This window comes from Cervus canadensis, chromosome 9 (genome assembly GCF_019320065.1).
Source record: "Cervus canadensis isolate Bull #8, Minnesota chromosome 9, ASM1932006v1, whole genome shotgun sequence".
Classification (NCBI taxonomy): Eukaryota; Metazoa; Chordata; class Mammalia; order Artiodactyla; family Cervidae; genus Cervus; species Cervus canadensis.
This window is the reverse complement of record NC_057394.1, coordinates 69726661-69870839: the sequence shown is the minus strand read 5'-3', so window position 1 is coordinate 69870839 and position 144179 is coordinate 69726661. Positions and strand designations below refer to the sequence as shown.

General features: G+C 41.7%; 3 protein-coding genes and 3 non-coding genes across 10 annotated transcripts in view; 1 reads left to right on the top strand and 5 right to left on the bottom strand.

The window, feature by feature from the left end:
• The window catches only part of LOC122447290 (phosphatidylinositol 3,4,5-trisphosphate 3-phosphatase TPTE2-like), a 60332-nt gene extending 15039 nt beyond the window's left edge, over positions 1 to 45293 (bottom strand). The window contains exons 1-16 of the mRNA XM_043477799.1: positions 45010 to 45293; positions 40734 to 40802; positions 39922 to 39975; positions 36751 to 36933; positions 31809 to 31862; positions 25502 to 25552; positions 22830 to 22991; positions 21218 to 21337; positions 19538 to 19637; positions 19321 to 19384; positions 18515 to 18579; positions 14255 to 14381; positions 9662 to 9723; positions 7813 to 7893; positions 6646 to 6751; positions 1225 to 1316 (exon numbers count right to left, since the gene is read on the bottom strand). Of these exons, the coding sequence (XP_043333734.1) occupies positions 1225 to 1316; positions 6646 to 6751; positions 7813 to 7893; positions 9662 to 9723; positions 14255 to 14381; positions 18515 to 18579; positions 19321 to 19384; positions 19538 to 19637; positions 21218 to 21337; positions 22830 to 22991; positions 25502 to 25552; positions 31809 to 31862; positions 36751 to 36933; positions 39922 to 39975; positions 40734 to 40802; positions 45010 to 45293 (1674 nt within the window). The remainder of the gene's footprint in view (positions 1 to 1224; positions 1317 to 6645; positions 6752 to 7812; positions 7894 to 9661; positions 9724 to 14254; positions 14382 to 18514; positions 18580 to 19320; positions 19385 to 19537; positions 19638 to 21217; positions 21338 to 22829; positions 22992 to 25501; positions 25553 to 31808; positions 31863 to 36750; positions 36934 to 39921; positions 39976 to 40733; positions 40803 to 45009) is intronic.
• A 7229-nt stretch (positions 45294 to 52522) lies between these two features.
• TRNAM-CAU lies at positions 52523 to 52594 on the top strand. The gene has a single exon. It is a non-coding gene; the product is annotated as a tRNA-Met (tRNA).
• An 18845-nt stretch (positions 52595 to 71439) lies between these two features.
• TRNAS-GCU lies at positions 71440 to 71512 on the bottom strand. The gene has a single exon. It is a non-coding gene; the product is annotated as a tRNA-Ser (tRNA).
• Positions 71513 to 81248: 9736 nt separating this feature from the next.
• Positions 81249 to 108250, bottom strand: THSD1 (thrombospondin type 1 domain containing 1). Of its 4 annotated transcripts, none has more exons than XM_043478059.1 (5): positions 107921 to 108245; positions 104746 to 104884; positions 100217 to 101179; positions 89058 to 89216; positions 81249 to 82877 (listed from the first exon to the last, which is right to left on the bottom strand). In XM_043478059.1, the coding sequence occupies exons 2-5, from the start codon at positions 104801 to 104803 to the stop codon at positions 81514 to 81516; spliced, it is 2544 nt and encodes an 847-aa protein (XP_043333994.1). In that variant the 5' UTR covers positions 104804 to 104884; positions 107921 to 108245; the 3' UTR covers positions 81249 to 81513. The 4 variants fall into 4 exon arrangements, with proteins under 4 accessions (XP_043333994.1, XP_043333995.1, XP_043333997.1 ...); XM_043478060.1 differs by lacking the exon at positions 107921 to 108245 and adding an exon at positions 107716 to 107881; XM_043478062.1 differs by lacking the exon at positions 89058 to 89216 and having other exon boundaries at positions 107921 to 108250.
• LOC122447683 lies at positions 83944 to 84075 on the bottom strand. The gene has a single exon (XR_006271342.1). It is a non-coding gene; the product is annotated as a U8 small nucleolar RNA (small nucleolar RNA).
• Positions 108251 to 111458: 3208 nt separating the features above from the next.
• VPS36 (vacuolar protein sorting 36 homolog) lies at positions 111459 to 141055 on the bottom strand. 2 transcript variants are annotated; one of them, XM_043477951.1, is made up of 14 exons: positions 140812 to 141055; positions 133563 to 133631; positions 132456 to 132526; positions 128756 to 128870; positions 127192 to 127281; positions 126370 to 126456; positions 120792 to 120824; positions 120594 to 120671; positions 119837 to 119971; positions 118423 to 118488; positions 116789 to 116853; positions 116079 to 116163; positions 114869 to 114945; positions 111459 to 114775 (listed from the first exon to the last, which is right to left on the bottom strand). In XM_043477951.1, exons 1-14 carry the CDS (start codon positions 140905 to 140907, stop codon positions 114682 to 114684), a joined length of 1161 nt encoding a protein of 386 aa, XP_043333886.1. In that variant the 5' UTR covers positions 140908 to 141055; the 3' UTR covers positions 111459 to 114681. The 2 variants fall into 2 exon arrangements, with proteins under 2 accessions (XP_043333886.1, XP_043333888.1); XM_043477953.1 differs by lacking the exon at positions 140812 to 141055 and adding an exon at positions 140273 to 140766.
• Positions 141056 to 144179: the final 3124 nt, after the last annotated feature.

Below are 144179 nucleotides of genomic sequence, written 5' to 3'. Positions count from 1 at the left end.
ATAGCAATACTTACATCAGACAAAATAGACTTTAAAACAAAGACAGTAGAGCAGCTATGTGTAAAAGAACATTTTCTAACACCCTGTACAAAAATAAACTCAAAATGGATTAAAATCTAAATGTAAGACCTGATACTATAAAACTCCTAGAGGAAAACACAGGCTGAACACTCTTTGATGTAAATTGTGGCAATAATTCTTTGGATTCCTTGGATCTGCCTCTTAAATGAAAGGAAACAAGCAAAAAGAAATGAATGGGACCTAATTAAACAGACATGCTCTTGCACAGCAAAGAACACTATCGACAATATGGAGACAGCCAAAACGGAGAAAATATTTGCAAAGGATTTGACTGATAAAGGGTTAATATCCAAAGTATATAAGCAGCTCCTGCAACATTAAACAAAAACAAAAAACCAAAACAAGCAACCTAATTTAAAAGTGAGCAGTAGACCTGAATAGACATTTTTCCAGCAGACATCCAGATGGCCAACAGGCACATGAAAAGATGCTCAACATTGTTAACCACCAGATAAATGCAAACAAACCACAATGAGCTATCATCTCAAACCCATCAGAATGGCTACCATCAAGAAGACAAATAACAAATGTTGGTGAGGACGTGGAGAAAAGTGAAACTTCAAACACTGTTGGTGGAAAAGTAAATTGATGCAGCCACTGTGCAAACTGTATGGAAGGTTCTCAAAAAACCAAAAATATAAAACTATGATGCAGCAATCCACTTCTTGGTATATACCTGGGAAAAAACCATTAATTAAAAAAGATACATGCACCCCAATGTTCATAGCAGCCTTATTGACAATTGCCAAGATATGGAAGCAGGTGATTTTCATGGGCGTTGAAATTTCAGAATCAGTGCCATATAATACAATTACCAAGAAGAACAGGACATGGCTAAAAGTGACCAGAGGCATGAATTTAAAACTCTGATAGGTTTCTGAGAACATGCTTAGCATCTGTGGAAAAGTGAAGGGCAAAACACCACTCTGAACCAAAAGTATTTTCTGGAAAACACCCTGAAAACAATTTTGAACAATCAGTTTAACTCTTGACTCACATCCAAACCCAAGGACAGCAAGTAGAATGGTAACCAGAAAGCAACATGGCCTTTCCCTGTGGTGATAAATGGTTTGGGGAGGTCAATGTGCTGATTTGAGATTTAAAACAAACACCAGACTTTTCAGTTCACATGCTTTCTCTTACCCTACAGTTTTTGGAAGTAGAACAGAAAAAGACAGTCTTTCGTTGCATTATTATTTGTACTTTTAGATCATGTCCATTGCCTTTTCCAACACCTGAATGAAATTAAAAATTTAGACCGGTTAGAGCAAAGATCAGAATGTCTAAAAATCAACAATATGGATTAGAAAGAGAAAAAAATGAACCCAGCTAACAATGCATTAATATTGAATCATTTGGATCTTGCCTGGATTTTGTCTCTGAAAGACAAAGCTTCAATGCAATTCTGTCCCCTAAGGCAGAGCTTAAAAGGCTAAAGGGAAAAAAACCCGAAAAACAAAAAGAACACAGTTCAGCTTCTAAGACTTAGAATCTTACTGCTTACCTATCTAGCAAAAAAAAAAAAATTAGGGAAGGGGACTTGAAACCTTTCTTATTGATGTGTAGCTTTCTTCAGACTTCCAATCATGATGTTTCTTAATAATAAACTAAAATTCCTCTTGCCTTAATTTAACTCCAGTTTATGCAAAACACAGGATAGCTATATCCAAACATTCCTGCTGTGTTCAGGATATATTTGCAGACAAATGGTTTTTTGCCCCACTCTTGTTTTTTTTTCCAATTTAATTGACCCATTTATTTTAGTATTTCCTCAGTTTCTCAAGCCTCCAATTAATTTTTCTTGCTTTTGTTTCAACCCTGCATATTTCACTTAAATATGCACAGAATCAAAGGTATAGAACTAAAACAAATATTCTAACAAAGTCATTTATCTATCATTCTTGATTATTTTCTCATATTGTTTTATGTTCATTTAATTTTGTTCTCACTAACACTGAATTATTCATTTGTCATTAGGAGTCATGGCTTTGCCTCAATTCTCTCTGTCATATCCAGTTGCAGAACTTGTTTCGACTAATATTAATTAGAATTCAGGAAATGCAGAGCTAAACGTTAAGATATTTATCAAGCGACAAGGGCATTGTTTTATGAGCTTGAATTCCCACACATTAAAAAGTTTTAAAATACTGTAAGTATATCACATGATTTAAAAATAAAATATAAAGAAGATGAAAAGTCTCCATTTCACCTATCCCCCACCTGTTTATTTTCCCAGCCCCAATAGATAACCCCTATTATTTAGTTTTTTTTTTTTAGTTTCTATTTTTATGTATGTATAATCAAATATATTTTCTCCAAGTTTTATATGTTTTATATGTGTATATACATACAAACAGGGCTTCCCTGATTACTCAACGCGTTAAAGAATCCAATGCAGGAGATGTGGATTTGATCCCTGTGTTGGGAAGATCCCCGAGAGGAGGAAAAGGACAACCCACTCAAGGATTCTTGCCTGAAAAATCCCTTAAAGGAGCCTGGTGGGCTACAGTCCAGAGTATCACAATGAGTTGGACATGACTGAGCAACTAAGCATCATACATACAAACATAAATATGTATATAGTTTTACAGAAATTGTTGCATGCCATAGCACTGTCCTGTACTTGTACTTTTTTAACACATCAAAAATCTTATTTAACTTATTTAAAAAAAAGTCAAATGTTGTAGCTGGTTCAAAGTACTGCATTCGTGGGCAGATAAGGAATGATGAAGTTAATTTACAAATAGATACAAAACAGGTCAACAAGCAATTGCATTCTACTAGACACATCTAATTTGCATTTCTATGCCCCAAATAATTTGCATTATCATCAGTTTTCTATGACTTCAGTTCAGTTCAGTTCAGTTGCTCAGTCATGTCCGACTCTGCGACCCCGTGAACCACAGCACGCCAGGCCTCCCTGTCCATCACCAACTCCCGGAGTCCACCCAAACCCATGTCCATTGAGTCGGTGATGCCATCCAACCAATTCTCATCCTCTGCCTTTCCCCCTTCCTCCTTCTCCCTCAACCTTTCCAGCATCAGGTCTTTTCAATGAGTTCAGCTTTCGCATCAGGTGGCCAAACGCTATTGGAAGTTTCAGCTGCTCACATCGTTCCTCCAATGAACACCCAGACTGATCTCCTTTACGATGGACTGGTTGGATCTCCCTTGCAGTCCAAGGGACTCTCAAAGAGTCCTTTTCCAACCCTCCACAGTTCAAAAGCAATCAATGCGTCTCTAGAGCGCTCAGCTTTCTTTATAGTCCAACTCTCACATCCATACATGACCACTGGAAAAACCATAGCCTTGACTAGACGGACCTTTGTTGACAAAGTAATGTCTCTGCTTTTCAATATGTTGTCTAGGTTGGTCATAACTTTCCTTCAAAGGAGTAAGCGTCTTTTAATTTCATGGCTTCAGTCACCATCTGCAGTGATTTTGGAGGCCAGAAAAATAAAGTCAGCCACTGTTTCCCCATTTATTTGCCATGAAGTGATGGGACCAGATGCCATGATCTTAGTTTTCTGAATGTTGAGATTTAAGCCAACTTTTTCACTCTCCTCTTTCCCTTTCATCAAGAGGCTCTTTAGTTCTTCTTCACTTTCTGCCACAAGGGTGGTGTGCCATCTGCATATCTGAGGTTATTGATATTTCTTCTGGCAATATTGATTCCAGCTTGTGCTTCCTCCAGCCCAGCATTTCTCATTATGTACTTAGAGTTGTAAAATAGCTTAAAAGCCCTGGAGAAGATACAAACCTGGAGAAGATACCATCTGTCACTTTTTCCTGACAGTCTCCCCACTCTCTCTCTGTTTTGATCATAATCTCAAAGGAAGATTATTCTTTAGAGTTTTTAATAGGATTTTTTTCCCCTTTTTCTTTCATTTGATACTCCTCTACCTCCTCATTGTGTTTAACTTGCTCTGTCTCTATGAAATCAGGTGAATCAGTTACCTATCCTGGTCTTGAAGGCGTGTCCTTGTGTGGAAGCATCCCTACCCAGTCTAGGTGTGCCCAGTGGCTTTGGTGGGACAGCTGGACCTGAAGCGAGCGTGGGTCCCATCTCCCCCTGAGTTGCTCTGGCTGTCACCACCTTGGTGGGAGGTGGGGCTGGAGATGGAGGGGCTACAGCCAGAGCCAGGCGTGACCCTGTATGTGTGTGAATGAGTGAGATGGCAGTCTTCGCCTTGGTTCGGGACACATCAGGGGCTCAAGGGCTTGTGTGCATTCATACTAAGTCGCTTCAGTCGTGTCTGACTCCTTGTGACTCCATGGACTGTAATCGGCCAGGCTCCTCTGTCCATGGGATTCTCCAGGCCAGAATACTGGAGTGAGTTGCTTCCCTTCTCCAGGGGATCTTCCCAACCCAGGGATCGAAGCCACGTCTCTTATGCCTCCTACACTGGAGGAGTTCCTTACTGCTAGTTCTTTACCACTAGTGCCCCAAGGGCTTGGGGCCACAATTCCATGCTGGTTTTACCTTTTTTCCCTGGTGAAAGGCTGGGTTGGGCTAGAGAGGTTGGTGCCTCACTTCTGGGCTGGCTTCTCTCTCACCAGCAATGTCAGTCACTGTCCTGGAGTAGCTTTGCTCCTCCTAAATGTGGGCAGCAACAGAGTACCGGCCAAGGTTGCCTTCTCCCCCGGTCAGTTTTCAGGCTGCTGCCTCGGTTGGGATGGCATATTAGCCACCACTTTGCTCTTTAAGAACGGGGGTCTCGGTGTTTCACAGCCTCCCCTCAGCCCCACTGGCTTTCAGACCTGCTGCTGCTGCTGCTAAGTCGCTTCAGTCGTGTCTGACTCTGTGCGACCCCATAGACAGCAGCCCACCAGGCTCCACCGTCGCTGGGATTCTCCAGGCAAGAACACTGGAGTGGGTTGCCATTTCCTTCTCTAATGCATGAAAGTGAAAAGTGAAAGTGAAGTCGCTCAGTCGTGTTCGACTCCTAGCGACCCTATGGACTGCAGCCCACCAGGCTCCTCCGTCCATAGGATTTTCCAGGCAAGAGTACTGGAGTGGGGTGCCATTGCCTTCTCCGTTCAGACCTGCTAAGAGGATACAAAAGTGTGACTGACACTTAGCTAATGTAGAATCAGATGCATCTACGCATTCCAGCACCATTTGTGTTCTGGTATGTGAGTTACCTTTCTACTAACATTTTCAATTCCAGAGTCCACAGTGATTTATTTTCAAGCTATACCATTCCACAAACAGACTGCAGATGTAGGATGACTGTGTAATGATGTGGTGAGTCAGTCAATTTGAAGCTGACAGAATATCATTAGCATTGCTTTAATAGGATTTAATAGTTTTTTTTAAAAAACTGAAAAAAAAAAAATAAAAACTGATCCCCAGGTAATGACTAAAGATAACTAAGTTAATACTGAATTTTGCATAGAATGGTAAATTGCAAATCAATAAAACCACTAATAAAAATAAAATATTAAAAAAAAAACAACACCCCAACCAGCCAAGGGGACCCATATTTCTGGTGTCAGACCACAGAGCTGGGGTGCAGCTCAAATCCCTCACTCCTCCGGGAGAACCCCGAAGTCCATGACACCAGCCCCCTCTTCTTCTGGGTCTCCCACCAAGGGCGCAGGTCTCAATCAGATTGCTTCTCCTTCCTTCCTGCCAGACTCCAGAATTGTTTTCTTTACAGACTTGGCTGTAGAAGAGTTTACCTACCCCGGATCACTCCACAAGGAGTTGTATTTTTGACGTGTTCCTGGGCGGGGCTGGGGGGCAGGCAAACTCAGCACCCTCCTACTCTGCCATCTTGATCTCCCTCAAAGGAGAGAATTCTTATTCCAAACGAAGGCTGGTGTCCCTGGGTTTGGCCTGCTTATTTACGTGGGTGCAGCAAGAATTTTAGCATGCCAGGCATGCCTTCTTAAGTCGGCACTGCCAGCCAAGTCCCACACCACAAGAACAGCTGCAAAGGGCACAAGCTTCTGTCTGGAAGCCTCTATGAGGGGTCTCAAAGTAGACTTTTAAAATCCACTACTTTATGTTAGCCTGAGAAGTGAAGTGAAAGTCGCTCAGTCGTGTCCGACTTTTTGCGACCCCATGGACCATACAGTCCATGGAATTCTGTAGGCCAGAATACTGGAGTGGGTAGCCTTTCCCTTCTCCAGGGAATCTTCCCAACCCAGGGATCGAACCCAGGTCTCCTGCATTGCATGTGGATTCTTTACCACTGAGCCACCTGGGAAGCCCTGAGATGAGGAAACTAAACCCATAAGTCTCTCCACCAGTTTTTGCCCTGCAGTGCTTATAAATTTGCATTAGTTCCAGATCTACACTTGATCCCATGGACAGAGGAGCCTGGCAGGCTACAGCCCATGGGGCCACAAAAGAGTCGGACACGACTCAGCAACTGACAATGTGGCCACAGCAGTACAGGGCTAATGGGCAATTCCAGGGGGAGGAACTTGTACGTGATGCTCCACTAACAGCTATCAGCTGGGACTGTTTGTGTAAATAACTGTGAGAAAACCCTCCCAACGAGTAAGAACCCTGGCCCTCCTGCCCATTTCTCCAATTATACATACAGCACTTACCATGAATTGAATAAATCACCATTTTTTTGATCCTGAGTTTTTTTATTGGAGGAAGAGTCAAATTGTAGATATTTTTCACCATTGCAAAATATTCAACGAATCTATTCTGCAAAACAACAGAGGTCTCAATTTCAATGGAGGTGAAAATTCTAAGGTCAGTATCCCCGATTTTTTTAAGGAAAGTAATGGATGATGGAAACATTGACTGGGGGCCTTTAGATAAGGCATTGTTGTCTCCTGGCTGTATATCGACCTTAGGGGGAAAAATACTGAACTAAAAGCAACAGGGCAGGAACAAGAAATGGGCCCGGTGTTCTGAGAGGCAGCGGGGACCAAGAGCCACTAACCAGAACCAACAAAAGAGCTACAACAGCATCACAGCAAGATGCAGTTAACCACAAATGTAAGAGACCAGCAGAGGATAGGAGCTTTGTGGTGGCTGAGTTAAAGGAAGGTTTGTGCTTTGCAGGGAGAAGGAGCAGCTCTTCAGATAAGAGAAGGGAAGATGTAAAAACTCGGGGAGACCCTCCCAGGCCAGCAGCACATAAACATTCTTCTCCAGTCCCAGTCAGCAAGCAGTTCCCCACTGTCCATTTCCCCAATCCCATTTTTGCAGCAAAGCCCTGTGGATTCTCTTAGCCTAGTCCTTCTCCTATGGCAAGTCGCTCACAAGGGCTCCGCTTGAACTTTTCTTCTAGAAGTCAAAGAGTTCTAGTATGGAATCAGCTGCACTGAAAAGTTCACAGGCTCTTCCCCACTCATTGGGAAATGTTAGTAAAATTAACCACCATGCTCTCCATTGGAAAGGGCCAGTCAAGCTGTTAAGTCAGGGATGGATGAAATGTGTGTAGTGCATGGAATGACCCACAAAGCAGGACGAGGAGGGGATGGTGTCTGAGAATTACCGCCACACACACAGGGAATCTGTGTGTGTGGAGCCTGACAGCCGCAACTACTGAAGCCCAAGGGCCTAGAGCCTGTGCTTTGCAATAAAAGAAGCCATCACAATAAGAAGCCCATGCAATGCAGCTAGAGAAAGCCTGCATGCAGCAACGACCCAGCACAGCCAAAAATTATTTTTAAAAAAAAGTAAAGAAAACCAGGGAGATAGGTGTCAGTCTCAACCTAATTACCCAGAGTGACCCCTTTTAAAGGAAGAACACTTACCTGAGAAGGAGTCTCTATTCCCTGAAATTTACTGCTTGTGGATTTATCTGTTCGCCGTTCTCCAAAATAATACAGGCTGTCCTATAAAAGAAGGGACAGTCCAGTCATGGGTCATCTACACTTTCCTTTCCTGTAGAAGGCATTAGAAAATTTCTAAGGACATGTGATTTCCTAAGGTCAGCGATCTCTGAGCAGAGGCTACCCAAAACAACAGAACTAAGAAAGACATATCAAGGCCTACTTTCATTCAAAGATTCATGAAGACAGGGAATTTTAGAGCTGGAAAACTTCAGAGATAATCTGGTCCTTCTTCCTATCTTACTATTTTACAATGAGAAGATTAGGACCAAAAGAAAATCAAGTGACCTGCCACGGAGATGTATGTAACTGGTCAGTCAAAGACAGCACCAGCCTGAGCACTGGCCTCTGGCTCTATCCAGGGCTTCAGACCAATGGCTTTCAAATTTTTTCTTTTTCTTTTTTTGGCTGCACACCATGTGGGATCTTAGTTCCCTGACCAGGGATTGAAGCTGTGCCTCTGTGTTGGAAGTGTGGCATCTTAACCACTGGACCATTAGGAAAGTCCTCAGACTTTTCACTTTTAAAGCTACAATCCACATCCATAAGCCTGGGAGATACACACACTCTCTCTCTCATGAACACACAACTGAAACAACAGTTTCACAAAACAATACTCACCTTTTCTAATCTATCCCATCTTATAGGTAGATTTGGTTGCAAGTCACAACCCAATGAGTTGATTTCACAACTCACTGATAAACTCTGATCCAAGTATGAAAAACACTGTCCTAGAGCATCCATTGTCCTAACCTGTGCGTCTCAGATTAGAAGCAAAGAGGAGGATGGAATCAGAGCCCTGGACCCAGCACATAACCCTCAGCTTCTCTTATCTGGGCAGCAGACCAAAAGAGGCCCACAGATGCTGGGAACATGCCCTTCTGTGTAAGATCAGTGCAGAAAAAACAGAATGAGAACCCTGCTTTAAGACACAGCAGCAGCCCATCCTGTCTTCTCAGAAATTCCCAGAGGGCGCAGACCCCACCGCTTATTGATTGTGCAAAGATAGTAATGTCCAGGGGAGCTTTCGTTCTGGATTGGAAAATGATGACTTTTACCTACTGAGCACTTCCAAGGATGTTCAAGGTCCTTTAGAAAATTTCCCTAACCCATCTTCTTATTCTCGTGAGGAAAGCAGAAAGCCAGGAGCTGGTGGGATTCTATCAGAGCAGAGCTGGGTCTGGAGGTGGCAAGTCAAGTTTCTGGATTGCTAAGGTTTTTTGTACTTGCATAACTCAACCTTACTCCACATTAACCCTTCTTCTACTGGGTCCTGTCTTTAATCAAAATATTGACATTGTACTCATGATGAATGTGGGTGCATTAATTTTGATTTTTTAAAAAATATTGCATTAGAAGATTATTGATCTTAATTACTGAGATTTTAGGCATTCCCTTAAATTTTGTGCCCAAGGCGAGCGTTTCAGCAACTTTACCCTCATCCCAGCCCAGAGGAAGAGGGACTGAAGTCAGTTACCAATCAGTGCCAATTAAACAAGAAAGTATCCAAGCCACGTGTTCTAAAACCACCTCTCCAATAACACTTCCATGAAGTACAATGACTCAATGGACATGAGTTTGAGCAAACTCCGGGAGATAGTGAGGGACAGTGAAGACTGGCGTGATGCAGTTCATGGGGTTGCAAAAAGTCAGATACAACTTAGCAACTGAACAACACACTCACACCATGACTTAACATCTTACCCGTGAGCTTTCAAAGCTAGCAAACTCAATCAGCCTAAGACAGAGTTTATAGGAGCATCTTTCATACCTCCGCGGTGGCAAATATCTCACTGGCAAGAAGGTAGGCACAGACCATAGTTCCAGTTCTTCCTAGAAAAGAAGTTAGTCCATGAACCATTGTTCCTGAGGGCACTTGATATAAAACTACTCTCCAAAGTATTTAAAGAGCTCATTGTGGATTGATATTCTTTCACTTCAAAAGTACAGGTTAAAAATATTTCAATTCAGAGAGAGCCAAAGCTGGTACGCTGCTTGTTCTGAGGGTCTGCCTAGAGTTCTATGTTAACTGTGTGCACACATATGCACGTGTACGTTGTTCTTGAATCACAACCCCTGGGGACTGCAGTAACAGGCTCTGCTCTAGGACTCTAAAGTGATGCTCACCGATTAAGAGCTAATTATACACCCTGTTTCTCTACTAATGTAAATAAAAGAAGCTATAAAAGATAAAAGATGGACAGAACCCAAACCACCGCCTAGCATTTGCAATACCCATTCCTTCTATTTCAGTTAGAGTTATTGTGTTGTAAAACATACATTAAAATAGGAAGAACAGCATAATGAGCCCACATACACCTGTGCCCCAGATTCCATAACTATTAATTGTTTTACTTGTTTCTTTTCTTCCTTCATGCTTCTCCCCCTCCTTCTTTCTGTGCCCTTCCTGTAGCATCTTATTTTATTATTAATTAATTTTTATTGGCGTATAGCTGCTTTACAGTGTAGCATTAGCTTCTACTGCCCAGCAGAGTGAATCGGCTAAACATACACATTTATGCCCCCACTTCGGATTTCCCTCGCATTTAGGTCATCTCAGAGCATTAAGGAGAGTTGCTCGTGCCAGACAGTATGTGCCGATCAGTTGTCTATTTTACACATAGCATCAACAGCATGTATATGTCAATCCCAATCTCCCAATTCTTCCCAATTCTACCCACCCTTACCCAAGTTGTATCCACACATTTCTTCTCTAGGTCCGTGCGTCTATTTTTGCTTTGCAAATAACTTCATCTATACCATTTCTAGATTCCACATATATGCTTTCACCCCCGTAGCATTTTAAAGAAAACTTGATTTCATGTCATTTCAAGCTCAAAGTCTCATGATTTTTTTCTGATTTATATTTTTGTCCAGGCGCACAAAGTGTGAGTTAAAAAGTACGTTGCTTCTATTATTTCTACAATGACCTGTGACTTTTGTCTTAGCTAGCGTATGCTGAACTTATTCTATGTAATTCCAAACTTACCCTTTTACCTTGAGATGCACTTTATTGTCTATTCTATCCTTCAAACAAATGAATGTTTAAATTTATTTTTCAATCCATAGTTTGAAAAACACTACTCTAAGCCAATAACTTTCAAAGAAAACTTTGTACCACCTTGTCCTCTGATTAAAAAAAAAGCTTCTTGCTAAAGAAGGCTACTGACCATTAACAACCTGGCTCTGTCTAGGTTAACATTTCAAATTTGTTGGACATCTGTGAATCTCCACAGCCCTTATATATTCCCATTTGAAAAAAGAAAAAAAAAACCAACTTTTGTAGATCCATGTCCTGGTGGCTGTGGATAAACACACACATTCTGCCATAAATAGAGTAGCCACTTTCTCATCCAGTCAACTCAGGTATGCAAGGAATCATTAAAATGCTTTACATTTGTTTTTAGTATTTTAACTTAAAACATAGGTGTATATTCACTCACTAAACTTTTGCTATTGGACAAAAGTTTTAACTTTTTAAGTATGATGAAAAGAATCTACCAAAATATGTACCAGGTTTACCATATTAATGATGAAATGATGATAACATTCCTTCTAAAGCCAGGAACTAAACAAAATGTCCACTATTGGGCTGTTTCTAGTTAACACTGTACTACATGGCTTAGCCAGTGTTGTAAGGTACGAAAAAGAAACAAAATGTTAAAGGATAAAAAAAGAAGAAATAAACTATTTGAAGACTAGGAAAATCCAAGTAACTCTATAGGCTAACTCCTAAAACTGATGACAAGAGTTCAGGAAGATACAAGGTCAACACTAAAAGAACAAACAAGCAAACAAAAACCCCAACAAACTCATGGCTAAATAAAGGATGTAGGCTGAAATCTTTAGAGTAATTACTAAGGAATATAAAAAGAGTACAAGACTTCCAAGCAAATGGTGGGGGTGGAAAGAAGCAAAAAATTCAATCAAAATAGCAGTAAAGATATAGAATATGTGAATAAAACAATGAACAAACAACCTAATGGGCACATATAGAACCCTGTTCAAAACAATGCATAATACATTTATTTTTCAAGTGCAGAGAAAACATTTGATAAAATTGACCAAATTCTGGGCCATAAAGTAGGTTTTAGAAAAGGCAGAGGAACCAGAGATCAAATTGCCAATATCTGCTGGATCATCGAAAAAGCAAGAGATTTCCAGAAAAACATCTATTTCTGCTTTATTGACTATGCCAAAGCCTTTGACTGTGTGGATCACAATAAACTGTGGAAAATTCTGAAAGAGATGGGAATACCAGACCACCTGACCTGCATACAGGTCAGGAAGCAACAGTTACAACTGGACATGGAACAACAGACTGGTTGCAAATTGGGAAAGGAGTACGTCAAGGCTGTATATTGTCACCCTGCTTATTTAACTTAAATGCAGAGTACATCATGAGAAATGCTGGGCTGGAGGAAGCACAAGCTGGAATTAAGACTGCCAGGAGAAATATCAATAACCTCAGATATGCAGATGACACCACCCTTATGGCAGAAAGTGAAGAAGAACTAAAGAGCCTCTTGATGAAAGGGAAAGAGGAGAGTGAAAAAGTTTGCTTAAAACTCAACATTCAGAAAACTAATATCATGGCATCTGGTCCCATCACTTCATGGCAAATAGATGGGGAAACAGTGGCTGACTTTATTTTTCTGGGCTCCAAAATCACTGCAGATGGTGATTGCAGCCATGAAATTAAAAGACGCTTACTCCTTTGAAGGAAAGTTATGACCAACCTAGACAACATATTAAAAAGCAGAGACATTACTTTGCAACAAGGGTCCTTCTAATCAAAGCTATGGTTTTTCCAGTGGTCATGTATGGATGTGAGAGTTGGACTATAAAGAAAGCTGAGCACCAAAGAATAGATGTTTTTGAACTGTGGTGTTGGAGAAGACTCTAGAGAGTCCCTCAGACTGCAAGGAGATCCAACCAGTCCATCGTAAAGGAGATCAGTCCTGGGTGTTCATGGGAAGGACTGATGTTGAAGCTGAAACTCTAATACTTTGGCCACCTGATGCGAAGAGCTGACTCATTGGAAGAGACCCTGATGCTGGGAAAGGTTGAGGGCAGGAGGAGAAGGGAAATGACAGAGGATGAGATGGTTGGATGGCATCACCGACTCAATGGACATGGGTTTGGATAGACTCTGGGAGTTGGTGATGGACAAGGAGGCCTGGCGTGCTGTGGTTCATGGGGTCGCAAAGAGTCAAGACACAACTGAGCGACTGAACAAACTGAACTGAAACCAATTTCAAAGAACTAAAAAAATACATATGCTCTCTGACCACAAGGCAATGCAACCAGAAATCAGTAACTAGAAGATAATTACAAAATCCTCATGTTTGAAAATATAGTATATTTCTATACAACCCATAAGGCTAAGAAACAAACATAATGGAAATTAGAAAATATTCTGAACTAAATAATAATGAATACATATAAAAACTTGTGTGATGAAGCTTCACTAAAATCTTTAATTCTGTTAACTTACCTGTAAATTCTTTTGGATTTTATTGCACAAGATTATATTGTATGAAAATAAGGAACTATATTTTTTCCTTTTCAATCCTTTTTTTCCTTAGCACTGGCTAGAACCTTTGGAATGGTATTGAATTAGAAGTGATGACCACAGGTACCCTTGTTCTCCTACTCTCAAAGGAAAAGCTTTCAATAGCTCACCAATTACTTTAGTGAGTGTGTGTTTTTTATCACATTAAGACATTCCTTTAATTTTCTAAGAATTTTTATAATGAATGAATGTTGAATTTTATCAGAAACTTTTTCTGTATATTTAAAATAATATGATTTTTTAGCTTTATTAATCTGATTGATTACATGGATTGATAGTAAACTAACCTTGAATTCCTAGAATAGACACAATTTTGCTGTGCTGTAGTATTTTTTAATAAATTGCTGGTTTCTTAATATTTTCTTAAAAATTTTTTTATCCATGTCATGGGTAAGAGTAGCTTTAGTTTTCAAACTTTGGCTTCATAAACTAAAGTTAAGTTGCACTTACTCTTTTTGTAAGTCTTTGGATGAATTTGTGTAAGCTGACTTCTTTCCTCTCCCTTCCCTCCTTTCCTCTCCTTCCTCTTTCCTTCTCTTCCTGCAGTCTTTTTATTTTTTAATCTAATTTATTTTTTAATTGGAGGAAAGTTGCTTAACAGTTGGTTTCTGTAGTACAACAACTCAAATCAGCCAGAATTATACATTCTTCCTTCAGTCTTGAAGCTAATTTTTAAAAATGTCAACAGCGATTATTGCTGGTTCATAGCAGAACATACCTTGTTGATGAACCTCATTAAATTTTTCAGATTTCTTTTAAAAAAGAGAAATAAAAAGAAGAATTTCTTACCTTTGCCCCCCTTACAGTGAACCACTATGATATTGTCTTTGTCTTGAGCCATCCACTCTTTCACTTCCATGGAGAACGCCACCATCTCACTGATTTCAAATGAAATAGTTTTGGTTGAATTAAAATACTTCCAAAGAAGTCAGAGACTCGTGTTTAGATTTTTTTAAGTTTAGAATTAAAGTGTTTAAACCAGAAAGTAATAATTACAATCCTTAATTCTTTTGGAGAGTATTATGTTCGGATAATACATATACAAAAAAGCTTCCAGTCTTCTTCTGACAGCTCTAGCAGTTTTTATATTTAAGTCATAGTTACCGTATGGTAACCATATGGTAACCATAGTTACCATAGTCACATTTACCATATGAGTTAAAGTGCTTCATGGTAGTTATATACAATTTTTATTTATAAATATAAATTACCTATATGTTCATCTCTTACAGAAACACAAAAATAAAAAATTTTCTCCCTTAGAATAATATATGTATATTTATGTGTGAAAAAGTGTAAGTGTTAGCTGTTCAGTCATGTCCAACTCTTTGGGACACCATGGACTACAGCCTGCCAGACTCCTCTGTCCATGGAATTCTCCAGGCAAGAAGACTGGAATGGATTGTCATGCCCTTCTCCAGGGAATCTTCCTAACCCGGGGATCAAACCCAGATCTCCTGCACTGCAGGCAGATTCTTTACCATTTGAGCCACCAGGGAAGCCCATATTTGTGTGTAACATATTATATGTTATATATATATATATGTAAGATCATGCATATTATATAACAGAACATTACAAAGAAATATGTAGAATTATTTTTATATAATTTCATATTTATTATATAATTATAAATTATAAATGTCTATATACTGATAGTATTACATATATTAATATATTCAGAATATATGTATATTTGTACACTGTATGATTAAATGACATAATTATATCACATAATATAAAAACTATTACATAGGTTTTATAATTTTATATTATATAGTATATGTAATAAATTACATGTAAATATATATATATTATTATAAAGGGGGAACTGTTATATTTTTGTTTCTATAACAGTTGAAATGTATACTATATATGTAGTAAATGTTTATAAATGGAATATTAATGCTACATAAAATGGATATATATTTATATATGATATATAATTATATACTATATAACATGATATATATTTAATATATTAATTTTATATATCATATTAACATATATTTAGGAGATCCAACCAGTCCATCCTAAAGGAGATCAGTACTGAGTGTTCATTGGAAGGACTGATGCTGAAGCTGAAACTCCAATACTTCGGCCACCTGATACAAAGAACTCACTCATTGGAAAAGACCCTGATTCTGAGAAAGATTGAAGGCGGGAGGAGAAGGGGATGACAGAGGATGAGATGCTTGGATGTCTTCACCAACTCAATGGACATGAGTTTGAGTAAACTCTGGGAGTTGGTGACGGACAGGGAGGCTTGGTGTGCTGCGATTCATGGGGTTGCAAAGAGTCGGATATGACTGAGCTACTGAACTGAATATATACTATAATGTATATTTTATTTAAAAAGATACTATTTTGAGAGAAATATTATTTTAATATATCAATATATAATTAAATATACAACTGTATATTATCTAATTTATGATATATAGTATATATAATATATGTTATATATAATTTACACACATTATTCTGAGGAAGAAATGCTGTATTTTCTGTTTCTGTAAGATACCATGCTGAAGCTGAAACTCCAGTACTTTGGCCACCTGAAGTGAAGAGCTGACTCATTGGAAAAGACCCTGATGCTGGCAAAGATTGAAGGCAGGAGGAGAAGGGGATGACAGAGAACTAGATGGTTGGATGGCTTCTCCAACTTGATGGACATGAGTTTGAGCAAGCTCCAGGAGTTGGTGATGGACAGGGAGGCCTAGCACGCTGCTGTCCATGGGGTTGCAAAGAGTCAGACATGGCTGAGTGACTGAACTGAACTGACAAGATATGAATTGGATAATTTTTCTAGTTGGTAACAAAGGAGTCACATTTTTCAAGACAGATTCTTTCTCCTCTAACTAATTTAAAATCTGATCCTTGTTAATGCTTGGAAACCTTAAGCCTGTTGAATTTATGAAGTTAAACACAGTCTGAGAGATCTATTCTAACTAAAATTCTTTTTGCACACTTCTGTGGTGAGAAAAAGACTTCATTATTTGTAAGAAAATGTGCTTTACCTTAGATATAGTTACTTAGCTTACTGTTTTGTAGAAGGAATATGCTTATGAAGCTGACATGAGATTTTCTCAGATGAACTGGGCAGGTTTACAGTTTTTGCTTGCTTTTCTGCACATTTGTGAATATTATACATTTCTTTCTAACACATTCCAGAGTATGCAAATATTGATGTATGAAACACAAGTTATACAGGAAAAATTAATAAATTACTTTAATGATGGACTCGAGCTAACTGTCTGAATATCATATTCACAGACTTAAAGTCATGAGATGTGTACAACTTCTGTGTTAAAATTACTGGCTGCCAAATTTGTATCTGTTTCTTCAGATGCACCTCTTGGTATTTAGAATTTTTAATTTTCTGAATTTTTAGAATGTGATGTGTTGGCTGCTTTTGTGAAGCAATGTATAATTGTATAATTTCTGTAAGTAAACTGAATGTTTGGGTTTCCAATCAATATTCCAGAAGCAATAAATATTAATGTTATGCTATTTAGAAAGAACTGTACTTTATATAATTATATGTACAACTATTATATTATGGTATACACAACAATACTGGACAAATCTCACAGAATTTATTGTAAGCGTAAAAAGCTACAGTATATGATTCCATTTATGTGAAATTTAAGAAAAAGTAAAACTAATCTGTTGTGACAGAAGTAAGAACAATAATTACCTCCAGTATGTCAGGGTATTGACTAAAAAAGAGCAAGAAGTGTTCCACATTTTGATAGGGGTGTTGGTTACATGCATATATACCTATATATAATTTTAATTAAGATACACATTTCAGGTTAGTGCAATTTACAATATTTGTTTGCCTCAAAGTATAATAACATACCCATGTGTATATAGGTACACTGATATATAGACATACACACATATACCTACATAATTACATTTTATTGAGATATAACAAATGGATATACACTAATGTATACACATCCACAGGGCTTCCCAGGTGGCTCAGAGGGTAAAGAATCTGCCTGCAATACAGGAGACGCAGGTTCAGTCCCTGGGTCGAGAAGATCTCCTGGAGGAGGGCATGGCAACCCACTCTAGTATTCTTGTCTGGAGAATCCCAAGGACAGAGGAGCCCAGCGGGCTACACTCCATGTGGTTGCAGAGTTGGACATGACTGAAGCAGCTGAGCGTGCACGCATACACGTCCACACACATACGAAAACTTCTTAAACAACTACTTTTAACTAGAATTTCATAGTAAACATCATTTGATGTTTGAACTTAATTTATTTAACCTATAGAACCTGAAGCAGTATGTATCCACTGTAATTTAGGATCTTAACCTGAGAACAGACATTTTTAATTAAAGAATTCTCCATCTTTTCCCCTATGACAGACCATGAAAAATGGCCACAATTCCCCACAGACACAACAGAGATGGTATCTGTTGTCTGTCTGAATCTGAACTGGGTTTGTAGTTGGCTTAGCTAATAGAATGAGGTAGAAGCCACTTTACACTAGTTTGGAGCCTGGACCTTTGGAGGTTCGGCATTCTTTGGCTGGATAATAACGAGGTCCTTGCCACTCCTTTATGTAAACAAGCCTGAGCTAGCCTGTTGGAGAATGAGAATCACATGGAGCTTCCAGGCATGCCATCTTAGACTAGCCAATCCTCAGATGCCCAGGGGTTGCCCACAGATGCATAAGTTAGCTCTGCCAAGATTAGTGAAGCCAATTCCTGATTGGCAGAGCCAGACAGTTAAGCCTAACTCAAATTTACAAACCACGTTATCATGAGCTATGTCAATGTTTGCTGTCGGAAGACACTGAAGTTTTGGGGCAATTCATAACACAGCAAAAGCTAACAGATAACAACCCATGAGAATTTTTTTTTTATCTGCAAGAGTACATTTTTATTTTTATTTATTCATTTATTTATTTTTATTTTTTAAGAGTACATTTTTAGGAGAGTACTGCTGTCTCTGGGCCAAGGTTATCTTATGACTCCAGAATCTATGTTTGCTGAGAAATGTGAGCTTCTGTTAGATTAAAAACCTTTACCTTAATGGGATTCCTGTAGAAAGACTGCTTTCCAGAAGATGGGAATGACATGGCAATAATACGCTCTGGAAGTCAAAACAGTCACTATTACAAATGTTATAGATGTGAAACAATATATGAGAACTCAATTTACATATAATCAGACTCCTTTTCCATAGAAAAGAATTTTCAGGATGAGAATGGCCAGAGAAAAAGCTAACTAACCCTCAGGATAATCAGCATAACATATGAAAGTATTCACTATTTTGATCATTACACTTAATGTTCCCAAGACTCAAATGGTTCAAGACTTAAGCAACAGATTTGTCTGTTCAAATGGTTCAAGAATTAAGCAATAACTTTAGTCTGGAGCACCCCCTGTGGTCGGAATTGGTTTCTTAAACACCAAAGGAAAATGAGAGATCTGGGCTCCAACAACGTTAGGACCTCCTGGGATGTTTTCCAGTGTTCCTTTGATTCAGAAACCTGAGACCTAAACGCAATGACCTCATCACTAGGGTTCCAGCAAGAGAAGAGGTTTCTCTGAAAACCTTGAGACCAAGGATAACTACTAAAACTTAATAAATTCTAAACCAGACAAATGACTTCAGCTGAAAACCCAAGTAGCCCTGATTTGAGATGAAAATTAAGATTTTTCCATTGTCAGGGTTACACTCCAAATATGTCATTACCATAGCGGCGTAAGTCTTCACGAACAAAGAATGTATTGCAAGAACATGACTTAGGGCAAAACTAAACATATAATTACTCACACACATGAAAAATATGGTGTTAATATAAGCAATCAACAGATAAACTTCACAAACCAGTAACATAAGTGAGGTCTAAGTCAAATCCATCCTTCTTGTACCGCCGTTTATTTCCTGAAACCTAAGAGTTTATAACAGTCATTCGCTTGTAATACATAAACCAACACTAAAAAAAAGGAACAAAGAACAATATATAGATATCTACAACCCTAAACAGTATTTCCCAAAATGCAAACATTTTTTCCTGAAAAGTAAGCATATTTCGCCCACTTACCATCCTTCTGGTCAACATTTCAAGATGTCTTTTTTGATGAGCCAGATGAAAAACTCTTATCAGAATGACAAGTCTTACAGGTTGTAAAATAATTCTCAACCTAACAATAAATTTGAAAGATTCAGTTTTGCTTTAGAAACAGAGGATTTTGTCAATACAGACTAAGTCTAGAGCCGCAGCTCTTAACCAAGGGCAATTTTGCCTACACCCTCCACCCCACCCCAGCTTCCCTCCTGCCCACCCAAGGCATATTCGGCAATGTTCAGAGACATTTCTAGTTGTCACAACAGCCTGTGGGCTGGCGGGGAGGGGGCGGGTATTGCTACTTGTATCTAGTGGGTAGAGGCCAAGGATGCTGGTCAGTATCAATGCACAGGACAGCTCCCAGTACTGGGACTTCCCTGGCAGTTCAATGGTTAAAACTCTGTGCTTTCACTGCAGGGGAGCTTGGGTTCAACTCCTGGTTAGAGAACTAACCTACATGGTCAAAAACTTTAAAAAAAAAATTTTTTTTAATTCAAAAATCAAAATAATAGTGCTGGGTTGAGGAAACTCTGGTTTAAAGAAAAACCATGATAGACTCTCAGAATGCATAGATTTAACTTCAGTGGATTTAGGACAAGAATTTTCCCATCAAAAGAGAATTCCTGTTCATCTCTGTCACTCCCAGGGGCTCACTAGAGCTGTGAACATACATCACACAAGCAGCAGATTGAGTTACTTTCCAAGTGTGTCTCCTACCATCAGGAGGAAACATGATGGCAGAGAAGTGATGGTTTGGGCTAGTGCTTCTCTAACTTGAGCATGCACACTGATTCAGTAGGTCGAGAGTAGGCCCTGAGGTGGTATTGTTTTTGTATTTCTGAGAAGCTCTTCACTGATCCTGACATTGCCTATCTAAGGACCACACTGACTTTGGCTATTTAAAAAAAAATCTCCAAAAGCTTATCATATTAAATTTTGTTGGGACCTGAATAAAAGTCCTTAGATGCCAGAGTGCAAAAAAAGCAGTACACTATTTGACTCAGGAATAAGCCTAGTGAGTCACCCAACAGCCGCATCCCAGGACACTTTTCTTCTTTTTCTCACTGCCACAGTAGAAAGAAGAGGAGGAAAAAGAAAAAAGCCATTGGTCTCTCACACATTTTCGTTTGATCCCTAACAGTTCTAACTTCGCCTCAGCTTACATCATGTCAACTATACTGCAAAAATTCTACTTCTGTGTTGCTACCCAAGTCACCTGGTTTTCTGTTCCATTTGTTCCTTTTTAGAGAATCATCATAGAAGTCACTCAAATTTTGCATCAACTCAAACCAGTCCTCTCTGGGTTATAGGAAAAACCCAGGAATTTCACATGTGAGAAATCTGTGGTTGACGCACAAGTGGAAACTTAGCGAGTGGTAAGTTCAAGTTAGGACAAGAGGCAAGTCCCCAGTTTCTTTTTTTGGAGGCACCATCTTCTTCATTCAGTGGAAGGTACCACCCTTTGCTGGACCCTAAACACCACCATCCTTTTATTTACAAGTATGTGGAAACTTATCCAAACATTTCATTTTCCAGCATATTCAAAACAGAATCAGCACATTTAGAGTTTAAAAAAGATTTCGTAAAATGAGAGTCACAGATACTAGTTTTTTTTAACAAAGAAAAACTTTGAGAGACAAAGGATATGTTTCTTACCTGGGAAAAATTTTAGTAAGTGTAAAATCATAAAAAAGGTAAGTGATATCAACCAGTAGAGTCACAATAATAATGGCAGCATCTAAGGAGTTAAATATATCAGAAAAATACAGTTGTATCCTATAATAAAAAAAACACACAAACAAAAAATGCAAGCTGATGCTTCCCCAAAGAAATCAGGATATTTTAAGAGGATAAATTTATTTGACTCATCCCCCCCTCTTAATTCTGCTTTAATGAATGATTGAAAGTACATTTACCAGACTAAGAGAAAAAATATTCATATTCATTATTTTAGATTTACGTATGACAAAAGCATCCATATTGCAACGTAAGTACAGTAAGAGGTATAGCCAAACCAGTGAACAAGATATAATCAAACCACTGAACAAAAGGCAAGCGCTATCTTCACAACAGGTGGGAGAGAAAGATGAGATGGTGGGTTGAGCTATCAGGCAATGAAAGCTAAACATGTCACAGCCCTAGGAAAACAGACTGTGAGGAGGGCACAAGAGGAGACTGTGAAAGGGAGACACGTCCACTGCTTTGGCCAGCAAACTCATCCCCGGCTTCATCCTCACAGTGGAATCCCAGGGGGCTGGTGTGGCCTCCTCTGTGCAGAGGGGAACTTCTAGTGTCTGCACCTCCTCCCCAACACTGGCTCCTTCAGCCATGGGCAATGAGGCTCCAGAGAAAGCCTCTTGCAATGCTGGGGTAGCCTCTTTTAGGCTGGGGATAACCTGGAAGTGGGCAACTGTCCTAAGCCCAGAGATTTGAGGGCAGAGGGTTCAGCTGGAGAGGAGATAAGTGTGTTCCAAATGTTCTGGTGAAGTGAGGCTGAGGAACTGAGTCCCTGACTTCACAGCAGTGCAGCTCTGAGGCTTCTCAGGCTTCTCAGGAAGCCAGCGGCCAAGAAAGCTAGTTGCTGCCTCTCTCCTGAGCCCCGCCACTGGGATGTGCGTCCCTCAGCTCTTTGGGAACCTTACCACAAGTTTCTATTTCAGCTGAGGTAGGTACTTGTTCGTGATTTATTACCTAGTATTTAATACACTGTCAGCTGATGCTGGGAAAGATTGAAGGCTAAAAGGAGAAGGGGGTGGCAGGGGATGAGAGAGTTAGATAGCATCACTGACTCAATGGCCATGAATCTGAGCAAATTCCAGGAGACAGTGAAGGACAAGGAAGCCTGGCATAGTGAAGTCCATGGAGTCCCAAAGAGTCAGACATGACTAACAACAGATTTTATTTACACTCGACTCTTCATGAAACTACCAATATTTATGCTTCACATATATATTCCTCTTAATAATGTGCATGTAGACATACTAGCTGCTTGGCCCCATTCTTCAAACCCTTTAGCTTTATCTGTTAAAGGAACCATCTAGAATACATGGTTTGGAGATTAGACTGCCAGTTGCAACCATAATATTAAAGCAAAATCTAGTAGAAATTGGGATTTGGACTATCATTTCTCTTGTTTCTCCATGCTCCAAAGAGATTTATTTTGACAAAGAGGGGCATGTTTGGTTGCATTGACCTGCTAATTACTTGGGGATGCCTCTTATAGTACAAAATAGTTCTATGTGTTTTTTAAAAAACTAATAAAACTTACCCTTCTACAAACACTCGAAGAGAAATATCCATGAAAAAAAATAAAGCAATAGCAAGAGAAATTAAACGAGATTCCAAAGAAATATATATCGTGCCACTAAAGAAAATTATGTCTTTGATGATGAGGGCCATGTCCACAAAGATCAGCAGGATTGCAAATATTCTATAACAAATAAATAGACTGAATAAGGATAAAGTGGTTTTTACACAGACAGACTAATTTCAGCCCAATGATCTGATATCAAAATGTCATTATTCCAAATAAAACTATTCGGTAGTAGGGAGAAATGCTCTGCTTTTGAGTCTCAAATTACTCTGAATGAACTTATGGTTGCCCAGGGGGAAGGATGCTTTTGATGCTTTTGAACTGTGGTATTGGAGAAGACTCTTGAGAGTCCCTTGGACTGCAAGGAAATCCAACTAGTCCATCCTAAATGAAATCAGTCCTGAATATTCATTGGAAGGGCTGATGCTGAAGTTGAAATTCTAATACTTCGGCCACCTGATGCAAAGAACCAATTCATTGGAGAAGACCCTGATGCTGGGAAAGAGTGAAGGCAGGAGGAGAAGGGGATGACAGAGGATGAGATGGTTGGATGGCATCACTGAGGGATGAACATGATTTTGAGCAAGTTCCGGGAGTTGGTGATGGACAGGGAAGTCTGGCGTGCTATAGTCCATGGGGTCACAGAGTCAGACATGACTGAGCAACTGAAATGAACTGAGCTGGTAGGATGGGGGAAAGGGAGAGTTAGGGAGTTTGGGATGGATACATACACAAACATACACACTGCTATGTTTAAAATGCATAACCAACAAGGACCTACTGTGTAGCACAGGGAACTCTGCTCAATGTTATGTGACAGCTTGGATGGGAGGGAAGTTTGGGGGGAAATGGATACATGTATGTGTATGACTGAGTCCCTTCACTGTTTACCTGAAACTATGACAACATTGTTAATTGGTTATACCCCAATACAAAATGCAACATTGTTAATTGGCTATGTGTGTGTGCTAAGTCACTTCAGGGTATCCAACTCTGTGCTTTGCTGCAGACTGGAGCCCGCCAGGCTCCTCGGTCCATGGGATTCTCCAGGCAAGAATACTGGAGTGGGTTACCATGCCCTCCTCCAGAGGGATCTTTCTGACTCAGGGATGGAAACTTCGTCTCTTACATCTCCTGCCTTGGTGAAGTGAAGTGAAGTGGCCCAGTCGTGTCCGACTCTTTGCGACCCCATGGACTGTAGCCTAACAGGCTCCTCTGTCCATGGGATTTTCCAGGCAAGAATACTGGAGTGGGTTGCCATTTCCTTCTCCAGGGGATCTTCCCAACCCAGGGATCGAACCCGGGTCTCCTGCGTTGTAGGCAGCCGCTTCACCGTCTGAGCTACCAGGGAAGCCCACATCTCCTGCCTTGGCAGGTGTGTTCTTACCTGTGCCACCTTGGAAGCCCTAATCAGCTACATTCCAGTACAAAATAAAAAGTTAAAAAAAAATAAAAACATTATTTCTATTTTCAAAAAATAAATAAATGACTCTGTTTTCACTCAATAGAAGCAGCCATTAGGGAAATAAATTTCCCACCAAACCACTTCATGGTATAGTGCCCTTTTATAATAGACACATCAGACTGACACTCCAAGACAAAACAGGTAAACTGCATTAAAATTACATGTCTCCACTTGTAAACTCTTCAAATTTGAGACTTTCAGAAGCCTCCTACCAATTTCTCATAATAAATTAAACCTCATTAATCTTTATATTTTTATAGAATTTAATAATAAAAAGTCAAGTGAAAGCATGACTAACATAAGCCCTTAAAAAAAAAACAACACTTTGATCAGTAAGACTTATCATCAGTGAGATTACCAACAAATATGGGCTTCCTTGGTGGCTCAGTGGTAAAGGAATCTGCCTGCAATACAGGAGACTCAAGTTCAGTCCCTGAGTTGGGAAGACCCCATGGAGAAGGGAATGGCTACCCACTCCAGTATTCTTGCTTGGAGAATTATATAGAGGAGCCTGTCACTTACGTGTTAGTGGATGGTTCTGGGCATGTAAGAAGGAATTCAATTCCATAAATACATACATGATTGAATTATAAAGTACCTCCTAAGCCTTTCTCTTATATATGCTAAACGCATTGTCCATAAATTGATTATACTATTTATATAACCTGTGAAGATAATCTTCAAAGCACTTTTCCACAATTGTAATGCAAATTAAAATGTTATTACTCTAAAAGGAAGTAAGTATATTGTGTGAATCTGTAACACAGTATGAAATCTTGCTATCATGTAGAAATGAACCATCTAAATAAAATGAATCTAGAATTAAGGAGTAATTCTAGATGAACATTTACTAAAACACTTTCCTTATAACTATAGAATTTTGAAATGCATGTTTCATTATTTTTACTTTTACAGGTAGAAAAAGACATGTTAACACATTACTATTAGACTTGGGTAAATGCCATTTCTTCGCAATTCTTAACATTCAACTTTACTTAAAATTCCAAGATAAATTAGATTGCATTAAATGGGGTGCAAAGGTTATTTAGCAACATGTTGACAGTGGAAGTGCCTTTCCCCCTCCCAGATCTTTTGCCATAAAAAATATCGATATTAAATATAATACATCCTTAATTACCTCCATCTCTAGAGTCTCACATACCTGAAAGTGAAGGATGATATAATTAAGTACACAATTCTCTTTATCTTGCTGCTGCAAATGGAAGTAAAAATAAGATTTCAGAGATTATCTGAAGTTACTTTTCAGGAAATTATTTTTCAAGTGTATCAGATTTCTCCTAACATGTAGTATGAATTTAACCAACAAAGGCCTTTATATTGACAAATATAATTTTTAAAGCACCTAGAAATTGCCCAACAAAATGCTTATTAGTAACTATGGCCTTCCCTGGTGGCTCAGTGGCAGAGAACCTGCTTGCCAGTGCAGGAGACTCAGGTTCAATCCCTGGGTCAGGAAGATCCTCTGGAGAAGGAAATGGCAACTCACTCTAGTATTCTTGCCTGGGAAATCCCATGGACAGAGGAGTCTGTTGGGGCTACAGTCCATGGGGTTGCAAAGAATCAGACATGACTTAAAAAGTGAGCACAAGTACGCATAAAAATGTTTCCTGATTTTTTCTTTTACTTTCCTATATAGAATATATGTGAATAAAACACTGAACTTTGAATGTTTAGCAACACTTCTCTTGACCGTAAAGCCCTAACCCCAACTTTATGGTAAGATTAAGCTTGGGATCATCAACTAAAGCAACATAGCATGGAAACAGAAGGGAATGGTTTAAGCTCAGTCTCCCATGAGTAAGCTGTGGGATCCTGTGCAAGTCATCAAACCATGGCCAGACCTGTTCTATAGCAATAGAATAAGGGACTTCGGGGAAGCTCTCCTCTTGTAATATTTATTTCTTGACACAAGCCACCCATGAATACGACAGTTAAACACTAATGAGACTCAGATTGGGGGTGGCAAGTGACTGTCCATGAATTCTCTAGGCCAGAATACAGGAGTGGGTAGCCTTTCCCTTCTCCAGGGGATCTTCCCAACCCAGGGATCGAACCCAGGTCCCCTGCATTGCAGGTAGATTCTTTACCAGCTGAGCCACAAGGGAAGCCCAACCATATGGCAGCAGATAAGGTAGCCAACGGGGAACAATTTCTTGCCCTGCTAAAGCCTCCCACATGAGAGCCCAATTCCACCCCCAATGGGATTTGATCCCAAGACCAGAGGAGGGAGGGGTCGGAGGCCGAGCAGAACTGGGGCACTGGCAAAATGGGCCACAGATGGATGCTCTGAGGCTAAGCTGAGTGGTAAGATCTCCCCACTCCCACTAATTTCTCCCTTCTCCATCAGCACTCATCTTCCCTACCCAGGCTTGGGGAGCAAAGGTTGATGTCATCTGAGACAACAAAATCAGAAAGGGGGAGGAGGAAAAGATGGAACTTAGGTTTTTAAAAAATGTTTTGGTTCACTGTAAATTACATCATAACGTGTAAAGTGTGCTAAACTCAAAAGGCTGGAAAACGCAAATAAAACAGATTCTGGAAAGACTCAATGTAAAGAATATAATAGAGATGGATTTGAAAGTCATTGAACAAGATATAAATTTTTTTCTATAATGGGTTCATTCATTCAACCAAACTCAGTGAGTGCCTACTATGCGCCATGGCACCGTTGGAAGCACTAGAGATACAGCAGTTAAAATGGACAAGATTTTCTTCCATCAGGATGTTTGCATTCTGTCTCGTGCTGACCATAATATAATAAATTCAGTCATGATATGTCACTAATAAGAATATTTCTAAAACAATGTAAGCATGATACCATATCCATAAACAAAAAATTTATAAGTCTGAAGAAACTTGAAGGGCATCTATTAAAAATTAAGAATGCCTATTTATTGCTTGTCTATATTTTCTGATTTTTCTAATAATTAACTTTTGCTGTTTGATTTTTGGTTTTTAGTGTAAAATGTATTTATGGTGCTTTAGAGTTTTAAAATCACTTACATATTATTCTACTTTTATTTTTATAAGGTGATAAGTGCAATAAGGATCATTAAATTAGGGCAAGGACAATGGTGGAAGGGACAGCTTTGATGCTGAGATAACGAAGTACTCACCTGGGAGAAAAGCAGATTCCTACATTTTATACCTTAATAGAAAAGAAATTCTGGGCAGATGTTTTACTTTAATGTAGAAAATAAATTCAAAACAGATGATTTTTGGAGAATATATTAGAATCGTACGTAGAGAAAGACTTTCTGACACTTAAAGCATAAATAATAAAGAAAGGCATAGATATATTTGACTGTGTGAGGATTATAAACTTCTATGGAGTGAAAATCTAAGCAAAATGGGAAAAGCTACTTGCACTTTTTGGGATATAAAAGTGATATATTTAACTTTTCTATCCAATGACAGTGATAAACACCCCAACTTTAAATGGGCAAAGGTAGATTGAAGACAATGAAATAAAATTTCTATGAAAATAAGTATAAACAAAAACAAAGTCAAATGAGCATTAGAACAAACATTCACTGACATTGAAGAGATCATTGAGCTAGTGTGGGAAGGGAGAAAAAGAGTCCACTGCATCTTATGTGGAAAGGCACACTGAAATCAGTAGCCTCAAACATGTCCCTGACACAGAATTTCCACTGAGGAGAATTTTTACTTTAAAGAAATAAAATATACAGAGATTTGCTCTCAAAATTAGTCTTCATTTTTTGTAATAGTAAATGTCCTAAACAGCTTAAGCGTCCAGAAATATCTGACAATTTAAATAAACGACAATTTAAACATTTACCGTGAATTATTATACAGCTGTCAGTAGGAAGGTTGCAAGTTTAGAAATCAATAAACATATAATGGTGTAAATGCAAATGCACGGAAATATACTCATGATATATCACTAAGTAACAAGGTTATTTTTAAACAACATATATCCATAAATAAATAATTCGTAAGCCTAAAGAATCTTGAAGAGCATCTATTGAAAAATAAGAATGCCTATTAATGGGAGGATTTATTGCTTGTCTGTATTTTCTGATTTTCCTAAAAATTGACCTTTGTTGCTTTATTTTTAGTTTTTAGTATAAAATTTATTTATGGTGCTTCAGAGTTTTAAAAGCATTTACATTTTATCCTACTTTTATTTTTAGCTTTATTGTATAACACCCAGTAGATATTGTAGATAGCATTATTACCAGTTTACAGATAAATGATCTAAAATTTAAAGTGGCTTAGTATTTCACCAAGTGTCCAGCGTATATGAAATGCCAAAGTGTATGTGTATTAGTTGCTCAGTCATGTCTGACTCTTCGCAACCCCATGGACTGTAGCCCACCAGGTTCCTCTGTCCATGGGATTCTCCAAGCAAGAATACTGGAGTGGGTTGCCTGTCCCTTCTCCAGGAGATCTTCCCAACCCAGATATTGAACCTGGGTCTCCTGCGTTACAGGTGGATTCTTTACCAGCTGTGCCACCAGGGAAGCTCACTTAGATACCACAGCCAAGCACCAATTCCAAATCTTACTCCAAAATCTAGTATCATCCCCCTAGTCTGAAACACCAGTATCTCTCACACAGGGACTATTCCACACAAATCTATAAAGAAGCATTTGTCATTTAAAAACCAAACTAACACTTTGTTTGTAAGAAGAAGGGAATGCTTGTCTTGCTCAATCTTCTCAAATTTTGCCCCAGTCCTAGGCAGCCTCATTGAGGAAAATATTGTTAATATGCAGACACATCATTTAATTAAGTAGCAGAGTGAACTCTTCATTGATGGCCCATGACAAAAAGACACAGAAAAAGGAAATTCATGGGTAAGTTGAAGGACTATTTGTACTCATGAGTCACCCCTTTATTTTTCATTTTATCTTCGTCTAGACACCAACAGATTGCACCAGTAACCAGTTAATTTCTTCTTTAGTGCTACTCACTTCCCACCATAAATTCAAGTTGGTGAGTGGTTAAATAACTGGCCAAGAGAGAAGAAAAATATCAATGAATAATTCTGTCCAGACATATAGGATTTTTTAACTGAAGTATAATTGATTTACAACATTATATTACTTTCAGGTGTATAGTATAGTGATTAATAATTTTATAGATTGTATTCTATTTAAAGCCACTGCAAAATAATAGCTATATTTCCTTGTGCTATACAATATATCCTTGCTGCTTATTTTATACATAGTAGCTTGGGGGGAAGGTCCAGTCAGACACATGAGATTTTAAAAATGTTTCCTTGCAGTTGAGTACAGATGAAAAAATGCCTTCAGATGAGTGCAACAGGAAGTACTCTCATGAGATTACTCAGAAACAAGTCGAAATTCATAAAATCCCAGTGGACATTAAGAGGTCTTTAATCAGCAAAACACATTTGCTTTTGCTGTCAGTCCCATTTGCTCATAGACAAAATCAATAAAACTAGGAATTAGGACATACCCAGCAAAAATGAGAAAGGAACACAACTGAAGGGTAAGTAGCATTCTGCAATCCTGGATTAAGAAATTTTGTAGGATAGTTCGTATCTACTAAGAATATGTTTACATTTTAAAACTAGAAGAATATCCCACTTATGAATATGTAGAAATACTTTTTCAAGCATGGTACTTATATGCAAATTCAAATACTCTATACCCTCCCTCCCAAACATTTTGCTATCTTTCCACAGTTTTCCTCTTCACCTTAGCATGAGCCCCATCTTCCAAAAGGTAAGAAATTCATCAACAGCTCCCTCCCTCCAAACTTCAAACGGACTTACTATTGGGGATTGAGAAAGTCAATATCTTCATCAACATCACTAATCTTGGACAGCTGTTCTATTATACTTCAACCACCAACAAAGGCAAAAATACATCATTAGAGACCTGCTGCATGGAACAGTGATATGAAAAATTTACTTGAACAAAAAGAATCCCTTAAATCTAAAAGGTAGTCAACATGACTTAGCTCACTGGAAGACCCAATCTTACAGAAATGTAGAATTATTGTCTAGAAAATTCTGTATTCCTATGAATCCTTCCAAGACTGAATTTTGCAAATCTGTATTTCTCCCTCTGTCACTATAAGTCTGTATAAATCTCTGCCTTTCTCACCTTTTCTATATAGACTGAGAGATTAATACTCTCTTGATAGCACTGACCTAAGTAAATTATCTGAACAGCCTTAGATGGCACTGTCATTGAAAGAGAAGCTATATCAAAGTAGTCAAAGACCTTTGATGTCAATTTATTCAGGTCAATGTAAAAGGTTAAAAATGAACCTAGCATCAAATGATTTAACTTTTTTGGCTGAAATTGGATACACTTGCTCTAGAACTGGTTAAACTCTGGTTAAAAACTGGTTAAACTCTAATATGTATATGTTAATTAGTTATTTGGAACCTGGGTCCCTGCACCACCTACTTTTCACATATTATGGATGTCTTGTTTTCTCCTGGAATTAGGAGACTGCCTGAGATGGGGACTCTGACTAATTGGATTTCATGAATTCCAATGTCCTCCTTCCCATTTCCCCCAGTTGTATCTTACCTTTCATCAATGTTTCTCAGGTTACACAAGTCAGAGCTAAAGGATTAAAATGTACAAAGTAAGACTCCATATGTTTTGTAGATTTTTAAATACAAATTAGCTATAATTACTCTGCAATTGATAGTCTAGCTATCTGAAAAATAGCATTTTAATCAATTATTTAAAACCTGGTATTTAATTTTTCTGTAGAAATGAAATATCAGTAATGAAAAATCCTAGTCATGTGGGAAAACTTAATACATCAAAAGTATGTACTTTACTCCTGAACCCAATCCCCAAGTGTAACACCACTTTGTGATAAATTTGCTTCAAAATTCACCTTCGGTTTTTAGGTACTCATCTCACTGGTTCTATAATTTTCTGCCTTCTCAAGTCCCTACACCATCCAGTAACCCCTCATGAATCATAGATGTCTTTCCAGCCCTTGAGATACAGTCAAGACAAGGCAGGGCCTCCCTCCAGTGTAAGGGTGAGTTTGGGTTACCAGCCTCACATAGAGGCAGAGCTCTGGAAGGTGAGTGACATATTCAGGACCTATGAGATACATTTTTTCCTGCTATGGGCTCCCCTCTGCTCTCTGTCCACCAAGACCTTCTCCTGTCCTCTCCCAGCCCATGCATGGGCAATCTGATACTTTCCTCGGGTTGTGGCTGCTCCTAACTAAGGGTAACAAAACAGACTGCTAGTCTGCTAGACTGCTAGTCTTACTGCTAGTAAGCAGACTCCTTTTATGACCTGTTTATTTTCCCCCAAATAGATCCAAAAAAGAAAGTAGCATGTTGAGGCTGGAAAAACAAACAAAAATCTTAGCTAAAGGATCCTGTTAACTCTGTATTGCCAGTAGCCGCTTCTCAGAATAAATTTCACAAATCTCAATATCCTCCCCCTTACTCTTATCTGTATGTATCTCACCTTTCATTGAAGGGTTCAGCATGAGTTACTTTTTTCACCTTGCTCTGGTCACAGCTAAAGGATTACAAATGCACACAGTAAGACTTAACATGTCTCCCTAGACTTATTTTTAAATGCAAATTAACTACAGAAAGAATAGTAGACTTAGTCATTCAGTTTTGTCTGACTCTGCACCAATCCCATGGACTATAGACCACCAGACTCCTCCATCCATGGCATTCTCCAGATAAGAATACTGGAGTGGGTTGCCATTTCTTTCTCCAGCGTATCTTTCCAACCCAGGGATCTGCAGATTACCTACAATTAATCTACAATTTGGGCTTCCCAGGTGGCCCGGTGGTAAAGAATCCACCTGCCAATACAGAAGACATGGGTTCGATCCCTGGGTCAGAAAGATCCCCTGGAGAAGGAAATGGCAACCTCCTCTAGTATTCTTGTCTGGAGAACCCCAGGAACAGTGTAGCATGACGGACTACAGTCTGTGGGGTTGCAAAGAGTCACACACAGCTGAGCGCACACACACACATATACTCTACAATTTAAAACCTAGTTGTCCCCAAAATAACATTCTAATCAGTCACTTGAAACCTGTAAACCAGGCTTTATATGATTATAATGAAAATCTTAGTCCTGTGGGACAGGGAATGGATCAAGTTTATGGGCATATCTTGACACCTGAGCCCCTTCAGGCATACAACCTTCTCCTTGCTTCAAAATAAGTTTCTCTCCTTTCTTGGCCCACTTTAGTAGAGCTTCACACACAGGCATTTGGATAGCTTCCTAGGGGGTTTGACTGCTCCTGAGAGAGAGAAGGGGCTTCCCTGGTGGCTCAGTGGTAAAGAGTCCGCCCTCCAATGCAGGAGATATGGCTTCAATCTCCAGCCCTTGGAGAAGGGAAAGGCTACCCACTCCAGTATTCTTGCCCGGAAAATCCCATGGACAGAGGATCCTGGCGGGCTACAGTCCATGGTGTCGCAAAAGAAATACAACTTAGCGACAAAACAAGAGAGAAACAGATGATTAAGAAGCATCTGTGTTTTATGACCTGTTTCTCTTTTATCCAACAAGATTTTTAAAAAGATAAGAAGGATACTTACATAGGCTACAGCAGAAAGCTTTAGAAATAATGTCAAAGAGGCTGTTATATCATGAATACTCCTAAAAATGAACCTCTCAAATAGCAACCTCTCTCCCCTTTCCTGTGTTTCTCTCTCTCCCGGGTGCTCGCTCTCTGCATTTATGTGGGTTTTTTTTTTTTTTTCCATTTATGTGGTTTTTTAAACACTTTTGTTTAAACCTGTCTTTGTTTCTATCTCACATTTCAGTGGTAGGTCCATCAGTGGTAGGTTTTCCTGCTGTCAATTCAGTCAAGGTAGTGCTGAAGGATTAAAAAGGCACATCGTCAGATACCAAATAATTTTCCAGATTAAACTTTTTGGTTCAAATTAAATTATGCTTTAACTTATAAACTATATGACCCTTTAAAAACCAGTGTGTAAATCTATTATTTGAGAACTGGTATGTCATTTTCCACAGAAATGAGGCTTTATGAAAAGCCATATATATTTAATAGGGCTTCCCTGATGGCTCAGTCTGAAATGCAGGAGACAAGGGTTCAATCCCTGGGTCGGGAAGATCTCCTAGAGAAGGAATTGGCAACCCACTCCAGTATTCTTGCCTAGGAAATTCTATGGACAGAGGAGTCTGGCAGGTTAAGTCCATGGGGCTGCAAAAGAGTTGGATTCAGCAACTAAACAACAACGAATATCTTAAACCTCTTAAAAAGGTAACGACTCAAGATTTAAGTTCAGTTCTTTACTATTGAACCTGACCCAATGTATAACAGCCTTTGGGGGTGGAATTTATCTCAAATTCATTTTGTAGGTGCCCATCTTTCTTGACCAACCTAACTTCCTGACCATGTCTGTGTTCTGTAGGAAACATGCTGGTTTTTCCTGCCCCGAGATATGGTCAAGTAACCACAGGTCTGAGTCAGAGTCTCCATCTGAAGCGATCATGGGCTTGGATTTGCATTATCAGCCTCACATGGTGGCTGAATCTGGATGGTAAGGGACAGATCTGGGTCTATTAGCTCCATTCTTTCCTGTTGAGGCCACTTCTGCTCCCTCTCCACACTATTACTCTTTTACTTACTATTTACAATTTACTATTATTCTCCTTGCTCCAGACAGGTTTTTCTCTTCCCCTAACCTGCTCCCTCAGAGTTTCAGACATGGGCAATCTGATAGTTTCCCAAGACTTTGGCTGCTAGTAACTGAGATGTTAAGACCGGGAGTAAGAATACTCCCTCTATGTCTTGTGTCTCTTTTTCTACTTCATTTCAAAAGACAAAGAATAGGGACTTCCCCGGTGGTGCAGTGGATAAGAGTCTGCCTGCCAATGCAGGGGACACGCGTTCTACCCCTGGTCCAGGAAGATCGCACATGTCTTGGAGCAGCCAAGCCCATGAGTCACAACTACTGAGCCCAAGTGCTGCAACTACTGAAGTCCGCATGCCCTAGAGTCTGTGCTTCGCAATAAAAGAAGCCACTGCAATGAGAAGCCTGCACGCCACAATAAGGAGTAGCTCCTGCTGGCAGCAATTAGAGAAAGCCCGCAAGCAGCAATGAAGACCCAGCACAGTCAAAAAAAATAATCTTTTTTATAAAAGACAAAGAATATTCCACATAGAATCTCATCATGAGAGCATATTAGAAACAGTATCAAGGGAACCCTAATACCCCCATGGGTGCTTCTAAGGGTGAGCATCGCAAATATTAACCTCTCTGGGTTAAGAGAGGTATATTATAATTAAGATATATTATGCATATATGTACATATGTGTGTACATATTATACATTTATATTTATCATGTCTCACTTTGCCATTTGGAATCTTGCAGATGACGCTGCTGTCATTTCACTCAGGGCAGTGCTAAAGGATGAAAAACAGAAATAGTAAGATACCATATGACTTCCAGACTTTTACTTTATTAGCTCAAATCTGCCAGTTACTCTTGAACTTATAAACTGGCTGGCTCATAGGAAATATGCATATAAATTAGTTCTTTGGAATCTGATAACTCATTTTCCCTAGAAATGATTCTATATAGTTGGTAATAAATATTTTTGACCTATCAAAACAGTTAATGACTCAAGAATAAGTGCATTTCTTTACTACTGAATCTAACCCAACATACAGCAACCTTTTGGGGTGGCACTTATTTCAAGTTCAACTTCAATTTGCAAGTACATATCCCTTGTCCTCCACATAATTTCCTGTTTCTCAAGTCCCTTCATCACCCTCTAACTCCCACCTATCATGGTTGTCTTTCCTGGCCCTCAGACACTGTAGATTAACTGCAGGCCTAAACCAGGGGTCCCTTCCATGTGATGTGAGTTTGGGTTCGGGGTGCCAGCTTCACATGGTGAAAAGCTCTGGAGGGTCATGGACAATCTGTATTCTATTAGCTCCATTCTTTTGCTGGAGATTCCTCTGCTCCCTGTCCACAACGATTTCCTCCTTACTGACAAGGTTTCTCTTCTCCCTTACCCAGTCTCAGAGTGTCACTCATGGTAATCAAAGGTGACAAACATTAGAATTTAAAAGACCCCCTCTGGGACTTCCCTGGTGGTCCAGTGGTTCAGAATATGCCTGTCAATGCAGGCGGGTTCAATCCCTGATCTGGGACAATCCCACACACTGCTGGGCAACTACACCCACGTTCCACAACTACTGAGCCCATGCACACTCAAGCCCATGCTCCACAACGAGAAGCCACTGCAGTGAGAAGCCTGTGCGCTGAAATGAAGAGTGGCCCTGCTCACCACAACTAGAGAAAAACCCTTGCCCAGCAACAAAGGCCCCGTGCAGCCAAAAATAAAAATAAAAATTTTAAAAATACCCCCTTTATGACCTGTCCATCTTTTTCCTACTTCAAAAGACAGGTGGGAGGGAGGTTTATTAAGAGCAAGGGGACATATGTATACATATGGCTGATTCATGTTGACGTATGGCAGAAACCAACACAATATTGTAAAGTAATTATTCTCCAATTAAAATTTAAAAAAAAGATTTTCTTTAAAGACAAAGAATGTTAGATATAGAATCTTACCATGAGAGAACTTCAGAAACAGTATCAAGGGAACTCTGTATTCCCATGGATGTTCCTAAAGGTGAACATCCAAATCTCATCCTCTCTGTATATGTGTATTATGAATGTATGTGTGTGTGCATATTACATACATATTTATTCATCATGGCTCACTTTGCATTGGAGAGTACTTCAGAGGATGCTGTTGTCCATACACTCGGGGCAATACTAAAGGATTAAAAACAGACAAAATAAGATGCCACAAGACTTCTAGACTACAACTACATTTAGTTCAGGTTGACTATAATTGCCCTTGAACTTATAAACTGGGTAACTCTTAGAATAAATTTAGAAAATTCACATGTAAATCAGTTATTTGGAATCTGATATCTCATTTTTCCTAGACATGATTCTATATACATTTGTAATAAATATATTCGACCTGTCAAAAAAGTTAATGACTCAAGAATTGGCTGGTAGTTACTAGGAGGAAGGATTCATCTTATGACCTGGTCCTCTTTTATTCGACTAGATTCAAGAAAGATAGAAAGTTACCAATAGGTGTTACAGTGAGAAGATTTAATAACAATGTCAAAAACACCATGTCATAGATACTCCTAAGAATGAATTTGAAAATTTCACCTCTTTTTCTTTCATATTTGTGTTTATATATATATATTTGTGTTTGTATTGGTATGAGTATATACATATGTGTATACATGTGCATACAAAATGTATTTATCTTTAAAATTCATTAATATTTCATGTTTCATTGGTGGCAGCCTCCTAGGTTTCCGATGTCCATTCATTCAGGGCAGTGCTAAAGGATTAAAAAGATACATGGCTCACAGTATTTTCAGGGCAGCAGTGGAGATGCCGACATAGAGAGCAGACTTGCGGACACAAAGGAAGGAGAGGGTGGAACAAACAGAGAGTGGCATGGAAACATGTGCACGACCACATGTAAAGCAGACAGCCAGCGGGAGCTTGCTATATGGCTCAGGGGGCTCAAACCCAGAGCTCTGTGACAGCCTAGAGGGTGGGGTGGGGTGGTTCAAGAGGGAGGGGAAACATACACACCTATCACTGATTCATGCTGATGTATGACAGAAACCAGCACAATACTGTAAAGCAATTATCCTTCAGTTAAAAGATAAATTTAAAAAAACTAGAAAAAAAAGATACATGGTTCACACACCACATGTAACTCTAGACTTCCTTTAACCATCATCATACTCTCTGGATTATCATAGTTTAATATTAAGACTTAAGTTGGTATTGTCTGTCCTCTGACTTTACTACTCTTCAATGTGTGGAGGCTATTCTAGGTCTTTTTCCTTCCCATATAAACTTTAGAATCAGTTTGCCAATACCCCAAAAGTAACTTTCTGGGATTTTGATTCAGATTGCATTGAATCTACAATTTGGAAGAATCAACATCTTTACAATATTGAGACTTCTTTTATTGAAGATAAAGTCTCTGCCATTTATTTAGTTCTTTAATTTCATTCATAAGAACTTAGTTCTCTTCATATACATCTTGTACATTTTCCTGGGTAAATATATATTTAGGTATAAATCTATTTGGGGGATCCTAATTTAAATGGTTCTCTACTTTTAATTTCAAATTCCACTTGTTTGTTACTGGTATATGGGAAAGTAATCAGTTTTTGTATCAATATATTAAAGCAGTTAGACAAGATTACAGGACATAAGCTTATTAGGCCCGGAAGTTTCTTTTTTTAATCGATTCTTTTGGATTTTTCTTCATAGACAATCATGTCATCTGTGAACAAAGACATTTGTTTCCATTCCTTCGTGCATCCTTTGATTTCCTTCTCATTGCTCATTACTATAATCCTCCTTGGAATTTTGAGTATGATGTTGAAAAGGAGTGATGGGGCATGGAGCGTCCTTACCTTGTACCTGTCTCTGCAGAAAAGTTTCAAGTTTCTCACCATCACATATGATGCTACCTGTAGGGGTTTTATGGCTATTTCTTTGTTTTTTATCAAGCTGAGAACATTCCTCTCTATTCCTAGTTTGCTGAGAGGTTGTTTGTTTTTTGTTTTTTTTTTAATCATGAGTGTTAGATTTTGTCAAATGCTTTTTCTGCATCAATCATTTTTTCTTTTTAGCCTGTTGATGTGATGGATTACATTGACTGACTTTCAAATGTTGAACCAGCCTTGTCCATCCAAGTCCCACTTGGTCTGGGTATAAAATTTTTTTATTTACATTGTAGGATTCAACTTGGTAACATTTCATTTAGGATTTTTGCCTCTTATGTCCTAAGCTTTTTTTTTTTTTTTGGTAATGTTCTTATCTGGTTTTGGTAATGCTGACTTTAGACAATGAGTTAAATTTTCTCTCTGTGCTTCTACTTTCTGGAACAGTTTAGAAAACTGACATCATTTCTTCCTTGAATGTTTGGTGGAATTGACCAGTGAAGCCACCTAGGCCTAGGGTCTGTTATGGAAGGTTTAGTCACTGATTCAATTTCTTTAACAGATTCAGGCCTATTCAGATGATCTTTTTATGAGCTTTGGTAGCATCTTTTAAAGCATTACTCCATTTCATGTAAGTCATCAACTTCGTGGGCTTGGAGTTGTTCATAATATTCCTTTATTATCCTTTCAATGTCCTGTGATCAGTCATGATGATCTTCATTTCATTTCTGACAACAGCAATTTGTATCTTCTGTCTCTTGTTTCTGTTAGTCTGGCCAAAGAGATACAAACTTTATCGCTTTTCAAAGAACCAGCTTTTGGCTTTGTTGATATTCTCTATTGCTTTTTTGATTCCAGTTTCATTGATTTCTGCTCTTTTATTATCTCCTTCTGCTTTTTTTAGGTTTATATAGGTCCTTTTTGTTTCCTATTCTGGAAGCTTATTGATTTTAGATCTTTCTCCTTTTTTAATATATGAATTGAGGCTATAAATTTCCCCCTAATTATTGGTTTTGCTGCATTTCACAAATTTTGATAGCTCATACTTTCATTTAGTTCAAAATATTCTAAAATTTCTCATGAGACTTCTTCTGTGACCCATGTGTTATTGAGAAGTATGCAGTTTAACCTCCAAGAATTTGGGAACTTGCAAACTATCTTTCTGTTACGGACTTCTAACTTCACTGTGGTCTGACAGCAAATTTTGTGTGATTCCTCTTCTTTTAAATTTGCTAAGTGGGCTTCATGTCCCAGAATGTGATCTATATTGGTGAACGTTTCATGTGAGCTTAAGAAGAATATATTGAGCTGGCAAAAAAATTTGTTCAGGCTTTTCCATAGGCTGTTATGGAAAAATCTGAATGAACTTCAGGGCCAACCCCACATTCTCTGCTCTTGTTAAATGCGCTAGTCTATAAATGTCAGTTGGATGCAGTTGATTGAAGGTGCTGTTCAGCCACTATCTTTATTCTCCATAGTTATCCCTTTTCTTCTTGCCTCAGCGTAAACCCTATCTCCCCAGTGATGATATCCACCAACAGTTCCCTCCCTTCAAAACTTCACACTGACTTATTCCTATGAATTAACAAAGTTAGGGGCTTCCCTAGTAGCTCAGATGGTAAAGATTCTGCCCACAGTGTAGGAGACCAAGGTTCGATCATTGAGTTGGCGACCCACACCAGTATTCTTGCCCAGAGAATTCCATGGACAGAGGAGACTGGCAAGTCCACGGGGTCACAAAGGGTTGGACACAAGTGACTAACACTTTCATGGAAGTTAACATCTTCATTACCACCATCAAGAAGAATTGCTCTATTTTACTTTAAATACCAATAGATAGAGAAACATCTCATTAATGATAGTCTATATGGAATAGTGATGTAATGAATTTATCTGAATAAAGATTCCTTGAATCTAAAATACATAGTAACATAACTTACTGAAATTCCTATCTTTATAGAAAGAATTCTAGATCATTGTCCAGAAAATTCTTCATTGCCATGGATAATCCCAAGACTAAATGTCTCCACCCCATCCTCCTGGACCCCTCACCCCTTAATAAATACCTCACCTTTCATAGATGGCATCCTCATAGGTTCCTGATGTCAGTTCAACTGAGTTATCTCTAAGGAATTAAAAGCATACCATCAAACTCGAAATGACTTCATAGAGTTAACTAGTTACAAATAGTCTTCAATTTGTAAACTGGTTTTTAACTCTAAAGATCTGTTTGAAAGTTAGTTATTTGGCAATCAGTATTTCAATTTTCACTACAAACAGGGCTTTATTATAGTTGTAATGAGACCTTAGGGCTGTCTAAGCAGCCTGGCAAAGTACAATTCTTTACCTCTAAACCTAACTCTATGTCTAACTGCATCAAGGTTGCGTTTACTTAAAATTCAACTTCAGTGTGCAGGTCTACTATCTTCCAGCCCCTTCTAAGTTCCTGATTATCAAGTCCAACCCCTGCATCCTTACTTTTTTTGTATCCTGTAGTCCTTCCCTCAGTTTGGTTTACAGAGCTACAAGCCTGGGGCAGGGACTCTCCAACATGACAGTGGGTGTAGAGTTGGGACACCAGCTTTAGATGGGAGCAGAGCCCTGGAGGGTGGGGGCTAGAGCCAAGATCTATTAGGGTTTGCTCCTTTCTGCCTCCTTCTTCCTCCTCTTCTGGTGCTCTGTAGCAGAGTCTCTCACACACATTCTTTTAGTTTCCCAAGAGTTTTGGCTACTAGTTAATCAGGGTCACAAACAGACTATGAGTAAGGATTCTCCCACTTATGATCTCTTTTTTCCCATCTAGACCCCTAAATAAAGTTACTTATAAGAACATCCAGTCTTTTATGAAAAGAAATCTTCCTTGGCCATCAACACTCCCAATACCTTTTCACCACCCACATCACGCACCTCTTGTCAACGTTGTGAGAGGAGCCTAGAGAGGCATCCATAACTCTGCCAAAGAGTGAAAAAAACATACAAAAATATAAAGTCAGACAGTATGGAAGGCAATTAGTTTCTTCTTTCCAATAGAATTTCAGGACATGAAATGTAAAATCATGAATATGGTAAAAATTGAAGAAACAGTTTCAGGGTACAGCACTGGACTTCTTGAGACCACATCTGGGCTATGTGTGTTTGTGAATATACTAGAAAGAGAAGGAAAGAAGGGAGGTGTAGCATTAATTATTAAACCTTTCTTACCCATTTTGCAAACCATTCACACACTTGGGAATCACTCTGGGAAACCAGAAAGAGCTGAGAGTGTAGGAATGGGGAGATGGGTCCAGTTGATAACTAATAAAGGGATACAGGAAAAAAGAAAAGAAAATGCCAGAATGACAAATACTCCTCACCATTTGGTAGAGAAGAAACAGGTAAGTAGGTCAAGGATGGCCTATATAAGACTTTAATTTTTTTTTCTGAACTGGAAGTAGAGCATATTTATAATGATTCCTTTTTATTCTTCTCTGAATTATTCCAAAAAGATACCTGGTTATATTATCCAAAATCAAGACTCCCCACCACCAAATCACTGGCTTTATTAATTTAATTTCTCTCTGACTCAGTTTCCTCATGTGTAAAATAAGACACATGATAATGCACTTTGCATCCATCAACTTCAGAAAATCATACTGAATAATCACCATTTCACAAATATTGGTTTTTAGGCAGCCGACCTTCTTCAAATGTCATGTCCAAAAAGTCAGTATATATTTTAAATTTCAAAAACACCTCAAGATTCTAAAGTAATAACACTGCCATAATTCCCTGGGAAATGGTGGGTTTCTACCCAAGATGAGAAATAGCCCAAAACTACTGATACCAAAGTCAAATGAAAGTATGGATTCCAAGAAATAACACAAACTCTGGAAGGCTAAGGAGTACCTTAGCTGGTGGACAGACAGGGGCAGTCTGGAGTAGCCCAGTGGGAGGGGAAATTTTAAGTTCAGTTCATGCGTTTCCCTTGAGTTGCTTGGAGACAATAAATGCTTTCTCAGAAACCAGTAGCAATTACCCAGATGTTGTTAATACAAAACGAGGGTAGCAGGGCTTTCCTGGTGGTCCAGTGGTTAAGAATCCACCTGCCAATGCAGGGGACACAGGTTTGATCCCTGGTCTGGGAAGATCCTACATGCCTTGGAGCAACTAAGCCTGTGCCCCACAGCTACTGATCCTGAACTCCGCAGCTTAAGAAGCCACTGCAGTGAGAAACCTGCACACAACCAGGGAAAAACAGCCCCCACACCCCCACACCACCCCCCCCCACTTCAACTAGAGAAAGCCAGAGTGCAACAACGAGACCCAGCGCAGCCATAAATAAATAGGCAAAAGTGTTTAAAAGAAAAATCAAAAGAGGGTAACATTAGGTTAGCTGATGAAAACAGGGAGGGGCTGAAGAGCAATACTTCATCCTCCCCTCCACCTTCCTCCCATCTCCAAAACTCCAAATGACAACCCAGGGTGACTGCCTTCTTCGAAGTTTCCTCGCCCAGAGCTTAAAGGTGACGGTATGAATTGATGCTTTCGAACTGTGGTGCTGGAGAAGACTCTTGAGAATTCCTTGGACAGCAAGGAGATCCAACCAGTCAATACTAAAGGAAATTAATCCTGAATATTCATTGGAAGGACTGAGGCTGAAGCTGAAGCTCCAATACTTGGGCTACATGGTAGAAAGAGCTGACTCATTGGAAAAGACCCTGATGCTGGGAAAGATTGAAGGCAAAATGAGAAGGGGACAGCAGAGGATGAGATGCTTAGATAGTATCCTTGACTCAATGGACATGAATTTGAGCAAACTCCAGGAAGATTCCACACGCCACGGAGCAACTAAGCCCATGTGCCACAACTATTGAGCCTGTGCCTCAGAGCCTGTGCTCTGCAACAAGAAGAGCCACTGCAATGGGAAGCCCATGCACTGCAACTAGAGAGTAGCCCCAGCTCACCGTAACTAGAGAAAGCCCGAGTAGCAGCAAAGACCCAGTGCAGTCAAAAATAAATAAAATTATTAAATAAAAGAAAGAAAAAACCCAAGAGGAAATGTTAAGTGTAAAAGTAGAATTGTTGGATATACAGAATCCATTCATGGGATATAAAGTAGTTTGGGTACATGTGAAAAGCAAAATAAAGTTGGAAAGTGAGATTGAGGAACTCCCATAAAATAGTAGAAAAGAATAAACAGAATGTCAATGGATATGTTCTTATCCTCCATATCTAACATCTGGAATACAGACATCTGAGAATGAGAAAACCTGGAACAGAAAAGGCTGAGAAAAAATAAAGATAAATTTCCCCAAATTATGCCAAGAAATTATCTTTCACGTTACATTTTTTTTCCCAAATGTACAATCCAGGGATTTAATCAATTATAGAACATGTTCATCCCCACAATGAGATCCCTTATGTTCATTTATAAATTAATCCTGTTCCCACCCCTAGCCAACTGTGAATCTACTTTGTCTCCATAGATTTGTTTTTCCTAACATTTCATATAAGTGGAATCACACAATATCCGGTCTCTTGTATCTGACTTCATTTCACTTCACAAAATGTTGGAGGCTCACCCATGACATAACATGGATGCAGTCTACTTGTAATTGCTGAATTGTAATCCCAATGTTCACTTTACAAACATTTAAATGGTATTGACTAAAAAGTGCCAGGCATTATGCTGATACTTCCCAAATACTACTGACAACTGGTCCTCAATACATCTCTTGAGATAGTTACTATTTTTTACCGATAGTTAAAATTCACAGATCTCAAAAATTTGTGATTTTTGACATCCATTAAGATGATTTGAAAATCTCACTAATAAAAACGCATTCACAGGAATTAGCAATGTTTCAGGTTTTAATGGAGATGGAACAACTGAAGCCCTTGTTGTGGCCATCCCTGGAAATGTTCACCACCCTAGACAGAACCTCCTCCATTAAGTCAACCAGTCTCCCCTAGAGGAGAAGTTTACAGGGACTATGACTGTCACGTGTGTATTATTACTGGTACACTGCTTAAGCTGTGGTATTTCTAAGGAAATTACAGGCATACAACAAGGTCTTTAAATTTTGAATTTGCCAATTCATTTGCATACAGTTTACATTTATTATAAAAGAAGGTACAGGTATATTCCCTATTCTATTAAGGGCTGAGAATTATGCTTAAAATTCAGCAAATTTGAATCTTATCACTTACTTATTTTTTGGATGCATGAGCCAGGCATATAAAGAACTCTTCTTTAATCTCTGCATGGTCTGTTTCAAGGTTGAATTTAATCTACAGTTAATCTAAGAAAAGCAAAAGCACACATGCATTATATATTTGATATGTTTAAAACACATATGATATCCCCCCAGTTGGGAAGAGTCACACATAGGACTTACTAGGTAAGGACCAGCATTTCTGAAGTCTTGAATCCACAAATACAAAATCTGCAATACTGTGCCAATTTTATATATCCTGTGAAACATGTATTGTGCATTTGCCCTTAGAATTTTAGTTCAAGAAATAGAGGGAAACATTCTTTGAGTGTTCAATAAAATTTAAGTTTAGTTCAAGCACCGTTCAGTTCAGTTGCTCGGTCATGTTCGACTCTTTGAGACCCCATGGACTGCAGCATGTCAGGCTTCCCTGTCTATCACAAACTCCCAGAGTTTTCTCAAACTCATGTCCATTCAGTCAGTGATGCCATCCAACCATCTCGTCCTCTGTCGTCCCCTTCTCCTCCTGCCTTCAATCGTTCCCAGCATCGGGATCTTTTCCAATGAGTTAGTTCTTCACATCAGGTGGCCAAAGGATTGGAGCTCAAGCACAGGGCTCTTTAAAGAAAATTACCCACTTGCTACCCAGGACCCAGAAAGTGAAACAAAACCATTTCAAACCAATTTTACATCAGAGTGACTTATATTTCCATCCTAGAATATTCTCTGTAGAATAAATCACAGGAATGAGAAAGCAAAAAAATGCGATCCTCAGCATTTCACAGGGCAGACTTCACGCACAAAAACTGTAAGTCACAGAATAAAAGCACTGCCAAGTATTAATACATGGCCAAGTTAACAAGAAGTAATGTTATGTCCACCTGAGGCAAGCAGCAAGGAGCCACAAGCCCCTCAATTCTGGGCAAGGAGAGAAAAATAAATAAAACACAAAAATTTTCCCCCACAATAGACCAATTTGTGCATCAATGTTGATTTTGAGGCTTGGGGTCCAGCCATCTGTGAATTCCAAATCTTTGAGGGACACTAGCTCATGCGCAGTGGGAGTATGAAGCCCAAAGTTTGGACGCTGTGGCCCCGAGAGCCCAGATGGCCGTGGGAGAGCCAGCCTGGTTCTGGGGGGCCACCCCCATCCCTGCTGGTGCGGCATCTGCTTACCTTCAGGCGAGGCTGCTTTAGCGGAGGCACTGCGTCTTGGACGGAGCTGGGGCTGCGGGGCGGTGGGGCGCATTTTGTGACTTGGGTACTTTTCCTAAGCAGGAGCGAACTTTACTCAAGATCCTGGTAGCAATTTTCTCTCCTGCTGCCTTTCAGGATAATGCTTCCCCTGCCCCCATCCTTTTTTCCATTCTTTCCTATTTTTTAATGTCCCCAGATCAAGTGTGGTAAGCCCAATCTCAGCCCAGTTCCTGGCCAGCCACAAAGTTACTGTTAGTTGCTCCTCCAGAAGACTAGTGCCCCCACTCCCTCCACGCCCATGACCCCTGAGGGTGAGATAGGGGGCTCCGCAAATGCCCTGGGAGGAGAGGGGAATGTTAATTAGTGTTCCCCACAGCTAAGCACAAGGCAAGCCTTCCTGTCAGTGGGCCCAAAGACCCCCATCCTGATCCTTCTCCAGGTCCTTCCTCCCCCCCTCACCCTCCATCTGTCCCTGTAAAATGTTCTTCTCCTCTTACTCTGTGTGGGTGAAGGGGCAACATTAGCTACATAAAGGGCAGAGGGTGTGATGGGACGTCCTTGGCCAGAGGCCCCCACCCTAGGTCTTTACCTGCTGCTGCTAACAAGGCAGTACTAGAATAAGAACCCTGTGTCCATGGCAACCCTAGACAACAGATTCCAGGTGGTCCTGAGATGTAGTCGAGTGAGGAATACAATGAACTTGGTTCCAGGCTGCAGGGACTTAAAAAGACTTCCTTAAAGACGGGTGTAGGGGTACCAAGATCAAAGATCCCAGGATAATCATCTCAGAGCACATCTTATCTCCTGTTACTTTTCCTTTTGCATCTAATGAAGGGGCTCTTTCTTCCACATTCTGATTCTGAAGATTATAGTGAGGTTTTGGCTTCCCCATAGGTTGGAGAGAATGACCAGAGAGCTGAATATTTTCTGGCTAATATTAACTTTAAGTAAAATATATTGATATAGGAATAGGTTGATACAGGAATGAGGAGCACAAAAATTCTTTTTACTCAAGCTATCAATTCATAAGATTGAAAAGAAGCAGTCAAATATTAGTTGTAAATTAAAACTATACCCATTTTCCTGGTAGAGTAAATCTGAAAAGTGTAAACAAATACCAAACAAATGAAAACAAATATGGAAAAAAACCTTCTACATTTCAGGTTTTCTTTTTTGGCCACACAACTTGTGGGATCTTAGTTCCCTGACCAGGGATTGAACTCAGGCCATGGAAGAGAAAGTACCAAGTCCTAACTGGTGGATTGCCAGTGAATTTCTGGGAAAAAAAAATTTTTTTAAACATCAGTGAAACATTAGCATTTTTGTATGGAAATTAAAATATAAAAATTACCCCCAAAAGAATAAAGATCAGTTTGACAGTCTGCGTTGGTCCATGTTATGAAGCTGTAAGTGGTCAGTTGAAGAGACAGAAAAGAGATTAAAGTCATATTAATTTAGCAGTGTGGCTATAAAGCACTTTGCAAGTTACAAAAATTAATAAAACATGGTCACTAACTTCAGTGTCAGATTGACGACTTAAAGGCCAGACCATTTTGAAATATGCCAGAGCAACCTACTTTTTGTGAGAAAGACCTGCCCTAAAGAAAACTTGACCAGACCCTCATCTGACCTTGAGGAAAGACAGTAACTCAACCCCAGTCCCTCCAGCTTTTCTGTCTCACATAAGAGAATGGAAAAAAGACTAAGAAACTCTTCTGAAGATAACAGCCCTTGTTTATGTTTTAATTCTGTTGTTGTTGAAAACTTGACTTTTAAAATAAATGTAATAACTAAAAGTCAGATTTTCCCTTTTCTCTAGGGTTTATTGCTGTTTGTTGTTAAACGATTTTTCTGAACTCTCTATTGTTTGTACAGTATGACCAGTGACGTCAGCTTGGTCTGCTAGTAATTAGAGATCCCCTCAGGTGCCCAGAACCGGTAAGTCTCTCAGTGGCTACCATTCCAGAAAGAAAAAATGGCTCCAGGAGCCATCCTGTCTCTCTCTCTTGGCTCCTTGTGCTTAGACCTCTGGGGCTGTCTTCTCCCTTCTGTGTTGCCTACTCCTCCTCTCTACCCTCACTTCCCCACACTAACTCTTGCTTAACTTCACTTTTTCTCTTAATCTACCCCCCTCCCTTTTCCTCTGAATTTTTCAGAACCCATCCCTTTAAAATTAGGCCTCCTGAGGATCCAGAGACCAAACCCTTAATTTCTTCTACTTTCTGAACTAAAGCTGAACTTTGAGCTATAGTCATAGATTTTTTTCCCCCCACAGTAACCCAAAGAAACTCACAGGCTTGCAGAGGAATTTTATGTTACTCAAATTTAGCAACCTGGTACCTCTGACTTCTACCAGCTAGTTCATGTGCTTCTCGGCCAAGGATAGGCCCAGCATTGAATTAAAACTGCTAACTGGGAAAATCATGAAAGGTACCTAGAAATACAACTGGGAAAGTGTTACTGAACCAAGTTTGTTTGCCCAGCATGCAGCAAGCCAAATGCTGAGACACCGAAGTTTGCATCAGAGAAAGCGTTTACTTACAAGGTGGCCAAGCGAGAAGACGGAAGCCTCAAATCCACCTCCTCAAAGGCGAGGGGCTGGTGGTATGCTTTGGGATAAAGCTGAGCTAATTGGAGCTAATTGTAGACAAGAAAATGTGAGGTGATCTTCACTCTGGCCTAAATACAACTAAGCTACAGGCTTCTTCACAATACGCATGCTCAGGACATGCTCTGCGGATGGAGTTTTCAGCACTCTGAAGTCAAAAGGTCACAGAGCATGCCCAGTTGAAGAGTCAGTGGTTTTAACTAGTTAGAGCTCAAATTGGGCTCAGCTGATTCCAAGTTCCTGGAAAACAACTCAGGCAAACCTCTTATTGTTTAGGCTACTTGACTCTTGGAGGATCTGCACGTTTTTGTAAAAAACAATTAAAAAGAACTTAATCAGTGGAAGCAGGTTTCAGGTGTAACAGATCTGATGACTACCTTCTGTTTCAAAACTAGCCTGCTAACTCATATGAGCAGGCTCAACAATCACTACATGGCTTCCTAGGGCAATTCCTGGGGTTTTTCCAAAGCCTGTTGAACAAATTTCAGGCTTGCAGACAAAAATCTGATGAGCCTGTTCATGAATATTACAGTTGATTTCAGATTATTTTAAATGAAAATTCTGACCTTCCTTCAGATGCTAATTCCAACCAGGTAGATTTCAACTCTGTTTATTTACAGGCTAAACCAGGACGTTTCCCTGCTGGTAAAAAGGACCAAGAGAAATAAGCAACTACGTCCACTCCAAATTTAATTAACCTGGCAAACCAGCTCTCTTGAGCACTACAGGAGTCACCTAAGTGGAAGACCACCAAAAGTCTGAATCTTCAACTCCAGCAAATGAAAAGCAAGACCCTCCTAGTTTCTGCTAATATTGCAGAGAGCCAGGACTTTGGGAAAGAGACAAACTCTTCAGGCACCTGTAACCTTCTAAGGGACCTTTCCAGCTAGCTCTCAGTTCTCAATGATGGGACCCTGAGGCTCTTCCCAATCCTCCCTCCAAGTGGTTTAGAGACATATTTCTCTAGATTGGGGCTGAATCTCCTCCAGTCCTAACTGACATCCGAGTCAAGCTCGTGGTGTACAAGCCCACTACTATAAAGCAGCCCCTGCCCTGAAGTAGTAGAACAGTTCAAACAGTGGAGACCTCTGGTGAACCTCGGGATGCTTCTGTCTCTGAACCTACTTGCTTCTGTCTAGGACCTTTGAGAGACACACACCCTTTTCTCCTTAGTTCTTCCACTGCTATCCATGTATAAGCCTGAGACTTCTTAAAAAAGTATCATGCCATGGAGAAGGCAATGGCAACCCACTCCAGTACTCTTGCCTGGAAAATCCCATGGATGGAGGAGCCTGGTGGGCTGCAGTCCATGGGGTCTCAAAGAGTCGGACACGACTGAGTGACTTCACTTTTACTTTTCACTTTCATGCATTGGAGAAGGAAATGGCAGCCCACTCCAGTGTTCTTGCCTGGAGAATCCCAGGGACAGCAGAGCCTGGTGGGCTGCCGTCTAAGGGGTCACACAGAGTCGGATACGACTGAAGCGACTTAGCAGCAGCAGCAGTCTTCACTCTGAGAGAGCACTACTTGAGAGAGCAATTGAAAAGTTTCCAAAATTTTGATTCGGTCTGAAGAAAGGAAGCTGGAACCGTCTGTTCTTGGTGCCTTGCAGAGAGACTTGCAGCAACTCTCCGTTACAGCTTTCTCGTGGCTTGGATGTACAACACATCCAAGGTGGCCACAGCTGTGGTAGAGCGTGGTAAAAGACTGAAGATACATTGGTGCTCTGATGAAAAGGTCAGTTGGCTGGTCCTCTCTCAAAAAGCTTATATAGCCCCCAAAGCCAACTTTGTAACATATTAAAAACTGCTATTTTCGCTTATTTCTGGAATGTAAAAAAAAAAAATGTATAAAATGAATTAGCGTATGCTTCCTCAATAAAAAGGAGCCAAAGTTGATTAAAAAAAAAAAATGTATCATGCCAGAATTTCCTTCTCTCAAAAGGAGGGGATGGGGAGATAATTCTATAATTTGACAGTACTTATCAAAGCAGCCAATCAGATGAGTTAAATGATGCTGTGACAGCTTTTATTTGCTCTGTCTAGAGCTGATCCTGGGAACACTGATTATTTGATTCAATAATCAGCTATCACCCTCCTTACAGACAAAATCTCCACTGATATTGGCAAAATTCACAGTGCACCTCCCATCAAGATTCAAAGAGATCCCTCAAAACCACTCCCCAGAATTAATCAATAGCCTATGAGTAAAGAAGCCCTTCAAGGCATATAACTCATAATAGAAGATTACAGATTCCAGGGTCTCTATATCTCTTTTACTAATCCCTGTAATATCCTTATTTCACCTATGAGAAAACCTAAGAATGAGGGTGGAAGTTTGTCTAGGACTTCTGAACAAGAAATAACATTGTTTTACCTAGACAACATATTGTTCTTAACCCTCATATATCACTATCTCCATTTCCACTGGAAGCAAATTCTTTACATAACTGTTTTTTTAAGGTTTTTATATATCTTTATTTTTATTGACATATAGTTGATTTACTGAGTTTTGTGTGTACAACATAGTGATTCAATTTTTACAGGTTATACTCCATTTATACTTACTCTAAAATATTGGCCATATTTCCTACTTTGCCATTTTCACTGAAACTACTACCAAAAGTACTTTTAAATACATTACTAAATTCACAAGAAAGTAAGGGAAGTACTAAATAATCACACAGACATATTCACACTTACTTATACTTGAAAGTCGCTCAGTTGTGTCAGAATTCTCTAGGCCAGAATACTGGAGTGGGTAGCCTTCCCCTTCTCCAGGGGATCTTCCCAACCCAGGTCTCCCACATTGTGGGCGGATTCTTTACCAGCTGAGCCACAAGGAAAGCCCAAGAATACTGGAGCGGGTAGCCTATCCCTTCTCCAGCAGCTCTTGCCAACCCAGGAATTGAACCAGGGTCTCCTGCATTGCAGGCGAATTCTTTACCAATTGAGCTATCAGGGAAGCTCACTTATACTTACTTAAGTGGTAAATCAACACAGAAACCAGGAATGTCCTGGAAGTGTTCTAAAACCCCAAATCTAGAGTTCTGTTGTTTAATATTGTGGTTGCCTGAAGTGGCAGATAGGAACTGAGGGAAACAATAGGCTAAACATAATACTTACCAAAAAAAAAGAAGTGAAATGAAATGTCAAGAGAGGACATTTTCCTGGGAATATAGAGTTCTACTGGTTGACCAAGTAACAGGATTTGAACCTGACAAAGTGGGCAGCTGAATCCAACACCTACACATAGATCCAGGCACCCAAATTGGCTATATATATTAATTTCTTCAGTATATTTTCTGGAGACTGGAAGTCCAAGGTCAAGGTGTCAGCAAGGGTGGTTTCTCCCGACACCTCTCTCCTTGACTTGCAGACACCTTCTTTCTGGTTCTCAGAGTGCGTGGCTTTTCCCCTGTGCACACTTTTCTAAAGGTGTGTTTTGTTGTTTTTTGATTGGTTCAGTGGCTTTATTAGAGAAATCCAGGATTACAAAGGATTTGGGAGTTGACATCGGGGCCTTTCTTCTTGCCAAAGGTGGGCACAATATTGACAAAGCTCCGGTTGTACTGCATATGCCTCTTGGCCTGGGCCATCTTTTTCTCCTGTTTGGCCACCTTGGGAATCTGACGTCTTACTTACCCAGCACCAGCCAGGTGCCACCAGGATATGGTGGCAAAGTGAACCAACAAACAAATCAGTCTTTCTCTGCTGACAGTGGGTTTAAAAGCATTAATAATTTTTTATAACCTTCCCCAATGTTTTGTAACTAGCTTTACTCTCATGCTGGGATTTGAGTTTACTCCACCTTCAAAAATAGAAATGATATGATATGAATAGAAATGATATAATATGAATAGATGATATAAATATCAAATGATATGATATGAATAGAAATGATATGAAATGATATGATCCAGAAATTCCACTCCTGAGTATATATTCAAAGAAGAAAAAAACACTAATTAACAAAAAAATTCATCCCAATGTTCACAGCAGCATTATTTACAATAGTCATGGAAGCAACCTAAGTGTCCACTGACAGATGAATGGATAAAGAAGATGTGATGTGTGTGTGTGTATATATATATATAAAATATTGAATACTACTCAGCCATAAAAGAAAAAAAATGGAATTTTGCCATTCGCAACAACATAGATGGACTTGGAGGATATGCTTAGTGACACAAGTCAGAGCAAGACAAATACTGTATGACATTACTTATATGCAGACTCCAAAACATAAAACAAACTAGTGACTATAACACAAAAAAAACAGACTCACAGATACAGAGAACGGTGTAGTGACTTAAAGAAATGAAAGTGTTAGTCGCTTAGTCGTGTTTGACTCCTTGCGACCCCCATGGACTGTAGCTCGCCAGGCTCCTCTGTCCATGGAGTTCTCCAGGCAAGAATGCTGGAGTGGGTAGCCATTCCCTTCTCCAGGGGATCTTCCTACCCTGGGATCAAACCCGGGTCTCCTGCATTGCAGGCAGATTCTTTACCATCTGAACCACTAGGGAAAATCACATAGTGATTACTAGCAGGATTCAGAGAGAAGTGCTGGGCAGGGGGAGGGGAGTGTGGGGTTTAATGGGGTTAGAAAATTAAGAGCTACAAATTACTATGTACAGAATGAATATGTTACAAGGATGTCTGGTATAGCACACCAGCAGAGTGGCGCAGCGGAAGCGTGCTGGGCCCATAACCCAGAGGTCGATGGATCGAAACCATCCTCTGCTAAGATGAGGTTCTTTTCCTCCTGAAGAGATCTTTAGGAGTAGAGAAAAGAGTTTATTAAGAAAATTTGCCACTGTATATCTTCTTTAGTGAAGTGTTTAGGTCACTTTTTTGGGCTTCCCTGGTGGCTTAGATGGTAAAGAATCTGCCTGCAATGCAGGAGACCAGGGTTTGATCCCCGGGTTGGGAAGATCCCCTGGAGAAGGGAATGGCGACCCACTCCAGTTCTTGCCTGGAGAATCCCATGGACAGAGGAGCCTGGCGGGCTACAGTCCATGGGGTCGCAAAGAGTCAGACACAACCGAGTGACTAACACTTTCACTTCACTTTTCACAGGGAATATAGCCAATATTTTGTAATAACTATAAATGGAGTATGTAACTTTATTTATTTTTTTGAGTATGTAACTTTAAAATTGAACCACTATGTTCCACACTTGAAACTCACATAATATTGCAAATCAACTACACATCAATAATGATAAATAAAATAAAGATATATAAAACCTTAAAAACATTTAAAAATAAATAAAATATTGTTGATGGAACAACTACCAAAACATACTAAAATTCTGGACTGAAGAAAATACTATGGAACATTGTGTTCTTAACATTCTTAAAGCCCTATATGAAAGAATTGTATTTGCCTCCTTTTTTATGCTACTAGACTTTCTCCACTTTGTCATATTTAGTGTTCTTTCATTAGCATAATATACCTTATTATAATTATGCTTATGTATCTATTTATAGCAAACAATGTTTGTTAAAACATCACTTAAAGTTTTTTTTGTTTTAAAACATAGTTTTTATTGAAGCATAGCATATGGTAATGCTCATAATATTTATCATCAAATTTTGCATTTATGAAAAACCAATATGTATCACACTTAGCTGAGTACCAAAGTAGAATATGTACGGAGCTTACATAGTAACTATTCATTTCTTTTGTTTAATTTTTCTTTCTTTCTTCTTTTTTATGCATATCCTTGTATATTGGTCTTTCATTTCTGTCAGAATTCTCAAAAGTGGAATTACTGTATCAAAAAATATGTACATTGAAGTTTTGGAGCATAACAATAAAATAAAAATCCATGTACCCATGGCCTCACACAGAATGAAAACATTTCTAATCCTGTGGAAGCTACTGGAGGTTTTACTCTGATCCATTCCTCTTGTCTCTCCACAGAGGTGACCACTCTTCTGAAGGTTTGTTTTTTGGTTGTTTGTTTTCAATTTTTTGGCAACGCTGTGTGCCATGAAGGATCTTAGTTCCCTGACCAGGGATCAAACCTGAGCTCCCTGCAGTGGAAGCGTGGAGTCCTAATCACTGAACCACGAGGTAAGTCACTCTTCTGAAGTGTTTTATGTTCATGACTCCCTTGCTTTGCTTTATAGTCTAAGTAGACAGATATTTAAACAGTACACCACTTTGCTGTAATATTTATTTTTAAGTTTTACAGTAATGGGTATCATGATGCCATGATATTTATCCTGAAGCACATTTTGATCACTAAAAACCACTTGATAAATATTAATTAATTGGGGACTTCCCTGGTGGTCCGGTGGTTAAGACTGCCTTCCAGGGCAGGGGGTGTGGGTTTGATCCCTGGTCGGGGAGCTAAGATCCCACAGGCCTCTTGGCCAAGAAACCAAAACATAAAACAGAAACGATATTATAACAAATTCAATAAAGACTTTAAAAATGGTCCACATTAAAAAAAAAAAAAAAAAAAAACTCTTAAAAACTTAAATTGCTGGGGTTGTTTGCATTGTTTACAAAAATGTTATTCCATAAAATATCTAAATAGTGTTTTTTGTTAATAAATATCAGTGGCTCTTTGATTTAAAGGCAGTAAAATATAAGCTAATTGTAAAAATTTTCCATATATTCACATTATTTTCCAGTGACATGGCACTGCCCCTATTATTTAGAAATAGGTTATTTTGGCAAGAAAAAGACTGGTGAATTCCAGAAAGTACTAAGTAGACACAGATGAAGGCTTTTGAACCTAGAAAAGGGTCATTTTCTATAAATAATTTTTTCACTGTTTCTGGTATTTATGCAGCTATCTTAATTACTGTATTACCAGTTGGTTTCACTAGAGGGAGCTATGTGCCGTGCTGGGCTTAGCCGCTCAGTCCTGTCCGACTCTTGGCTACCCTACGAACTGTAACCACCCAGGCTCCTTGGTTCATGGGCTTTTCCAGGCAAGAATCCTGGAGTGGGTTGCCATGCCCTCCTTCAGGGGATCTTCCCAACCCAGGAATCAAACCCAGGTCTCCAGCATTGCAGGCAGATTTTTACCATCTGAGCCACCAGGGAAGCCCAGATGGAACCACGAGGCATAATAATTACAAATGCTTCAAAAAGTAAAAATAATATCCTGAGAAGACAATTATTTGTAGAAGAGAAACTATCACTTGTAGATATCATTTTAAAGGATATAATCTTCTATCACATGGTTTGTCATAAATTGTCCACTCCAGGGAGAAACATCTGCTTGGGGTTGACAATGAGGAGTTTACTAGTTAGTAACAGTTCATTAATGAACTGAGTGGACTCCTTCACTTATTCACCTGGGCATTTGTTTATTTTTTCATTCATTGTCCAAGCATTTATCAAGCACCTAGTGTGCCCAGCACTGCTAGGCACCGGGGATATAGAAATAAACCCCATTAGGAACGTAGACACAATCCCAGTCTTCAAGAACCTCACAGCCCTAAGTCAAGCAGGGGAGGTGAATACACAAACCATCAGTTACAGTACATTTGGGACAGAATGATAGAATCAGTTAGCACAAGATTCAGTGGTGGCATCAAGAAAGAAATAGCTAGCTCTGACCAAAGGAAGAAGACAGGCCTAGAATGAATTTTAAGGGATGAATAATTCAGAGACAGTCAAAGATGGAAAGAAAACTTGGTGAATGCTGAGTACCCATGGGGACAGAAAGGAGATGATGAGAAGGAGATAGGTTATGTTGGACATAATGGCTAAATGATTGTGGGGATCAGAGAGAAGGAAGAAACTTCCTAAATCCTTTAAGACAAGTGCTGAGGGTGTCAGGATAAAACTTCAACATGACTCTGAGAAATTGAAAATGATTTTAAGAAAGCACCTCTATTCATATCTTAAGTTGTAGACAGCCTCCCCACCCTTCCCCTATTCTTGAGATCTCACCCCATTCTCCGTTTACTCTGGCGTGTGAATTTGTTCTTTCTGCCAAATGAGTCAGTGTCAGATCTGTGCTGACATGTATTAAATTTCCTGTAAGAAACTAGTGTGTCATATCTCTTTCCCTGTCCTCTCTCTCTTTGAATTTCTTTCTCTGTCTCACACACAGGGGCAAGTATGCAGAAAAAAGTACAATGTCATTTGTAGACAGTTAAAAATAAAAAGATATAGAATCACTATTCCTATAACAGCAAAACAATCCCTCACTAAAACCCCAGAACTACTGGGTTTGTTACCCTTGAGTGTTCTTGAATCTTGGAATGGAACAAGGGCTTGACTGCATATATTCACATTTTGATACATATTCATCTATTTGGAGTTTTCTAAATTGTTTTTAAGTTGCATTGTTTATGAAAAAGATTAGAAAACTAAAAGTTTCATTTCTGTTTTCAGTCTTCCTTTTAATTTCCACTGTGAACCTAGCTCTGTTTTCAATTAACATCTCTACGTATAACTTCATCCATCCCCTAACACAGGGAGTGTAATAATAACACATCCTCAATGAGCGTGTGAGACAGCCAGAAACCAACTTGCCGCGACCCCATAAATCAGTCTGAACAGCTGCTGGAGGCAAGAGAGAGAAGGGAGAGCAGGGAGAGAAGCCAAACTCACAAGGAGCAACTTCCCTACAGGCAGAGTGGATCAAGTGCCAGAAAAATTAAGGACTTCGCTGGTGGTCCAGCGGTTGGGATTCCATGTGTCTACTGCGGGGCACATGTTCGATCCCTGGTCAGGGAAGATCCTTCATGCCGCTCAGCGTGGCCCTCCCCCCCACCTCAAGAAAAACCAAACCAATAGAATGGCATGATCAAGTTTGTTAATTATAGCCACTGAGTCAAGAATATATTGAAAATCACTGAGGAAAGTACATCAGCTATACTTCAATTTAAACAAACAAACAAACAAACAAAAGCCTTCGACTGAAAACTTAAAAGTTCTAACTTCCTTTTGAAATGTTTGTGGGTTTTTGGACTTACCTAGTCATGTAGCAGAAAGAACTCAGATGTGCATATTTGAGTTCCGTCCAGGGTCTCCCAGTCTCGCTCTCCGTATCTTCATTGAAATCCACACCATCCCCTTTTCTGCCCTCCAGTCCACTTCTGTGTCTTCCCAGCCTGACCTGCTGCCCAGATCATCCCCGGGGGACAATTAAAGTGGACAGAGGAGCATCAGGAGTAACCACAAGCTGATGCTGAATGACCAGCACAAACTCCAGCCACCGTATAGTGTGTTTCTGAGAAAAGTGTACTAAACGGTCAAGTCAAATGTGTTTAAGACATAACATGAGTTGGTGAAAGGAGCATGAGATGCTTGTGAAAAAAAGTCTTGGCTCAGAGGGTTCTTCAGAGAAGCAGTTGATTCTAGGGCTGGGGTAGGCAGAATGTAATTGAGCCTGGAAAATCGTGTGTCAGAAAATAAAGTACTTGAGACTTCCCTGGTGGTCCAGTGACTAAGACTCTGTTCTCCCAATGTAGGGGCTGCATTCAATCCCTGATCAGGGAACTAGATGCCACATGCTGCAGCTGAGACCCGGCACAGCCAAATAAAGAAAGTAAAATTTTAAAAATATAGTCTTTAAAAAAAGAAATGAAGAAAATAATGAAGTACTCAAACCAGCAACATAGTCCCACAAGCAACATAAACCCACAATGATGAGGTGTGACAAAAGGATAAATGAGCCAACCTAAAGGAGTCCCCAGTGGCCAAAGTTGGAACAATTTGAGCAATAAAGTAAATAATGATAACATTGGGTTGTGATCCACAGAATAAAATAAATATCCATCCGGCTATTAATACAAAGATCTATTTCCATCTATCTAAAACAAAATCACTATTAGGTAAACATTACAATAATAATTGTTGCAGGTAACATCCACTGCTGCTGCTGCTAAGTCGCTTCAGTTGTGTCTGACTCTGTGCGACCCCATAGACGGCCCACCAGGCTCCTCCGTCCCTGGGATTCTCCAGGCAAGAACACCGGAGTTGATTGCCATTTCCTTCTCCAATGCATGCATGCATGCTAAGTCGCTTCAGTTGTGTCCGACTCTGTGTGACCCTATGGACAGCAGCCCTCCAGGCTCCTCTGTCCACAGGATTCTCTAGGCAAGAATACTGGAGTGGGCTGCCATTTCCTTCTCCAACTGATAAATACTAAAACCTATGGGTGAAAGTTTGAGGAAAATTAGGATATTAGCATCATCTCAATGTAGCTCTACTAGGATATTCATCAGTTACAAACGGGAAAATAATAAGAGTAGAGAAAGCTGACTGATACCACCTTAACCACATGATCAAGGATATTATCACCAGTAACAGGACATACCAACATTGTGTATTTTCTAATATAATGCACTGAGAAGGACACTTTGCCTCATACATAAACTTGGTCTAATGGTGAGGAAACATTAGACAAACCCAAAATGAATGACATTCTACAAAATATCAGGCCAGTACTCTTCAACAGTGTCAAGGTCATGGAAGACAAAGATTGAGGAGTTCTCCCAAACTGGAAGAAACTAAGGAGGTATAATAATTCAATGCAATGAGAGATTCTGAATTGGGTCCCAGGATGACAAAGAGATGCTAGACGGAAAAATGATGAAATTTGAAGGTCTGTACTTCAAATAGTACTGTAATGATGTTTTCTGATTTTGATTATTGAACTATGGTTGTCTGTTAACATTAAGAGGGGGCTAGAGGAAGGTACGGAGAAGGCAATGGCACCCCACTCCAGTACTCTCGCCTGGAAAATCCCATGGACAGAGGAGCCTGGTAGGCTGCAGTCCATGGGGCCACTAAGAGTCGGACACGACTGAGTGACTTCACTTTCACTTTTCAGTTTCATGCATTGGAGAAGGAAATGGCAACCCATTCCAGTGTTCTTGCCTGGAGAATCCCAGGGACAGTGGAGTCTGGTGGGCTGCTGTCTATGGGGTCACACAGAGTCAGACACGACTGAAGCGACTTAGCAGCAGCAGCAGAGGAAGGTAGATTTGAATTTTTTTCTAAAAATCTAAAATTATTTAAAATTAAAAATTTTTAACACCTTGGGTCAAATCTCAACCACAGAATTTATTAGTTCTGACCTTTCTGGGCTTCATTTTTCTTACTAAACAGGGAGTTAGGAAGGATGATCTCTAAGCCCATTCTGAAAAGTGAAAGTCATATTGGTCGCTTTGTGACCTCGTGGACTATACAGTCCACGGAATTCTCCAGGCCAGAATACTGGAGTGGGTAGGTGTTCTCTTCTCCAGGGGATCTTCCCAACCCAGAGATTGAACCCAGGTCTCCCACATTGCAGGCAGATTCTTTGCCAGCTGAACCACAAGGGAAGCCCAAGAATACTGAAGTGGGTAGCCTATCCCTTCTCCAGCGGATCTTCCCAACCCAGGAATCAAACTGGGGTCTCCTGCGCTGCAGGTAGAACTTAACCAACTGAGCTATCAGGGAAGCTCATTCTGAAGGATGACAGAATCGCTTCCTTGCCCATGGCGTTTGACTTCCTTTACTTCTGCAGACCACATGCAACAGATGTTGAAAGTGGGGAATCTTGAAAATAGTCATGAAATTATAATTGCAGGTAATTCCTCTCTGCAGTTCAAGTGTCCAATTTAAGGCAGAATGATACAGGACTGGAGAATTGTTCCCAGTTCATTAGGGTTTAGAAGCTGCTTCAATAGAGATCATGCCAAGAGGAAACTTACTCACCCAAAAGTACTGCTAAAGAAAGAGAGTTTTAGTCCAGAAGAAAACACAGAAAAATAGAATATTAGCTGTTGAAGAGTAAAGGAATTATGAGAAGTCACTTTGTTTCAAAGTTTCCTTAATGTCACCATTGTCTTTTTAGAATTAAAGATACATCTGCCAAAAAATTTTTCTTAGTGCTTGTACTTGTAATGGACAAACATACTGTTGAAACTTGCCATCTCTCTAATCCCAGCATCTTGGAAGAATGTCCTAGGAATGCTTTGGTAGTTAAAATACAAATCAACTTGGCAGTGTTCATTTCCCCTGATACCCTCCCACACACCCACACATGCATTTCTCTTGACCACTAGGACATTCCAAGCTCTCTCCTTCCAACAGCATCTGCCTCCCTGCTTTCATTCTCCTGTGGGCCCTTCATCCCTGAGAACACATGGCATTCTAAGCGTGAATCTGAACTCATGATGTTGTTGTTTAGTTGCTCAGTTCAGTTCAGTCACTCAGTTGTGTCCGACTCTTTGTGACCCCATGAACTGCAACACGCCAGGCTCCTCAGTCCATGGGATTCCCACCCAAGAATAGTTCTTCTCCAGGGATCTTCCTGAACCAGGGATTGAACCCACATCTTCTGCATTGCCAGGCAAATTCTTTATCACTGAGCCACCAGAGAAGCCCAAGGATATGACACCTCAAACTAGGCAAGATCCCTCTTTTATTATACTTTCCAAGTTCAGCAAGGTTTTCTTGAGTCACTGACAGTCAAAAATTTCCATCTTACTTATCTACATTTTTCTTTCAAAATTTCAAAGTTCTACTCATCAAGCGTCTTCCTCAATCGAACAAAAGCCGATTGTTTTTGTACACTTTCTAAGTGTTATAGGAAGTTGAGTTTTAAGTTTACTGGAAATTTTCTGCAATCAAATCTCTGTAGAGTATGAATTACCCAGAAAACTCTCCAGGAGCCCATTTAGAATTATTTACTTTCAGAAAAACTAGCAAGACCTTCTCATGGGTCTTACCCTATGGGGTTTTCATAACCAGATGGCCCACAGAAAGTGCATGTTTGCAGCATTACTCAGCATCCTTATAAGGTAAGAAAGCTCCATGTTAGTGGTAAAGGTGTTAAATCAGAGCTTATTGGGATTACATGACCCCTTTCAGTCGCCTGGGACTCCGCCTGGTTGTGTAATAATAGCCATCTACCCAAAGCCATCTCCTTTGCCACCAGTCCTCTTCTACCAGGGACTGGCTTTCATATCAGACTGGATTAATCTGGCTATTTGAAGATTAATCCCTTCATGCACCAAAACAAAAATATGATTTAAATTGTTCTCTATGAAATGTTCATGTATTTACCCTTCTTTGCTTTTAAAATAGAAGGTCAGTTCAGTTCAGTTCAGCCACTCAGTCGTGTCCGACTCTTTGCAACCCCATGGCTTGTAGCACACCAGGCCGCCCTGTCCATCACCAACTCCTGGAATTTACTCAAACTCATGTCCATTGAGTCGGTGATGCCATCCAACCATCTCATCCTCTGTCGTGCCCTTCTCCTCCTGCCTTCAATCTTTCCCAGCATCAGGGTCTTTTCCAACGAGTCAGTTCTTCACATCAGGTGGCCAAAGTATTGGAGTTTCAGCTTCAGCATCAGTCTTCCAATGAATATTCAATGAACACCCAGGACTGATTTCCTTTAGGATGGACTGGTTGGATCTCCTTGCAGTCCAAGGGACTCTCAAGAGTCTCCTCCAACACCACAGTTCAAAAGCATCAATCTTCGGCGCTCAGTTTTCTTTATAGTCCGACTCTCACATCCATACATGACTACTGGAAAAACCATAGCTTGGAATACACTATTTAACTAGGCTTAACTAGAATATACTGCATATGATTTAACATTTCTGGATGAGCCCTATTATAAAACATGATGCCCTGTGACTAAGGAAATGTATAACATTGTCTGATTTTGTCTCAATCATTCCAGGCTCACACTCTTTTGGATTCTTAGGTCATGCTTTTAGTTTTCTCTCCTTCACTGTCAAGGTGTCACTATTACCAGTGTGCCCTCCAGTGTACATTGCAGCTACTTCTTATGCCCTATGGGTGAGGGAATGAGATGTCTGTAATCACAACGCCACATGTATTAATAAAAGAAGTCTATAGATCCAGAGGGAGGCCTGGTAACCTCTCACACTATTAACATACATGAGATTTGAGTAAGATTCAAAAGAAGTGATGGAAGCTAGAAAGGAAATAAAATGATGTGTTGGACTTGATTATGGAAAAATCTCTTTGAGCAGCCAAATTACAAAAACATAAGACTGCATTGTTCTTTAATTAAGGTGTATTTCATACACAACACAATGCATACATCTTCAGTATATAGTTTAATGTTTTGACAAATGTATATACCTGTGCGTGCATGCTAAGTCACTTCAGTCATGTCCGACCCTTTGCAACCCCATGGACTGTAGTCCTCCAGGCTCCTCTGTCCATGGAATTCTCCAGGCAAGAATACTGGGGTGGGTTGCCATGCCCTCCTCCAGGGGATCTTCCTGACCCAGGGGTCGAACCCACGTCTCTCATGTCTCCTGCACGGGCAGGTGTGTTCTTTACCACTAGTGCCACCTGGGAAGTCTGGTATATACCTGTGTAACCCCATTACTCAAAGCAAGATTCAGACCATTTCCAACAGGCAGAAGTTCCTTGGTGCCCTTTCAAGCCAATGTCTTTCCCCCTGCCATCACACATCCCCAAAGACAACAGTTGTTCTGAATTCTGGTGCTATAGTATTTATTTGCCTGTCCTTGAACTTTACATAAATGAAATCATGCAATATACTCTCTTCTATGTCTGGCTTCTTTCGTTTAATGTTTTGGAGGTTCAAGCTGTTGCATGTATTGGTGGCTGACTCTTTTTTATTGCTGAGCAGTAGTGTGTTACGGGGCTTCCCAGGTGACACAGTGGTAAAAAATCTGCCTGCAATACAGGAAACATGTGTTGAGTCCGTAGGTTGGGAAGATCCCCTGAGGGAGGAAATGGCCACCCACCCCAGAATTCTTGCCTGAGAAATCCCATGGACAGAGGAGACTGGTTGGCTACAGTCCACAGGGTTGCAAAGAAGCAGACATGAATAGGGCATTACACATATGCAGCTCAATCTGTTCATCCGTCCTTCTGTTGATGGAATTTGGTTTATTTCTAGCTTGGTGCTATTATGACTAGAGCCCTATACATATTTAAATATAGGTCATTTGTGGACATATGTTTTTATTCATCTTAGGTAAATACCTAAGAGTAGAATTTTTTTAAATAGGCCAATCTTACTACTTGTGTTTATAATGACTTCACATACATAATCACTTCTTAAATGTTATTGATTGGCTTTTAATTTTTAGTTAATCTATAACAAAGCCAGTGAAATGTAACTAGAGTTATAGGAGAGAGAAAACAGCGGAGAAAAGAGCATAGTAAGTATAAGGAACAACACTTGCAAAGGCCCTGAGGAGGAAAATATACGATGTATTTGAGGAGTTGAGTGAAAGCTTTGTGGCTGGAGCAAATAATGTTTGAAGGAAATGGTAGTAGGAATCGAAGCTGATGGGATGGTAGGGGTCAGACTATGTAGGGTTTAGTAGGTTGCATTAAGCATGCTAGATTTGGGGATTCTCTGGTGGTCCAGTGGTTAAGACTGCATTTTCACTGCCAAAGGCCCAGGGAACTAAGCTGCAAGGCCAAAAAAAAAAAAAAAAAGCTAGATTTTATCTTAAGATAAGTGCATGCAACCAGTGATTTCGGGAGGTCAAATAATATTTCAGGGGAGGAGATGGAAGTATATAAAGCAAGAAGCAGACGAAACTCTGTAGTAAAGCTTTGGAGAGATGGGCGTGGCCATAGCTGGGCTAGAGATGAGGAAATAAGGGCTTATTGGAGACATTTTGGAAAAAGAACTTGAGCCCATGGCACCTACCAAGTAAATTTTGATGTTAAAAAAATAGAGCAAAATTTCAAGAAAATTTCCAAGCACTATTTTTAAAATCTTAAATTCACCATCTTTTTTTGGTGTGGGCTGATTTTCTGTGAGACATTAAAGGTATTTCCAGAACAGCTGAAACAAATGAAACTAAGGAGAAAAAGTAAATAAAAGAGCAAAGAGTGAGAGAGAGCAAGAGATTACTCATTTAATTTCAAGTATTAGGAAGCCAGTACTAAAACAGAGAAGTGGGATGACAATGAATGATACCTTATTGTGGCCCAGGCTCATTAAGTTTTCTAAAAGGATGGGCTCAGAGACCTATTTCTTCTTTTGGTTTCACATCTACCTCTTCGGTGAAATAGGAAAACATCCAAGCCCTTTACTACACAGTGGTGTAGAAGTGATACTGTCCCTAAAATACATTTATAGCGTGAACATATGCATCTGAAATCACTCTAAAACACATTTTTTTTTTTACAGTGAAATAGGTCAGACAAAGAAAGACAAATATATTGTATGACTTGTATGTCGAATCTAAAAAAGCTACACTCACAGAAACAGACTAGAAAGGTGGTCACCAGGAGCTGAGGGGTGGGGGGAAAGGAGGTGTTGGTCAAATAGCATTAATGCAACCTACCAGTTACAGGATGAATCAGTTCTGGGGATGTAAGGTACAGCTTGGTGATTACAGTTAATAATAATGTAGTATATACTTGGTAGTTGATAAAAAAGTAGATCGTAAATGTTCTCACCACAAAACAAAAAAGAAAATGACATCACATAAAAGAAATGGTAATTATGTGATAGGATGCAAGTGTTAACTAATGCTATGGTGGCAATCTTTGCAATAAGTGTTTCCAATCAACACTTGTACACCTTAAACTTACACAATGATAAATGTCAATTATATTTCAATAAAGCTGGAAAAAATAATAAAACATATTTATTTCATTGGACTCATCCAATTGGGATGTGCCAGCGGCAGTGCCAAAGGGTAGAATAAGGAAGCTTTAGTCACCCCCATAATCTCCTTCATTACCTCTATCAAAGCTCCCCCAAAAATATACAATCTAAAGAATGAGAAACATATTGTACCGATGAATTTCCTCTATCCAGCAGTGACCATAAAAATACTTAACCACTAGGAGGGCATGAGCACTGAATGGACACTGCCTATAAATAACCAGTAGGGTCATACTAGCATGGACTGTGGGTACCATATATACATCTGCCCTCCTCCATCCATTTATCTTCCTCCAAACTCTGATAACATTTCTTGTTTACTGCCGTCTCCTTCCCATTCTGCTTGTCCTTAGATGTCTTGTTGTACTGCTTTACAATCATTTGGTGGGATTTCAGTATGCATTGAAAAGCTATGTTTAGCAAAAAGTCTACAAGATGTTCTATTCTGTTATCATGTTCGATCCTTCTACCAACCTTACGAGAAAGGTATTATTAGCTTAACCTAAAGTGAAGAAGAAGAGCCTCTTGATGAAAGTGAAAGAGGAGAGTGAAAAAGTAGGCTTAAAACTCAGCATTCAGAAAACTAAGATCATGGCATCCGGTCTCATCACTTCATGGCAAATAGATGGGGAAATGTGGAAACAGTGACAGACTATTTTTGGCGGCTCAAAATCACTGCAGATGGTGACTGCAGCCATGAAATTAAAAGGCACTTGCTCCTTGGAAGAAAATTTATGACCAACCTAGACAGCATTTTAAAAAGCAGAGACATTACTTTACCAACAAAGGTCCATCTAATCAAAGCTATGGTTTTTCCAGTAGTCATGTATGGATGTGAGATCTGGATTATAAAGAAAGATGAGTGCCAAAGAATTGATGCTTTTGAACTGTGGTGTTGGTGAAGACTCTTGAGAGTCCCTTGGACTGCAAGGAGATCCAACCAGTCCATCCTAAGGAAATCAGTCCTGAATATTCTTTGGAAGGACTGATGTTGAAGATGAAACTCCAATACTTTGGCCACCTGATGTGAAGAACTGACTCATTTGAGAAGACCCTGATGCCGGGAAAGATAGAAGGCAGGAGGAGAAGGGGACGACAGGGGATGAGATGGTTGGATGGCATCACAGACTCAATCAACATGAGTGTGAGTAAACTCTGGGGGTTGGTGATGGACAGGGAGGCCTGGCGTGCTGCAGTCCATGGGGTCACAAAGAGTGGGACACGACTGAGTGACTGAACTGAACAGAACATAAGGAAACCAAAGTACAAGCATGGTTACAATTCCTACTCAAGGTCGGATATTATTAATAATTGTAATGGAACAATATTCAAATTAGTCAGTCTGGTGACAAAGTCCCTGCTTTTTCCTCCCAAAGAAGCATCTCCCAACGTGCATGGATGTAATTGCTATACTTCTCTCTCCATGTTAATATGCTTTCCCCAACCTTCTGCTAGTATCATGTTTTTCAAAAGTGTATCAACTGTCCATTTGTATCAGAAGCATTTGGATGTGATTATTTTAAATGTGAATTCTGAGTTCCACCCTAGGGCTACTGAACCTCGGCCTCGAGGCCGGGGCTGGAGATTTGCATTATAAGCTATTCTCCAGATGATGATAATTCCTAGACAATGTTGAGAAGCACTGCTCTAATTAATGCACGCCTCTGCAAAGCAATAACACCCACCATTCCTTTCTGGCCTGAATTCCTTTTGCTGTTGGGGTAATGTATTTATATCTTGATGAATCCAAGCTGTTTCACAGTAATATTAGAGAAGAGCATGTCAGATAATTGAGGGGAAATATCGAGAAGTAAACATTCAGTCACTTTTTCCAGTATAGAGTATCTAAAAATGCTGCTACCAAAAACTGTAAATATGCTACAACAGAAAATATAATTTTAAAAGCTAGATGGCTAGATGGGCTCCAAAATCACTGTAGATGGTGACTACAGCCATGAAATTAAAAGACGCTTGCTCCTTGGAAGAAAAGCTATGACCAACCTAGACAGCATATTAAAAAGCAGATATTAATTACTTTGCCAACAAAGGTCCATCTAGTCAAAGCTATGGTTTTTCCAGTAGTCATGTATGGATGTGAGAGTTGGACTATAAAGAAAGTTGAGCGCTGAAGAATTGATGCTTTTGAATTGAGAAGACTCTTGAGAGTCCCTTGGACTGCAAGGAGATCCAACCAGTCCATCCTAAAGTCCATTCAATCAGTCCTGAATATTCATTGGAAGGAGTCATGCTAAAACTGAAACTCCAATACTTAGGCCACCTGATGTGAAGAACTGACTCATTGGAAAAGACCCTGATGCTGGGAAAGACTGAAGGCAGGAGGAGAAGGGGACGACAGAGGATGAGATGGTTGGATGACATCACCAACTCAATGGATATCAGTTTGAGTAAACTCCAGCAGTTGGTGATGGACAGTGAGGCTTGGTGAACTGCAGTCCATGGGGTTGAAGAAATGGACACAACTGAGCGACTGAACTGAATTGAGACTGGGATAAAAATAGTAAGAGGACCAGAAAGGACTAGAAAACAAATCCAATGGATAAGCTAATGTTCACACTAATCCTGCTAGCTGGAACATCCCAGAGAGCCAGCAGACACAGTCCAAGGGTTGAGCAGGTGGGAATCACACTGTATCCCACACAAAGTCAGGCTGAAGAAGGCATCTTAGTGAATGAACCGGGTCAAGCACCATGCTAATGTTGGAAGTGAATCTGTTAGGGGGGAATGTGCGTGTGTGCTAAGTCGCTTCAGTTGTGTCCAACTCTGCCAGGCTCCTCTGTGTATGGGATTCTCCGGGCAAGAACTGATATGGGTTGCCATGCCCTCCTCCAGGGGATCGTCCCAACCCAGGGATCAAACCCGCGTCTCTTATGTCTCCTGCAGTCAGGCAAGTTCTTTATGACTAGTGCCACCAGGGAAGCCCCTAAGAAGGGCTATTATGAATAAATTTGCTGTGAGTCCTTTTAGGGGTAAGCATCCCTGATTCACCACTCTAAAAGTCACGCATCAGAGAGGCAGATCTAACCCTGGGGGAAATAGCTGGAGTACCAGGTTGATTCCATCATTTTCCCAGCATGAACTTGGATAAGCTCTTGACCCTCCCTGGGTCTCAGAGTCCTTGTCTGAAAACATGTACCTCACAAGGTTGATGTAAAGATTAAACTATTTAACACATGTAAGTGCCTTTACCAATGTCTCACAAGTAGCAAGCCCCCAACAGATATCAACTGTGTTAGATTCAAACACTGGTCCCTGCAGCAAACCCCAGGCAGACAAGCCTCTTTGGAGTTAACCTTTAAATGTCCAAGTTATACCCACTGAGCTCTAACATTTAGATATAAAAACAGTGGTATCGATCTCTGGTACAAACACTGGCAGGTTATTTCTTTAACATCCTGGAAATCTAAGTATATATAGTATATCGCCTTGCAGCTACTTTTTCATAGAAGTATAACTCTACATGCTAATTTCAAGGCCCCATTTATTCCAACTTGGCCTAGGGCCTCCTTCCTGTCCTCCATTCTTATCTCCAGCCACTGGCCCATCGCTGCCAAAGACACTGCCTTGGGAGGGGTTTCTAGCCCCTCCCAAACTCAAACATTCCCTAGGACTGCTGTTGCCGGGTTTTTTTTCCAGCTTTGTTGGTGGTCAGTTGCTCAGTCATATCTGACTCTTTGCCACTCCATGAACTGTAGCACGCCAAACTTCTCCGTCCATCACCATCTCCTGGAGTTTGCTCAAACTCATGTCCATTGAGTCAGTGATGCCATCCAACCATCTCACCCTCTGGCGCCCTCTTCTCCTCTTGCCCTCAATCTTTCCTAGCATCAGGGTCTTTTCCAGTGAGCTGGCTCTTCACATCAGGTGGCCAAAGTATTGGAGCTTCAGCTTCAGCATCAGTCCTTCCAGTGAATATTCAGGGTTGATTTCCTTTAGAATTGACTGCTTTGATCTCCTTACAGTGCAACGGACCCTCAAGAGTCTTCAGCACCACAATTCAAAACCGACAGTTCCTCAGTATACATATTCTTTATGGTCCAACTCTCACATCCGTACATGACTACTTGCTTAGCATTTTAAAAAATACTCTCAGAATTTCTGCTTTGCCAAGTGTGTATAACTTCTGCCTACAGTTAATAGGCAGCTGTTTTTATAGTCACCACACCCTTTTGAACTCTAGAAACAGTCAAATTCCATGAAAGTAAATTTTGTGCTTTTAAATTGTTTTTAAATGGGGGAAAGCCTCCTCTTCCACTTAAGTTGTTTCTTATGGGATAGGTCATGAAACTTAAACTAGGTGATAGAACTTTGGATAGGCCACCCTAGCACCATAAGTATATCCTGTATTCCATCCGCTAATCACTTCCTGATGTTATTAGAGGCTGGAAAGGAACACCCCAAAATGAAAAGCAGTGTTAGGGACCTGGGATATCTTTTCTCTTCTTCAAAAGCTTCCTTGAGTCTTCAACCAGATTTTAAATATATGGAAATTAAGTTAAAATTACTCATAATGACTTTTCTCTTTTGACCCATGTAAATTTCAAACATTCATTATTCATGACTCTCACCTCTTTAAACATCATAATCAATTGGTCTTTTTTAAAGGTAGGTCAAACAAACACCCTTGTCATAACATTTTTTTTTTTAATGACGGTAATATGACGGTGAGCAAGGAACCCATAGCAAGTTCCTGCTACCTCTCCTATTTTAGAAGAAGTCTTTCCTGCAATAGCTCAGACTCAGAAATTTAACCTTTTTTTTCCTGGGACTTCCCTGGTGGTCCAGTGTTTGGGACTTTGCCTTCCAATGCAGGGGGTGCAGATTCCATCCCTTGTCGGGGAGCTAAGATTCCATAGGCCTCTCAGCCAAAACAATAAAACACGAAACAGGAACAATATTGTAACAAGTTGAATAAAGACTTCAAAAATGGTCCACATCAAAAATAAGAAAATCTTTTAAAAAATAAAAAAATAATATTTTTTCTGTCATGCTAAAACCCAAAGTTTAATATAATGAATGAGGGGTCACATGACTGATTGAGAACACAGCACAAATGCCTCAGATGAATTATGTTTTAATAAAGCGCGGCTCAAAATAGCCAAAGTCCAACCTCCACAAAATACTGCTCTGGATGTTCTTGAACAAAGAAATTTCAGTTGGAAAACATTCACTGCAGGGTTTGTGCTCAGAGGTTTGGAGCATCTGGACTCAGCCACGGTTGGACAGAAATAGCTGGTGACCTCCTGGGAGCAGAGCTGGGGCTCTTGCACTGCTGATCATGTATAGATTATAAAATTACTATTCTGCTCTTGAGTCAGTTCAGCCACTCAGTCATGTCTTTGTGACCCCACAGACTGCAGCATGCCAGGCTTCCCTGTCCATCACCAACTTCTACTTTTCAGCTTCCCCCAGAATGATGGGAAATCATGTGTTGCCTCAGGGACCTGTGGAAAGGACATGGTACTTGGTTCAGGAGATGGTTCCTGGCCTGGATGATGGTTGTGTACCCTTGAGCAAGTTCTTGTTCTCTGAGCCTTCCACGGCCACAAAAATTCAATAAGATAGCACACACCTATGCAGCTACCTATTAATAGAAAACACACAATAAGTGCTTCTTCATTATTGGAAAAGAAACACGTCTTTGTAGGGTCTTCTGGGAAATTACTCATAACAAGCCCTTCTTTGTAAACTGTTTCCATAAGTTGTAGCAATTAACAAAGCTCTTAAGAGAAATCAGATAAAGACACAATACCCATAAGTTCTGAAATCTTGGCTAAACAAGTGTTGAAGACTAAATTGTAATTTTAGGCCAGTTTGACACCCAGAGGTCCCTCTCTGGTTTCTGCTTCATGTAAGGTTGGGTTTCCTGCCTTGAGGAGTCTCGTACAGTCTGTAAATGAGTGAAGCAAGATCACAGGGAGTGTTAGGAACTGTGGAAAACTGGACTGTATCAGCCCCATCAAAAAAAAAAAAAAAAAGATTCTAATTTAAACATTTTGTCCAAAACTCACCTGTAGGCTAAAGTCAAATCTCAGGCAAGCAGACATTAGCTTTTCAAAAAGTTTGATATTTGTTTATTTATGGCTGTACTGGGTCTTTGCTGCTGCACCCAGGCTTTGTCTAGTTGTGGCGAGCAGGGGCTCCGCTAGTTGCGATTCACAGGCTTCTCATTGCGGTGCTCCTCTTGTTGCGGAGCATGGGGCTCTAGGGTCCATGGGCTCAGTAGTTGTGGCACACAGACTTAGCTGTCTTGTGACACATGGGATGTTCTCGGACCAGGGAGTGAACCTGTGTCCAATGCATTGGCAGGCGAATGCTTAGCCACTGGACCACCAGGGAAGCCCTGCTTTTGTTTTCTAATAGGTATACCTTAACAGAATGAAGTGGGCACTAACTGACGTTCAGTCTTGTAGTCATACGCAGTGCTTTGCTAAATCTACTAAATTCCTAGATGCTTACTCAGGTTTGGCCTTTCTCCTCCTCCATCATCTAGCCAGTATGCTAACACGTCTTGCAGCTGTCAGCAGGAAGACATTATTAAAGGCTGTGTGGCCAGCTGCTCCTGGGAGCTCATTCAAGCCGTATCCGGCAGAGTAACTGGACTCATTCAACAGGAATTTGTAGAGTACCTACTCTGAGCAGAACCACACACCACATATGCATCTAGGCAGGTTTTCCTACTTTTCAGCCCCTATTTTACTCCAAGGATTTAGATTTAGCAAGATTTAGCAAGTCATGTCATCAGTTCCTTATTCCTTTAAATAAATAGGCACCTTCCACTTATCAGCAGCAAAATTTTTTGTTGTTGTTGTTTATAAGTAAAATCACAGCAAATCTGCTTCTAATCTTGTCATTTTGGTTTTTAAATATTTATTTTATTTATCTGGCTCCACCAGGTCTTAGTTGCGGCAGATGAACTTTAGCATATGAACTCTTAGTTGGAGCGTGTAGGATCTAGCTCCCTGGCCAGGGATCGAACCCTGGCCCCCTGCATCAGCAGTGCAGAGTCTTAACCACTCTACCACCAGAGAAATTCCTAATCATGCCCTTTCTGAGCTCACTTGAAAGTTGTTCTGCCTCTGCTTAAGTCACCCCAGCCAGTAGAAACGATGCACCAGGCACCCTGCTCAAGCGTTGCAAGGCTTTATGCCCTTCTGGAGTTTGTGATCTAACATGACCACCTGTGACTCTGGTGGACACAAAATGGATAAACGAAATTATGAATGCCCTACAAAAGCAGACAAAATACAGAGATTTTAGAATGGTAAAACTTATACACTGGTTGTCACAATAGACTTGTTGGGATGCAATGTAAAATAATGATTATAAAGTTCCAGTGAGCAAGGGCAAAGGTCTTGAAATTAGAGTGATTTTTTTTACTGGAGTCAGTTTCAGTCTGCTGGAGGTAAAAGCCAGATGCAATGAACTGAAGAGAGGGGGGTGGGGGGAGAGAAGAAAAAAGCTGATAAAAGGGAAGAAAATAGCATAGATAACTCCTCCAAGAAGCCCAATGGGATCAGAGAAGGCATTTGATCCTTAGCACAGGTAGAAGGGACAGCAAAAATGTAGACTGAGAAGGGTTTGGAAGCAGACAGTTTGTAGTTGGAGACCAGGAAGCAGGGCATCGAGGTTGCACAGCTCCTGAGGACTTGGTTCATGGTGTAGCCCGTGAACCAAGGGGTATGTTGTGCCCTGGAGTTGTGAAATTGGGTGTTTCCATCTCACTCTCTCCATTAACTCCATTTTAGCTCTGAATTAAGAAGCAAGAACACCTATTTCCAACAGAGAGAGCACAGGGACGATCATGATGGGAGTTGCCTGGTTGGGACAAGGTAATAAAGAAATATGATCTCTTTCATGCTTCCCTGGTGGCTCATATGATAAAGAATCCGCCTGCCAATGCAGGAGACCTGAGTTTTGATCCCTGGGTCTGGAAGATCCCCTGGAGAAGGGAATGCCTACCCACTCCAGTATTCTTGCTTGGAGAATTCTACAGACAGAGGAACCTGGTGGGCTATAGTCCATGGGGTCGCAAAGAGTCAGACACAGCTGAGCAACTAAAACTACACTTTCAAATATGTCAAGTCTATCAAGAGCTGATGTCAGAAGCGGACATGCGAGTTGAATCTTGGGACAAGTCAAAAGGTGGCCAAAGGACACCAAGAGCTTGGAAGATGGCTGGACCACATGCTGGGGTCCTTCACTCACAACATCTCACTCAATACCATCAACAGTCTAGCAAGAAGAGATGATTCTTCCTTTATGGATAAGAAACCTGAAGTCCATAGTGGTGAAGTCCACACACAAGTTCACACACAGTTGGGGAACTTGGCAGAGCCAAGACTCCAGAGACAATGAACCTTCCCCTTTGAGTGCTTCAAGTGCTGCTTGAGACACAGAGGAATAGTGTATCCGATCCCTGCTCCCAGCTCTCACATGCTGTTGGGAACAATAGCATGTGAATAACTATAAAGCAATGAGATGAATGCAAAACTGGTTTATGAGCAAAGTACTGTGGGAACACAGGTTTGGAAATTCTCCCAGGCAGCTGTATATTTATGGCTGGCAGGGAGAGAGAGAAAGGGATAAATGATTATAAAATATTGACTTTTTAAAACTCCATGAGTTTATGGAGAGGGAAGGTGGCCATCACCACTTTCATCAAGTGTTTAAGCATTGCTAATTATGGGACATCTGTGCCTCCCGCTGTGATGTGACACAGAACACCCAAACTCCCTAGCAGTCTTCAAATGAATCCAAGCAGGGCTTTAGACATGACTTCCTGGTTACAAGAAATATAGGGAAAGAGGAACACATTACCACTGTCAGCAGGCAATCAGAAAAATCTACATTTGACAGGACAACTGGCAAAGTCAGTGTCATTTTTTTACGTATGTGGAGGAACAATCTAGGACACAAGAAAATATAATCAAATGCAAAGCAAGAATCTCAACTAGATTGTGAGTCAGAAAAAGACATTTAGGGGACAACTGGGGAAATCTGACATGGACTGGACATTATTTGGGGGAATGGTTTTCTTTGTTGTCTAGTTGCTCAGTGTCCGACCCTTTGCAACCCAACCCCACGGACTGCAGCACACCAGGCTTCTCTGTCCTTCACCATCTCCCAGAGTTTGCTCAAACTCATGTCCATTGAGTCAGTGATGCCATCCAACCATCTCATCCTCTGTGGTCCCCTTCTCCTCCTGCCTTCAGTCTTTCCCAGCATCAGGGTCTTGTTTTCTTAGGTGTGATAATTATATGGGTTTTGTAGAAGAATGTCTTTATTGTTAGAAGATACATTTTAAAGGGTCATGTGTATCTGCAACATATTATTTTTCCTTTTCTTTTTCTTTCTTGGTCACACCTTAGAGTTTGTGGGAACTTAGTTCCCCAAGATCAGTCTGTCCCCTGTCCCCTGACCCCTGCAGTAGAAGTGTGGCGTCCTAACCACTGGACTTCCAGGGAATTCCCTGCAATGTATTTTTAAATTGTTCAGCGACACACACACACAACTGAACTATAAGAAATTATTTATATCCAACTATTTTCTAAATAGTTGTAACTATTTTATTACAATTTCATATGGTCCAACCTAATAAATAGATTAGAAGAAATTTCCCAATTGGAGCAAAAATATGTAAAACATTACAGTATGAAACAGACACACACACAAGATCAGTCCAGAGGGGGTCCAATAAGAGAGAAATAACAATTCCAGGAAGAATAGAGAAGACTGAGGGGAGAAAGACACCAAAGATATAACACAAAGAAAATTTCCAGAACTAAAGAGGTATGCTTTCCATTAAAAAGGGCCTCCTGAGTTTTAATTAGGGGGAATGGAAAAAGCCATATTTCATTTGGAAGATATTAAGGAGGTTATACAGGAGAGGTCTTAAGAGTTTTCCTCTTAAATCAACTTCTAGATCTGGGAAAAATCAACTTCTACAAGAAAGAAGGGGCTTCCCCGGTGGCTCAATGGTAAATAATCTGCCTGCCAACGCAGAAGACTCAAGTTCAATCCCTGGGTCAGGAAGATCCCCTGGAGTTGAAACGGCAACCCACTCTAGTATTCTTGCCTGGGAAATCCCATGGACAGAGGAGCCTGGCAAGTTCATGGAGTTGCAAGAATTGGACACAATTTAACGACTGAACAACAAGAAACAAGGCTAATAGTGGCATTTGATTTCTCATTAGCTACACTAGAAGCTTGGGTGTAATAGCTTCAGAATCAGGGGGAAAACTGGTTTTCAATCTGGGAAACCCATACCTAGTCAAGTTACTTGTGAAGGCAAAATGAAGATTTTTTTAGTCGTGCAAATACTCAGAAAGCTTCCTTGCCACAAACCTTTTCTTGAGAAGTTATTTGAGCATGTACTTCATCAGCAAAACAATGTGACCAAGATCATCTGCTGTTTGACTGGATGAGCCACCAGTTCATATTTGAGCAAGAGAAGGGCTCCCGGAAAGAAAGGGATTTCATAAGACATAGAATCAAAAGAACTTGCAGATGCACTACAGGCAGAGGATGCCTGGAAAGAAGAAAAGCAACTAGAAATTTCTTTTAAAGACTATAGACAAAAGTCCCAGTACAAATATGAATCAAGTTAGAAGAGGCAATCAATGGACTTCAAAAAGGAAAAAAAAATTATTCCAAGCAATAGATAGAATGGGAGGAAGGTACAGATGTCCTCTTTCAACAAGAAAACACTAGGAACAGAAAAAAAAATTTAACCGTGATCTTGAGCAATTGAGAAGTATAGGGTTGTGATATGTTACAGAGCAGGAAACATATTTCTTGCCTCTGCTATGAATTTATATCATAAACAAATTAGCCTGCATGCTGTTTGTTGGTTACTGTCAGACTAGACCTCTGACAGTAGAGGTTACTAGACTCTCGCCTGAGGACAAACTTTATAAGACTTAACTGTGCTTACAGACTAGAATGCAAATATCCTCAGCCACAGAAATCTAAGAGTTAGTGCACAGCTTGATGAAAAGTTTGGAGGTGGAAGCACAGGTGGAGAGTCTCGGAGAAGTCAGGAGCTCAAATACCCTCTTCTCATGAAATGGAAAGCCAAGAGATATTGTCTATGTTTAGGAGAACTAAAAACAAAAGTTTAAGGAAATTAAAGTTGCAAAAGTGAACAAAAGAGCTAAAAATAGTCATATAACAATCATGTGTACAGGGGTGATATGAAGTTAAGATGAATCTTTAGCAACAAGAGTCAGTAAGCAATGTCATAAAATAGCAGCTCCATCATATTAACACAGTTGGAGAGCTTCAGCAGTGGTTGCCCTTGCAAAGTGGACCTGAGGCTATGGAATTAAAAGGAACCATTGCTTCCTGTTGTAAATCTTCCTGTACTATTTGTCTTTTCAAAAACTCTGACCAAACCAAACCAAACATGACAATCATATCTTACAGGGTTATGGCGATGGTCAGGGATAATCTATTATGAAAGCCTGGAAATTTAATCAGGGAGCCGTCTTGTAACTGTTAGGACTGGGATTTTCTCCTAGTGTTATTATTGGACGTCCAACCTCCCTCATCCTAGATTTGTTCCTTTCCAGGGGATCCCAGATGGCTCCAATGTCCAGCTTCCCTGTCAAGCCTACTGTTTCTGCAGCACTCCAGCTTCGAGAATGGTCTCTCACTGCCCACCTCTATCCCGGATGCCACCTCCGCTGCTGGGGTGAGCTTCCATCCTGTGCTTATAGCTCCTGTCACTTGTCTCCCTCAACTGTTGCCAATGCACATCTAGCTGTGTCTTATTATTACACATTGACTGATATAAATTTATCATTTCAAATGCATGCACTTGAAAACTTAACTTTAGCCCACAAATATTTTGTTTAGTTGCTAAGTCATGTCCGACTCTTTGCGATCCTAGGTACTGTAGCCTTCCAGGCTCCTCCGTCCATGGGATCTTCCCAGCCAGAATACTGGAATGGGTTGCCATTTCCTCCCTCCACACCATCATATAAATACTCAATTAAAAATATAGCTCATAAAATACAACACTTCATAGCAGTTTTTGCTGTTTCTGAACTTTACCCCATAGGACTGCTTTAAAAGAATCTCTCTTTACAAATAAAGCAACATAAGCGCCCTATCAAACATTTGAAAAAGAAACATAATTGCTTCATTCCTCTTCATCAGCTTGGCATACAAGCAGAAATCCTGTTTTGTTAAAATTAGATGACTCGGAGTCCCCACACTACTTTTACAGAAGAGGTCATTCTTTCCTCTTTGAATTCTCTGTCCTGAAATAATTCCCAGCCCACTTTGGATTCTTACACCTCCTCTTCCTGAGATGTCACGCTGGCCAGAAGTCTAGAAGCCATCCTTTCCTCTTCCCTCTTCAGATCTGCTTAACACTAGGTCCATGGATAAATTAAGTACTTCACCCAGGTCATACAGCTTTTGGTGGGTGAGCTTTAGGAGCCAAAATCTAGTGTTTAGAAGGTTTGTTCCAAAACATGCTGTTCTTATGCTTCTGGGGAGGCATCATGAGGGCTCCATGGAGGATTTGGGTAGAATCAAGCGTTCCCCAGTTCCCCTTCCTTCCCCAAGAACCTTCTTCTCTTGGCATCACTGCTATCATACAGCAAAATCCTGGGGATTTTCCTGACCTAGGGGATCGAACCTGTGTCTCCTGCATTGGCAGGCATATTGTTTACCACTGAGCCACCTGGGAAGTCCTGTCATACGGCTACTAAGAGTCAAAAGCAAGACAGTGAATTTTTATGTGAAACTATTTTCTTTTTCTAATTTTGCTGTTTCAAAATTTTATTAGTGAAATTCCCAAGTATCCAGAAAAGCTGGAAAAAAATAGTACAGTAACACATACATCCACCACAAGACTTCAACAACTGTTAACATTTGCTATACTTGTTTTATTCATCTACTGATCTAGCTATTCAGCTAGAGTTCCTTTTCCAAGGGTTCCTTCTCATTTTCTGATCCTGCCTTTTCATAGCATCTTGTTTTTTTTTAACAGGTGTCATATCATTTCATATCTCTTTAGTGATAAGTAATTCATTTTGTAAGGTTTTTATTTGATTCTTCTCATAGTCCCTGAATTATATGTTTCTTCTGGGGTCAGTTTTTCTCTTTTTACCTTTCTTTGTCACACTGTTCTCAAATGTTTCATGAATCCAGTTGTCAGGCTCCTTATGAAGGAGAGAGGAGAAAGGCTGCCTAGGACGCTGGGTGCGTGTGCGGGACGTGCTGAGGGGCAGGCTTCAGATCAGGGTGCATAGTCTGAGTGTCGTGCTGAGACTTCTCAAATGCTGGAATGAGATGGCTTTGTGCCAGGTTACCAACGACAACGACTGCTGTTCAAGTTTCCTTGGAAACAGGCTTCACTGTCTTTATAAAAGTCCCCTCCGGTCATTGGTTGGTTGGTCGGTTTTGGTTTGGTCTGTGGTTGAACATCCAATTGCTGGGAGTTCTTGGCACCAGCGCTCGAGAGTAGGAATGGAGGATGACCGTTTCATACAGAGATCTTCACTATTCTTCCATCTTCTCTTCACTCCAGTGACTCTTCTGAGTTCCCAACCTCAGTGAGGGGCTGGCACAGAGGTAGGGCCCCCATCTTCTGTAAGACCCTCTAAACACATCCTGGGCTAGAGCTTCTTCCGGTCAGTGTTCTTCCATGTAATTTGTCCTCTAGAAATCCATGGAGATCACGTCACCTCTTGTTCTCTCAACTGCTTTTGGTATTGTACATTTTATATTCGAATCCTAGGAGGATGAGGGAATAAATACATGTGCTCAAGTCCCCATCTCAAACCAGGGATGAACATTTCCATTTTACACTGGGGAAAAAAAGAGGCTCATGTGATTAAGTGACTTACCTAAGAACACACAGCTAGAAAGGGAAGGGCCAGAATTAAACCTGTGTGCTTTTGACTATGCCAAATACTTCTTTTTGTACAAATCATGACTCAGCTGGTATGACCTGGAGAAACAAGCCCTTACATAACCTGATATGTTTAAAATACGCTGTCATCTGTGTATAAAAACGACTCATAAACTGCCCAGACTAAAAATTGTACAATTTTTACAAGTTACATATCTAGAATAAAATGAAAAAAATCATCAAAGTAGTAAAACAGCAGTTTGATATTTTTTGGTCAGGTTGAAGTGGAACAGATCTCAAGGAGAGAAAATTGGGAGGAAGCATAGGTCACCATTTGGGCAGTAGTGGCAAGGGCTTGGGACACTGAGTGCTCTTGGTTCTATGAAATAGAATCCACTTTAGAAGTCACATGTGGGGAAGCAGTTGACCAAATGAGATGGTGCGGACTCCAGGAAGTGGGGTGAAAAGAAGACTTGCTAGGAAGACAGGGCACCCTGTCCATGTGGAAGCCACTCTATCATATAAACCCAATACTTACTAACTGCTATGCACAGACACTGCAAAAGGCTCTATAGATGCCTTCATCTCTTTGCCAAAGCATTATCCTGAAAAGTTAAGGATTTCTTCATTTGGGGATGCTTCCAGAAATTAAAAACCCCACAATATCTCACAGGAACCCATCCCATTCATAATGGTTTAAGATTTAAGGTGTCAAAAGAATTGTCCCAATTCAACCACAAATATAGTTTGAGGGCTTTTGAATAGCTGGTCATTTATTCAACAAATCTTTATAGAGCTCCTACTCTATGGCAGCCACTGATGCTAGGACCTAGGGACATTGTGGTGAGGAATAGGAGATTATTTCTAAGGAAGTTAATCACTTCTCCATCAGACAGTACTGAAACATCCACTTCTCTCTTTCTCAAAGACAGAGGCCAAATTAGCTTAATTCTGAAATGTAGAGACTGACCCACAGAAAACTGGGCTAGGTGGTTGATGAACATATTACATATTGTTACTAATTCACTGTGACATTAATTTAGATGCATGATATATAGGGAAAAGACATAAACTAACAGAAAATCTTTCCATTCACAGTGTTTTTCTCTAATTTTCACCTTCCCCATAGCTGTTTTTATCTCAGTCAGATGAAAACAATTTTTTGGAAATCCATAGTGAAGTCCAGAACAAGCAAGCACATCCTCTGTTAAAGGTTGGCACATATTCCTGTGAACTCGGAAAGAGAACAGAGCTTTCCAGTAGGTCAAACAAAAAAAAAATGGAGATTAAGAAGTCTGATTTCCTCCTCTTCCCATCAGTTGTCAGACACCATTGAATAATTGATTTCTGGTGGGCTGCCGTCTATGGGATCCCACAGAGTCAGACATGACTGAAGTGACTTAGCCTGTTCCTGAAAAGTAGATAGCTATCATTAAAGCATTTCCAAAAGGAAATATATTTTGCTTTTCATTAAAATGGAACAAATGAAATGGTACTGCAACAAAATAAACTTTTTAAGGTACAGTAATTGCATTTGTGATTTTTCCTTTTCCACATCTAATTGCACTGTCTCCAATGGTCCTGAGACCTCTCCAGCAGGCTGACAGCCTGATAAACTCTAAAAGGAAGAAAGAAAACACAGTTTAAAAGGCAGGGTAGGTGTGGCAGCTAACAAAGGTCAAGATGAACAAAGAAGAAAGTGCAGTTACTCAAGTGTATGCAGATAAGGCATCAAGTTCAAGGTCTGAGAGGAAGTACACCAGATTGCAGTGTCCACATGGCACCTGATGACAGACCTCCAGTGATGGAGCCCAACCTCTAGGTTCTTCTCAAACAGGAGAGAAGAGGGCAAGGCACAACATTTAAAAGAATGACATACTCTGAGGACTGGACATAAACAGATTAGAACCAAACAGGTCCAAGACGGCAGACGAGTCCAGTTCCACTCGACTTTGAGCCTCAGTGCATGCTCATTGTAACACATCAGCATGCTAAATCACACTCACAGGCACCATGACAATTCCAAGGCTGATCATAAAGATCAAAAAGTGGGTGGTGGCCCAATGTCTGGAAATCCCCACCTCTTTCCCAAAATAGCTGGAAAACTCCTTCCACTCCTTAGCTTAAGAAATTACCCACCCCTATAAAAACTGACTATCTTTCCAGGTGGCATTAGTGGTAAAGAACTTGTCTGCCAGTGCAAGAGACACAAGAGACATGGGTTCGACCCCTGGGTTGGGAAGATCCCCTGGCATAGGCAAAGGCAACGCACTCCAGCCTTTTTGCCTGGTAAGTTCTATGGACAGAGGAGCCTGGCGGGCTATAGTCTATGGGGTAACAAAGAGTCAGACATGACTGAGTGACAACATGTGTGCTAAGTCACTCAGTTGTGTCCAACTCTGCAACCTTATGGACTGTAGCCCGCCAGGCTCCTCTGTTCATGGGATTCTCCAGGCAAGAATACTGGAATGGGTAGCCATTTCCTCCTACAGGGGATCTTCCCAGTCCAGGGATTGAAGCTGGGTCTCCTGCATTGCAGGCAGATTCTTCACCATCTGAGCCTCCAGGGAGGCTCAGACATCACCCAATTCTCGCCTGAAAGCTATTCTGGAATATCTATGGTATCATCATTTCTAGGTAGCCTAGAAATAGCCATCATTGACAATCAGACAAATATGAAACCAATTCAATACCGCCTGTGCAGGAGTCAAATTCTGAAATGTCTATAACTTAATAAATTACAATTCACAGTTGTGTTAGCGAGCTTACTTTGTTTCAGCACTTCTTACAGTTGAAACGCTCAGATGTGTTTCCAGTTGGAAGCTGCCAAGGAAGCGTTCATAGCATTTCACACTCACATGCTGTATCTTGTCGTTTTTCATACTCACATGAGACCAAGCCCTATTTTGCTCTTGTTTAAATTTTATTATCATAGTTAGTAGTGATAAGCTGACAGAAACAGGCTAAGGAAGGGAAAAGGGTTGAGATAAATAAGTTCTTATGAACTGAAACACATGTGCATACTTGTGAGTTACCACCTCCCCCACATCCTGTCCTGCTGTACTGAAAAGAGTCCACGCCAGAGTCCACAGAACATTGTAAGCAGCCGATCCCTGGATCTGGGCTCAGGACCCCGCTGTGTTAAGTCTCAGGGGTGATGCCGGTCTAGATAACCAGCTTTTCCACACTCAGCGTACTTGTGGTTTCATCCTCTTCATTTGACCCAAAGTATCCCGGCAGATCCAGCATCCGTTGCTCTGCCTCGGTGAGGCCGAAGGATGTATTGTCGTAGAAGGCGAACTCCGGGTGGGCGGGGAAGCTCTGACACTTGTCTTTTCTGCCCTGAGAAGGACTCAGCGGGCTGACCCTCTGGTAACCATCTTTGGGCGCCGGGGGGGAAGGCTGCTTCCTTGAGACACTCCTGTGACTGGGGGACGGCCCCCTCCGAGCCCGGGGAGGCTCGGGTCTCTCACCTGCCCCCACGAATCCGGCCTGGCGATCCCCCAGGTCCGGTTTCCTTGGGGGCGGCCCCAGGGAGTGGGGTTTGGGGAGAGGGCTTAAAGGACCACTGGCCCCCGCTGCCCCTGAGCCATGGTCCCGTTTCTCCGGGAACAGGGTAGCACCTCGACTCGGAGGCCGGCCTCGTTCTCCGGCCTGGTCCCAGGTCCGGGCCCTGGGGCCGTGGGCGGGAGTCGGCCGAGGGGTCAGCGTGGACAGGCTCCTCTCCCGGAACGGCCGGGCCTGCCTGGCCTCGTGAAAGCTCGCCGTCCTGCGGAAGTGGGACCCCCGGGGGTGGCTCCTCACCTGCGACTTGCGGAGGAGGGTCTGGCTGGGGCTGACCGCGCAGCTGGCCGCCGAGAGCGGGTGGTCCAGCCGGGAGGGGGGCCTGTCTCCGGCGCCCACCGCAGGGGGCTGCTCCAGGAACGGGGATTTGATCCGGAACTTGCCGGCCGTGGCTTCCTCGGGGCTCTCAGGCCCTCCGGGGGACGCTGCTGCTGCGACGGCGGCGGCGGCATCGATGGCCGTGTCCGTCAGGGGGCTCTGAGACACGTGATACACCTTGGTGGTCTCCGTCAGGCCTTTCTTCTTCATCTCCTTCAGCTGCTGCTGGGCCAGGCGGTAGCTGAACAGGGGCGGGATGATCTTCTGGGCGTTGGCCTGGAAGCTCTCGCTCCCCGAGGCCTCGTCGTCGGGAGGCGCCGGCACGCTCCGCCGGTAGGTCAGTGGGATGCCTGGGTCCCCGGGGCTCCCCGCCGGCCCGTCACCCGCATCCGAGAAGCTGCCGCGCGGCTCGCTCAGCTCACAGATGTTCTCCTCGTCGGAGTTCTTCCGGCAGCCCGGCCCGTGCAGCGAGTTGTGGCGGGCGGGGGTGCTGCACTTGGGCGCGCGGCCCAGCTTCCGCCACAGCGTGATGAGCACGGTGGCCACGATGATGAACAGGCACAGAGATATGCCGGTGACCGTCACGACGTTGTTGGACTTCACGGGAGCCTGGGGCTGGAGAGGAGATGGGCTGGATGGTTGGAAAGCTACAAAAAAAAAAAAAAAAGGAACAAATGCATCCTCTGATATGCTTCTCTCTGCGTTGGTCTAAGGTCTCTGGGTGGCTTGCTGTAATTATCTAGCAGTTAAATAAGTGAAATAAACAAGGACTAGGACTTCTGGTCGTACATATTTCTAGAGACAACTTAAGTCAAACTGAAACAGAGAGACCCGTAGAAGTGTGGCGACCAGATGGGCCACAATCAGGGTGACTCCTGGCCACACTCCGCGTCTGCTGACACTTGAGCCCAAATTTCTACATAGAAGCCTCAGAAGGAGTGTTTCAAGGTAGAAAATCAAGGTTTTTCACTTAAGGTAAGGCAAATATGGGCGTTCCCCCATGGCTCAGTGGTAAAGAATCTGTGTGCAATGCAGGGAGACTTAGATGTGGCTTCAATCCCTGGGTGGGGAAGATCCCCTGGAGGAGGAAATGGCAACCCACTCCAGCATTCTTGCCCGAAAAATTCCTTGGACAGAGGAGCCTGGCGGGCTATAGTCCAAAGGGTTGCAAAGAGTCAGACACAACTGAGCACTACAGCAAGGTAAACATGGGATATCTACAGTTAAATGTACCTTTGAGATGCATGTTGGAAAATTTCCAGTAACACTTGAAATGCAAAGTAATTTAGGCAGGTTGCAGCTACATGTGCACATCTCAAGAGAAATTAATAGGTGAAAATAGGTCTTTTGGCAATATACTACAACTCAAGTTTTCTCTCCCGTGTCCAGGAACTGCTTTCCTAGGTCCTGGAGCCTCTGTTTTCCCACTTCTGCTTTCTCAGCTCTCTATCTCCTCCCTCCCTTCCATGTGGTGCCGATTTTCCTCCTTCCCTATTCTCTCAATCTGGTGTGTCCCACAGTCATCAAAATGTCTCACCAAGACTCAGACGCCACCTGGGACCTCAGCCTGTACTACCACAAAAGTACCCAGGAACCTGAGACCACCCAGTTCCACCCGGCAGGACCTCTCTTTCAACTTTTAGGCCACTGTCCATCATTTAAGCCCTTCCAGTCACCTGTCCCCTCCCCTCTTTTTAACTAGTTAATGTATGTATCAGGAGCAATCAGGGTCTTGCAAGTCATGATCATGCAGAGCCATTAATCACGAATCATGTGAGCTCCAATCACCACATTCTATTCTGCCCTCCAAAAGGGGGAACAGGTAAGGATTAGCCTACCAGATGATTTTTTAAATTTATTTTTAATTGGAGGGTAATTGCTTCACAGCCACAATGCTTTCCCATGTCTCTCTTCCCCAGTCGTATTCCCAGCTCTGTGAGTCATCTCCTGGACCCATCCCCAATGCTCCCCTCCCCTTTCCACTGCACCCTATGAGACACCTATAGCCAAAGACCTCACCATCCAGAAACTTTCCACAAAACACTGTTCGTCTCCTTGCCTGACCTGAGGATGGGCCCCCCTGCAGGGCACAGCCTCCTCCACCCACTCTTGGGTGGGAGCTTTATTAGAAGCAGAGCCAGCGGCAGGGCGTGTCCCTCAGCCTCCTCATCCCTGGCTGCCATCTCAACCAACTCTTTCACCTCCGTGTAGAAGTTCTACTCTTCTGGTGCCCATGTCCATCCACCCAGACATCCCCCTACCCATCCCTCAGCTCTTATCATCTCCCCACTTCCAGACACTCATCAGTCAGCAGCACCCAGGTCCAGGCTCCCTCACCATCCCAGAGCTGGGACCATTCGTGTCCTCCCAAGCTGTCGTCCCTTCCCACTCTCTGCAGGTGCTCTTAACCTTCACAGCCCACTTCTGGCTGTCTCCTCCCTTCTCATTCATTCATGATTCCTACACTAGGTATTCAGCCTCACTGCAAAATCTGATTCTCCAACCCCTCCGGTTTCTCCCCTTCCTCCAGTCACTTTCCGCTCTCACTTCTCTTCCTGCACTGAGGATCCCTCACTTGAACCCTTCTCCTGCCAATAATCTCAATTCTCTGCATTCTAATACTGAGCTATACCCCTTCCCCTGCTCTGCAGCGAAAGTCCGTTCCTAGATGAATCCAGACCTGTGGATTTTCAGCTGCAACACCCAGGCCCTGAGCCCTGGTGGAGAAAATAATGGACCATGCAGGCCAGTGCCTCTGTGTACTGACAGCACCCAAATCTGGCCGCCCACAACCCTGTCACGGGTGCCTAACCAGCTCTCGCTTCCCCCCCCCGCCCCCGCTACTTGGAAGCTGCCCCATTCACCCTCTTCCTCGGTGGTCTGCTGCAGCACGAAGAGGAGAAGCTATCAAGCGAGTGCAGCTCGGGCTTCTTCTGCCATCCTCCCCTCCAGCATGAACTGAGCAGCTGTCACACCTCTGTTTACCTCTTCCTCTAGGGAATTAGGAGGAGCAGTGTCTTCCCATAAGGATGAGTCCACCAAGTATGCTCTAGGCCACCCTTCTCCAGGGGGACTCTCCCTATGCGCCAGTTATCGCCAGCTTCTCCTGGAGGAGAAGCTCCACAGAAACACGCTCCAGCTCTTCTCAAAGACCTTCCGAGAACTCTGACTACTGCTACAGACGTACCTCGCTCGTCTTCCCGGCTGAACCTACAGAAAGAGAGGTCCGTGTGCACTGACTTACGGCTTCCACGTCACCCTCTCTGGCTCCTGCAACCTGCCCCCAGGTTTCCAATGGGCCACCTCCGACTGGAAGTCATTAAGATCTACTAGCCAAGGAGCTCCATCTTGACAGTCCTTGAGCTTTGCGGCATCGGCTCCTGTCTGACCCTTCCTGTGACTGTTTCTCCTCTTGGTTTCAACAGGTATCTAATTTGGAGACAAGAGCATGGACTCTGGAGCCAGCGAGAGCCAGATCCCATTCTGGTTCTACTAGCACTGTTCTCTCCATCAATGTCCCACCAAACGTCCACCTCCACACACCGAGGACTCAGCACCTTCCCCCAGAGCCTGCACCTCCTCTGATGTATCTCATCTCAAGGGAATGGTGTCCTGTCCATGCAGTTGCCAGCAACAGAATCCTAGGTTTCACCCGGGATGCTCCCCTCTCCACGCCTGCCACATCCAGAGTTGCTGAATCCTCTCCTCCACATCCCACCGCCTTGGGTCAATGACAAACTCTTTTAACAGGCCGCCTGCAGCCATTCCTGCCCCTTCTGATTTCTACTCCACACTGCAGGAGAGAGAGCCCTCGACAGCACAGGTCCATTCTTTCAAGGGCCCTCAGGATCTGGCTTGTCCAGCCTCATTGTGTGTGTGTGTGTATGTGTGTGTTTTGCAGCGCTACGCAGCTTGTAACATCTTAGTTCCCTGACCAGGGATTGAACCCAGGCCCTTGACAGTGAAAGCACTGAGTCTTAACCACTGGACTGCCAGGGAATGACCCTGTCCAGCCTCATTTATATCCCTCCTTCCTGACACTGTCCTCCAGCCACATCAGACTGTCGTCAGTTCTCTGGGTTCCTTAAGGGGCCCATCATCTGCTGAGCTTTCATCCATCGCTCCCTTCGCTAAAACTCCCTTTCTCACCTAGTTCACCAGGTGACGCTTATTCAGCTTTCAAACTTCAGCTCACACATCACTTCTTCCAAGAACAGAGGTGTTCCCAACCTAGACTGTCGCCAAGTATCCACAGCAAGCTGTGGGTATCTTCTATTGTACTGGATGTTACGCCTGCTTCTGTGTCTGCTAAGTTACTATATCATACGCCCCTTCCAGACAGAGAGACATGGCTTACCTATATAGTTCCAACTCCAGTCAATAACTGGCATAGAGCTGGTACTCAGTCAATGTTATATTCAGTAATTGATTCATTATTTTAAAGGTCGTAACAAAATGTTCAACATCCCATCTGATGGAATGTGGGTACATGGCTACTGGATCCACCCACTGCTGCAGTGAACAAGAAGGGCCAAATTAATGTAGAACTTCACTCAGACCTTGGCATAAAAACATCCTTTCAAAACCAAACAGAACTCTAGGCTTTCAAACAAGTGAAAATAGTTGAATGATGAAAGATTTGTTTCCTGGCTGATCATGTCTTCGTCTGCAGTGGCTGCTTCGTCAGTGGCAAACGTACATGACAGGCCTCTTAGCTGTCACCTTGGACTCTGGTTGGAATCCTTTAAAACCACAGCTGGAGAAAAGCCCCAGAGGTGCTGACCTCACCCATCTCTGCCTCATCTTGTCTTTCCCTGAAGTGAAGGAGAGCTTCCTGATGCTAAGCAGCCTGCAAACAGGTCTTTACACTTCCAAGGAGTAGAAAACAGCCTAAACCGGAGACAGAAACACTCGGGAGAAATGATCATTTTTATCCACATGAGCATTTATCTGAGGACCACTGATAGTAGAAACATGGGTGTTTGTAGCACTTACCCTTTTTTCTAATTTATAATGCACAAATTTCCAGTTCCCACCCAGGATTAAAGAGATTAAGATGCCAGAACATGAAATAATACCACACAGCCGCAAAAAATGATTGCTAATTCCAGGATGCTTTTAGAAAGCAAGACTGACCTGTAATATATAGAGGCAAAGTATTCAAGTTAGGGAGCTTAGGGCGAGGCCAGATCTAGTCCCTTGCTTTCTAGCTCTGTGGTCTTGGGCGGGTGGCTTATCCTCTCTCTGCTACAAAGTTCTTACCTGTATATGGAGATAATGATGGACCGACTTTATACATGCAAGGCACTTAAAAAAAAATGCCTGGCAGCATCAAGCTCTTAAGATCTGAGCCTAGCATAAGAATCCTTGTCTTGTAGAATTATTATGAGTTTTGAGTGAGACATGTAATAAATAGTTGATATTGCTGTCGCTGCTAAAGGTGCAGTAAAGTCAGGGGCAGTTGATTTTTAATTCATTTGAGTATCACGGAACTCTAGATGGAATAGCTTAACACAGCATGCCCTCCCAGAATGAAAAGCAAGAAGTTACACACAAGGAAGGAGCTATGGAGAGTAAGGGGACTTATAAAGAAAAGGGCAGATGGAGAAGAAAGCCTTAGAAGACAGTATGAGACACAGCTGGAGAAACAGATTTGGGGTGGGGCCCAGGGCTGATGAAAGAGGAGGGGAAAGCTGGGGGCTGGGAGGACAGCCTGCGCCTGAAGCTGTAATAGGAAAATCACAGGAGAGACAATGGTCTTAGGATGCTGGAATAAAGGGAACAAGGCCTACAGCACTGGCTGCAAAGAGGAGAGAGCAGGATTCTGGAAGGTCACAGGTGGGGACACTGGTCAAGGTACTGCCAGATGCTGGTGGTTTGCTCAACAAGGTGCTCTGAGATCAAACACAGAAAACATCTAACTCCTCCAGGTCCCAAAGGGACAGGAACCAGGGGTGGTTTTCAACCTGGAGTTGGAGAATGGAAGAAGTCAGGACTGGAGAGAGGGGCCTCACCTAAGGGTCAGGACCAGAGCAAAGGCTGGTCAACTAAATGGGGAGCTGGCTGTGTCTCAGATGGGGGATGGTGTGTGCAAAGAGCAAAGATTCCTTTTTATTGTAACCTGTGGGAAATGAATGGGATTCAGCTCCATAAGCTGCAGCAAACCCAGCTGAGGAACCTGAGCCCCCCACCAGACCATCCACATCGAGTCCTCACTGAGCACCTGCTAGTGTGGGCCTTCGAGGTGCTCAGGAGGATGAAGGAAGGGCCAGCCTCCAGGTGATGTCAACGTGAAATGCCCCACCTTCTCCTCCTGGGCAGGGGAGTACAGAACAAATATAGGGCCCTTCAGGGGATAAGGCAGGGCGTCTTGCCCCATTTTGGACAATTGGTCTATATGGTTCCCTGGGACTTCTTGAAGATGAGGAGGAAAAAACCAATTTTTTAATGTTTCCCCACAGTCCCCACCCCCCCCCCCAAGTTTTGATGGAGAGAAGTTAAAGGAGGGAGAAACAGCAAGAAATCTTGGGAAGAAATGATCATCCCTCCCATTTTTTTGCATTTTTAAAAATGATTCTGTATGTCTGAACATTTCATTTAGACCGATGTCCTTGTCATCTTCGCATTTTTGACAGTGTTAAGTCCCCGGCCATCTTGCTGGCAAGCCAGCCCCAGCTGTAGACACAGTGAGGGGCAGAGAGTCGGTACAGCCAGCAGCACTGACAACGCAGTTGAGTCCACTCCTGAACTCAGACTGGCGACTGCCAGGCAGGCCTGAGTGCAGCAGTCCCTCCGGGAGAGGCTCGGGCGGGAGGATGGATACCTACCAGCACAGTCCTCCAGGGAACACGGGGAGGTCTCCGAGGACATTCCGGGGCAGCCAGGTCGGGAGGGGGAGGCGGTCAGGCACACGCGGCGACGCTCTCTGACACCGTCCCCGCACGAGGCGCTACACTGGCTCCACGGCTGCCACAGCCCCCAAGTTTCTGCAAGGACACCGGCCAGGCTTTTAATGCTAACTCACCTGGAGAATCAGAATGTCAGCGCACCCAAAGGAAGCGGCAAAACTCAAATCTCAGGCCATGAAAAGTCAGTAACGTGGAACATTCCCAAAGACGGGCAAAGCTGGAATACTGCTGCTACCCAACAGCAAAGGAAGTAAAAATGTGGGTAGCTCAGGTGTGTTTGACTCTTTGCGACCCCATGGACTGTAGCCCACCAGGCTCCTCTGTCCCTGGGATTCTCCAGGCAAGAACACTGGAGTGGGTGGCCATTCCCTTCTCCAGGGGATCTTCCCGACCCAGGGATCAAACCCAGGTCTCCTGCATTGCAGGCAGATTCTTTACCATCTGAGCCACCAGGGAAGCCTGTATAATTTATAAAATAGCAACCATTCTATAACCCATCAGACAGCAAAGGTCACAGGACAACCAAATGGCCTGAATTATAAGGAAAGACAGACTCCTCCAAGGAAAGCCAGGATGCAAACATTATTTCCTGGGGCAGATGCCACGCCTCACACAAGTTGGTGAAAAGAAGTCATCTAAAAATGTAATGAAGGGGCTTCCCAGGTGGCTCAGAGGTGAAGAATACACCTGCCAATGCAGGGTACATGGGTTCGATCCCTGGTCTGGGAAGATCCCACACTAGACCTGTGAGCCACAACTACTGAATCCACATGCTGTAACTACTGAAGCCCCCGTGCCCGAGAGCCCATGCTCCACAACAAGAGAAACCACTACAATGAGAAGCCCAAGCAGAGCTTACCGCCATCGGAGAAGGTCCACACGCAGCAACAAAGACCCAGCAGAGCCATAAATTAAGTAATTAAATAAAAAATAAAAATGTAACGCACTGTCAGAGGCCTGGTGCAGGCTAGGAGAATACAGAAGCCCTGGGAGCCACACCCACGGGGGATTTATACCCACTGGCAGGCTCTTCGCCACGAAGCTCACCAGCTGTTCACAAGGAGGACCGAGGGCAGGTTCAAGACCAGAGGGAGCCTCCCTGAGGTGGAGGCCGAGGAGGGGAGGAGCAGCTTGTGGGGAAGACACAGACCTCATCCAGAGCCTCCTCTCCATCTGCCAACAAGAGCCCCAACCACTGGGCACAGGGCAGGAAACCCCGTCACTCTAAGAGCACCAGCTGAGACCTAGTGCTACCAAGGAATGGAAAAAGAGAGAAAGCTTCACCCTTAGAGAGGAGAACCGGGGCCGAGACTAATACAGAGCTTCTACCACTGGCGAGGGGCGGCATCATCACAAAGACCCCTCATGGTGATAACGTTAAACATAAATAATCTAAAGACCAACTAAAAGACAAAGATTGTGGGGTTGGATAAAAAAGCATAACCCAGGGACTTCCTGGTGGTCTGGTGGTTAAGATTCCAGGCTTTCACTGCAGGGGGCATGAGTTCAATCCCTGGTCAGGGATTTGACACCTGCATGCTGCCCAGCGTGGCCAACAAAAAAAAAACCCATGACACAACTATATGCTGTTTAAAAGAAACACACTTTAAGTATAAATACAGAAACAGGTTAAAAGTAAAAGGAGAGGAGAAGTTATACTTCAAAACATTAATGAAAAGAAAACTCAGTGGCTATATTAGTATCAGACAAAGTAGATTGCAGAACAGAGTATTGGAAAGAAAGTGAAGTTGCTCAGTTGTGTCCAACTCTTTGCAACCCCATGGACTGTAGCCTACCAGGCTTCTCCATCCATGGGATTTTCCAGGCAAGAGGACCAGAGTGGGTTGCCATTTCCGTCTCCAGGGGATCTTCCTGACCCAGGGATCAAACCCAGGTCTTCTGCATTGCAGGCAGATACTTTTTACCCTCTGAGCCACCAGGGAAGCCCAGGATGCAGAACAAGGAGTATTACCAGGGATAAAGAGAGATGTTTACATAATGATAAAAGGGTCAATTCAGCAAGGAGACTTAACAACCCTAAATAGGGATGCACCTAACACCAGAGCGCTTGCAAAGAGTCAAGACATCTGAGTAAGTGAGCACACTTGCATTAACATCAGAGCTTCAAAATACATACAGAAAACATCCAACACAGTCATTATTGATTGGCAAATGCAAACTTCTTCCCCAAGCATATATGTAATCACTGCCAGATAGAATAATTGAATAGCCCCCTATAAATAATTATCCTACGTCCCTTCTCTATCAACACCCATCCAATCCCAAGATCTATCAGGTCATGCCCACACTAGGCACCAAAACATCCTGTGCATAAAAGTCTCTCTTCTTCATTATGGACAAAACTCATCATGCAGTCAAGGGTGTACAAAGCACTACAAAAACATAAGGAGAACATGCAGGGCAGATACATTCTCAGGTGAGCCAAGTGGTGCAATCCTTGGAGTGAGTCATGGAATATGACTTCTTTACAGCAATTAAAAGTCTTGGATTTTCACAAGAGTGGGAGCATTACAAACCAGTATCCTGGACCAATGTCAAGTGAGGTGTGGTAATTATGTTCCATCCAGAGTTCCAACTGAACACAATATTGGTTCTGTGTCTCCCAGATCACACTGCAGCTCCTCAGATGGCTGAAAAACAAGCCAGCTTTGTCCTGGAGCTTCACAGCTGTTCAGACACTACGCTTCCAGTGCTTGTAAAGCTTTGGGAAGCTCCTAGTAAGTCTCTCTGAGCTAAAGTACTGTGATTTATTTCTGAAAAATCTCCTGGGAATTCCACTACTGTGACCTCTAAATGGCAAATTAAGTCAATGTATAGTTTATCCTTCTCTTGTCCTTGTATTTAAGACCACAAAAGGTAGATTACAAAAGCCAAGAATACTTTTGTTATTCTTTCTTAACTCTTCTACTTTACACGCGCTATTGTTGTTTTTAATCTCTAAGTCCCATCCAACTCTTTTGGGACCCTATGGACTGTAGCCTGCCAGGCTCCTCTGTCCACAGGATTTCCAGGCAAAAATACTGGAGTAGGTTGCCATGCCCTTCTCCAGGGTATCTTCCCAAACCAGAAATCGAACCCAAATCTCTTGCATTGGCAGGTAGATTCTTTACCATTAAGCTACCAGGGAAGCCCACCCTTTATTTTACACAGATATTATGTAAATATATAGTCATCTGTCAAACCAAAAACAAAAATTCCATTAGTAGGAGCCAGAAAAAAAAAAAAAAAATCAAAGTTCTGGTAAAAGCATGAATCTTAATGTCAAAAATCTCATTATGAAATGTGTCTTTTTCCTTTGAAAGCAAAATCATGGCTGGTAGGACCATTAGCCATTGAAAAAAAAAATAAACATTTAAACTAAGTTTTAGTTCTTTTACTTCGAAACCAAATTAATCAAACAGAAAACAAGAGAAATCACTCAAAGCAATGAACAAATTTAATCAGGCAATATTTTAAATGCCTTAAACAACTCTATTTGTTCCCTGAAGATTTCTGTTAAAAACACTGGAGAGAACACTTAGCAAATGGGGACTGACTGGATAGCTATAATAAACGTAGTAGAAATGGAGAGTCAGATGACCAATTTTCTAAATAGTCTTCCTTCATGAATGACAGGCTGTTTGTTTTGCCCTGTTTAGATGTCCATACATGCATTCATACTACATAGAAAACCTGTTTGGCCAGGATAAATGCTTTACAGGCCACTCTATAGGATATTAAATCTGAATAAGCAAAATGTGTTCAGAATAGGGAAAGGGAGATTTGTTTCCACTCCAAGAATATTTGAAGAGTATGAAATATTCACATTTGCAAGATATTTTGCTCATGAGTCTAATGTAACTAAACAACACATGCTTATAAGAAAATTTAAGAGATTTGAGTGAGTAGCTAAGAGAAGCCGTGGGAGCAAAGACTCTTGGATCAGCAGTTCGGATTTTCTGTGCCTGACACAGGCTCATTCACATGAGACCACGCATGCTTATGCCTGGGCCAGTGGGCTCCAAAGTGGGTTACATGTCTTCAAGAGGGGTGGGCAGCACAAGATGAACTAATGAAGTGAGGAGGAAAATACTGGAACTTTTTTTCAATCAAAAAGTTTCCTATTACTTAATATTAGATTGACAGATGATTGTATAGTAGGCAGCATGGAATATCAGTAATATAGCAAATGCTGGACTTCCCTGGCGGTCCAGTGGTTAAGAATCCACCTGCTAATCCAGGGAACATGGGTTCAATCCTTGGTCCAGGAAGATTCCACATGCCACAGGGCAACTAAGCCTGTGTGACACAGTGACTGAGGTTGCACCCTACAGCCTGTGCTCCGCAACGAGAAGCCACTGCAGTTTGAAGCCTGTGCCCTGCAACTAGAGAACAGCCCCTGCTTGCCACAACTAGAGAAAGCCTGCACATAGCAACGAAGACCCCGCACAGCCAAAAAAAATGCTCAAGCCAGTCTGTTCACCAGTAGTTTTTAAGCCACTAACCTAACCTTTCTATGCCTCCCTTTCTTTACCTATACAGTTGACAATAAAATAAACCTAACTCATACAGTTATTATAAGGATTAAATGGGCTAATATTCATAAAGCACCTAAAACAGCTCTTGGTGCAAAGTAATCACTACATGAATGTGATTATACCAAATGGTCACATACAGTATGTCAGCTATTCTTAAAAAATCCCAAAGGAAGAGCAGGAGTTCCACCAAGTGGAAGGTGGTTCCTTCCTTGTCAGAGAACTGCAGAGTATTAAAGTATCTAAGGGCCTGCTTATATTAAATTATATTTTCCAGTTTTAGGTAAACCAAGTGGATGAGTGGTTTAAAAAGATTCTGGCAAAGAATTAAAGATGAAACAGTAATTAAGCACCTGCAAATAAGACAACAGGAACAGGATGACAGGACTCCTATTCTTGACAAAAGCTCTTGTCCAGTCACAGTCGGAATGAAAAACCAGACCAACTAATCAGAGAAACAAGAACACAGCCAACAGACTTAAATTCCCAAGAAAACTATGTGCTAAATATTTACAATTTTTGCTTGTCAAAAACACTATGTGACTATGAATTTATACCCTCTATCAGTAATTCTCAACTTAGCCCTAAATATATGTTTTATATATATATTTGCCTTGAGAAACAGGATCCATTATCCCTTATCTGACACCATTGGGGCAGATGAGTCCAGGATTTAGAATTTCTCAATTTAGATTTTTGCATATTACTACAGCACCTGTGCCCGATATTACTAACACTCTCCTCGCAGCATCTCATAACCACACATATGACATTTCTGCAGAGAAACTCATAAACATTCACGCTAAGTAGGATAAGTGAAGATCACAAATAATCATTTTTGACACTATCCTGTTCCTGTAAATTAGTATGTACATGTTTAAGGTTCAAAGACATATTTGGAAAAACAGACAAAACTATCAAACCCATTCTCCCTTTTCAAAAGGAACTAATGGGAAATTCATTATGCATCAGAGAGTCACAGCTCATGGTGGGCTCAATGTGGTGGGGGGGAGGTCCCTGAATGATGCCATTTGGCAACAAGGACAGTCTTTACTGGTCAGAGCCAGCAATTTAAATGGAAAATGAAGAGAACTTGATTTAGTCATTAACTTTTATACTAGAAACACAAAGGCACCGAGTTTCCATCACTAGCATAAGTTTCATCGACCAGCCAAGCAGAGCCCTGCTGGGTGGCCACACAGAGAGAGAGAATCTGGGGATTCCAGGAGCGTTTAGCCCCTCAAGGTCCTCCCAGCCCTACAGCCTGGCTGTGTCTAGTGGCTGCAGCCCCATAGGGAACCCTGAGCACCCTCAGCCTGGACACAGAGCTCTACTCCCCCTTCCGCCCACCCCCCACCCCAGGGTCTTCCCTCTGCGGCTGGGGGAGAACTCAGTCTTCAGACACCAGTGGAGGAGTCAGCAGGAAGCCCCACAGTTGGGAGAAGGAACCAACACGGAGACCTCCTGCTCCCAAGGTCTTCCATCAAGTGGCCTGAACTCCTTTGCCCGCCCATGGTATGTTTCCATTGTGTATGGGCTCAGTCGTGTCCGACTCTTTGCAACCCCACGGACTGCAGCCCACCAGACTCCTCTGTCCATGGCATTTCCCAGGCAAGAATACTGGAGTGGGCTGCCATTTCCTTCTCCAGGGGGGTCTTCCTGACCCAGGGATTGAACCCGAGTCTCTTATGTTTCCTGCATTAGCAGGCAGGTTCTTTACCACTAGTGCTTTACCACTGGGAAGCCCTTGTTTCCATTAAATTCAGTCAATTAAAATTTTTTTTTTCCATCTTAGCAACTTCTTTTGAAAAGGCAACCACATCTCGAATGATTAAATCAACATAACTGTTTTTCCACTGATACCTAGCTGAGACCTGTCACATCAGAGTACAACTTTCCCTTTACTAAATATGTACTGAGCACCTGTTAATGTGCCAGGTATATCAAGTGGGCCAAATAAACATCATAAAAAGCTTCATGGCAGCACAAGTCGGCTTTTGTCGGCAAATGAGCTCCTGCAATCGGGAGTTCAGGGAGGTGTGGAAATGTGAGGAGAAAGACACTGAACAAGCAGTGACAGAGGGATAAATGCCATGAAGGAGGGTCTAAGGATGCTGGGCCAGTTTATACCAGGGAGTTTACCAAGACTGGGATCGAGGAAGGGTACCCAGGAGGAGACTTGGGGGATGGGTTAATGTAACCAAGTGAAGGTGGCAGAGGGGTACCCAGTCTCCAGCCCATGGATGGTGACTGTAGGGGGTGAGGGGCAGCTCGCCACGGAGGGAACATGGATGCTCATCCTCATGGGTAAGGTGTCAAGTGAGGTAATTGACAAGTTTCAAGCACGGGAATAGCCCTCAGTTGACCTGAATTTTCAACAATCCCTCTCTGGCTGCCTTGAGAGAATGAAGGGGATGGGGGAAAAACAACTAGGGATCTATTAAAAGAGTCCAGGTGGGGGGCTTCCCAGATGGCGCTAGTGGTAAAGAACCCGCCTCCCAACACAGGGACATGAGATGTGGGTTCGATCCCTGGGTGGGGAAGATCCCCTGGAGGAGGGCATGCTAACCCATTCCAGCATTCTTGCCTGGAGAATCCCACGGACAGAGGAGCCTGGCGGGCTATAGTCCATGGGGTCGCAGAGTCGGACAGGGTGGAAGTGACTGAGCACGCACGCGGCTGAGCACTGGGAACTAAGATCCCACGAGGCGCACAGCACAGCCAGAAAGAGTCCAGCTGGGAGATGGGAGAGGCTTAAAGCAAGGGGTGTCGGTGGAAATGGAGAGATTCAGGGATTTTTCGAAGAAACAAAACCTATAGGACCTAGTGATTTGTTCATAGGAGGTGAAGAAGAGGAAGGCTCCTGAGTTTGGGGTTCAAACAGTGAAATGGGTGGAGCCTTGTACTGAGGAGCAGTGTTAGGGGGTAAGCTGATGAGTCCAATTCCATGCTGCTTTTGAGGAGCCTGGAAGACATCGGGGGACAACTGTTCAGCTCTTGGATGTAGGTGAGAGACGCTAGCCTTGAGCCATCAGCAACAGGACAGCAATCACCTAGCAACTGTGAGAAGAATGAAAAGACGCAGAAGTTCCAATAGAAGATACAGAAGGCCGAATAGAAGTCCGAGGCTTAAGGGATGCGATGGTGGTAGAACAGACCGGCAGAGGTGACCCCGAAGGAACAGCAAGAGGGGCAGGAGGCAAACAAGGCGAGTGTGATGTCACAGAATAAAGGTCAACCAAGACACGGATGAGAAACATCCCAGATTTGGGGACCAAGAAGTCATTCACTGGCTGCTTTAATGAGAGCATGTTCAGGGCAGGCGTGTGAGTCAGGAGTGGGTTGCAACGTGAATGGGGGTGAGGAAGTAAACCCCAAAGTACAGGTGACTTTTTCAAGACCCAGGGCCACACAAGGAAGACGAGAGGAAGATGGTGTGTTCTGGAGGAGGATGAAGAGATGAGGGGCAAGTTTGTTTTGTTTTCAGCTGAGACGACTGGGGACATCTCAAAGTTGATGCGGATGAGCCAGTAAAGAAGGGACAGTTAGAGATGGAGGAGAGGAGGGTAATCATGAATAACAGAAGGTTCCGGAGAAAGCAGAGGGGCTGGGATCCCCAGGGGAGGGGAGGGTGACCTCGTACTGGAGGAAAGACGCTGCTCCTCTCGGGACAGCAAAGGAGAGGATGGGACGGCTGCCTGCAGGCTTCTGGGGATCTCGGTAGGAGAGTGAGAAGGCGCGTCCCTGATGGCTTCTAGCTGCTCTATGTGGCTGAGTGAGCTCTGAGCATGAGGCAGGGGTGGGGGTGAGGACAGGGGGGAGCAGGGGAGGGCCAACAGAACAGAAGAGGACAGCAGGGGCGTGAGCAGCAGGGGTGGTACGCCGGGTCCAGCAGGAGTGGAGGCACGTGAACCCCCAGTGGCCCCGCTCTGCCTGGGTGCAGAGGGCAGCTGGCAGGGGCGTCAGGACAACGAGGCAGGGGCGTTTGGGGTATTGCTAGGGGAGTTGTCAAAGGAACAGGCCATGGAATGTAAGCTGGAGAGAGGTAACCACAAGTAGGGAAGCGCCAGTGGTAGGGACAGAGTCACAGGCATTTCTCAGTAGAAGTGAGCAAATCTGGAGCAAGAAACTCGTGGGGCACCGAAGATGCCCAGAGGCCTGGGCCATCAGGGAGCACAGGGCCTAGTGGGAAAGTAGATAAGGGAATGTGTACGTGATCAGGAACATCTCTGCTGGATTAACCTCTTGCCAAGACCAGACCTGCACCCAGGAAAAGGGAAAGAAATGCAAAACGGAGCCTGGGGCCTGGGTGGAACCATAATAACCCTACTTCTTTGTGCAAAGAATTAAAAATCTGAAGAAGTTTCTAGAAATCCGGCTATGAACTCTCACTAAAGAGGCGTCATTCTTATAACGAGGCACGCATGACAGCAAAGAGACACACTTGAAGACACCCTCTAGAGGAAGCGGGACACTACTCAGTACAACTTGGGTTTTAGCTTTGAATTCTGACTTGCCATATGATGTAATAACATAATCTCTAAATACATACAAAAGGATGAAACTAGAACATTCTCTAATACCATACACAAAAACAAACTCAAAATGGATTAAAGAGCTAAATGTAAGACAGGCTACTATAAAATGCCTAGAGGAAAACACAGGCAGAACACTCTTTGATATAAATTTCAGTAATATTTTTTTGGATCCACCTCCTAGTGTAGTGAAAATATAAACAAAAATAAACAAATGGGACCTAATTAAGCTTAAAAACTCTTGCACAGCAAAGGAAACCATAAACAAAATGAAAAACAACCCACAGAACTGGAGAAAATATTTGCAAATGAAGCAACTGACTCCAAAATATACAAATCGCTCAAGTAGCTCAATATCAAACAAACAACCCAATCAAAAAGAGCAGAAAATCAAAATAGACATTTCTCCGAAGACATACAGATGACCAATAAATACATGAAAAGATGCTCAATATCACTAATTATTAGAGAAACGCAAACTTAAACTTCAATGAGGTATCACTTCACACCTGTCAGAATGGTTATCATCAAAAAAGCTACAAATAATAAATGCTAGAGAGGGTGCAGGGAAAAGAGACTCCTCCTACACTGTTGGTGGGAACATAAATCGGTACAACCACAGGGAGAACTGTATGGAGATTTCTTAAAAAACTAAAAATAGAACTACCATGTGACCCAGCAATCACACTCCAGGGCATATATCTGGAGCAAACTGTAATTCAAAAAGATACATGCACCTCAACGTTCATGTAGCACTATTCACAATAGCCAAGACATGAAAGCAACCTAAACGTCCATCAACAGAGAGATGGATAAAAAAGATGTGCTACATATCAAACCAGCCAATCCTAAAGGAAATAAACCCTGAATACGCATTGGAAGGACTGATGCTAAAGTTGAGTTGGCCACCAGATGCAAAGAGCCAACTCATGGAAAAGACCCTGACTCTGGGAATGATTGAAGGCAAAAGGAGAAGAAGGCAGCTGAGGTTGAGGTGGTTGGATGGCATCACCAATTCAATGGACATGAACTTGGGCAATCTCTGGGAGATAGAGACAGACAGCCCTGGTGTGCTGCAGTCCATGGGGTCACAAAGAGTTGGACATGACTTAGTGACTGAACAACAACAATATATATACATTGGAATACTACTCAGCCACAAAAAAGAATGAAATAATGCCATTTTGCAGCAACACGGGTAGGCCTAGAGATTATCATCCTAAGTGAAGTAAATCCAGAGAAAGACAAATATCATATGATATCACTTATATGTGGAATCTTAAAAAATGATACAAATAAACTTATTTACAAAGCAGAAAACAGACCTACCAACTTTTGAAACAAACATATGGTTACTAAAGTGGAAGGGTGGCGGGAGGATAAATTAGAAGGTTGGGATTAACATGTACACACTCTATATAAAAAAGATGATCAACAAGAACCTACTGTACAGCACAGGGAACTCAGTATTCTTTAATAACCTGTATGGGAAAAGAATCTGAAAAAGAATGGAGATAAATATATATATGTAGCTGATTTATTTTGCTGTACACCTGTACCGAACACAATATTGTAAATCAGCTATACGCCAATATAAAATAAAAGTTAAAGAACAAACATACCTAAAAAATAAAATACAGTGTAGTAATAGCTGAAGTTTATCAGTGCTTCCTACATGCCAGGCACTGTGCTAAGAAATGTACACACTGATGTCACTTAATTCTCACAACTCTCTGAGGCAGATACTCTTATCATCCCCACTTTATTGGTGGGCAAACCGAGACCTGCAGTGGTTAGTTAGCAGTGAGCTGGGTATGCTTACCAATATTCTTCATTTTTCAGACAAGGATGTTAACATCATTTGGAACATTACGAGGAGTGAACCATAAAAATGATGGCACAGTTCATAGAAAAATCAAGTTCATCTAAATTCAAAAGAATAATTTTGATTGCATGAAGATGCCAGTTTCATTTTAAAAAAAAATGGTTTTAAAATCGTAATACCAACCTATACTTCTCCGAATTAGCATGCACTCCTTCTCCTTTGCAGAAAACTGGCTTCGGCTTGAAACGCCCAAGTCAAAGCAGTATTTATTCCTCCCCATGTCAAACAAAGTGCAGTTGAATACTGTTCTCCTCTCTCCCAAGGCCAGGCTGTTTTCAGCCAGCCGATTGGTCCTCTCCCCTGGGAGTCTGGGGGCTTCCTTGAAGACGGCGATCACCCCCTGGACAAAGACGCACGGCGGGGGCAGCACCGTGACCTCCACCCCAGCCTCGCAGGTGAGCTCCGGCTCCATCACCAGTTTGTACCCAAATTTCTGGGCCAGGTCAATGGGGCCTGTGGACGTGATGACCAAGTCTCGGCCCAGCAGCTTCAGCACCACGGTGACCGTGACGTAGGCTTCCGGCCCCACGGGGGCGCAGTCGAACTCAACCCACTGGCCTTGAGCGAGCTCCACCCGCTTGCTGGCCCTAATCTCCAGCGGCGGGGCCTGACCTGCCCTCGCCTCCGGGAGGCTGTTGGTGAAAGTGACGTCCAGCAAGATGTCAGGCTTGTCCCCGGGGAACGGGCACAGCGGCTGACTGGTGAAAAGGCCCACCTGGAAGGTGCCTTCGGCTGCCTTGGACGTCCTGCTCAGGTCAACGCGGAAGACGGGCCATTCCACCCTGAGAAAGGCGCTCCTCTCCCTCGGGGGGGCCGGGGGGCTGCTGTTTGTCACTTCCTGGGTCATCACGAACCAGTAGTCGCCGGCCTCCTTGAAGTAGAAGCATTCAAACTCGAGGGTCTCCTGGGACTGGTTGGTGAGGACGTATTTGGTGGTAAGAGTCCGGTTGGAGCTGGCCTCCACCAGCAGCACAGAGACATTCCTCAGCGTCCCGCTGGCGCCATGGAAATCCACGGTCACCGTGCTGTTGCTTAGCGCTACATGGCCCGGCTCCCCCAGCACGAGATACTCAGCCTCTCCCAGAACTGCAAGGAAATGGTCACAGTGAATTTTCAAAAGGGATATCTGAGCGGCAGTACCGATGACATCCACAAAAACAGCATCTTAGACACAAGAGAAGTTTGAACTGTGCCAAGGATGACATACAATGATGTTGAGAGCTAACCCTGGGAGCTGGGCCCTGAACCTCTTCCATTCTAAAATGGCTCAGGTCCTTCATCTCCATCTTTCATGGTTCTTGTTCAAAATAATGAATGGGTACTCTGAATTCTCAACAGTCAACAATGGAATCTATCTGCGAAGAAAACCTAATAAGGCAAGAGTAACAACTGACAATTCTCATGATAAAAATCCAACACTTCACTTTGCTCACTTTAGTCATATTGTAGTATTTAGGTATTTGCAGGAAATAGGTTTACAGTGAGGGCTTCCCCGGTGGTTCAGTGGTAAAGAATCCATCTGCAATGCTGGAGACACAGGAGGCGCGCAGGTTTGATTTCTGGGTCAGGAAGATCCCCTGGAGAAGGGCATGACTACCCACTCCAGCACTCTTGCCTGGAGAATCACATGGACAGAGGAGCCTGGCGGGCTACAGTCCATAAGGTTGCAAAGAGTCGGACATGACTGAGGCAACTTAGCACATGCGTGCACACACACCCACACACCCACAGGTTTACGGTGAAGTGAAAGAAAGCCTCATTCAAATGATATAATATGAAGTACTCTAGATGACTTAACATGGACGACTCTAAATATACAGTTGATGTTTGAACAACATGGGTTTGAACTGCAAGGGTCCACTTATGCACAGATTTATTCCAACAGTAAATAGTAACTAGATGATCTGTGGTTGGCTGAATCTGCAGATGCAAACAGCAGATATGGAGGGCCAATTATAAGTTATATCAGGATTTTCAACTGTGAAGAGGATCAGACTCCTTAAACCTCACGTTGTCCAATGATCAGCTGTACCTGTTAAGTTACTGCTTTCTGACATCCAAGACAAGTGTGTGAGTATTTTTATCAGTAAAGAAAGTGCCTTTTGTTTGTATAAGGCAGAAATTTTAAGATGAATATGAAATGTTGACATTCTATCCTACATGGATTAATCCAGGGGACAGAGTGAACATTCATGGAATAGCTAAGCATGTCCTTGGTGATTTTAATGACATTATAGTAACAGGCCTAGGCAAGATAGATGACTACTAGCCCAAAAGTATCCCTTAGTTAGGATAATCATATCTTTTTTTTTAAAAGAGACCCACTGGAGCAGCTGAAGTAAAAAGCAGAAAGAACACAGACACACAAGAATCCTTGTTTCTATTTTGAACCCTATCCAAATACATACCAAAAGAGACAGAATTTGGCAATACAACAATCAACTGGCCTGTGGCTAGGGTAGGAAGCATTCTAGATTTAAGAAAGTGCAGTGCCCTTTGGTTTGAAAAACAACATGTGTAAGTAGGAATTTGTAAGTCTTCTTATATATACATGATAATACAATATATTAATATAATAACTAATTATATATGTCATATATGCCCAAAGGACCTCAATGTGTTGGCTGGGCTGGTAGTCCTTAAATACATTCAATCTACAGCAGAGACTGACATAGCATTGTAAATCAACTATACGTCAATAAAAAATAAAACAAATTCACTTGGCTATACAGCAGAAACCAATCAACACTGTAAATCAACAATACTCCAATAAAAGTTTTTTAAGAAAGAAAAAGTAGACTATTCAAGGATATTAAAAAATGGTTATTAGAATCAGCACATGAAATACTGTCATATGAAGGTTTGTTTGATCACCTCAGCACTTCACTCATTTCTTATTTAAGACGAGGTGAAATAAAACGTATAAAACTTGGATCGATCTGGTCACTTGAAAGACCACAATAGTTTTTGGTTTTTTTTCATCAACATACACATTGAGGAGTGCTCCCTGTTGGATGGAGGTGACTCAGAGTTAAGGAAGGCAGTTGCTTCTGATGCAGCTTCTGTGCGGGTTCAGAGCTGACCTCCAGTGCTCACTGCAGCCCAAGGAAGGAGTAAGGACTGGGAACAAAGCTTATATTCATCTGCATCCAATGGGGCAGAATGGTTCTGTGATGCATTTTAACACTGAGAAGCACACCACACTTAGTTAATTAATGAAAACCTATTGTCAGGGATACGGTTACCACAGAGGCAGATCAGATTCTGATTTGCTGGGCAGCTAGTCAATGAGAGAGACACACACGTCCCTTTGGAAATGGACAAGAAAGAGAACTGATGAGTCTCAACAGCGGCAGACAGAAGGTGTGTATTGAAGAGGGAACTTGGCTGCTTACACTTGAACTCTAGTTTCTACAGGCAAGAATATATTCTCATTTAGAAAACTACCATTTGGTCATACCATCAAACTGACTGCTACAGTTCAGTTTTCTCCATTCATTCGTTTCCTCTCTCCCATTCCTTTAAAGGAACTGGTGTCTCAAAATAAGCATGTGGATTTCAAAAGAAATCTAACTGTTAATGGTATATTTTGATCAATTTCAAATGGAGAAGGGGATAAAACCCCACATATATGAAAATACCTCCATTTTTATTAGCAGCCTTTGCACTCAACTTTTATGCTTTATTTTCTGCTCAATCAACTTTTTTATGTGCCGGTAAAATATTTTGTTCTCAACAATAACAAACATCCTCGCAGACTATTTAAGTAGAACTTTTTCATGTCCTTCTCTTTATGAAACAAAGTACCCTTTTATAGTTTTTTGTATAAGGCTGTTAAAAAATGGTTATTAGAATCAGCACATGAAATACTGTCATATGAAGGTTTGTTTGATCACCTCAGCACTTCACTCATTTCTTGAGCAATGTTTTCCCCAGTGGCTCAGTGGTAAAGAATCTGCCTGCAATGCAGGAGATAACAGGAGACACAGGTTCGATCCCTGAGTTGCGAAGATCCCCTGGAGAAGGAAAGAGCAACCCACTCCAGAATTCTTGCCTGGAGAATCCTATGGACAGAGGAGCCTGGCAGGCTACAGTCCATGGGGTTGCAAAGAGTCAGACACAACAGAAGCAACTGAGCATGCAGCTGAGCATGCACGAGTATGCACACAAAAGACTTTAAAAGAAATGAATCCCAGGGACTTCCCTGGCGGTCAAGCAGATAAGACTCAGAGTTTCCTCTGCAGAGGGTGTGGGTTCAATCCCTGGTTGGGGAACTAAGATCCCACATGCTTCGAGGCACAGTCAAAACAAAACAATAAACAAAAATAAAACTAAAAGACAGCACACACACAAGTGTATAATACTGAAACACTAGGAAATCAATCAAAGTGAGGGCAACATGCTTGTCTCCGACTTGTGAAATGAAAGTGAGTTTAAAAAAAAAACTTAAAAATATATTTTAAATGAAATTTGAATTAATAATGCAGAACCTTAAGAGAACCTAGGGTTGTAAGAACCATGGTTTAAAAGGCACTGAACTGGAGTCCCTGCCCTGCCTCCTTCATGGAGAGGCATCAACATTCAGGCATTTAAAAACCTCCCATTTCTGTTTCTTCATTGGGACCCACAGCATAGGTGCACTCAACACTTACCATAGTCACAGAGCACCACCAGCAATAGATTTGAAAAGTCTTTCAACGTTTGTTTCATTCTGATCAGCAAAATCCCAGGTCTTTGTTCTCCTCATGTCCTTTTTCACATCCGAATGGTAGAGTCTTCTTTCAAAAACACCTGCAAGGAGAACCTCAAAGAAATATTGGCTCTATTCAATGTGATTCATAAAATAGTAACCCTGAGATGACAAAACCATTCTAAGAAGTCAGACTTTCTAGTTAATACTGAAAAGAAAACAGGAAGGACTTTACTGTTGCCCCCAGGGAAATGATCGGTAATTATACACGTTCCTTTCATTATAGCTCACCCGCTAAGAACATTCAGGTCTGCGCACACCAAGACTTTCTCTGCAAAACACCAAGTCTTTATTCTTTATAGCGGACCCTTAAGTGGAGACTTGGTTGCTCTTTGCTTAATTTTATTGAAGTTCATAGCCAACCTTGATAATATATCTTTGCATACTTATATGCATGGCATAGCAGGCTAACCAACTGACTAACATTTTGCCAAATTTTTGCATCTGTTGTGTAGACCCGCTTTGCTTCCACAAATGGGCTTATATTAACATTGTCTGTCTTACACAATTGGTATGTTATCTGGATTGCTCCATTTCTTAATGCCTAGGAGCTATATCAAAATTATTAAGCCTTAAAAAAAAATAAAAGATACTCAGATTATTGCAATTAAATGTGAACTCCATGTGGCCCTGACTTCCCTTGGTTAGGGCATTCTAAAGACAAAACAGCTATCATCTTTGGCAGCCTTCCAATACTTGTTGCTACTGGCTGGCATGCATCAGGAGATGTTGATTTCAGGCAGCAATCTTCCCAGACCACCTAGGAGGGCAGGGAAGACCTTGATGGACCATGGTCCAGAATGATTTATGAGCAGTGGCACTTACTTTGATATAAACACACTACTACACAACAGAATGAGATGCAGGGCATTTAAGAGCCAGTTTTTCTCATACTTGAGTCTAGGAAACTATTGGATACTAAACATTACCAAATAGATATTTTCTTAATATCTATATTCCCCCCATTATGCACAGTTAATCTACTTTTAGTAAGTTTTTAAAAAGCATATTATATTCAAAATATATGTATGTCACATCCCTTCAGATAAGGCAGGAATTAAGGGAATTAAGAAGACTGATTGGAATAATCAGAAATTTGGTGGAAAGGAAATAAGTCTGTCTCTATTAGTTTTCTCTCTGTAGGAGCTGGTTGAGCAAAAGGAAATGCTGGACTTCCTCAAAGAGAAGCAGAGATATGAAGTGTAATCATGCAGACAATTAGGGCTCTCGCCCTCTCCAAAAACAACCAAAAAAGAAAATTCAGTTTTGTTGGAATTAGGCACAGATTTGACCCAATCCTTTCCTTTTACATGAATTGGGAAACCTGGCCAAAGACAGCAGATGAGCATCTTTGTCTCTCTGGGGCAAGGGTGGGCACACAGGGCAATTAAAATGCTTCCTTTAAGTCACTGATACTCAGTAACCAAAGAAGAAACAAGCAATCTCTGGCCCCCAGAAGTGGAACTAACTCCTCCCAAATTGCTTGTTTCCGCATGACAAACAGGCTTCCCTGATGGCTCAGAGGGTAAGGAATCCACTGGCAATGCAAGAGACCTGGGTTTGATTCCTGGGTTGGTAAGATCCCCTGGAGAAAGGAATGGCTACCCACTCCAGTCTTCTTGCCTGGGAAATCCCATGGACAGAGAAGCCTGGCGGGCTAGTCCATTGGGTCCCAAAGAATCGGTCGGCAACTGAGCAGCTAATACTTCACTTCACCATGCCATGACAAACATTTTCAAAGAAGTTCTTAACAACTGATTTTCTGATTGTAACACATTTTCTTTCTTATAAAAAAGTTCAGTAAAATGGAATAGTGATAATCTATATTTAGAGTTGCATGGAAATGGAATTATGCAATAATCCAGGCTGTCTGAAACCAGGCTGGTCTATAAGACATAATATGGTTTGCATACTATGGATTTTTTAAAAATATTCTCAAGCTTTTGAAAATGAATGCTGATTTTTTCGTTAATATGAAGATGTAAACAGAGCACCCTAGAATGTCATGGAATACTGGGTTTAAAAAGCACTACTTTAAAAAAAAAAAAAAAAAGCACTACTTTTTTTTTTTTAAGAAAACAGTGAGCTTCTTTAATTTGTTTTAAACCTTGCTTATTTTCTTTCAACAGGTGTTCCCAATACCATGACTGGCTACTTACAGTGTTTGGCTTGTTAATCGTTTTTTGAGAAAATAAGAACCTGAGCATCCTTTATACACATTTAAAGAAAAAAAACTTATATAGAGCATTCACATACAGAAATGTTTAGACATTCTAAACATAGCAGCTACAGGGTAGGGGCAAGTTGTGAATATTCTCAGTGGCTAATCACGACTGAAGCGGCTTAGCATCAGCAGCAGCAATGACATGACGCAGAACTCAGATCCCAGTACTTTTGCTGAAAACTGCAGATAAACGCTTATCTGTCCCCTAGGGCGTCTTCAGAACTCAGAAAAAGAAACTGAATTACGCTGAGGTTCAGGAGACCAATGACTTAGGAAAGAATAAAAGGAAAAGTGATCCTGTCCCTTCTGACAAACATGCACACGCTCGTGTGGACGTCTAATGATATTTATTAAAAGGAAATCCCTAAATTCCAAGCAGGTTGCATTTATGTATTCGGCCGAGTCGGCGGTGCCTGGTCCCCGCGTCCACCCAGCTTTCCCCAGGCCCGCAGGTCAAGGTCACGTTTGGAAACCAAAGGCGGCCGGTGTCCTTAGCCCAAAGTCCTCCTAAAACGGCACTTATCTCATACTACTTGTATCCCACAAAGGATTTCTTTCTGGAAAGACGCAAGCCTGTTCTGAAACGCAGAATATCCCAGACGCTGATTTTCAAGGGTCCCAAACTCTCCGGACTCAACGCCCATCTATCTGCGTGCGGTCAGCCTGGGTCCCTCGGCTACGCCTGCGCCAGGTGCAGGTTAAAGTCGGGACTCGGAGAGGCGGAGACGGCACTTTCTGGGTACGTGGAGGGGACGGTACACGGCGGGGAGGGTGGGGCGGCAGAGTCCAGGGACCCTCCGGGGACCCCGCGGCGGGGGTGCACCCCAGGTCGCCTCCGGAAGGTCCCTCTTACCTCTGGGACGGGCGGGCGGGACGGCGAGGCGGGCGGAGGGCGAGCGACTTCAAGGCGGCGAGGCTGCTGGCGGAGCATCCCGCGTCCCGGGACTGCGCCCGGGGCCGCCGCGCCGTTCCCGCAGCCCCGCCCGGGACCGCCCCCGACGGCGCGGGGAGGGCGGCAACCGGCGGGCGGGGACCTCCCGGAGCCCGCCAGGGCCGCCCCGCCCGCTCCGGGCCGCGCATCCTTTCCTGCCCGCGCCCGCCTGGCCCGCGGCTGGACAGGAAACCCGGCAGGAAACGCGCGACCGGCCGGGGCCTGCGGGGAGGCGGCGCGGACCCCCACCTCGCGCCCCGGAGCCGGGTTTGAGGGCGAGCCGCCTTGTCTCCGGGCATTTGCGATCCAGTCTCTTCTCCCCCGCCCCCCTCCTCCGCCCACTTGTCATTATCTTCTGGGGGACCACGAGGCAGTCATTGAAGTTGGCTGTAAGCTTGGTTTCCCAGACGTCAAGGAAGAGCTTCAAAAGAGAAGAGCTCACGAAGGTGCCTCTACGTTTTTCTCCGGAGCTAGAAGTGGTTATTTACATTAAAAATAACGTTTTAAAAACTCGAATCCGGAAGTGTTCAAGTTGTGTTTTTTAAAACAATAGGAGAGGATAGAGTTCCACCTTAACAGTCAGGCTTGTTTTTGAATAGGGTGTAATGTGCAAGACAGTTTATCATTAGCATACCAATGTGTGGTAACGGAAATCGGAGCCCAGATTTGGTGGTCCCTGGGGAGCAGGTGATTTGAACGAGGGTCCAGGAATCTTTGGCGGGGGAGGGGGGGGGCGTGTGCGGAGTGGGGATAGATACATTCTGTTGGTTGAGGTGTGAATTATACGGATTCACTGCATTTGTCAAAACATTCAATTTAAGATCCGTGCATTTCACTGTTTGTAAATTTTATCTCTATTTTTAACTCAGAAATGTACCATTTGCAGGTCCTTGAATCTATACTTAACCTTTTAAAAGGTAGCCCAATTATTCGGTTGTCAGAGCTATCAGAGGTTATCAGAGTTACCAAATTTGCAAAGCATTGTACTGATTCAGTTCAGCCAAAGATTCAAAAAAGGCTTTAATGTGTGGAATGAAAAAAATATGCAATGTGAGAGTTGTGAGTTGTTTTTATTTGGAGCAAAATGAGGACTAAAGCCCAGGATTCACCTCTCAGATAGCTCTGAGGAAATGCTCCGAAGAGGTAGGGTGAGAGGTCTGTATACATACCTGGTTTGTGCTAGTCACCAGGCACAGAAGTCTCTGTTAATAATTTTAGTGCTATTCTAGATATAAGAGGCAAGAAACTGAGCTCATAAAATCTTCCGAAAAATACCTATCTGAAGGCCTGTTCTGCCATTGCTTCCCAACGCACATGCGTGCGTGCATGCTCAGTTGTGTCTGACAGTTTGTGACCCCATGGACTGTAGCCCATCAGGCTCCTGTGTCCATGGGATTCTCCAGGCCAGAATACTGGAGTTGGTTGCCATGCCCTCCTCCAGGGGATCTTCCCCACCAAGGGATCAAACCCCCATCTCCTGCATCTAGCTTCCTGCATTGGCAAAGCTGATTCTTTACCGCTGCATACCAGGGTAGCCTTCCAGGGCACAGTGTCATTCCTGATCTCCACCCTAAACTCCTTTCAAGGGTGTGTTAGGGTCAGTGATTGCAGGGACAGGTGACCAAATCCTTGCAGAGGCAGGTGGCAAGTGACAATTTTTAGTTGGCAAAGGTCACCATCCAATTTCACAGTCAGAATTATCTAGTCCAACATCTATCTATTCATCAACCAAGTGAGAACTCCTTTTAAATACACGCCACAAGCCCTGCCATTTTTGGTTTTGAAAGCAAGAGCTCATTTTAAGAGTGGGAGTTAGATGCAGCAGAAATAAAGTCCAGCCTTGCCTCCATAACCTTGGGCAAATACTTAACACCTCCTTTCCTCCACTGTAAAAGACATCTAATATAGTTATACTGAAGTTTTGTGCTGATTGAATGAAATGTATGGAAAGCAACTTGCTCACTGTTGATCTCTCAGACACACTCTTCCTAGAAACCCACTCTGCCTCAATCGAAGTGCAAGGGCCTGGGATCAATGTGCTTGGTCAATTCTTAAATAAGAGCATTATTGAGATGTTTGGTCATTTTTGCTTTAATTTGAATTCTTGCCAAACTGTTTTCTAGACAGTTAAGACAGTTTAATCCTTTCTAAAAAGAAGGCACCAGAAATTTAAAGGAAAAAAGCTTTCAAAAGAACCATGGTATGGTCTTAGCTGTATTAAACTAAAACAAGCTGGCTGACAAAGATATCTTGAATAAGTGACTGGTCAAGGAATCTTTTGCAAATTGTGTAAAATGTGTTCACTATCTCAATAACACCCTTTATATAAATAGGGAGATTTTTTTCCCCCTAGATAACACTCTGAGAGACAAGCTTTAACTGACTCGTGATTATTAGAGCACAAGAAAGAAAATGATTGACCCAATTGTCACATTGTGAAAATAAGACCTTGCGTGTGTGCTAATCTAACTTTTCTGGAATGCTTCCCACATCATGGAACTGGCCCATGTCATGGAATTTGAATAAACCAGCGTATCTCGGACAGACCGAGCCCGGACAAGTGTGGATAAGAAGCCTCTTGGAAAGAGGGTAAAGGACACAGACTAAGGTTTCAGACTCAACTCAAGACACACTATAATTCAAAAGCCACTCAGCTTTTGTGAGTGAATACTTAACTAGGAATCTACCATGTACAATCACTGATGTAGGTCACTGGGAATTCCAAAGAGGTGTTATGTGATATTCCTTATAACTTAAAGAAATCTAATTTCTCTGTTTTCTTACGGCATCGAGATAACAGAGAACAAGATAAAAGACAGTAATGTTGGGTTGGCCAAAAAGTTCATAAGAGCTTATGGAAAAACCCAAATGAACTTTTTGACCAACCCAATATATGGTTAACTGGGTTTCGGAATAGTAGAGTTGTGTCCTGGAAACAGATTTTTCTAGAGCAGGTGGGAACGAGCAAAGTATGGTTTTGATTATAGGGTGGATGGGAGGAAATAACAAAGGGACGTCTGAACAAGGACAGTGTGGCCCAGGAAGAGGAAGGGCCAGACCTCCTCTTGTTCCCTGACCCAATGCCTTCCCCAGACCATCTCTTGTTTCTCTTCAGCCTAGTGGATCAGCTCCTCCTCTCCCACCAGACCTTCTCAGACCGTCCTCCATCAGAACAGAAGCCTCCCTCCTCTATCCTCCAAGCATGGCACCCATGCCCCTGCCCTGGCACAGACTTCATTCTTATCTTCGGTTAAGGCTGCTCACATGTCTATTTCCCAGTGAGGTCACTCTCTTAAAAGCAGGGGCTGCATCTTATTCACTTCTGTATCCCCCAGTGGCCCAGTTCCTCACACAAAGTCAACAGGTATTCAAAAATGTTTCTTTTTATTGAATTCAATGAGAGATGAAAGTAGGGTGAAGTGAAGCTCATTTATAAACAAGCACACATATTGGAGGTCACTCATTTGGTAGTCATTTTATTGGATGCTTACTGTATGCCAGGCCTCACGCTAGGCTCTGAGGGCACATCCATGAACAAAGCAGATAAAAATCTCTGCCCCCGTGGAGCTGACACTTAAGATCTATCATAAGGAGTAGGATCCGCAATACATTTACATAAATTCAACCATACCTATCAGCATAGAGAAAAAAAAGGGGGGGAAAAAGACACATTTAAGTACTTTAATTATTGGTACTACAAAAGTCTACTGTTGATGTGTAGTCTTTTATTATATATTTTACTTGCTATAGTCATAAAATATTCATAGCCATGTATCACTTTACAGCCAGTCTACTTGTAAGATTATATAGAGAACTTTATTGGCAATTTCAGAGATTTTCACGGATCATTTTGAGCATGCTTGATTCCATCCTTAAGCACAGTCCTTAAAACCTACCCATCTTAAAAGTTGTGACTCTACTGTATCAGATGGAAACTTGGAGGTTGTTGGGCAAGGAAGAACCATTCTAAGTATCTGAGCATGAGAATAATGACATGATAAATCCATGTCTGGTTGGCTTAGTCTGGTAACAGGGAACAAGAGATAGTACCTTCACATAAATACACATGGTCAATCAACAGTGGAATTCACATCAAGAATTAAAAAAAATAAAAAAGAACAGTTCATGAGTCATTTCCCATTTTTTTTTAAGACAACTAAAATAGTAAGACCTTGAGGTCAAAAATATTTATAATCAACTCGATTATAAAATCTAAAAGAAAAAATCTTAACATACTGGCTTACTCTGACTAAACCTTTATCATTTTCATACATTTTTCAAAGAGTATTTAAAAAGAACACCAAGTTAAGAAAAATCATTTTTAAATTTTGCAATAATTTTACTCTATATACATTAATACCAATCATTTAACCCTGAAAACATTCTTCACTTGTACAATGTAAAAAATTGGACAGTATGTGACTACAAATATTCCATTATCATAAAGCTACAGATTTGTGCTCCAAAGAGCAAAGTTAGAAAGCAAAAATAATAATATAACAGTGATAAGCACCAAGAAGACAGAACTTTTTTGCACTTAGGGCCTGACTGGTTGTATTTAAACATAACCTCTACCAACAAAGGAACGAAAATGACACCTTATTTAGCAAAAACAAAACAAAAAGAACAAAAAATATACATATAGAGGTCTGGAAACAGTGAAGAATGCCCACTTTAAAACAATAAAATCAATCATACCTGTTTTTTAATTAATGTGACATTTGCAAAACTAGATTCATGTCACTTTAGTTCACTTTATATAATTCAGACTGCTCCATTTTTGTTAATGTGTAGTATAAATGAATATGCTGACTCATGGGAGTCTGCTGTAATGAATCGACACCATTAGAGCTAGAAGACCCAGTAGCTCTAACAATCTTAGTTGCAACTCATTCCAACTGGTGAAACAGATTATTTATCTGTGTAATTTTTAAAAACCTTGGCCAGATGCGATATGGAGTGAAATGAGTGTGTGTGTGTATGTGTGTGTGAGAGAGAGACAGAGTGCTTCCCAGACAGGAGTGACATGTAAACAACCATACATAATGGCTCCAAAGACTTGGGCAGCCAGACACTGAATTTCCCCCCAAACAAACGAGAGGGGATGTTAAGGGGCGTGTCATCACCACGTGGAATCAGCGACAGGGTTTGGAACTAAGACAGGATGCCTCAGCCACGACGTTCCCGTGACACTGGAGGATGTGAAGCAGCAACAGGGATCAGGCGGGGGTCGGGGATCGACTCTGGCTGCACATGGAGGGTTGCCCTGGGTCTGCAGCTGAGGGTCCCCGGACCTTGCCCACAGGGCATCTGCAGCAGCCTGGCAGGGTCCTCCACTTCTTAGTAAGGATGTCTCACGGAGCCCAGAGTCTCAGCCTGAGCATTCCCGCCTCCTGCTCTCAAAGGTTCTCTCAGAACAGATACCACCCCTTTTAGAGGCCTGGCCAAAACCCATCAGTGACCTTCCACTGCCAACTCAGCCTTGAAAGGGGCTCTCCTTCTCTCCCTGTGGGGTCCCTGAGTTTGAGGTAATGCCAACGGACCATACGCCGTGTTGCAGTAATGAAGTCAGGCGGTCCACTAGAAAACTCAAGCGATCTGGACTCAGTATTAGCCCGTTTTCGTCATCTCAGTAATACTTTCTAGTGAGAGAGTTTCTCCACACAACTTATAATGTGTGGTGTAAAGGAAAAAAATATTGCTAGAGGAGGATACAGTTTTTAAAAGTTCAGCAGTGAAACTCCTTAAGGGAAGGAAAAGGAGACATATTAACATTTCCACTTTCTATTTGTCCATCCTTGGCTTTGAGGTAAAAGAGCACCAAGGTTCATGTAAAGCTAGTTAAAGGTTCTTCCAGGCCCCTCCACCCACACAACAATCTGAGGGAAATCCTGAACCGTCTACTTCCCAAATTTGTAACCGTATCTCTGGGCATGTCCATACAGCTCTTTAATTCACTAGCAAAATCCACAGCAGTTTTTAAAACAGAATGACATAGTTGCATTCTTTAAATGCCAGCCATGAAATCATCACTTAAAAAAAAAAAAGAAACTAGTCAGATTATATATATGGAAGTCAAGCAAAATTCTCTCTTTTTTTAAGCTGCTTTATTTGGTCTGCTGAAGACATGCCTATGGCTGCTTCTAAAAAGCCCTTAGGAAGAGCCTCACGTGACATCCTGCAGTTGGATGTTGTCAGGTTCTTAAACTACACTGTAGGTCTAAACTTCTTCATGAAAACCCCCCAAAGTGCACACTAAATGCAAAGAAAAACTTCTTTTACAACAATTCAGCAAATTTCAGTCACACCAAAATAATGATCTAACCTGTCCAAACATGCAACTTCTCTTTCTTCCCCTATGAACTAAATTCTTTTCTTTAAAAAATGGTCAGATTTGAAGATCGAGTTAAAATCCATCAAATTTCCAGTTAAACACTGAGGGTTTCTATACAACAGTAGCATGATTTTGAATTCATATTGGCATTCAGCTTTCTGTATTTTCCTATATGTATCCTAGAGAAACTTCCTGGATCATAATATTTAGGGAGAAATCAAAAGGGTCTTGTATGATACTGCAAAGTTCCAGTAAATTCTGTTTATCAGGGTTTACCCTTAGCTCAATGGCATTCAACCTCTCCATGATGCAAGTATATGGATAACAAGTTATTTCAGATACAGAACTCTTAGCTCTGTGTCATAAATAAATTTGGGTAAAACCGCAAGCCTTCCACTGAATCATCTCGGCAAAGATGGCCCATCTTCTCGGCAAGAAGCAACCTAGGAGTCAGGGGGAAAAAGACCACCATCATCCATCCATCCATTCAGAAACACAAATGATAGCTCTAAGTGAGCAGCAGAGACCTCACTTACCTCTCTTTAGCCAGGAGGACAGACATTCCCACGAGCTTAGCAAACTCTTCTGATGTTAACGATCCCTTCTCTGAAACCTAACAGAAACGCAGAGCAGGAAAAAAGATGTGATCATTTAGGCCATCTCGGTACTAACCTGAGGAGAATATCTACAAATATACTCAGGAAATAATGACTGAATTTTCTACTAAAATCACTCTAAAACTAAATCTTCACTAAAGCTTAAGTCTACAAAAGTGGAAGGACCCAAAACAAACACTGTAGACTAAAACATTGTGTAATAAGGCAATGTGTGTGTGTGTGCGAAGTCACTTAAGTGGTGTCCAACTCTGTGACCCCATGGACTGTAGCCCGACAGGCTCCTCTGTCCATGGAGTTTTCCAGGCAAGGATGCTGGAGTGGGTTGCCATGCCCTCCTCCAGGGGATCTTCCCAACCCAGGGATTGAGCTCGCATCTCTTAAGTATCCTGCATTGGCAGGATGGTTCTTTACCACTTGCGCCACCTGGGAAGCCCAATAAAGGCAATGTACTTCATAGTCTGAAAAGGAACATACAACAAATTCTGAGTCCATAGTACATGCTCCAGTGAAGGACCCTTACACATAGGATTGGTTTTAAGTAATGTGATTGGAATATGTATAGCCTTGAAAAGTTCATCAAGTTTAAAATAAGAGGTATAATAAATGTGAATTATTCTAATTATACAGGCTCACCACAGAAACTCAGAGGCAGTAATATTTCAAGGTTCTAACAGATAATCAGTTTGGCCAGCAAAATCCACCTAAACTACATTTGCTTTCCGTATTTTTTGAAGCAATTATTTTACAAAACAATTTGCAATGTTTACAGTGCAGCTTACTAGGGTATGATTAAAAGAAAAAGTTCAATCATGGGTAACACTCTGACAAAGTTAAAAACTTACCCTCAAGGCTGAGTTTCAAACAGAAAGGGAGTAAGCACCTCCCTCATTCTAGCTCCCCTTACTTACAAGATGTTATGAGTGTTGGCAAGTTTCAAAGAGCTTTCAAAGTATAAATGTGATGAATAGTCACTCATTGTTAATAATCAACCGTTTTCAATTGGGTCTGTGAACATTACTTTTTAGCAAAGTTAAATTCAAAAGGAAATCCTGTTTCTCAAGTTGCTAAGCACTGGGGTCTTCGGGGGGCAAGCGCTAATGGGGGGAGGGAGGAAACCAGGTCCCCGTACCGTCTCCAAGGCTGAGGCCACCATTTCCTCCTCCTTGTGGGACTGAAGTTCAATGACCATGACGCCGCTGTCAAACACGCGGAGTCTAAAAGTCGCAGAAGGGAGAACAAAGCCTTGAACATCTGGGATCTTCGACCCTCGGGGAGGCGAAAATATTTTTTTACTTTCATTTATGCCCAGGTCTGAGGGCAATATTAACACAAAACAACATTTCAAATATAACGACCATGGGTAACTAAGGTATAACCAAAAAAGCTCATGAATAAACAGTTAATGAAATTCTGAACTGTAATCCACATGCTAAGTAAAATACACCTGGCTACTTTTTTTAAAACCTGAGGATAAGGAAAATACAATTCACAGCTGAATGTTTGTACCTCCAGGTCTCCAGAAACTAAGACAAAAAAAAATGTGTAAGGATGGAAAGACTGGTCACTGTGACCTCATGGGAGGGGCCCACATTGGCAAGGGTCTGACCACCTGCCCCTGAGGCCCTGCACAGCCCTGAGAAGGATGGAAGCTGGGATGTCAGCTGCCCACGGTGCCAGATGATTCCTGCCCACATGTGAGAGAAACTTCCAGAAGGGTGATGCATATGCTGGCTCACCACGCAGGTGAGCCTAAGTAGACAGAACACCTAAAGGGCTGTTCTGTCTACTCAGGGTGGAATTGTGACAACAGATGGCAAACTTCCCGCAAGGTTCTTTTACCTGAGAGGTAACTTCAGCGCTTCCAACATCTTGCACGCATTCACTAAATCTTCTGGTGAAAGCAACTAGAGAGGGGGAAGAAAATCCAAGTTTACCATTTACACTGCAAATTTAATAGAGTGATGCTATGTAATTATGATGACCACTCAAACAGAAGAGATAAATGTAAAATGATCATGCATCAAGGATTTTAGGTGGCTTATTTACTTACTAGGCAAAAAGGATTAACAAAGAAGCAAAGACTTCTATTCATTAGAGCAGTGGTATCCAAAGAAATATAATACAAATCATATATGTAGCTTAAAACCTTCTAGTAGCCACATTAAAAAATATACAGGTGAAATTAATTTTATTTATTTTTTTATTTTTGAAATTAATTTTAATGCATATATTTTATTCAACCCAATAGAGCCAAAAATTCGCCATGTAATTGATATAGATATCATTAATGAGATAGTTAACACTTCTTTATTCTATACAAAGTCTTCTAAATCCAGGGTGTAATTTACACTTACAGCACACTTCAATTTGGACTACCTGCATTTCAAGTTCATGATTGTCACCTATAGCTACCTAGTGGCTACCCTTCTGGATCACGTGGCCTTGAAGAATCAGCTCAGTACAGTGATGACCAGCAGCTGTGAGTCACACAGAATAGCTCCGGAGCCAGTCCAGCCTGGGTCCCAATCTCTGTCAAAACACTGTCTCCAGGTAGAGCCGTGGTCAAGCTACTGAATCTTTCTGAGCCTCAGTGTCCTCATCCCCTACTTGTCCCCCAAATGGGGAGAGTAAAAGTAGCTACCACACCGGGTGATGGGGTGGATAAACAGGTAACACGTGCAGAGCGCCCGGTGGATAGCAAGTACCCACTGGGGATGATTACAATGACTGCTCAAATAAAAACATAGAGCAGAGAGACTTCCCTGGTGGTCCAGTGGTTAAGACTCCACACTTCCAATGCAGGGGGGTGTGGGTTCAATTCCTGGTTGGGGAGTAAGATCCCGCGCTGTGTGGCACAGTCAAAAAAATTAAAAAAAAAAAACAAAAACACAGAGCAGAGCGTGGACTTGGGGAACCTGGGTGAGCACCGGAGACACATGTGTGAGCTCTCTGCGTGGAGGGCAGAGAGAGTGCACAGACAGGCCCTTGGGGGCTACGGACATGTGGGTGGAAAGGACAGCGAGAGCTGAGCTGTAGCTGGGGCTGATTCTAAGCCAAAGGAACAGGGCAGCTTTCCCACTGTGTTATCTCCAGGCAATCTGAGTCCAGCCAGGTTCATTCAAAACAGTTAACAATCACAGAATAAGGGCACCAGGCATAGTCTTGTTCATCATCATACAAACACAGGCTATTAGAACTTTAAGGTGTCACTCAACCTAAACCCTATCTTAAAGGTAAAAAACCTGAGTTCCAGAGAGGTTAAGGAAGCTACTCAAAGTCACTGAGCAAAACCAGGAACAGAATCTACCCTCTAGATCCCAGGGCAGTGTTCTTTTCACTGCACCACACTGCTTCTCAAAATGTCAATACTTTTGATATTCACAGCCCTTCCTCAGATTGTATTCATTGTAGGAGAATTTGTATTCTATCAAGAAAGTCTATATTTAGCTAAAAGCATATCTAAATATTCTTACTTCCATTCCTCGAGCTCGGTTTACTAAACAGTACACCTCTGTAAGTGACATTATTCCTCCTCGTTCCTGTTAAAATATGAAATAAAAAGAAACATTATATATAATCAGCACTAGTTTGCACTTCCTAATAGAAATCATAATCAGAGCGAAATCAGAAATTATAAAATTTCTTAAGAAGCTTTTTAAAACTATATTTACACACCAGGAACCTGTTCAGATACCAGGAGGCACTTTAAGTTCCCTATTTGGACTTTAATGCCATAATTACTGTTTTAACATTACTTAAATAAAAAGAGGGGTTGGACACTATGTTTCAAAAAGTGTATTTAAATGTTTTAAGTTATTCCAGCTAATAACTAAATAAATGATGGAATTAAATAAGAATATCACCATTTTGCAACTCCTAATGAAGTAATAGGTACAGATAATGACTTTCAGTAGCTGTTAATATCACACAAAAAAGATAATCAGATATAACATACCTCCTGATAGAAATGCACAAAACCCTCTATAAAATATTCTTACTAGGACAAAAAAAAAAGAACTTCTAGATATAACTACCAATTTACAGGGAACACATAAGACAGTGAAGCATGGTAACTTACAGTTAGCAAAATCCAACTCTGAAACACTCTATAAGATAAACTACTAGCTTCTTCAGTAAATAAATTGTATGATGGGAAAAAAGAGATAGGGGAAGGAAAAACCCATAGAATTAAAAAAAAAAAAAAACCTTGAGAGAAATCAAACATTTGTAATGTATCTTGGCTTGAACAAATCAACTGCAACAGAAAATGTGAATACTAACTAGGTATCTGATAATGCTAAAAAATTATTTTTAAATTTTTAGGTGTGAAATGGGATTATAATCACATTTAAAGGCATCTTTATCACTATAATTACATAGTTAAATGTTTACAGGTAACGGGATATGATGTCTGGGATTCACTTTAAAATAATTTTGAGTGGAGCTGGATGATGGGGACATAGGGATTCATTATGCTATCCTACTTTGTCATATGTTTGAAATATTTCTTAATATAGGTGCTTTAATAAAGTTTTGATTCCCTGAATAATGTTAAACTAGAATATGAAACTTTATTATGAAGTTATTAATAGTACACAGTATATGAAAAAAATGTGTCCAAAATATATACAGATTATATATTTCCTTTTGAAAATAAGAGATAAGACTTTTTGTATCAAACAGATTTAGATATCTGAAATGGAAATTAAAAACAATTTAGAAAGTTATTGACAAAGAATCACTGAACTAGTTTAATTTATTACCGCAAGGAAAAACATGTTGGTTGAATAGTAGCCACATCATGAAAGGAGTTAAGCTCTTAAGACCTCTGATGACACAAAAATAATTTAACACAATTTAAAGAGACCATTAAGATTTTGTTTTTACCTCCAAAGGTGCCTGCAGTATTCCAGCCAGCTGTCTGGCCAGCTGCATGTGGTACTGTGTGCCGGAGCCGTAGGTTTCCCTGGTAACCGGGTTAGCTATCCCCATGCTCAGCAGATAGGACTTAAACCTGATGGTCTATAATGAGAGGAAAAGATACACACAAAGACTATGCAGATTTAGTCTCTCTAGCCAGCATCTGAAATCCATCAGACATTCAGTTCCACTCGATTATTTCTATATCTACCCATCTCTTCTGCTGTGTTTCTATGCTGTGAAATATATGAGTGGATTCCTAGTATTTCCTGGCATAAATCGGATTATTACTCTTCTCCTGCCTTAGTATCTCAGGCTGTATTTACCCCACAGGCTTGGTGGCAGATGAGACTAAGATAACAACCATCCTCTGTTTAATGTCAACCAAGTGATAAAACCAAAAACCTAGGAAACAGCTGTGACCAGATTGTAGACAAATTTAATGAAACATATCAAACTTAAGGGTATGTCAAGAACAACCACTTCTTCCACATTTCAATATCTCTTATTTTCTACACTCCAGGAAAAGTACTGAAATATCCTTTAATTCTGCTAGAGCTAACAAAGTTTTTATGGCTGACTTTTTCTTCCACATTGTCATATATCCTCAAGTCCTAAAAGAAATCGAATACTTTAAGAAACAGCATGCTGGTAAACCACCAAAATGTCCTTGTGTTATCTCTGTAATCTAGTTTCCAATGCCTTAAAGAAGCAACCTGTTCACCTCATCTTCTGTGATGTCACCTTGCTTGTCTTTGATCTTATTAGCAATGGACTTCGATAATTCCACCATTTCCTTAGCCTGTCAAGAGAACAGAAAAAGAGCAAAAAGAAATAATGTCCCTAAATGTCTGCTAACAAAATATATTTTCAAAAGTGTTTTATAATTGGTATGAATTTAATAGATGTAAATGACATATACCTTGACCATTAGCTTGCTGAGGTCTTCGAAGGCCTGAAATGAGAAATGAGATTTTGTTGGAATCTGTCTAAAGAACTGAGATGTTTTAAAGCAATGAAGCACTCTATTTTCTTCCCTATGATAGAAATTTATGAAATTTTCTGACAAATATCAATTTATTTACATGAATAGTTATATAGTCATAAATCTACCTTATCCTAAAGAATTCAGTTTAGCTTAGAAGCTGTCAAATTTCCAAAACCAACTGCAGAAAACAACTTTTCAGAAAGAAAACAGTCACTGGTTAAACAAGCAAAAGGTGACATAATAGTTTAGAAAATATTATTTCTTTGACACAAGTAAGAAAATTTGTCACAGTTTTTCCCAGATAAGAGGTCAAGAATCACAGGTGTTGTACAGTTTTCCTGGCCAAAAATGGCAACATGCAGCTGCAGGAATACTTCTCTGGATCCAACAATTCGGGCCTTAATAGCAGGTGTGATTAACCAAAACCATAAACCTCAGCCTTGAATATTACACAGATTATACTTGTAACCTTGGCTAAACTGGATATCACAAAAGAACATTTAAATACCACCAAAACATATATAAATAAACCCCGTCACCTGTTTGATTTACTACAATGAACATCCCCTTTGAAGGGGGGATGTTCGAACTTAATCAGATATATTTATAATTCAAGTATTTGTGGCTCAGTGATAAAGAATTTGCCTGCCAATGCAGGAGATGCAGGTTCGATCCCTGGGTCAGGAAGATCCCCTGGAGGAAGGCAGGGCAACCCACTCCAGTATTCTTGCCTGGAGAATCCCATGGACAGAGGAGTCTGGCGGGCTACAGTCCATGAGGTCACAAAAGAGTTGGACATGACTGAGCACACACTCACATACTTCCAGTGCAGAACAGCATCTAACTGATGTGCACAGATGTTACTTTTTAAAACCAATTAAGCAGCTTATCATTAATTGAAAGCTCTTTCAATCCACTGAACAGTGGTCCACGGGTTCAGCCTGGCTGGTGCCCATTTTAATGACAAGACGGAACATATTCCCCATCTGCAGAAAGATTTTGCTAAAAGAATAGAGTGCTGTGTACAATTCTTATGGTCAACTCACTGGGCTGCTACCGAAAACAAAGGGGAACGAATGTGCACACACCTAACAGGAATTTCCTCAGATAAACAAAAGGCTTAAACACTGGATTCTTATCAGCAGCGGCCAGCAGATGCAGGAAACCTTTTGTGGGAAACTTTGGGCAACGGCCCTGAAACTAAGGCTATTCGAATGTTTAAATGGAGGGCAAATCACATACCAACCTCATTTTCAAATAAAATTAAAATGCAGACACTTTACACACTTAGACTTTTACTTTGCATATACAGTTACTAGATTTCTTTTACCTAAGTGAAAAGACAACATTTCTAAATTTTTATATGGTAAGTCATTTTATTTACTGTATTATATTTTCATAGAAAAAGTCTGCTGAAAATAATGGTAATTCTACATAGAATACACAAATTAACCCTTAATGTGTCCATAAAAAATAAATACAAATATTTTAGTACTTTGGAAGAAGTACCTATAAAAAATTCTAGGTAATTAAAAAGCATAATTAAAAGCGTCCTCACTTCTATTTCTATTATTATTCTAAAATTGGGTATTAGCGTTGAACATGTTATTCGCTCAGTCGTGTCTGACTTTTTGTGACCCCATGGACTGTAGCCCACCAGCTCCTTTGTCCATGGAATTTTCCAGGCAAGAATACTAGAGTGGTTTGCCACTTCCTACTCCAGGGGATCTTCCCAATTCAGGGATCAAACCCACATCCCCTTGTGTCTCCTGCGTTGGCAGGCGGGTTCTTTACCACTTCGCCACCTGGGAAGCAGAGCAAGGACCATCTGGGGAAGAAATCAGTAACCTGCACAAGAGCCCAATGCTTGTGTAGACTCCTCTGACTATGCAACTCCATGAAAACCACACTGAAGTGGAATAATAGTTTGTAAGTTAAGAAAGACGCTATTCTGAACACCAAGTTAGTATGGCAGCTATAGTATCAGGAATATTGATAATGCAGAATTGGTTCATTGCTCCATGCCACCTCCAAGTGTCACACAGAAGGATGACTACAAAAGCCACCACAAGAGGACAATGATAGCACCTTCCGGGTGGTAGAGAGTGCTCGTGACGTAGCAGACCACACTTGTCTGCAAGTCAGGAAACCCGAGTTCTCATAACCCTGGTTCCAAGTCTCGTCACCAGCCCTGAGATGATTCCCTCTCTGGACAGTAAGAAGCCCTCTCACGAGAAAATGTTGGAATTTTATGGGACTAGAGGATTCTGGGAAGATGGGGGCTGTGGCAGCATCGTTTTTGAATCTCTCCAAATCCCACCATGAAAATGGGACAACGAGATCTCAAAACCTCTAAGACCCACTGGCAGCATATGCGAAGAAGCTGAGTGGAGATCTCCACAAGAACCCCAAGATGCAAGCTAGTGGGGACAAGCCACCGAGAGCCCCAAGAGCTGCCTGATCTTAACAGTGAGGCAGAGAGAGAAAAGGGAAGCAACAGAGCAGCTGACGGACCTGAGGAGAGGAGACCCTGAACCAGCCAGCAGGCATCTCTCGAGAGCGGACGGGCAACCTGAGGTCAGGGGCTGAAATGGGGAGAGCTCTGCCCATTCGGCAGTGGGTGGGGGCAAGGGGTCCTCGGGCAGGGCTGAAGCAGCCTGTAAACTCTGGAAAGGGACCCCCCACACCCCCAGGCTTCCCGGCCAGGACAGGAGCCCACACGGGAGAAACTACTGAGACAGGAATCAAAACCTGAGTGAGGCAGGGATAACAGAGGAAGGGGAAAAGAGGCAGCTAAACAGGGGTGGGTACGGGGCCAGGAAACCACGGACGGCAAGGCGCCTCCCTTGTGCACCCTGCATGAACAGAACACAAGGGTGAGCTCTGTGGAGGAGGAGAGGCCGCCCTGAGCTAGGCCTGCCTCTAAAAATTCAGGGACACCAATTTCACGTGAAAATTAGCAAGAGCAAAGTATCAAGGTCAAATCCCACACAAGGTCATCACAAGAAAAAAAGAAAATCAGGAGCGAATAATATTACAGATAATGAAAGAAAGTCAGAAAGACACGTTCACGGATCGGATCAAAAATTAACCTTCGGTTTCAAAGCGAGCTGATAGATGTTAAGAAAATGATAGAAGTTGTGAAAGAACGACATAAATCAGGAATGAATTTTTTTAAATCATTTTTTAAATAAAGCCTATACTAGGGACTTCCCTGTTGGTCCAGGGGTTAAAGCTCTGTGCTTCCAATGCAAGGGGACCAAGTTTGATCCCTGGTCAGAGAACTAAGATCCCACATCTGGCAGGCCATGTGATGTGGCCAAAAATAAATAAATAAAATGAAAAGTTAAAGAAAAAAAGTTCATACTACTAGATGAACACAAGAGGAATAAACACAACAGATAATATCTTAAGAGAAGCAACAGGTGAAAAAGAGGACATTTTTCTAAAATAAAAAAGCTAGAAAGGGTGGGAAAGAAAGTCACAAAGAGTGAAGACTGGCAATAAAGCTGCAACATACAGCTAATAGGAGTCTCAGAAGGAAAAAATACCAAAGCAATTATTGAAAATTATAGAAAAACTTCTCTGAAATGAAAAGAAAACATGTCTGAAACCAAATACTGAAAGCATACTGTGTCCCTGAGAAGGACAATCCGGAATGACTAACACTTAGACATTCTAATAAAATGACAAAAGCTTGATTTTTTTTTTTAAAAAAAAAAGACATCTGTTGAGCATCTAGAAAAATTAGCAAGTGACTTTAAAGAACGGAGAATATCAGGTTTTCACTATTCTGGCGGCAACACTTCATGTCAGACAAAAAAGTGAAAGTCACACATTGAAGGCACTCAGGAAAGAAAATGTGAGCCAAGGACTGTAAATCCAGCAAAACTGACCTTCATGGACAAGGAACACAGAGATGCCAGAATTCAGGGAATATTTTTCCCTTGAGCACTTTCTGAAATATCTATGAGAGGATGAGCGTCAGACAACAGAAATGAACAGAGGGAAGTGAACGTAGGGACTGGGGGTATCACACACAGTTACTTGCATGAATGAGACTGAATAACAGGGGACATGGAAGAGGGTACATGGTGGCTGAATGCACAGACAGAGTATTAACAGATACAGCACACCTATGTTTATCATTTGGGAAGAAAGGGAAGAACATATACAAATATATATATATATATATATATATATATATATATACTTTTTAACTGTTTTAGTAATTCTTCGCTAGTGTAGTCCTGAATTTGAATAAGAAGCATCAGTGTGACCTCTTCAGGCACTTTTACTTAAAAAAAATCCTAGCTTTTTCCAGTGGAAAGGGCTACAAATAAAGATCAACTCAATAAAGATGCAAATTTCTACCAGGCAGATTATGGTTTTGAAATACTACTTCTCCTTAAAAGAAACTTTGACTGATACAAGTATCTGGTAACTATTTGCAGTTTAGACTTTATTTGATTGAGGTAAATCTCTGAAATTCTATGAATAGCACTCATCAACAGAATTTTACTTACAAACTATTGTAAAAATTTTTTAAATTACTTCATAAAATCATTTCATAAAAATGCAAGACCATTTTCATATAAACATGGGAAAACTGATGCTCTGTGTTAGATGTATTAACTGACTGTCCAAATCTAACGCAACTGCTCACTTTTTAAACTAGAGTTCCTTCCCGTTTACTTGCTGCTGCTGCTGCTAAGTTGCTTCAGTCGTGTCCGACTCGGTGCGACCCCATAGACGGCAGCCCACCAGGCTCTCCCGTCCCTGGGATTCTCCAGGCAAGAACACTGGAGTGGGTTGCCATTTCCTTCTTCAATGCGTGAAAGTGAAAAGTGAAAGTGAAGTTGCTCAGTCGTGTCTGACTCTTCACGACTCCATGGACTGCAGCCCACCAGGCTCCTCCATCCATGGGATTTTCCAGGCAAGAGTACTGGAGTGGGCTGCCATTCCCTTCTCCTCCCCTTTACTTGAATTTCCTCAAATATGATGAGGTTTCAGAAACACTAAAGTGCACGCTGCTCTCCTAGAAGACGTAATAAGCTGGTCTGAACCACTCTTTCTACCTCTGTGCCTCGTCCGAGTGGTCCTCAGGGCAGAAGCGGGTGGTGTCCAGTCAGGCTCAAGGGCTGCAAATAGCATTCGCCCCTGAACTAAGTTAACCAAACATTCAAAATAATTATACACGGGACCTTGAATTCATTAGGAGTACCATCCAGTCAATTCCACCTAGACTTTAAAATATATGCACAATAATTCATGATGTTTTCTAACATCACAAAATCAAGCTGTATTTCTTTTTCACTCCTTTCTGGAAAACGTTTTAAAAACACATTTGGGCTTAATTATGCCAACCTGAAGGAGACCCATTAAATGGAAACTGTGTGGCTTCAGGCAAACTATATTCCAGTACACAGAATGGAGGCAGTCACAGCTGTATCCGAAAGAATAAACAAGATGGCTGAACAAGACAGCTGACAGGAACTTGGGTAAGAATTACCTCAGAAATGTTTTTGTCAGTTTCTTTTCTTTTTTCTTCCAGCTTCCTTTCAATACCTACGATTCCTACAGCCCTTATTCTTCCTGGCTAAAAAACAAAAGTAGAGAATAAAACGTCCCACATGGGAAGAACACACGCTTTTGTAACCCCACCACATAGAGTGTTCAGTGGCGAGACAGGACTCACAAAGAAAAACAGCATACGATTACACTCAGTTTCCTTTCAAAACGTTTGTCGGTTTATGGCTACACGTAATGACCTTCAACTCATTATAAATAAAAACTGAACGTAACAATGGATGGCATATTTTACTCTGTATTTCAGGTATAAATTAAATTTCCTCTTCATTTTTGTTCTCTGGCAAGTCATCATGTATGTATCAGATACTTAATAGGGTCTCAAATGTGCAAAAAATTAAAGAGTTAAAATTCTGGTACTTGATAGTTATTATACAAGCTACTTTTACACATTTGAGTGTCTGTCCAGAGTTGGTGGTTAATGAGACTGGCCTGGAAAATGTCACCCTGTAGTACTACTGTCTGTTCTCTCAGATGCCACACTAATTATGAAGAACAGAATGCCGGAAGATGGAATCTAACTTCTGCCACCCTGAAATTACATTGGTAAGTAGTTAATCATGTGTTATTTCCAAGTGTCTACTGTCTATAGAGAACTAAGTCAGGTTCTGTGAAAATAAGGTTCTAATTAAAACATCATTATTTTGCTTCTGGCAAGCTCTACAATCAGAGGACTCTTTTTCCTTTAATGAAGATGCAAAGACAGAGAAGAAAACACTGGATTAGGAAACAGTTAAGAAAATACCTGGGGTCCTCGATTTGTTTGTAACGACTGGGAAACGGGCATATTCTCCCACCTTCGCTGTGTCATCTCCTCCGATAGACGCCTGTAAAACTGTTACGCACATACAAACACTTTATTTTAGTTTTTTAAATTTGTTTAATTATTTTTAATTGAAGGACAATTGCCTTACAACACTGTGCTGGATTCTGCCATACATCAACATGAATCAGCCACAGGTATACATATGTCCCCTCCCTCTTGAAACCTCCCTCCCACCTCCCAACCATCCCACCCCTCTAGGTTGCCACAGAGCCCCGAGCTCAGCTCCCTGCGTCACACAGCAAATTTCCATGGCCTATCTAATTTTACATCTGGTAGTGCATATGTTTCAATGCTACTCTCTCAATTTGTCCCACCCTCTCCTTCCCCCACTGGGTCCACAAGTCTGCATTTCCACTACTGCCCTGCAAATAGGTTCATCAGTACCACCTTCCAAGATTCCATATATATGTGTTAATACACAATACTGAATCAGGCAGGCTGTGGCATCCTCATACACATCATTACTTAGCATTTGTTTAGTTGAGAGGTCTGTTCGGTCATTTGTGACAAGCCTAGAATTCTCAGAGACATCAAAGGAAATCAAAGGAAGTTCTTTTCTTGGATCGACTTCAGAAAACACAAAGAAAAAAAAAAAAAAAGAAGGAACTGACCTTCTACATAAAGTGAACTATTCTCAACAAAGAGATGAGTGACAATGAAATAAATAGACTGACTTTAAACAATCCTGCATGTGTGGATTGTTTTCGATCCATACTGAAATTGACCCAGTGCCAAGAAAAATACACAACCATTATCCATGAAGGAAGCAGAGAATAATTTGTCTAGTTAAAATGTGAAGCCAGATATTAGGGCCAAAACATGCCTATGCTCGTAAAAAAACAAAAACAAAAAAACTGTATCTTTCAGCTACAGTGAGAATGACTTGAGTTAGTCACCTCAATTTGCTCAGAGCCTGTGGATCGAGAGCACTGGGTCAGATGCTATAAAGAAAAAGAATATAAATACTTTATGATCTTGGTGGGGAGATAAACACAGGCCTTTCAATGTCTAAAGAATATTTACATATCAACTTATTAGCCAGAACATATAAGCCATGATACCGTGGAATAAGAACTTACAACTGTTAGATTTGTATAGAGTTAATAAAGGTAGACTTCCTGGTGTAAGGCTGGTGAACTTTCAGGCACAGAGGAAGTTACACATTTCACTGCATCATCCTCTGTCCCTTCATCCAAACAAATTACAGCACCGAACACTTCACTAGTCACCTAGCGCCACGACTTAGCTCATTTCCAGCCTCCGATCTTTCCTGTTCCCACATCCACCTGCTTCCTGTTCCCACTGGAACCTAAACTTCGTATTTTTCACTGATCAGGTTTAAGAGATGATAAAAATTTTATTGGAAAGATATGGTGAAAACTGGTAGGTTGAGCAATACTGCCTTCCATCCTACAAACAAACAACAACCAAAATTCATACAAATGCCTTTTTCTAGTTCAGTTTTATTCATAAGGAGACTTACCTCAATCTGGCCATGTTCCTTGAAGGAGAGCTTGATGTAGGAGTTCTTACTGCTCTGGAACGGGCCAGGTTCTTTGTTAGAAGCAGCTGGGTGAAGATGAACCACTATTTTGGCACTAAAGAAAGAGCAGATGGAATGTATTTAATTGCCTTTTAAGAATCACTAATTTGGCAGCTTCCTTGGTGGTCCAGTGGCTAAGAATCCACCATGCAACGAAGGGGAGACGGGTTTGATCCCTGGTCCGGGAAGATCCCACATGCCGCAGAGCAACTAAGCCCGTGTACCACAACTACTGCTCCTGTGCCCTGGAGCCCAGAAGCACAAACTCCTGAAGCCCACGTGCCCCACAGCCTGTGCTCTGCAACCAGAGAAGCCACCGTGGTAAGCCCCCACTCACCCCAGCTAGAGAAAGCCCACATGCAGCAATGAAGACCCCGTGCAGCCAAAAAAAAGAAACAAAACACTAATTCTATTTTTGTAACTTTTAACGTATTTCAGATCACTTAAAAAATTCACGTAGAAACAAAGAACATCCTGAAAGGAATCTTTTCAAAGCCTATATCAGTTCAGTATTAATGAACCTCTTAAAAATCTCTCTACTTAAAACATACATGCCATGCACTAAAAAATTCAAGTTACCAGCTCTATAGACTAAATAAAAATATGGTTTTAGGAAATAAGTTCAAAATAAACTTGCAGAATGTGGGGTGGTTTATGATACTGGTTGACAATCAGGTTTTCCACCCACAGAGTCATCACCAAAGGTGACCAGGGGGCTGATCATCTCTGCCAAGGCATACGACCGGATTCATTTGAAAACAAAATGTGAAAACTTATCTGTGTAAAACTGGCCAGCTGACATTTTATTAAAACTCCATCCAAAACTAACATTCCACAGTGTCATTTTTGGAAAATGCCACTCAATCAATGGCATGATTTAGAGAGATATCCTGCAGCAAAAACAATTCTCAAAACGCTGCTGCCCCAGGATCACAAACTGCCATGATCTTTATGACAACTGCTATCTTCTATGCCATGAAAAACACCACTGTATTTGTTCAGTTCTATGTCTTTTTCCCCCCCAACCAGCCCAATAAACAATCTCCTATCAACATGAGCAAAACTGAAAAACTCAAAGTATCTTGCATAACTAGCTTAGACCTTTTTCTCTGTGATCACATTATATTGGGTTGGCCACAACGTGCGTTCAAGTTTTCCCATAACATCTTCTAGAAAAACCAGAACAAACTTTTGGGCCAACACAAGGGATACACCGATTACGCAGTATTACTTTGTTTAGACCCATAGAGCTGCCTAAATATCATCCTAAAATTGAACCACCACGTGTGGGACCTCCTTGATGTCACAAATGCTTTGGTTAGTGAACTGGGGCTAGGCGTGGACGGACTCTCCATTGTTCCTTCTTGGGGAACATCTTTAAGTGAAGAGAGCAAATAAAACCGTGTAAGCAGAACCCCAAGACTGTTTGAAATGAACTGTCAGGGAAACAACCTATGACAATTAGGATCAGTTCAGTGAGCACACGCACCATACAACCGTTAAAACTAAAAAACCTGGAGCCCTATCAGGACTTTTCAAAGGAAACTCAGTGAAAAGCTAAAAGATGATACAAAATGAAGTGTAAACAAAGTCAGCATAAAAAGATTCATGGAAATTCCCTGCCAGTCCAGTGGTTAGGACTCTGTGCTCTCACTGCTGAGGGACTGGGTTCTTTGACTGAAGGATCTAACTACATGAAATCTAAAGATAAGCCCAGGTAGGGAAAAAACTCCTTACCAGCAGTATTTGTTTGCAAGTGGTCCTCAATTGCATGCACCCAAGTATATATAAGCCAAAATGTCTTATATACTTGAATAAACAGAAACGTTTTAACCTGTGGCTTTAAACCAGGGTGACTACATCTCCTGGTTTGCCTGGGGACAGTCCTGTTTTTTATACTTGCCTGGTTTAATGATAAGTAGGGTCCCCTATTATTCTAATAAATCTCCCAGTTTGGACAATAACTCTTGTGACGCTCTATTCAACACTGATGCCTGAAAAAGTTGAAGCTGAAAAACTTACGGTCAACTAGAATTAGGAGTCAGTCAGGCATTTTTCTCAGATGGGTCATTTCTGGTCTGAAATACCGAGTGAGAGATGCTATTGTTGTTCAGTCATTAAGTCATGGAGACTCTCTGTGCCTCCCTGGTCTGCACCAAGCCAGGCTCCTCTGTACTCCACCATCTCCCAGAGTTTGCTCAAACTCATGTCCATTGAGTTGGTGATGCTATCCTACCATCTCATCCTCTGTCGTCCCCTTCTCCTCCTGCCTTCAACCTTTTGCAGCACCAGGGTCTTTTCCAAGGAGTCAGCTCTTCGCATCAGGTGACCATGAGAGATACACAGACGCTTAAAAGCAAATGTCCGGGGAGTTCCCTGGTGGTCCAGTGGTTGGGACTTTGCACTTTCACTGCCAGGGGACTGGGTTCAATCCCTGGTCGAGGAACTAAGATCCTGCAAGCCGTGTGTCAGGACAAAAAAAAAATCCAACTGTCTATGAAAATATATTCAGTGACAGCGGACCCACACTTATTTATTATGACCTGAGGATACCACAATAACCTTAGTACTTGATTCATGCTTTAAGAATGACTTCCATTTACCAATGAGTTTAAAGCAGGATAACATCTTTTTGTAAACATAGATATTTTCCCCCAGTTTTGAGATATAACTGACATACAACACTAGAAGTTCAAGGTGTAGAGCATTAACGATTTGACTTACACACATCATGAAACCATTACCAGTGTAAATTCAGTGAACATCCAATACAAAATTAAAGAAATAGAAAAAAGAATTTTTTTCCCTTGTGAGGAGAACTCAGGATTTACTCTCTCGACAACTCTCATATATAGTGTACAGCAGTGGTAATTACATTTATCATGTCGTACATCACATCCCTATTGCTTATTTATCTTATTACTGGAAGTCTGTGGTTTTTGACCACTTTCATCAAATTTTCCCTTCCCTCCCTGCCCCACCTCTGGCAACCACAAATCTGATCTCTTTTTCCATGAATTTAGTTGTTTTTGAAGTGTAACTGACCTCCAAGACTATGTTAGTTTCTGTTACACAATAGACAGGTTTGATGTTTCTATACATTTCAAAATCATCCCATGATAAGTCTAGTTATTATATGAAAGTGAAAGTTGCTCAGTTGTATCCAACTCTTTGCCAACCCATAGACTGTAGCCCGCCAGGCTCTGTCCATGGAATTCTCCAGGCAAGAATACTGAAGTGGTTACCATGCCCTTTTCCAGAGATCTTCCTGATCCAGGGATCAAACCCAGGTCTCCCACACTGCAAGCAAACTCTTTACCATTTGAGCTACTCAGGAGTCTGCCTATTATATGACACCGTACAAAGATATGACCTAATTTTTTACTACATTCCCCACACTGTCCCTTTCATACCCATGACTCAATTATTTTGTAACTGGAAGTTTATGCCTCTTAACCTTCCTCACCTATTTCTCTATTCCCCCAGGACAAGACTTTCTCAAGTTAAACACAATCAACAGATTTGTTCACACACAGGCTGTCACGGCCATGACTGACTGGGCAATGACACAACCAAGTTAATGAGGATGGCTTGATGAGAAATGCTTTTGTGCATAAAGACAGTCATATACAGACCTTACCTTTTTCCAATTCCAGCTGCCTGTTCTTCAATGAACACAATTTGGGAAAGAGGAATGGCCATGCAGCATTCCTGGGAGGGAATCAAGAGAAAACAGGATCCATAAGATTCCTCAGAAATCCTTGTTTTATAACTTTATGGGGTGTGTGGCAGGTTGAGAAACTTACGATCAACTAGAAATAGGAATAAAGTTCTATAATGACTTTTCATTTCTTTATGAATAATTGGCATTGAATAGGTCTAAATGATAGCCATATTAGCTTCCTTCCATGATAATAAAAAAAACTATACTAAGAATAATTTATAAATACATGGCTTGAGGACAGCTATCCCTCCAAAAAATGCTTATTTCTTTAAAAAGAATTAGGCAAATTACCAGATCTGAGGCATGCATTATCAACAAGGGCAGTATCACCACCAAGGGGGAAAAAACTGGTTCTTGCAGGGCAAAAAGAGCCAGAATTTGCAGTGGTTAGTGACCTTCCCAAAAGCCTCAGTACGGTACACAGTTTACCTGTAGAACTAAAATTTCATGGGGTTGGGGCCATGTTGTGTTGCTTCTTTTACAAGACAGAAACTTACACACAGATACACACACACACACACTTTCAAGTTAAAGCTCTTTGAAATAAAGATGTCAGGTCTATACATATAACTGAGTCCTCTCCTCCTAGAGGTGCAAAAACGGTGCGGGAGGGGGTCTCTCCTCTTGCTGAGGGACCCAGAGGCAGTTCCCCTCACCATCTAGGTGGAAGCATGCACTTAGCAGCAGGCGTCCTCCTCCTGTTTCTCAACAACAATCAGGGAGACTGAGTTGCTTTAAGGACTGCTGACACTCGAATGTGGGGGAGGATCTGATTTGGGCTTAAAACCCAGGAGTCACCACGACTCTCTATAAAGTAATTACCATCTGTTTCAGGGTTGAATGAGAGGCTAAACCTTAACTCCTCTACCTGCGCCCCATGGAGAGAGACCATGGGACACACTCTTCTGACATCTGAAAGCAAAAATTTATCGCATCTACTTATAGTTTGGCCAGAAAGAAAAAATGAAAGAAAAGAAATTAGTGACTTAAAACCTAGAACTGATGCAAATAATTCAAACTTACATGATTCTTTTGATCTCTCCAAATTAGACGGTGCGTACTAAGAAGGAGGGTCCCGGGATCAAATTTTATCTAGAAAAACAAGATCATCACAAAACATTAATAACACATCACACAACACACACACACACAAATTCTTTATGGCAAAAATCATCAAGAGCAAAGATGGCAGACTGGAAGAAACGGTGGTAACTCACATCAGAGACAAACATGTATGTCTCCTTAATATATAAATACTCTTACAAATCAGTAAGAAAATATTCTATAACCCATTAAGACAAATGGGTAAAGACTATGAACAGAAAGTTCACAGAAAAGGAACTACAAATGACTCTTAAACACATTAACTGATGGTTCACCTCACTGATGATAAGAAAAAGGCAAATTGAGATGGACACACTTTCCACCCATGAGACTGGCAGAGGTTCAAAAGTTCGGTAACAGTGAGCTGCTGAAACGCTGGGAAAATAAGCATTTGCACATATCGCTGGTGGGCAGTACATTATCATCTGTCAAAAATATAAATACACCAATCCTTTGATCCAATCAATACCCTTCTAGAAATCTATCCCACCGATGAATTTACACATGTGTACAAGGTTACTCATTGTTCTTTAAAAGCAAAAGATAGGAAACAATTTAAATGTCCATCGACAGAGAAATGCACATCCACACAAGGAATGACAATTTTGCCATTAAAAAGAATGAGGAGACTCTTTATGTATTTATTGTATTTGATAAACTCTAAGATGCCATTAATTATAAGCTACATCTGGCTTCCAGAGTTCTTAAAATGTGTGTGGCGGGGGAGAAGGGGGTTTAGGGGAACGTACATTTAGAATTAACGAAATATGGTAAATTCTCTACATAGATTAAGTGAAAAAAGCAAAGTTTCAGAACTTTGTATGCATAGTATAAGTTGATACTTTAAAAGGGAAAAGACTGTATTTTACACAAACACCTGTGTATGACATATATGCATGACTCTAGAATGAAGCACTGGGGACTTCTGAGGGGGAACTGGGGGACAAAGTCTCCCTCCTAGAATGGGAGGCAGACTTGTAACTTTTTATTTTTTATTATGGGATCGTGTCATTTACGCAAAATATAAATGTTAAAATTTTTTTAAAACTATAATACAATCACAAAAAAGCCAGCTAGGTCTTTAGGACCAAACTTTTAATCCTCATAATTTGCTACTATGTACTGGAAATATTTTGCAAAGTCAGACATGACTGAGTGACTAACGTACAGGGTGGGTTCTTGATATGCACTGTAAATTATACAAATAAGCAAATTTTGGAGTTGGAACCCAAAAAGACTGAAAAGCCAAACCTCTTCATTTCTGTTGAAAGCAAGAGAAACATTGAAAGCTTCTATTCACTCTAATTGCTAGAGAGTAGACTTGGCCATAGGTAGGACATGCTCATATCCTTTTGAGGAGCAGTTATTTCAAAAGATATAAGCTCGATCCTATTTATAAAATAGAAACTCAAAGGAAAGGATTTTAGTAAGGGTCCAGATTATTACAAATAATAAATATTTTGAGTTTAAAATACTGTGGTTAAAAATGTATATCAAGTAAATAACCAATTAGAACATTATTATATATCATTCTTAAGTAAAAATATTCATAAATGTACTTATATAGGCACTTGACAATGTATTACAAGATACTCCTGATATTAATAAAGAAGAAAGCAACACACATAGCATGGTTACCCACACACGTGCACAATCACACAGACAGAATGTGTCAAAAGTAATTGTTTATGGGTAAAGGAACACTGATTATCTCAGGCTACTTCTTTCAGCTTACCCATCTTTAACAACTTTATTATTCATCTAATAAGAAAAGACAAAGGAATTTGTTACAGGCATATATGACTTCATGCAACTCTGAAATGTATATAAGTTATTTTTTATTAAATCAAACATAAGCAGAAACACTCTTTTTGCCAGAAGTCTTTTTCTAACACATGGAATTCTCCAGGCAAGAATACTGGAGTGAGTTGCCATTGCCTTCTCCAGGGGATCTTTCCAACCCAGGATCAAACCTGGGTCTTCTGCATTGCAGGCAGATTCTTGACCATCTGAGCCACCAGGGGCTTCTTCTAATACATAACCAATACTTTTTAACATGAGTTTTAAAAAATGGGGTTTTTAAGAGTAAATGGTAAGCACATTTTAAAGAGTAATGGGGTTTTTAAGAGTAATGATTTTCTAAGAGTTACACTGACTATATTACTAATATCTTAACATTAGTGATTTTAAATAATATGGTTAACAAGCATGCATGAGAAGAAACCTGCTGTACTGCCTGGCTGAAGACACTCTGAGAGAGATTACTCCACCAAGCACTTCAGCACCTCAGAGAAGTAACATCTGAAGTAACACATACACATTCCTGGCACTTATTTTGGTCTGGCTATGAATGTTTTGGTTAATGTGGCATACACAAAACCAAATGATTGAGTTCAAGCTATTTTTAAAAATCTCTTTTTTGCCAATGAGTAAGACTACCCTTTCCCAGAAGCAGGTATTTTGTCAACTTGAGAGTACCTGATGCCACATTACATAGCATAACTAAATAGTCCTGATTAAGAAACTGCACCTTATCTGTCTGAAATCCAAGCATAAGGCTGTGAGTTTAAAGCTGAAGCCAGAGGACGTTTCATTACTATGGGGTGAACAATGTGCACACGTAATGCGTAAAGCGTTGCTGCTATTAGTGAGGACATTGTGTAATAATCGTTGGCTTCAGGGATTGCAAGGGATTATGAGCTCAAGCCCACAGACAAGTTCAGGCTGGTTTGTGCTTACCACTCAGAGCTAGAATAATTTCAACTACTTAAAAGTTAGTAGTTAAAATAACTTGGGCATTTGCTGAATAAGCTCTTACTGTTTTGATTTAACATTTCTCTGTCATAAAAGTAATATGCTGTTGAAAAAAATTTTTTAAGTCTGAAAACAAAAATGAAATCATTCATAATTAGACTAGCCAGGATGTGTGGATATAAACTTAAAATGAGGCCATGATATTTATAATTTTATAACTTGCTTTTTTCACTTAGCAGCCTATTGTTAGTCATTCCTCAAGCTGGTTAGGGCATGTCATATTTAATTAACCAAGCCCCATAGTGGACATGCAGATTGCCTCCAATTTTTCCCTATACTGCAGAATAAGAAATTATATATATATGCTGTGTGCTCTGTAAGTTGCTTTAGTCATGTCTGACTCTTTGTGACCCCGTGGACTGTAGCTTGTCAGGCTCCTCTGTCCATGGGATTCTCCAGGCAAGAATATTGGAATGGATTGCCATGCTCTCCTCCAGGGGAACTTCCCAACCCAGGGATCAAACCCTCGTCTCTTATATCTCCTGCATTGGCAGGTGGGTTCTTAACCACTAGTGCTACCTGGGAAGCCTATATCTATCTATCTATATATCTATCTATATAGAGAGATATGTCTATATCTATCTATACATATAATATTGCTGACATGCACATGTGCATTCATTATAGTTTTTATAGTTTTATGCATCTCTATTTCCCAAGGGTAAATTCCTAAAATTTAGGAAGATCAAACCAGTCAATCCTGCAGGAAACCAGTTCTGAATATTCATTGGAAGGACTGATGCTGAAGCTGAAACTCCAATACTTTGGCCACCTGATGCGAAGAACTGACTCACTGGAAAAGACCCTGATGCTGAGAAAGACTGAAGGCAGGAGGAGAAGGGGACGACAGAGAATGAGATAGTTGGATGGCATCACCGACTCCATGGACATGAGTTTGAGCAAATTTTGGGAGTTGGTGATGGACAGAGAAGACTGGCATGCTGCAGTCCATGGGGTCGCAAAGAGTCGGACACAACTGAGCGACTGAACTGAACTGAAATTCCTAAAAAGTGAAATAGCCAGCTTAAGAAAATACATTTTCTAAATCTTCTAGTATAAGCTGGCAACTTGCCACGTTACACACCACTAACCTTCTTACATTACTTTTAGCTGAGGCTAACAGACGCTTCTGTGAATTGAAACAAATGACCTGTCTACAATGCTTACGAAAACAATACATTATCTGGTCATAAGGGGCCCATGAAAACTGTGCCTGTGTAAACAAGCAAAAGGCACCTGGGCAGTGGAAAGAGCAATGGTCTGGCTCCACCATTACCAACTGTGTGACCTTGGACAGGCTGCAGTTTTCTCAACCACCCACTAGGATCTCGGCGTCCTCATTTTCAGAGGATACGCTATTTCATAAACATGTTGCATGTGGAAGATACACATTACGTGACAGAAAGGGGCTGGCACTGGTGACTGCTGTTTTTGAAGCGCTCCAGCACCCTGAACAAAGCACAGGCTCTGGGAATCTGATCAGCAGAGATTTAACCCCTGGCTCTGTGGTAAATCAGGTTCAATCCCTGGGTCGGGAAGATCCCCTGGAGAAGGAAATGGCAACCCACTCCAGTATTCTTGCCTGGAGAATCCCATGGACAGAGGAGCCTGGCCGCTTATAGTCCATAAGGTCCCAAAGAGTCGGACAGAACTGAGCACACACGCTTCTGGTAATCTACTTCGGTGGATCTGAGAGTTCTCTTCTCATTCAGTAAAATAGTCACCTCATATGCCCATTGAGAGGATTAAATTATGAAAAGCTTCTGGCACATAGTAGGTACTATGTTTATTCAAGGTTTGCTTGTTTTAATGTGTTTCACACTCACAAAGAGCCAGGAGACACATGGTTGAATAGAGAGCATCCACTGGTCTTAGCCCTGCACCCGCTGGCTGGGGGAATGGGTTGAGGGCAAAGCTGAGAAGGCCGGGAGGTCTGCACGGCAGCGCTGAGATCAGGGGCCCAGTGAGGGATTCTGAAAGGGCCCCTGCTCGCATATGCAAGCTGATGTGCAGCTTCCTGGAATCCTCAGACCACAGGCCATCTGGACACCTTCCAGCAGAGTGAGGAAGCCAGGACACAAGACTGCCCCTGGGACTCAGTCTGGCCTCAGGTGATACTCGAAAAGGCTCAGCAAGCGACTGAGTAGATCTGGCCTGGGGACCACAGTGCCTTAGAGCTCTGCTTCGACTCCAAGACATGTATACCCCTCCCGCAGCACCCCCAGCTTGCAGAACAGTCAAGAATTCTTGACTAACAACAAGGACCTATTATATAGCACAGAGAACTATATATCTCATAATAACCTCATTGGAAAAGACCCTGATGCTGGGAAAGATTGAGGGCAGGAGGAGAAGGAGGCGACAGAGGATGAGATGGGTGGATGGCATCATCAACTCAATGGATATGAATTTGAGCAAACTCTGGGAGATGGTGAAGGACAGGGAGGCCTCGAATGCTGCAGTCCATGGGGTCACAAAGAATCTGACATGACTGAGCAAGTGAACAACAAATAACCTGTAATGGAAAAGAATCTGAAGAATATATATATAAAACAATTGAATCACTTTGCCGCACACCTGAAACTGACACAGTATTATAAATTAACTAAACTTCAGTAACAAGAATAGGTTATTTAAAAAAAAACAAAAAAGAACTGACTTAAATCAAAAGGCTAAACTAAATTTTTCCCATAACTTTTTTCTTAATCCTCGGATACCTATATCTACTTGTCCCGAAAACAAGCAGAAATATAAATAAATAAAGGAAAAACTAAAATTTGCTGATTCAGCAATGGTTTTTTTTTCATATTCAACTACTAATAGTTTTGATTTTTTATTGTTTTAAAGATATTATAGTTATATTGTGTGTTAGCCAAGATGTCTCTAATTTGCATATTGGAATAGGTAGAACAACATTGTGGTGATCCGCAAAAGGAAGACTGCCATCAGGGGGTTGACTTTGGAGCTATGTTTGAAGACCAGTTGTGTGGGGAAGTTCCAATCCCCTAAGGTAGGAGAGGTTGATTAAGCTTTCCAGTCACCACAGCTCCAAATGTGGAACCTCGGTTTACAAAAACAAAAACATTTAGCTAATCATGTCAACCAAACGACGCAAACCCAATTTGAGATCAAGTTCATTCAAGTACTGAAGCAGTAAAAAGAGTTGTTGTTTTAGTCCATACCCAGTGTCTGCCTCTGCGACCCCAGGGACTGTAGCCCGCCAGGCTCCTCTGTCCATGGGATCCTCCAGGCAAGAATACTGGAGTGGATTGCCATTCCCTTCTCCAGGGGAATCTTCCTGACCCAGGGATCGAACCCGTGTCTCCTGCATTGGCAGGTGGATTCTTAACCAGCTGAGCCAAGGAGGAAGCCAGTAAACAGTTTCTAAGTCCAAACAAACAAACAAAAGATCTCGACCCAATAATGGAAACATGCAAAAATGCCCTCCAGGAGGGAGGTTGCCGGGGTCCCCAGGCATGTCAGCGGTGCCTCGGGTGGCTGTGTAAGCCCCGCCCTGGAAGGAAGGACGCCTCAGGCTACTCTCAAGTACAGACCGGAAAAGCTCTGGGTCAGGCAACGAGTTCCAAAGTACAAGAGGAAGTTTCTCTCTAAGGAAACTGCAAGGAAAGAGAAGGTAGCAGGTGAAAACTTCTGGAAACTAAAAATGCTGATGAGCAAATTTTTTCCCCTTAATTCCATCTCATACATTTCATTCAGAACAGGATGATCGTTCGTAGTATGACGGTAGTCTCCAGTGAATGTTAACGCGTCCGTGAAACACAGGTAATATTTCTCCTTGCCATCTGCAAACACACCTCTTATGGTTTACGCTTGGATTACCAGGCACGGCCTGTTCCATCACTCGACACAACAATCAAACCTCCTTTCCAACGTCTCTCCCGGACCACGAGCAATCAACACACACAGAGCCTCTGGCCGAGGCGTCCCAGGAGAGGCGGGCTTTTCTCTTCGGAAATCCTTTCCGTTCGCCCCGCTCCCGCTACGGCCGGGACCGCCCTGTCCCCCGGGCTCCCCCAGGTCCCGGCGCCCGAAGCCACGCCCGGTTCGGGAGCGCAGGACCCGGCGGCCTCGGGACAAAGGCGGAACCGGCCTGGCCGCCGCGATCGGGGGCGAGGACTCGGGGTTCCCTGCCCGCTTCCGCCGTGCCGCCCGGAGCGGGGGTTTCTCCCCGGGCTGGGAGAGGGGCGCCGCCCGCGCGCTCCCCCCGGGAGCCGTTCCCGAGTCGGGCCGGAGCCCGGCGCCGGGCGGGCGTGGACGGCGGGGGCGGCGCCGATCGGCGAGGCCAGCCGGGGAGCTGAGGTCGCGGACGAGGCCCGGCCGGCCGCCGCCCTACCTTCTCCTCGCCGTCGTAGATGCGCACCCCCCGCTGCTGGATCACCAGCGTCTCGTTGATCTCCAGGAGGCCGCTGGTCCACACGAAGCGGTCCATGGCCGCCGCCTGGCCGGCCTCCGCCGCTCGCCCGCGCTGGCGCTCCGGGACGGCGAGCGGAGCCGCCGGGCAGCCTGCGGCGCCCCCTGGCGGCGGGCGGGGCGGAGGCCGGCGGGTGGCAGCTGTCTGGCCCCGGAGTCCTGCGGAGCGCGCGCGGCCCCAGGGGCACTCGGGGACGTGGAGACGTGCTTGGTGCGCCCCCTGGCGGTCCATTGGCCACAGTCCCGGTGGGATCGTCCACCCCATCCTTTGTCCTTTTTGAGTCGCTCAGTCGTGTCGGACTCTGCGACCCCATGGACTGCAGCACGCCAGGCTTCCCTGTCCTTCACCATCTCCCGGAGCTTGCTCAAACTCGTCTCCATCGAGTCGGTGATGCCATCCAACCATCTCGTCCTTTGTCGTCCCCTTCTCCTCCTGCCTTCAATCTCTCCCAGCATCAGGGTCTTTCCTAATGAGTCGGCTCTTCGCAGCCGGCGGCCGAAGTATTGGAGCTTCAGCTTCAGTCCTTCCAATGAATATTCAGGATTGATTTCCTTTAGGATTGACTGGTTTGATATGCTTGCAGTCCAAGGGACTCTCAAGAGTCTTTGTTCTCAGCCACGAACCCAGAGATTACAAGAGACTTTTAGGGAGCCCAGAACGCAGCTTGGACTTCCTGATTGTACACTATTCCTGCATATTTGTGCCGTTTTCTTGTCACTTCCCAGCATGCTGCCGTGTTCATTAAAGCCTGTCATTGACAACTTTTTTCCCAGATGAATATTTATGACCCGATTTGTTTTCACACAGCTTCAATCAATATGTAAGTACTATTATGTAAAAAAAGAAAAAAAAAAGTACTATTTTGTGCCCCACTTTTTTTCTCAATTAAAATCCTTTTCATTTAAACATTTCCAGTATTAACACAGACTTCACAGATTTACTCTAGATAGTATTTCAGGACTATACAGATCTATTATAATTTACCTGTGGATGGGTCTCTGCAAACTAGTCCCTGACTGCCACTCCCACCTGCTGGGCCTTGGCTGCCATCCCTTTCATTTCTTTCTCTATCTTGCATTATAAATGAAGCACCTGTATTTGTACTTCTACAACTGATATGTATTTTCCCCTTTAGGATTATTTTCTTAGAGTGTCTTCCCAAAGTAGGATGACTGCTTTTAAGAGTTTGAACCCATGTTTCGCAAACCTGCTACATATTGGGAACTTCTTGAGGCAGGACGTAGTACCACCAGCAAATTGTTCTTCATCTAAGCCAAGTTACCCTGGCTACATTAGATATTATCGTTTTTGTTATTTTTTTGCCACTTGACCATTTATTATTATTTTAATTAATTTACTTTAATTGGAGGATAATTACAGTGTTGTGTTGGTTTTGGCCATATATCAACATGAATCAGCCACAGGTATAGATGTGTCCCCCACATCCTGAACCCCTCTCCCACCTCCCTCCCCTCTATTCTTGTTTCTTCTTTTCACTTGCCGATGAGACAATTTCTCAATACCTTTTAATCAAAAGATGATCTTTGTCCTGAAGAGTGGCTAACAGTGTGGACAACTCCTGCTCAGGAGCTGCAGAATATTCATTTACACCAAAGCATACAGGTCAGGGGAGGAAGGGGTGTGGAGAAAGAGATGGAGAAGGAGCTGCTTGCTGGTGAGATAGGGAGACAACCAGGGGGGTGTGGGGTTCTGGAAGCCAAGAGAAGAGGGGGTACTGCGAGGAGGAAAGCTAGGCTGTGACAATTCTGCTGATGAGGCAGGTGCTGGGGGACTGATCCCGGCTTTTCTCACGTGGACATATTGGTGGCCTTGGCAGGAGTGGTCCAATGGGATGGTGGAAGAAAAAAATCTTCATGATCTGATTTTAAAAGAGAAAAAGAGGAGGGGACTTATAGACAGGGAGCATAGATGATCGATCCTTTTGAGGAATTTTGCTGCCAAGAAAAGCAAAGAAATGGGTTGGTTTCTTTGCTCAAAAACAGAAGGGGAAGTGAGATTGCGTGAGAGTTGGGCTGGTTTTTGTTGTTATTGTTTTGGCCTTGCTTTGCACCATGTGGGATCTTAGGTCCCTGACGGGGGATCGAACTTCTGCCCCTGCAGTGCCGCACAGAGTCCTAACCACTGGATTGTCAGGGAATTCTCAGAGTCCAGATCATTTCTTGATGCCCTTCCCAGTGATAAATTATATGATTTGAGTTTCTGGAAGATACAGTTTGGCTCATTACAACAAAATGCTTTATCCTATTTGGAAATTTCAACATGGGAAAGGACTGCCTCTGAAATCATCGATTTCTTTTCCAGGCTGTGCGTGAGCATCAGCTACTGGAGACCCTAAGAGTGACACAAACTCGGATTGAACATCTGCAAGTCTCATAAAAGATGATTTTCAGAACCCTGTGCAAATGAATGTGAAAACTTGGGCTGGGAGACCATGAACGTTCAAATTAACCCCAGAAAAGGATTTTTAAAGCCTAAAATTGGGAAAGTTATCAAAGAGTTAGCAAAAAAAGAAAACCAGAAAACACTTCAGGTCCAAACAGATTCACAGGTGAATTCTTTAAAACCTGGACAGAAAAAAATAATTCTTTTAGCAGTTAAAGTTTTCCAGAGCATAAAAAAAGAAAGTTTCCAAATTCTGTTTGTGAAGCCAGAAAAACACTAATCCCAAAACTCAACAAAAATACCACAAGAATCTATACAAAAAAACAGTCACATTAGTATGAATGCAAAAATTTATATTAAAATATTATTAATAGCAAAAATAAACAGAATAGTAAAAGAATGACAGTGCAATTCAAGTGCAGTTTATCCAAGGAGTACAAATACAATTCAATATTAGGAAAACTATTATTAAAATTTAACCCATTGAATATGTGTATATATATGGCTGAGGCTTCCCACGTGGCACTAGTGGTAAAGAACCCGCCTCCCAATGCAGGAAACACAAGAGACTCAGGTTCGATCCCTGGGTCGGGAAGATCCGCGGGAGTAGGAAGTGGCAACCCACTCCAGTATTCTTGCCTGGAGAATCCCATGGACAGAGGAACCTGGTGGGCTACAGTCCCTGGGGCCCCAAAGGATCAGAGCACACACAGCACATGTATATGGCTGAGTCCCTTCACCCTTCACCTGAAACTATCGAATTTGTTAACTGTCTATACTTCAACATAAAATAAAAAGTTTTTTAAAAAGTTAACAAAAAATTTAACCCACTGATAGACCACAGAAGAAAATTAAATGATCATCAAAGAAATTGTAAAAGACATTTG

Bases quoted from the DNA above. Each gene is read 5' to 3' on its own strand.
- THSD1 (XM_043478059.1), bottom strand. From the start codon at position 104,803: ATGAAACAAACGTTGAAAGACTTTTCAAATCTATTGCTGGTGGTGCTC. The intron at 101,180-104,745 runs GTAAGTGTTGAG...ATTTCCTTGCAG, and splicing joins GGTGGTGCTCTGTGACTATG to TTCTGGGAGAGGCTGAGTAT. The intron at 89,217-100,216 runs GTTGGTATTACG...GTGTCCTTGCAG, and splicing joins GCTAATTCGGAGAAGTATAG to AAACTTGGGGGCTGTGGCAG.
- VPS36 (XM_043477951.1), bottom strand. From the start codon at position 140,907: ATGGACCGCTTCGTGTGGACCAGCGGCCTCCTGGAGATCAACGAGACG. The intron at 126,457-127,191 runs GTATTTTCTTAA...TTTGTTTTTTAG, and splicing joins AAACAAATCGAGGACCCCAG to CCAGGAAGAATAAGGGCTGT. The intron at 120,825-126,369 runs GTAATTCTTACC...TTCTCATTTCAG, and splicing joins CTGACAAAAACATTTCTGAG to GCCTTCGAAGACCTCAGCAA.